This window comes from Ceratotherium simum, chromosome 13, assembly GCF_057802395.1.
Source record: "Ceratotherium simum simum isolate JZ-2026a chromosome 13, ASM5780239v1, whole genome shotgun sequence".
Classification (NCBI taxonomy): domain Eukaryota; kingdom Metazoa; phylum Chordata; class Mammalia; order Perissodactyla; family Rhinocerotidae; genus Ceratotherium; species Ceratotherium simum.
The window spans coordinates 25,772,532-25,916,710 of record NC_141912.1 but is presented as its reverse complement, the minus strand read 5'-3'; the positions used below and the strand labels follow the sequence as shown (position 1 = coordinate 25,916,710).

The following is a 144,179-nucleotide window of genomic DNA, read 5'->3' as shown; positions in this document are numbered from 1 at the left end:
CATTTGCATCTACAGGACTGGAGACATTCTCTCTATAAAAAACACAACTGAACTTAGAAGTTTTTTTCAATCTTATCTGCCATTAATTATACCAGAGATTTATGGAGATTATTTCATGTAGTCCCATTGAACTTTGGAAACAAAACTATGTATCATAATCTGCACTTTCCAGATATAATGGAGACTCAGAGAAGTTAAGTAATGTTCCTGAGGTCCTACAGCTGCTAAGCAACAAAGCCTAAATTGAGAAGCAGATTTTTAGATTCAAAAGGTGAGCTCTTTTTCTGTTCCAGCTCATGATCTCTCTGCCTGTTCTCCACAGTAGACCATTTATCCACAAACCAAATATCTAATTCCCAGCCTCCTCTGGGCCAGCCTTTTGGGCTTAGACTTCCACGTCAACTTTCACTCGTTCTGCTCCTGCAAACACCACATCTATTACTTGCCAAATACTGAAAAATGTTCTTGCACAACTCTTTTGAATCTATCACTTCCTTTCAATTCATTCAGTACTTATTCATTAGAGAGCTGCTCTGTGCCAGGCACTGTAGTAGGTTCAGGTGATTCAGAAGGAATCTGATGGCTCCAAACCTCAAGACATAGAAGGATAAAGAAAGCTTGTCTTGCCAAGCAGCCAGAGAAAAAGAGCAATCAGGTATGTCTCTTGAGATCACAGCTCTTCCAAATAAATAGAAAACAAATTATAATTTGAGAGTGGGTCAACATACCGAATACCAGTAAGAGGGAGCGCAGCCTTGTCTCATTCTTGCCCATACTTGGTCATAAACCAGAGAAAGGTCCAACTTCCCTAACAGTTTGGAGAATAGAGGTCTCAATATTATAACCGGGAGAAGGTGAGCATTGACCCCATCACTTCTCACATGCTAAGTGAGCACTCTACCACCTGAGCTAATTCCCCACTACCTACTGCACTGGTTCTCCTGCTGCCTCCTTAGCATTTTTTCTTTCTTTCTTTCCTTTCTCCTCCTTTAGTTTTTCGGTGTACCAGTCTCCACGTTTTCTGTTCACTATTCTGGGAGCCCCCAAACACAAGAAATGTCAAGGCCATTAATATAAATCTAGGACTCCACTAGGGGCGCATCTTCTCAAAGATGACTCAAGGCAACAGGGCGATGGCTGCCTACTGCTCTGCGAGGGAAAGGAGGGAAAGTCACCGCGGGAAAACTCTAGCTCCTACACCGCTTCCCATTTCAATTTTCCGGCACAGAAGCGAACACGTCTCAGCTGAGAGGGTTCATTCAGAACGTCTTCGCTACTGTAGTAGAGCAATTACCGCATGATTCTTTTCTTTTAAAGAGAAAACCAAAAAACAACTACACGAACGGGATTATCACTCGTTCTTTTTCCGTGGGGCCTCCTAGAAGGAGGTGGGGTGATTTATTCTGAATTATGGAAGGCATAAGAAAACACCATTGTTTCCGCTCGGTTTCGAACCGAGGACCTCTCGCGTGTTAGGCGAGCGTGATGACCACCACACTACGGAAACTCCCTTGCTGACCCATCTATAGAGATAAATGCCACATAGCTGCGAGGGCACGTCATTTAGCGATTACATCATCACACCATACCAGAGAACAGCAAACAATACAAACTGTTACAGGCCAGAGTCATAGGAAATAAGAAGCGAGATCATTTCAGAGTGAAGGAATAAAAAATGGACATTGAGAGATGCAGAAGAGGAGTGAACATAGGATGGCGTGAACATAGGATACAGGAATTCCTGTGTTAAGAAATATACCTGTTCAATTGGAGTGCTGTGTGTTTGTGTGTGTGTGTGTGTAAAATAGACACGGAGGGAAATAGTAATTGAAAAGCGTGGACACATGGAGATGTGTTGGGGACAATATTGTGGAGGCTTAAGAACCTTTGAAAAAATTCCAGGAAAATGGCTGACATGATCACATTAAAATTTTAGGAAAGAGTTCTAATTTTGAATACCGAAGAGTTTGGAAATCGGTAAACTAGAATTGGAGAGAAAGGAAAAGAAGTTATAAAGATACTAAAGGATTGAGGTGTATCCTGTTAGCTTCTGAGATTAGCAGTAGCATGAGTCTTTCTGCATCTCTAGTGCACAGTACACAGCCTGGCACAGGATGCATCTTCCATAATCATCATGTAATGGATAAAAGAGTAGATAAATGAGAAGAAAGAGAAAGATTCTGGAGAGGTTGTGCAGGAAAGATCTACAGTATTTGTCAAGAGACTTCATGTAGAGATTTGAGGGAGAAAAAGGAATCAAAGGCTCTTAGAAGACGTGAACCTAGGTGGCAGACACAGAAGAGATTTTTGAATTAATATATGATGAAGGGAAGAATACACTCTCTCATTTATAAGTAAGTTATAAGTATTTGTTATATGAGTGAATGAATGAAGAAACTGACATGGAGAAAAACAGATGATGAGACTGTGAACTTGGTTAAAGGAAAAACTCATATTTTTGATTGAGAAAAAATCAGTTTTCTGGGTCTGGTTTTGTTCCTTACAACCTAGTGACCTGTGAAAAATGTTTTAGTTCCTCTGAGCTTCAGTTTCATCTGTAAAGTGGGAAAAATGATATTTAGGTAAGATGCAAAGCTAAATCAAACACCTTGCATAAAATTAACATTTTCTTAGTACAATTTCTAGCATATGGTATTCAAAGAGTCTTTGTATGTGGAGTATAGTTTGCCTGTCAGGAACCTGCTCTCAAGATGCGAGGGGAAAATTTAGTGAAGGTCTTTTGCTACCTGCTGATTTGCTCATTTAGTTTGTAGTAACAGGCTTCTTAAAACACAAAAAGAAAAGTGGAGGAATGGAATATATTCATTGCAAGTAAGAAATGATTTTCCAGACAAAATGGCTTTGTCCAAGGATCCAAGTAGGCATTTGTGTCTGGATTCTTTTTTCATTCCTTTTTAATCTTTCTTAGGCTGTATTCCAAGGCCCCAGTTGTTGCTATGCTTCTCTCACAGGCTCAGAGAGATAGCAAATGGAAAGAGAGACTCTCCCAGGAACTACTATGGTGCTTTCTCCAGCCTGCAGATGCCTCCTTTCATCCAGACTTTATGGGGAAGAAGCAGCACAGTCTCATCTTCAGAGACCAAGCTCTGGACAAGCTAACCTTCAGAAATCCATTTCTCGGGGTCATCTCGGTAACATGCAAATAAAAAATGACACAGCACATATCTCCTTTCCACTTCCTAAGAAGAAATCAAGGAGGCAAAGGTGGAATCCTGTAACCCATAATCAGATATGTCACCATTTTGTCACTGGTCCCACAAAGAATAGAGTGTTTTCAAGGATACTTCATCCAGAAAGGGTTAATGCACTGTCTACACTGTCACCATTCTGAATGTGACTACTGTCTCCTCTTCCTCCCTCTAGCTTCCAAACTCACAGAATGTGAAAGATTTCTCTTCTACCTAGTGTAAGAATCCTCACAAGCCACATTAGTCAAATCCTCCAGCCCTCTGCATTTTGGTACTCTCTTGAAGAACCAGGAGATACGGGACTATTTTATGGCTTCGCTGTTAGAGAACAGAAAGAAACTGGAAATTAAGGATCCACGCAAAAGAAAATGGTTAAAAGAAAATGCCTGCAAAAGGAACCCACTTTGAATTCCGTTCTAATTTTCCCCCAAGGTTTAAATGATTATCAACTGTGACCAGGTTATAAAGGGAGTCCTGAACATCTGTGGTCCTTACACCTTTATTTGTTATTCCTTTACTACAAAATAGAAAATTCTGTTTGGGAAAAACAAAAATCATGTATTATAAAAAATTGCCATTCATCAGTAAACTTCAAAACACTGGAAAAGGCATAAAGAAAGAGAGAAGTAAATTGCCAAATGAAGATATTAATATTTTGCAAGTGTGGTAGGATGGTTTATTGAACTATGAGTTTGTATTTGATCTGCCTATTCCCTATCCTTACCTATTATCTGCATTTCAAGTTAGAAACCATATTTTATGGCTTAACTCCAGGCAGTGGGGATATAGTGAGGTCAAAACAGTTATTTGAGCCTAGACTATCTCATATTATAGAGGATACATAGAAAGCTTTAAAAAAAAACTTCATAAGACACTTTCTAAAGCATACAGTGTTTAAGAGGATGATGGAATAAATTGATGTGATAGATACTGAGCATATGGCTTTAGCTAGGGAAGTGGTCTCTGTAGCAAAGTGACATTTGATTTGAGGACTGAGTATCAAGAAGTAGACACCTTATTAAGTCTGAGTCAAGATTAGAAGAGATATTATTCAGGAGCTGGCAGCTGATGAAAGGGCCTCTGGAGACAGCTGGAAAACTAGCCCAAACAGAGCCCAGTTACGAGATACACACAGCAGAGCCAAAATGTAAGAAATTTCTCATCTCATCTCAAGACCACGCATCACTGTCCTAAGCAAATGTTGGGTTTGCTGAAGGACCACCCATTCACAGAGTCTCCAAGAACATCATCCATAGGACTCTTTGCGTCTGAAGGTGCTTTAGCTCAGGTTGAAGGAGAGGAAAGTTTTTCAGTGACGAACAAAATGCAAGGACTGTTCCACACTCAGCATGACAGAATCATGACCTTCTTTCTCTTCCCTTCATATTTTTGGGTCTCATCAGGTTCTGATCACAAATGGGAATGAAATACATAGCCAACAATACCTGCTGGGATTTTTTCTAAAGTTTAATCAGATTTTAGCAGCCTCTTGGAAAAGGAATAATTTTATCTTGGGTTCTATGTGTGGAAATTAATACAACCTGGTTGTTTCCTAATTTTGCAGGCACCTCTGAAAGTTTTGATCTGCACTGTCACTACAGGTACAGTGATGGTTGGATCCCAGCAGACAGATAAAGAATTTCCTCAAGGAAGAACCTCACAAAGATCGTACTTTTATTCTTCTTTCATGAGTTTTCTCTAAGAATTCCCCTGGTTTCACAATATTCTTTTTTTCTCACAGTCTGGGACTTTACGATCTCCTTCCACACTCATGCATCTCTGGGCTGTCACACCCTCAAATTCTCTTGTACATCTTGTCTCTCTAAGTGTCTCTCAGCAGCTTTCCTTATTTATTCTCATGCTAAATGATCCCAGAAATCTCACTTACAAAGTAGTGGAGAGGACTTTCTTTCACCAGGGTCTCTCTGTTCAGAAAACAGGAGTGGGTGGTCCACCCTCCCAATAGCCCAAAACTATGACTCTTGAGATGAAAATGCTCAGCACAACCCAATAGAGGTGATGCTTACTCTCTCCACAGCATTTTTCAGCTCTTCCTTTCTTGTCTATACCCCATAGACAGGGAGTATTGGTCCAAGACTGAGACTGAGCTGACTTGTGTGTAAAATAAAAAAAGAACCAGAAATGTATAAATTGCCATTTTTTAAAGAGGTCCAATATTTCCTGGAGTTGAGTTCAGGAGAGAAGCTCTGAGGATTGCAGGTGCCTCTCAAGAAGAAATGAACAAGCAAAACTGGAGAAAACAGATATCTTTTCCACCAGCTCTGAGTGCAAAAAAGGTGGTCTAACATTTGACCTAATTTCAATGCTCTAACCCTGTTTTTGACCTGTGGTAATTCTAGACATGTGCCCTAATCAGTTATGTGGTTCTAACCCTGTACCACAGGGTTATATCACTACCACTGAAGAGGTTCCAACTGAGGGAAGTTCACTTAAATGTGAACTCAGCAAAAGCACAGTGAAAAACTATTGTTTCTGTCAGGGAATGTGAGGAAAGGGAAACCTATAGTATGTCACTATGGGAAGGTTCTGGGTCTGAAACAGTTTCACTATCTTTAATTGCCAGAAGGGAAGTGAAGGTCCCAGCTGAATAGGCTTCCCACTTAGAATTTTGGGAGTCTTCCACACATCTTTTAATCTCACCATATAAATAAGGTTGCAATTGTTAACTGATTTTGGAAATACAGCTACCTCGGAGGATGAAGTGAGACAGCCTCACTGCTCCTCACATCTTTACAATTATCCCCTCCCAGTGTGGCCCAGGTCGCTGGGTAGGACTTGATCCCTCCTCCAGTCTTCCAGAGAAAGGTAGCACTGGCATAGGAAGACACTAGGATCCGGGGACAAGAATAAAGTAGGGTTAGGAGGAGGAAGAATTTTTAAGAGAACATTGGAAACTGGAAATCAGGGTTTTACTCAACATTTAATTTTAGAGAAATTAAGAATGGTCATGAAGGATCAACAACAAAAACACTGATGCTCTACGGGTCAGAATCCCTTCTCATTCTAACTACTTGTCCGAAATTTTGAGATTTTGAGTCAGAAATAATGGAAATAGCTTTTCTCCATCATGAAAGGCACGATAAGTTTCTCTTCTTCCTTTCTTTTTGAGGTCAATAGATAACAACTCTGGTGCATATGCCTTTAAAATCATGGATATGACACAAAGTTGTTTCTCTCCACAATGGATGTTCTGGTCAGATTCACTGCTTAACCATTTTGACCTCCTGAGCACTCACCTGTGGGCTGAGACTCTGCTATATGCTTAGATTAAGCTCTTCTACAGCAGGGTTTCCAGATTTTCCCAGAGAACACACAATTTTGCAAGCTTGTTCAGAGTTCTTTACTTATTCAGGCACTACCTGAAACCTTAGAGGGAAGGCTATTTCTTCCTAGAAGAGAACCATGGTGGAGTCTATCCTCAATCTGTAAATCCATTCTTTTTTTTTTAAAATTTTTGTTTATTGCAGTAACATTGGTTTATAACATTGTATAAATTTCAGGTGTACATCATTATACTTCTATTTCTGCATGGATTACATCATGTTCTCGTGTTCGCCACCCAAATACTAATTACAATCCATCACAACACACATGAGCCTAATTATCCCTTTCGCCCTCCTCCCTCCCCACTTCCCCTCTGGTAACCACCAATCCAATCTCTGTCTCTATGTGTTTGTTTGTTGTTGTTATTATCTACTACTCAATGAATGAGATCATATGGTATTTGACCTTCTCCCTCTGACTTATTTCACTTTGCATATTCCATTCTTTATGTTTCTAATAAGCATCTACGATACAAGCTCGGTGCGAGGGGCCAGCTTTCCACATGGAAAAGGCAACCAGAACAGTAGCTAATGCTTACTACTCAGTTCCTTTTAAAGTAACTCTGCTCCACATGGACAATCCCTTGGTTCTCATTTTCCATATGAAGAAACTTGTGGATCATTTATCAGGTTCCACTATTCATCTAACTAAGCCCACCTGCCTTATGTGCAAAAAGCTCTCATAACTCCCAGTTACCTTGATAAGTAAAAATTACTCTAGTGACAGTGTTAGAAAACTTTTGGGCACGAGGACCTCATCAAGTGAGAAGGAAGAGGAGACTACTAGGTAATCTTCAAGGTCACAACCTTCCTGACTCTTCTCCTGAAAGCTCAAAGTGTCACCTTCACACTCCAGACCCCCTTTATTGATGAATGATTACCCCACAGTAAACATTATCACTTAGCTATTACACATTTTTCTTACTTGCTTCTTGTCTGTCTCTTCCATTCCTTTTAACTGGGATATGGCTCCATGGGGAAAGGAATTTTTGTCTTTTAATCACTCTTGAATTACTGCACCCAGAAGAGTCCAATAGTAAAAGATGTGCTCAAGAAACATTTATTGGATGATTAAAAGAAATCAATGATTTTACATTTCCTCTCACCCCTTAATTGTGGTTGGCAGCCTTCAGAGAACAAAGTTGGAAGAGAAATTTCTCCTGATTCTTCCATGTGATGGAGAGGAAGAGCAAAATTATAGTACAGCTTATAGTTTCTGACTAATGTAAATTTCTTTTTTTTTTTGTGAGGAAGACCAGCCCTGAGCTAACATGCACGCCAATCCTCCTCTTTTTTCTTTTTGCTCTGGAAGACTTGCCCTGGGCTAACATCCGTGTCCATCTTCCTCCACTTTATATGGGACGCCACCACAGCACAGCCGGACAAGCTGTGCGTAGGTGCGCGCCAGGGATCCGAACCCAGGCCGCCAGCGGCAGAGAGTGCACACTTAACTACTACGCCACCGGGCCAACCCCTAATGTAAATTTCTTCACCACTCATTTTACTCAAAGCACTGGGAAGCCCAACAAAGTACAAACCTGATTTCACCATTCTCAGCGAATATTGGATGAGTTCAAATCTTTATCTAACACATTCGCTAATTTTACTTTGTGTTTCTTTTCTTAGTGCACTTGACCTATGCTTTCTTTTTACCAAGATAACATTATGCCAGGGCACTGTGAAAACACAGGGGAAAAAAAAAAAAAAAAACTCCTGCCCTCTCTGAGGCTTGAACTCAGGACCTTCAGATTATGAGACTGACGCGCTGCCAACTGCGCTAAGAGGGCAGCTCGGTATCCCTTCGTAATTAAAAGAAAAATGAAATATTATTTTCTAAGTACCCATGTTTTATCGATTCCCAAGTTTTAAAGAATACAATCAATACTACTTGGAAATAACTCCATAGAAACCAGCGCTGCAACCGAAGAATTTCACACGCAAGAGCAATGGAGTGAGTCCACGCCTTTCGGCATTCACTCAACGATAGGACCACCTGGGCTGCGGATCCGGGACAGCAGCGCCTGTCTTTTTTGCTCTTGTGTTCTAACGATGTGGTTTTTTCCTGCCATCAGAGATCTCAGTCAATCTTACAGCTTCCGTGGTCTCCTTTGTTAAAGAAGCATAGGAAGTGCCCCATTAACATGTATTAGTTCACTGACTGACTGACCAACTGAATGAATGAATGAGCAATTAGTTTTGATTTGCATTTCCCTGATAGTGATGCTGAACACCTCTTCATGTGCTTGTTGGCCATCTGTATATAGAAGCAGATTTTTAGATTCCAAAAGGTGAGTTCTTTCTATGCTCCAGCTCATGATCTCTCTGCCTGTTCTTCTCCACAGTAGCCCACTCATCCATATACCAAATATCTAATTCCCAACCTCCTCTGTGCCAGCCTTTTGGACTTAGACTTCCAAGTCAACTTAACTCATTCTCCTCCTTCAAACACCACATCCATGACTTGGCAAATACTGAACAGTGATCTTGCGCAACTCTTTTGAATCTGTCACTTCCCCTTCCATTCATTCAGTTCATTCATATTCATTGGAGAGCTGCTCTGTGCCAGGCACTACAGTAGCTCAAGGAATTCAGAAGGAATCTGATGGCCCCAGACCTCAAGAGATGGAAGCATAAATATGGACAAGGGACCATCCACTTCCAGTTTCACCACTTTCAGTCTCCCTGGCCTTTACATCTAAATATCTCTTGCTAAAATATCAGTTTCATTCATGTCACACTTAGGCACTCTGACCATTCTCGATTTCTTAGTTTTGATACGATCTTGCTTTTCTCTCAATATTTGGCCCTTCTTTCTACCTACATTGTGATTAAGATTTTCTTGGTTCTTCATATGTTGAAACATTTTGGATTATAACCTGGGCGTTTTTGTATTTTGCTGTAAGACTTTGTGTGTCGTTCATATCTTACAGAGAATATTGCCATTTTTGTTTTTTGCTGGCACTTGACTGCCTTGTGTTCAAGTTTCAAGTACTGAGCAGCCTTCTATGCTTTGTGGTTTTAAAGTCCATTGCATTTTCAAAGCCTTTACTATATACTACTTGGAGATCTCCGAAGTGTGTGCAGCCCAGTGGCCAGTGCTGACTTGGGCAGTGGGCTATCATTTACTTCAGTTTTCAGTCTATGGTATGTTGCTTAGTATCAGAGCTACTTTTTCACAATTTGTGGGTGCGTCCAGGAGTTCACAAACGACTTTACGTATTTGCTTTCCCCAGTGTCTGTTCCGATATTCTCTGGTTACCTGGGGCTCTGCATTTCAGTGCACTTGACAAGAAAGCTGGGGCATTATTTACCCCGCACTGTTCTGTACATCTCAGGACTGTGCCGTTTTAGGGACAAGCTGCAGGAGAAACAGGGAAAAAAAGAGCAATTGGGTATGTCCCTTGAGATCACAGCTCTGAAGAAACAGAAAACAAATTATAAATTGAGAGTGGATCCTCATACTGAACCCCAGTAAAAGCCAAAGCAGCCCTGTCTTATCGCTGCCCATTAGTCATAAACGACAGGAGCGTCCAGTTTCCTACCGCGTTCAGAGTTTAATATTTCCTCATTTATTTCAACAGGTTGGAAGATTTGAGACTGCCACCTAGAGGTCCGAGGTGGAAACAGTAAAAGCTGGAGAGTGGAAATCAATCCCACCACTTCCCACATATTAAGCAGGCACTTTACCACCTGAGCTACCAGCTCACGGCCCATTTACTGTCTTTTGTTTTCGCCCATGTTTCAGTGTACCGGTCTCCACCTTATTATCCAATCTTCTGGGCAGCCCGAAGTACTGGAAATATCAAGGGCATTAATGGGAGATCAGGACTCCACTAAGGGCTCATCTTCTCAAAGATGACGCGAGGCAAGAGCGCGGTGGTTACCTATTCCTCTGCGAGGGAAAGGAGGAGAAAGTCGCCATAAGAAAACTTTAGCGCCACCACTATTTCCCATTTCAGATTTTCCGGGACAGAAGAGAACACGTCTCAGTCGGGAGAACTCATCCACAACAACATCACTAACGTAACACAGCAATCTCGGGATGATTATCTGCTTTTAAAAACAAAACCAAAGAACAGCGACGTAGATAGGATTACCATTAGGTCTTTTTCATGCGGGGCTCTTAGAAGAATGCAGTGGGGTGATTTCTTCTGAATTCAGGAAGGCATAAGAAAGCACGTCTTGTTTCCGCTTGGTTTCGAACCGAGGACCTCTCGCGTGTTAGGCGAGCATGATGACCACTACACTACAGAAACCCATACGCTGGTCTGTTTCTAGAGATAAATGCCTCATAGCTGCGATGGCGCGTCATTTAGCGATTACGTAATCACAGCGTATCAGAGAACAGCAAACAATACAAACCATTACAGGCAAGAGTCATAGGAAATAAGAAGCGAGATCATTTCAGAGTGAAGGAATAAAAAATGGACATTGAGGGATGCAGAAGAGGAGTGAACATAGGATGGAGTGAATATAGGATATAGGAATTCCTGTGTTAAGAAATATACCTGTTCCATTGGAGTGGTGTGTGTGTGTGTGTGTGTGTGTGTGTGTGTGTAAAATAGACATGGAGGGAAATAGTAATTGAAAAGCCTGGACACAGAGATATGTTGGGGAGAATATTGTGGAGGCTTAAGAACCTGTGAAAAAATTCCAGGCAAGTGACTTACATAATCAAAGTAAAATTTCAGGAAAGAGTTTCAATGTGAATGCCAAAGAGTTTGGAAATGGGTAAACTAGAATTGGAGAGAAAGGAAAAGAAGTTATAAAGATACTAAAGGATTGAGGTGTATCCTGTTAGTTCCTGAGATTAGCAGTAGCATGAGTTTTTCTGCATCTCCAGTGCCCAGTACACAGCCTGGCACAGGAATCATCTTCCATAAGCATCATATATTGGATAAAAGGGTAGATAAAGGAGAAGAAAGAGAAAGATTCTGGAGAGGTTGTGTGGGAAAGATCTACAGCATTTGTCAGAGACTGGGTGTAGAGATTTGAGGGAGAAAAAGGAGTCAAAGGCACTTAAAAGTCTTAAACCCGGGTGGCAGACACAGAAGAGATTTTTGAATTAATATCTGATGAAGGGAAGAATAAAGTCACTCATTTATACCTATTTGTTATGTGGAAGAATGAGTGAATAAATGAATAAATTGACATGGAGAAAAACAGATGGTGAACTTGGTTAAAGGAAAACTTGTATTTTTATTTAGAAAAAATCAGCTTGCCGAGTCTGATTTTGCTCCTTACAGCCTTGAGACCTGTGAAAAGTGTTTCAGTTCCTCTGCGATTCAGTTTCATCTGTAAAATGGGAAAAATAATATTTAGGTTAGCCACAAAGCTACATCAAACAACTTGCATAAAATTAATAAACTCTCAGTACAATTTCTAGCATACGGTGCACGAAGAGTTCTTGTATTGGAGTATTGTTTGCCTTTCAGGAAACCACTCTCATGATGTGATGAGAAAATTTAGTGAAGGTCTTTGGCCGCCTGCTGGTTTGCTCATTTAGTTTGTAGTAACAGGCTTCTTGAAATACAAAAAGGAAAGTAGAGGAATGGAATACATTCATTGCAAATAAGATATTGTTTTCCAGGCAAAATGGCTTAGTCCAAGGAGCAAGTAGAGCATTCGTGTCTGGGTTCTTTTTTCATTCCTTTTTAGTCTTTCTTAGCCTGTAATCCAAGTCCCCAATTGTTATCCTTTTCTCACAGGCTCAGAGAGATAGCAAATGGAAAGAGAGAATCTGCCAGGAACAACTGTGGTGCATTCTCCAGCCTGCAGACATCTCCCTTCCTGGAGCCTTTACGGGGAAGCAGCAGCACAGACTGATCTTCAGAGACCAAGCTCTGGACAAGCTAACCTTCAGAAATCCATTTCTGTGGGTCCTTTTGGTAACATGTAAATAAGAAATGAAACACCACATCATATCCTTTCCACTCCCTAAAAGAAAATCAAGGAGGCAGAGTTGGAATCCTACAACCCATAATCGGATATGTCACCATTTTGTCACTGCTTACACAAAGAATAGAGTGTTTTCAAGGATAATTTATCCTGAGAGAGCTACTGCTCTGTCGATGGTGTCACCATTCACCATTCTGGATGTAACTACTGTTTTCTCTTCCTCCCACTAGCTTCCAAGTTCACAGAATGTTAAAGATTTCTGTTCTACCTAGCGTAAGAATCCTCGCAAGCCACGTTAGTCAAATCCTCAAGCCCTCTGCATCCTGGCACTCTCTTGAGGAAGCAGAAAATATTGACCATTTTAGGGCTTCACCGTTACAGAACAGAAAGAAACTGGAAATTAAGGATCCATGCAGAAGAAAATGGTTAAAAGAAAATACGTGCAACAGGAACCAGGCTTTGAATTCTGTTCTAGTTTTCACCCAACGTTCAAATGGTTATCAGCTGTGACTGGGTTATAAGGGAAGTCCCAAACATCTGTGATCCTTATACCTTTGTTATTTCCTAACTAGAAAATAGAAAATTCTGTTTGGGAAAAATAAAATATAGACGTTATAAATAAATTGCCATTCATTAGTAAAATTCAAAACATTGGATAAGACACAAAGAAAGAGAAAAATGAATTGGTAGATGCAGAGATTAATTATTTAAAAGTGTTATAGGAAATTTTACCGAATTATTAATTTGTATTTGATCTGCCTTTCCCTATCTTTACCTATTACCTACATTTCCAGTCAGAAACCATATTTTATGGCTTAACTCAAGGCACTGAGGATACAGTGAGGTCAAAACAGTGATTTGAGCCCGAAGAAGCTTAAATTCTAGAGGAGAGATGGAAAATTTGGAAAGAAAAACTTCATATGACACGTTGTAAAGCACATAGTGAAAACGAGGAAGATGGAGTAAGCTGATGTGTTAGATACTGTGTATATGCGTTTAGTTAGGGAGGTGCTCTCTGTAGCAAAGTGACATTTGATTTGGGGACTGAGTGCCAAGGAGTAGACACCTTACTAAATCTGAGTCAAGATTAGAAGAGATGTTATTCAGGAGCTGACAGCTGAAGGAAGGGCCTCTGTTGACAGCTGGAAAAGTAGCCCACACAGAGCCAGTTACCGATACCCACAGCAGAGCCAAAATGTAAGAAATTTCTCATCTCATTTCAAGACCATGCACCTCTGGCCTAAACAAATGTTGAGTTTTGCCGAAGACCACCCATTCATAGAGTCTCCAAGAGCATCATCCATAGGACTCTTTGCAACTGAAGGAGCTTTAGCTCAGGTTGAAGGAGAAGAAAGTCTTTCAGTGAGGAGAGAAATGCAAGGACTATCCCAGAGCTCATGGCAGAATCATGACCCTCTTTCTCTTCTCCTCATATTTTTGGGCCTCATCAGTTTCTGATCACAAATGGGGATGAAATATTAAATTTTTAAATTTTTTTTAAGATTTTATTTATTTATTTTTCCCCCCAAATCCCCAGTAGATAGTTGTATGTCATAGCTGCACATCCATCTAGTTGCTGTATGTGGGACGCGGCCTCAGCATGGCCAGAGAAGCGGTGCAGTCGGTGTGCGCCTGGGATCCCAACCCGGGCCGCCTGCAGCAGAGCGCGCGCACTTAACTGCTAAACCACGGGGCTGGCCCTGGGGATGAAATATTTTTCCAAAATTACCTGCTTGGATTTTTTTTTAAAATTTAATCAGATTACAGCCACATCTGCTAAGAAGTGGAATTCTATCTTGGGTTCTGCATGTGGAAATTAAACACTACCTACCTAGTTGGATTATAATTTTGCGGACATTTCTGAAGGTTTTGATCTGCAATATGATTACAGGTACTGTGATCGTTGGTCCCAGCAGATGAGTAAGGAATCTCCTTAAGGAAGAACTACACACAGATCCTACTTTTATTCTTCTTTCATGAATTTTCTCTAAGAATTCCTTTGGTTTCACAATATTCTTTTTTTCCTGACAATCTGGGTCTTTTTTATTTTGATAACACTGGTTTATAACATTATACAAATTTCAGGTGTGCATCAGTATATTTCAGTTTCTCTGTAGGTTACATCATGTTCACCACCCAAAGACTGATTACAATCTGTCACCATACAAGTGTGCCTAATAAGCCCTTTCACCCTCTTCCCTCCCACCTTCCCCTCTGGTAACCACCAATCCAATCTCTCTCTATGTGATTGCTTGTTGTTGTTTTTATCTCCTATTTACGTGTGAGATAATAGGGTATTTGGCTTTCTTCCTCTTGCTTATTTTGCATAGCATAATACCCTCAAATTCCATCCATCTTGTCACAAATGGCCAGATTTCATCATTTTTTATGGCTGAGTGGTATTCCATCGTGTATATATACCACATGATCTTTATTCGTTTGTCCCTTGGTGGGACCCTGGGTTGCTTCCAAGTCTTGGCTATTGTGAGTAATGCTGCAGTGAACATAGTTGTGCCTATATCTTTGTGCATTCATGTTTTCACATTCTTTGGGTAAATACCCAGCAGTGGAATAGCTGGATCGTATGGCAGTTCTATTCTATAGTTTTCCATAGTGGCTGCGCCAGTTTGCACTCCCACAGGCAGTGTATGAGAGTTCCCTTTTCTCCACACCCTCTCCAACACTTGTTGTTTCCTGTCTTGTTAATTATAAGCATTCTGATTGGAATGAGATGATATCTCATTGTAGTTTTGATTTGCATTGCCCTAATAGTTAGTGATGTTGAACATCTTTTCATGTGCTTGTTGGCCATCTGCATATCTTCTTTGGAAAAATGTCTGTTCATATCCTCTGCCCATTTTTTCATTGGGTTGTTTTGTTGTTGTTGAGATGCATGAGTTCTTCATACATTTTGGATATTAACCCCTTATCAGATATATGGGTTGCAAATATCTTCTCTTAATTGTTAGGTTGTCTTTTCCTTTTGTTTTTCATTTCCTTTGCTGTGCAGAAGCTTTCTAGTTTGATGTAGTCCCATTTGTTTATTTTTTCTATTGTTTCCCTTGCCCAGTCAGACATTGTACTTGAAAATATGCTGCTAAGACTGAAGTCGAAGAGCGTACTGCCTATGTTTTCTTCTAGAAGTTTCATTATTTCAGGTCTTACATTCAAGTCTTTAATTCACTTTGAGTTAATTTTTGTGTATGGTGTAAGATAATGGTCTACTTTCATTTTTTTGCATGTGGCTGTCCAGTTTTCCCATCACCATTTATTGAAGAGATATAAGAGATATTCCTTTCTCCATTGTATGTTCTTGGCTCCCTTGTCAAAAATCAGCTGTCCGTAGATGTGTAGGTTTATTTCTGGTCTCTCGATTCTCTTCTATTGATCTGTGTGTCTGTTTTTGTGCCAGTACCATGCTGTTTTGGTTACTATAGCTTCGTAGTACATTTTGAAGTCAGGGAGTGTGTCACCTCCAGCTTTTTTCTTTTTTATCAGGATTCCTTTGGCTATTCGGGGTCCTTTGTTGTTTCATAAAAGTTTTAGGATTCTTTGCTCTATTTCTGTGAAAAATGTCATTGGAACTTTGATAGGGATTACATCGAATCTGTAGATTGCTTTAGGAAGTATGGATATTTTACCTATGTTAGTTCTTCCAATCCAAAAGCACAGAATATCTTTCCATTTCTTTGTGTCTTCTTCAATTTCTTTCAACAATATTTCATAGTTTTCAGTGTACAGGTCTTTCACCTCTCTGTTTAAGTTTATTCCTAGGTATTTTATTCTTTTGTTGCAATTGTAAATGAGATTGTATTCTTAATTTCTCTTTCTGCTGCTTCGTTGTTAGTATATAGAAACACAACTGATTTTTGTATGTTGATTTTTGTATCCTGCAACTTTACCATATTTGTTCATTACTTCTAAAAGTTTTTTGGTGGATTCTTTAGGATTTTCTATATATAAAATCATGTCATCTGCACGTAGTGACAGTTTCACTTCTTCCTTTCCCATTTGATCCCTTTTATTTCTTGTTCTTGCCTGATTTTTCTGGCTAGAACTTCCAATACTATGTTAAATAAGAGTAGCGAAAGTGGGCATCCTTGTCTGGTTCCTGTTCTTAAAGGGATAGCTTTCTGTTTTTTGCAAATAAGAATGATATTAGCTGTGGGTTTGTCAGATATGGCCTTTATTATGTTGAGGTACTTTCCTTCTATACTGATTTTATTCAAGATTTTATCAAAAATGGATGCTCTATCTTTTCAAATGCTTTCTCTATGTCTATTGAGATGATCATGTGATTTTTATTCTTCATTTTGTTAATGTGGTGTATCACGTTGATTGATTTGCAGATGTTGATCCATTCCTGCATCCCTGAATAAATCCCACTTGATCATGGTGTATGATCTTTATAACACATTGTTGTATTCAATTTGCTATTATTTTGCTGAGGATTTTTGCGTTGATATTCATCAGAGCTATTGGCCTGTAATTTTCTTTTTTGTGCGTTGTTCTTGTCTGGTTTTGGTATCAGTGTAATATTGGCTTCATAGTATGAGTCGGGAAGCTTCCCTTCTTCTTCAAATTTTTGGAAAAGTTTGAAAATGATAGGTATTAATTCTTCTTTGAATGTTTGGTAGAATTCACCAGGGAAGCCATCTGGTTCCAGACTTTTATTTTTTGGGATATTTTTGATTATTGTTTTGATCTCCTTACTGGTGATCAGTCTATTCAAATTGTCTACTTATTCTTGATTCAGTTTTGGAAGGTTGTATAATTCTAATAATTTATCAACTTCTTCTAGATTATCCAATTCCTTTTTGTAAAGCTTTGCATAGTATTCTCTTATAATCTTTTATATTTCTGTGGTGTCCATTGCAATTTCTCCTCTTTCATTCCTGATTTTATTTATTTGAGCCTTCTATTTTTTTCTTGGTGGGTCTAGCTAAAGGATTGTCCATTTTATCTTTTCAAAGAACCAGCTCATAGTTTCATTGATTTTTTCTATTGTTTTTTAAATCTCTATTTTATTTGTTTCTGCTCTGATTTTTATTATCTCTTTCCTTTCACTGATTTTGGGTCCTGCTTGTTCTTCTTTTTCCAGTTCCTTTAGGTGCACTGCTAGATTGTTTATTTGAGATTTTGCTTGTTTGTTGAGGTAGGCTAGTATTGCTATAAACAATAGCAATTATCTTAGAACCGCCTTTGCTGTATCCCATAAATTTTGGCAAGTCGTATTTTCATTTTCATTTGTCTCCAGGTATTTTTTGATTTGTTCTTTGATTTTTTCATTGACCCTTCATTGTTAAGTAGCATTTTGTTTAATCTCCACATATTTGTGGCTTTTCTGATTTTCTTCCTGTAGTTGATTTCTAGTTTCATACTGTTGTGGTCAGAAAAGATGGTTGGTATTGTTTCAATCTTCTTAAATTTATTGAGACTTGTTTTGTGGCCTAATATGTGAACTACCCTGGAAAATGTTCCATGTGCATTTGAGAAGAATGTGTGTTCTGTGGTTTTCGGATGGGATGTTCTGTGTATATCTACTAAGTCCAATTGGTCTAAAATGTCATTTAAGGCCAATGTTTCCTCATTGATCTTCTTTTTGATGATCTATTCATTGGTGTAAATGGAGTGTTAAATTCCCCTACTATTATTGTGTTGCTGTCTATTTGTCCTTTTATGTCTGTTAATAATTGCTTTATATATTTAGGTGATCCTATGATGGGTGCATAGATATTTACAAGTGTTATATCCTCTTGTTGGGTTGTTCCTTTTATCATTATGTAATGCCCTTCTTTGTCTCCTGTTACAGTTTTTGCTTTAAAGTCTATTTTGTCTGATATAAGTATTGCTACCCCAGCTTTCTTTTCATTGCCATTTGTATGGATTATCTTTTTCCATGCCTTCACTTTCAGTTCGTGAGTGTCTTTATGTCTGAATTGTGTCTCTTGTATGCAGCATATGTATAAGTCTTGTTTTTTCATCCATCGGCCACCCTATGTCTTTTGATTAGAGCATTTAGTCCATTGACATTTAAAGTTGCTATTGATAAGAAAGTACTTATTGCCATTTTGTTACATTTTTTCTGAGTGTTTTAGTAGTTCTTCTCTGTTTCTTTCTTCTTCTCTTGCTCTCTTCCCTCAAGATTTGATGGCTTTCTTTAGTATTTTGTTTGAGTTCCTTTCTCTTAATATTTTGTGCATTTATTATAGGTTTCTGGTTTGTGATTACCATGAGATTCATATATAATAATTTACATATATAGCAACCTATATTAAGTTGATGGTCTCTTTAGTTTGACCTCTTGCTAAAAGCTCTACTCTTTTACTCGCCTCCTCATACATTTTATGTTTTTGATATCATGTCTAGCCTCTTTGTGTGTGTGTATGTATCTGTTAGCCTCTTTTCATGGAAACAGGCAATTTTAGTACTTTTGTCTTTTGACCTTCATATTAGCTTCAAAGGCGGTAATCTGCTGCCTTTATTGTATATTTGCCTTTATCAGTGATTTTATTGCTTTTTTGGGAGATAATTTTCTTATTCCTATTTGTGGTCTTCTCTTTTCCACTTAAATAAGTCTCTTTAGCATTTCTTGTAAATCTGGTTTCTTGGTGATAAACTCCTTTAGTTTTTGCTTGTCTAGGAAACTCTTTTTCTCTCCTTCCATTCTGAATGATAACCTTGCTGGGTAGAGTATTCATGGCTGTAGGTTTTGTCCTTTCAGCACTTTACATATATCATACTACTCCCTTCTAGCCTGTAAGGTTTCTGCTGAGAAGTCAGCTGATAGCCTTCTGGGGTTTCCTTTGTATGTAACTAGTCGCCTTTCTCTTGTGGCTTTTAGGATTCTCTCTTCATCTTTAGTTCTTGACATTTTAATTATAGTGTGTCTTGATGTGAGCCTCTTTGGGTTTTTCTTGTTTGGTGTTCTCTGTGCTTCCTGTACCTGGATGTCTGTTTGCTTCCTTAGGTTAGGAAAGTTTTCAGCTATTATTTCTTCAAATATATTTTCTGCCCCTTTGTCTCTCTCTTCTCCTTCTGGGACACCTATAACATGGATGTTAGTGTGCTTGCTGTTGTACAGAGGTCCCTTAGACTGTCCTCATTCTTTTTAAATTCTTTTTTCTTTTATCTGTTCTGCTTGGGTTGTTTCCTCTAGTTTTTTGTCCAGGTCACTGGTCCATTCTTCTGTATCATCTACTCTGCTATTGAGTCCTTCTACTGAATTTTTCATTCCTATTATTGTATTCTTCATTTCTGATTGGTTCTTTTCTACATTTTCCAATTCTTTGCTGAAGTTCTCACTGAGTTCATCCATTCTTCTCCCAAGGACTCCCAAGTGTCCTTATGACTCTTTGTTTGAACTCTTTTTCAGGTAGATTGTTTATTTCTGTTTCATTTAGTTCTTTTCCTGGGGTTTTGTCCTGTTCCCTTACTTGGAACATATTCTTTTGTCTCCTCATTTTGTCTCTTTCTCTGTGGTTATATCTATGTATTAGGTAGGTCAGCTACATCTCCCTATCTTGGACAGAAGGCCTTATGTAATAGATGTTTTATGAGGCCCAGCAGTGTGCTTCCTTCTCATCACCAGTTCCAAATGTTCTAGGAGTGTTCCCTGTGTGGGCTACATGTTTCCTTCTGTTATGGCAGGGTTGCTCTTGCTGCCACTGTCCAGGGAGGCTAGGCTGTCCACCTGGTTGGCTGGTTGTAATGCTCAGCTGCATGTGGCTGCTATGGTCCTTTCAGTCACTGTATTGGTTGTGGGGAGCCCCATCAGAGTTAGCTTCAACATGTAATAGCACATTCCTGTTGCATTTTCTCTTTTAAGTGAGTAGGCCCCCAGTGTGGCTGCTTGCTAGGATTAGGGGCTTACAATTGCTGCAGCCTTCCAGCCTCCAAGGCTCTCTCAGGGTTGCAGCTGAGTGGGGCGAGGCATTGGAGTACCCAATTGTTTCAGGCTTTGGAAGGAGGGACCAACCCCCTATGTAGCTGTTTGAGAAGCACAAGTCTGCTAAGGCTGACAGGCCCCACCACCCACAGGGCCATGCACCCCGTCAACACAGTCCTGCCCTGTGCATGTGTCCCGACCCACTGAAGTGGGCTCAATCACCCCACTGCAGAGGCCCCACACACTCTACCAATGCAGGCTTGCCCCTCGTGCATGCCCTGCCCCACAGAGGCAGACCCACTCACCCTGTTGCAGAGGTTCCAGGCACCCTGCCTATGTAGGCCCACAAATTGCCCCAGGGCTTGCTGTTGGGTGGAGCCAATCCCTAGGGTGGGCTACCTGCCCTGGCTAAGCTGGATTAAATCAGTGCTCTAGTGGATGGGGCACACCCCTGCAGTAACAGGCCAGGGGAAGAACTCCAATGGCGTCTGCCAGCGTCTGTGTCAGCAGGTCTGTACTAGGTCACAATAATGGCTGCCACCAATGTCTCAGTCCCTGGAGAGTACTCACCTCTCACTGAGATGCTCCCAGAGCTATCAGGAGAGTCTGTTTTCACCAAAGGACTGCGCACATTTCTTCCTGATGATTTTAGGTTGCTTTTTGAAACAGGTGAATATGTGTGTGGGTTGTTTAAGAGCTGGCTCCCCTCCCCCTTATATCTGATAGCTTTTCTGGGGGTATTCTCTGTTGTAGTTAATAGCTGGCAAACCCAGGTATTATGACACTCATCTGGGGTGTGCTGAGTCCAAAACCTGCTTATTGTGGTAACGCTCCCCTGCTCAGATCCCCCACTCCTCCAGGGAGGGCTTCGTACCTCAAGGGTGCTACTGGCTGGCCATGCAGTGTTGCAGCTAGAGAGTGGCTTTTTTCTCTCCTGAAAGGAGTTTCTGCCTCTTTTCCTTCAGTAAGTACCGTCCCTTGATGTGGGGGTTCTTTTTATCCAGTTTTCAGACTCTCTTAAGGGTAATTGTTCCAAGAGTAGTTGTAAATTGTTGTGTCCATGGGAGGAGGTGAGTTCAGAGTCCACTTACATCACCATTTTGACACGATCCTAATCTGGGTCTTTATGATCTCCTTTAAGACCTATGCTACTCAGAGACCTCACCCCACAAATTCTCTAGTACATCTTGTCTTTCTAAGTGTCCCTCTTCAGCCTTCCTTGTTTACTCCTAGGCTAAATGAACCCAGTAATCTCACTTACAAAGTAGAGGAGGGGCCTTTTTTTCACCAGTGTCCCTCTGTCCAGAAAACAGAAGTGAGAGGTCCACCCACCCAGCAGCCAAAAACTGTGAATCTTGAGATGAAAATGCACAGCACAACTTACTAGAGATGACACTTTCTCTCTCCACAGCATTTTTCAAGTTTTTCTTCATTGTCTATATCCCATTGACAGGGAGTATTGGTCAAAGACTGAGCCTAAGCTGAGTTGTTTGTGAAATAATAAAAGAACCATAAATATATAAATTGCCATTTTTTAAAGACACACAATATTTCCCAGAGTTGAGTTCAGGAGAGAAGCTATGAGGATTGGAGGTGCCTCTTGAGAAGAAATGAAGGAGCAAAACTGGAGAAAACAGGTGTCTTTTCCACTAGACATATGTCACCATGGGAAGGATCTAGCTCTGAGTGCAAAGAAGGTGTTCTAACAGTTGACCTATTTTCCATACTCTAACCCTCTTTTTGACCTGAGGTCATTCTAGACATATGCCCTAACCACTTGTATGGGTCTAACCCTGTACCACAGGGTTACTTCACTACCATTGAAGAGGATTCAACTGAGAGAAGAGCATCTCAAACATGACCTCAGCAAAAGCACAGTGAAAAACTACTGTTTCTGTCAGGGAATGTGGAGAAAGTGAGACCGATAATATGTCACCATGGGAAGGATCTAGCTCTGAAACAATTTCACTATCTTGAGTTGCCAGAAGGCAAGTGAAGTTTTCAGCTGGTAGGGACACAGTTGGAATTTCGGGACTCTCCCACAGGTCATATATCTCACCATAAAAACGAGGTTGCAATTGCTACCTGATTGGAAATACAGCCACCTGGGAGGAGGAGGCGTGGCAGCATCTCTTGACCTCACATCTTGACAATTATCCTCTCCCACTGTGGCCCCAGTCGCTCAGTAGGGTTTGATCCCTCCTCTAATTTCCAGAGAAAGGGAGATTTGGCATAGGAACACGCTAGCGTCCTGGGAGAAGGAAAAGGTACGGAGAGAAGGAGGAAGAATTTTGAAGGGACTGTTGGAAACTGGAAACCAGGGCTTCTAATCAGCATTGAATTTTAAAGAAATTAAAAAATGGTCAGGAAAAATCAACAACAGAAACAGTGATGATCTAGGGGTTAGAATCCCTTCTCATTTTAGTTATCAGACAGATTTTTGATATTTTGAGTCAGAAATAATGGGAAAAGACTTTTCTCCATCATGAAAGACACAATAAGTTCCATTATTTTTGAGGCCAATAGACAACAACTCTGGTGCATATGTCTTTCAAATCACGGACGTGAAACCAAGTTGTTTCTCTCTACCACAAACATTCTGGTCAGATTCACTGCTTAACTATTTTGACCTCCTGAGTATTCTTGTGTGTACTGAGACTCCACTATATGCTCAGATTATATTCTTCTAAGCCTATAGCTTGGCAGGGCTTCTTGCTTTCCCCAGAGAACACTCAATCTTGTAAGCCTGTTTAGAGTTCTTTTCTTTCCTAGGTGTTAAGTGAAAACTTAGAGTGAAGACCATTTTTTCCTAGAAGAGAATCCCGGTAGATTCAAACCTCAATCTGTAAATCCATTCTACAAGCTTCTAATAAGCATCTGCGATACAAGCTCAGTGTGAGGGGGCAGCATTCCACAGGGAAAAGGCAACCAGAACAGTAGCTAATGCTTACTACTCAGTTCCTTTTAAACTGACTCTGTTCCTCATGGAGAATCCCTTGGTTCTCATTTTCCATATGAAGAAACATGTGAAGGATTTATCAGGTACCACTATTCATCCAATTAAGCTTGCTTGCCTCATGTGCAAAAAGCTCTCATAACCCCCAGTTGCCTTTGTATGTAAAAATTACTCTAGTGACAGTGTTAGAAATATCTTTGGGCACAAGGACTTTTTCAAGCAAGAAGGAAGGAGAGACTAGAAGGTATCTTCAAGGTGACAACTTTTCTGACTCTTCCCCTGAAATCTGAACGTGCCACCTCCACACTCTAGACCCTCTTAGTACCTAATGATTGCCCCACAGTAAACATTATCACCTAGCTTACTACGCATTTTTATTTTTAGCTTCTTGTCTGTTTCTCCCACTCCTCCCAATGGGGATATAGCTCCAGGAGGGAGAGAATTTTTGCATTTTAATAAATCTTGAATTACTGCCCCTAGAACAGTCCATTAACAAGATATGTGCTCAAAAAATGTTTGTTAGATGATTAAAAGAATCGATGATTTTACATTTCCTCCCCTTCCTTAACTGTGTTTGGGCAACCTTCAGAGAACAAAGTTGTAAGAGAAATTTCTCCTGATTTTCCATCTGATGGAGAGGAACATCCAAAATATAGTAGAGCTTGTAGTTTCTGGATAATGTAAATTTATTCTCCACTCATTTTACTCAAAGATTGGGAAGCCCAACAAAGTACAAAACTGATCTCACCCTCCTCAGCAAGTATTGGATGAGTCTTCAAACTTTTCTCTGGCAGCATTTGCTAATTTTACTTTGTGTTCTTTTTTTTTTTTTTTTTTTTTTGGTGTATTTGACCTATCCCTTCTTTTTGCAAAGAGAACATTAGGGCCAGTAGACTTTGAAAACATGGAGAAACACTCCTGCCCTCTCTGAGGTTTGAACTCAGGACCTTTAGATTATGAGACTGACATGCTGCCAACTGCACTAAGAGGGCACATTGTATCAGTAACTCATATTAAAGAGAAATACAAACTATCATTTTCCCACCACTGATGCCTTATCAATTCCTGACTTAAAGAATACAACCAATACTACTTGAAAATAACTCCACTAAGCCACTGCTGCACCTGAAGAATTTCATACCAAGTCCATACCTTTCTGACGCAGCCAAAGATAGAAGAATCTTGGTTGTGCGACTGGGGATAATATTGCCTGTCTTCTTTGGTCTTCTGTTGTAATGATGTGGTTTTTCCTGCCCTCAGAGATCTCAGTTGATCTTATAGCTTCCATGGTCTCCTTTGCTGAAGAGAAACGTAGGAAGCACCCAGTTAATACCTGTTAGTTCACTGACTGACGGATTGACTAACTGAATGAATGAATGAATGAGCGAATGAGTGAATAAATAGTCCTCAAAATTTTTTACAGTCCATACTTCTCTATCTGACTCTATAATCTGCACTTTCCAGCATAGTGGAGGCTCAGATACATTAAGGAATGCTCCTAAGGTCCCAGAGCCGCTAAATGGCAAAGCCTGAATAGAGAAGCAGATATTTAGATTCCAAAACGTGAGCTCTTTCTCTGATGCAGCTCATGATCTCTCTGCCTGTTCTTCTCCACAGTAGCTCACACATCCATATACCAAATATCTAATTCCCAACCTCCTCTGTGCCAACCTTTTTGGACTTAGACTTCCACGTCAACCTTGACTCATCCCCCCCTTCAAACACCACATCCATGACTTGCCAAATATTGAACAGTGATCTTGTACAACTCTTTTGAATCCATCACTTCCCTTCCATTCATTCAGTGCATATTCATTGGAGAGCTACTCTGTGCCAGGCACTGCAGTAGGTTCAGGTGATTCAGAATGAATCTGATGGCCCCAGACCTCAAGAGATGGAAAGATAAACATGGACAAGGGACTATCCACTTCCAGTTTCACCACTTTCAGTCTCCCTTGCAGTTACAGCTAAATACTTGTTTCTAAAATATCAGTTTCATTCATGTCACTCTTCTACACTCTGACTATTCTTGAGTTATTCGTTTTGATATAATCTTGCTCTTTTCTCTATCTTTGGCTCTTCTTTCTACCCACATTTTGAGTTTGCCCTATAAGGTATAAGGTCCATTAGATCCATGAGTAGATGGTGTTGTTTAGTTCTTTCAATGTTGTCTCCCATTTGTTATCTACTAGATATATCAGTTAATGAGAGAGGAGTGTTAATATCTGTAACTGTAATTGTGGATTTTTCTTTTCAGGTTTGTCAGCTTTTTAAAATGAGTTTTGAAGCTCTATATCCAGAAGCACACACATTCAGGACAGTTGATTCTTTGGTGAGCTAACACGTTATAATTAAGTGCCATCTGGCTTTATATGTGGAAATTTTCTTTGCTTTGAAATCTACTTTGATATTAATATATCAACTTCAGATGTTTTCAATTAGTGCTTTTGTGGGGTATCTTTTCCCATATTTTAATTTTAAATCTTATATATAACTCTTAATCTTGTAGATATCTTTTAATCTCACATATAACTATATTTGAAGTCAGTTTCTTATAGTCAGCATATTTATTTTTAATATATTCTGACAGTTTTTGATGATTAATTGATGTGTTTAGATTATTTACGTTTAACGTTATTATTGATAAGTTTGCGTAGATTTACTATTTAATAATTTATTGATGGTTTGTTCCCTTTGTTTTTTTATTCTTTTTTTCTTTTCCTACGTTCCTTTGGCATATTTAAACATTGCTAGTGGTAGTCTAGTGATTACTATATACATACTTAAGATTTCATAGTATACTTAGAATCAGTAAATTATCATTCATATTAAATATAGAAACCTCACCACCATTTAGCCCCTTTACCATAACCCCTTATGTTATGTACATAGTACTTCTAGATACAATGAAAACTCCCTCAGACAATGCTATAATTTTCACTTTCAATCATCAAACACACTTTAAAGAGATCCTGAGAAGAATAGTAGTCTATCATATTACCGGGATGTTTCCTATCTCTGCTATTGTTTCCTCATTCATGGTATTCTAAGTTTCCTTCTGGTATCATTTTTCTTGTCTCAATTGCAGACTTACTAACTCTCTTCTAGCACTTCTGCTAGCAATGGATTTTGTCAGTTTACCTTCAAATGGGAATGTATTTATTTCACCTTTATGTCTGAAAGATATTTTTGCTGTACTTATCATTCTGTGTTAACAGGTCTTCTCTTTCAGCATTTGCTACACATTACATAATTTTTTTTATGGTCCCCATGGTTTCTGATGAGAAATCCAAAATCATTCAGATTGTAGTTTCCCTTTTGTGTTCCTCTGGCTATTTTCAAGACTTTTTTTTCTTTTGTTTCCAACAATTGAATTGTGATACATCCAAGTGTGGATTTATTTGGGTTTATCCTGCTTGAGGTTTGCTGAACTCCTTGAATCTGGTTTATGTCTTTTGCCAAATTTGGAAAGTTTTCAACCATTAATAATTCAAATGTTTTTGCTTTCTCTTTTCAAGGGCCTCTTTTTCCTATTCTTTGGATCTCCAGTGATGTAGATATAAGAACTTTGTTATTTTCCTATTTGTCCTTGGGACTCTGTCCATCTTTTGAAATACACTGTTGTCTCTGTCATTTAGATTGGGTAGTTAGTATTGTTCTATCTTCACATTTAGTGACATTTTCCCAGTCTCATCCTGCTATCACGACACTCCAGTGTTATTGTTTATAATTTCGATTAATATATTTTTCAATTCTGAAGTTTCAATTTGGATTTAAATCTTCCTATTATTTGCTAAGACTTTCTAACATTCCATTTCAAAGAGTTCTCACCTCTAATTCTCAGAACATTGAATAATCATTGTTTTAAAGCATCCGTCAAATGATCACAACATCTGTGTCATCTCAGTATTGGGATCTATTGATTCTCTTTTCCAAGTGAATTAAGGTTTTCTTCGTTCTTCAAATGCTGAATAATCTTGGATTATAACCTTGCCATTTTTGTATTATGTTATAAAATTTTGTGTCTCCTTCAAATCTTATGGAGAATATTGCTATTTTTGTTTTTGTAGACAATTGACTGTCTTGCGTTCAAGTTCCAAGTACCGATCAGCCTTCTGTGTATTGTGGTTTCATGATCCATTGCATTTTCAAAGACTTTAGCATAGCATTTGGTGATCTCTAGAGTGTGTGCAACCCAGTGGCCAGTGTGGACCTGGGCAGTGGGCTATCACTTACTTCAGTTTTCAAAGTCTATGGTATGTTTGTAGGATCAGAGCCACTTCTTCACAATTCACAAGTGCATCCAGGAGTTCACAAACAACTTTACATGTTTACTTCCACAGTGTCTTTTCTGATATTTTCTCATTATTTGGGACTCAGCGTTTCAGTCCACTGAAAGTGACAAGAAAGCTGGGGTGTTATTTTTACTGCTCTGTCCTGCACTTCCCAAAGACTTAGAGCCAAGCTGAGGGAGAATGACGGAGAAAAAGAGCAATTGGGTATGTCCCTTGGGATCAGATCTCCTCTGAGGAAACAGAAAACAAATTATATTTGGAGAGTAGTTGTTCATACTGAACACTAGTTAGAGGCAGAACAATCCTGTCATATTTGCCCATAGGTCATAAATGAGAGAAGCGTTCAAAGTATCTAATATTTTGTCGTTTATTTCAATATATTAGAAAATCTGAGGTTGTCACTTGGCGATCCAAGGTAGAAATAGCAAAAGCTGGAGAATGTGGGCATCGATCCCACTACCTCTCACATGCTAAGCGAGCGCTCTACCACCTGAGCTAATTCCCCACATTTCTTTTGTTTTTTCTTTTCACCATTAATTTGCAGTGTACCAGGTCAGCTTTTTTATTCTCTCTTCCAGGTGGCCCTACATACAGGAAATGTTAAGGCCATTAATGGGAAACCAGGGCTCCACTAAAGGCACATGTTCTCAAAGATGACACGGGGCAAGAGAGTGGTGGCTACCTATTCCTCTGCAAGGGAAAGGAGGAGAAAATCGCCATGGGAAAACTGTAGTGCCACCACCATTTATCATTTCAAATTTTCCGGGACAGAGGAGAACAAGTACCAGTTGGGAGAACTCACCCAAAATAGTCTGGCTAATGTAACGTTGCTATCTCAGGATGATTATCTGTTTCTTATAAGGAAACAGAACAAAACAGCAACACAAGTGGGATCATTGCTTGTTCCTTTTAGATGGGGCTTTGTAGAAGGAGGCCGTGAGGTGATTTCTCCCAGATCCTGGAAGGTAAAACAAACATCACCTGTTTCCGCTTGGTTTGGAACTGAGGATCTCTAGTGTGTTAGGTGAGCATGACGACCACTTCACTACAGAAACCCATACTTAGACCTACCTCTAGATATATATATTCCATTCTTGCTAAGGCATGTCATGTAGCAATTACATATCCATGCCCTACGAGAGAACAGCAAAAAATACAAAATACTACAGGCAATAGCCATAGGAAATAAGAGGCGAGATCATATCAGAGTGAAGAAATAAAATATGGATATTAAGGAGTGCAGAGGAAGAGTGAACATAAGGGGGAAGGAACAGGCGTGGGTGTAGAAATCCCTGTGTTAAGAAATATACTTGTTCAGTTGGAGTGATGTGTGTGTGTGTGTGTGTGTGTGTGTGTGTGTAAAACAGACATAGAGAAAAATAGTGATTGAAAGACAGGACACATGGGGATATGTTGGGAAGAATATTTTGGAGGCTTAAAAACCTTTGAAAATATTCCAGACAGATGGCTTACATAAGCAAAGTAAAATGTTGGAAAAGTGTTCTTATTTTGAATGCCAAAGAGGTTGGAAATGGGTAAACTAGAATTGGAGAGAAGGGAAAGAAGTTATAAAGATATTAAAGGATTGAGGTGTATCCTGTTAGCTTCTGAGATGAGCGCTAGCACGAGACTTTCTGTAACTCCAATGCCCAGTATACTGCCTGGCACAGAATACACTTTCCATAAATATCATAGAGTGGATGAAGGGATAGTTGAATCAGAAGAAGAGTTGCTGAACAGGTCATGTAGAAAGATCTACAGTATTTGTCAATACACTGGGTGTATTGAGGTAGAAGAAGAAGTCAAAGGCACTTAGAAGTCTTGAACTTGGGTGGCAGACACAGAAGAGATTTTGAATTAACGTCTGACAAAGGGTAGAATAAATTCACTCATTTATAAGTATTTGCACATGAATGAATGCATGAAAGAACTGGTATTGAGAAAAACAAATGGTAAGACAATGCCCTAGGTTAAGGGAAAAGCTCACATTTTTAATTTAGAAAACACCAACTTTCCATATCTGGTTTTGTTTCTGACAGTCATGAGACCTGAGAAAAATGTTTCAACCCCTCTGAGCTTCAGTTTCATCTCCAGAAATGGGAATAATTATATTTAGGCTAGTTGCAAAACTAAATCAACCAACTTGAATAAAATTAATAAAATATTTACAATTTCTAGCATAAAGTACTGAAAAAATCCTTGTACATGGAATAATGTTTGCCTTTCAGGAAACTGCTCTGAAGATCTGATGAGAGAATTTATTGAAGGTTGGTTGCCACCAGCTAATTTGCTCATTTAGTTTGTAGTAAAAGGCTTCTCAAAACGTAAAAAGAAAGGTGGATAAATAGTATATATTCATTGCAAAGAATACATGATTTTTTCAGGGAAAATGTCTTTGTCCAAAGATCCAGGTAGAATGTTTGTGTTTGGATGATTTTTTCATTCCTTTTCAATCTTTCTTAGCCTGTATTCCAAGTCTCCAATTGTTATCCTTCTCTCACAGGCTCAGAGAGATGACAAATGGAAAGAGAGAATCTCCCAGGAACCACTGTGATGCTTTCTCCAGCCTGCAGAAGCCTCCTTTCATCCAGCCTTTAAGGGGAAGCAGCAGCACAGTCTGATCTGCAGAGAGCAAGCTCTGGACAAGCTAACCTTCAGAAATCCATTTCTGTGGGTCATTTTGGTAACATGTAAATAATAAATGAAACAGGACATCATCTCCTTTCCACTCCCTAAGAGAAAATCAAGGAGGCAAAGTTGGAATCCTACAACCCATAATCAGATATGTTACCATTTTGTCACTAGTCCTAAAGTGTTTTCAAGGATATTTTTTTTTATTGCTGTAACATTGGTTTATAACATTATATAAATTTCAGGTGTACATCATTATATTTCGATTTCTACATAGATTACATCATGTTCACCACCCGAAGACTATTTACAATCCATCACCACACACGTGTGCCTAATCATCTCTTTCTCCATTCTCCCTCCCCCATTCCCCTCTGGTAACCACCAATCCAATCTCTGTCTCTGTGTGATTGTTTGTTGTTGTTGTTATCTTCTACTTATGAGTGAGATCATAGGGTATTTAACTTTCTTCCTCTGACTTATTTTGCTTAGAATAATACCCTCAAGGTCCACCCATGTTGTCACAAATGTCCAGATTTCATGTTTCTTATGGCTAAGTAGTATTCCACTGTGTATATATACCACATCTTTATTCATTCGTCCCTTGATGGGCACCTAGGTCTTTCCAAGTCTTGGCTATTGTGAATAATGCTGCAGTGAACATAGAGGTGTATGTATCTTTACGCATTTGTGTTTTCATGTTCTTTGGATAAATACCCAGCAGTGGAATAGCTTGGTTGTATGGTAGTTCTATTCTTAATTTTTTTGAGGAATCTCCATACTGTTTTCCATAGTGGCTGCAGCAGTTTGCACTCCAACCAGCTGTGTAGTTCCCTTCTCTCCCCATCCTCTCCAACACTTGTTGTTTCCTATCTTGTTAATTATAGCCATTCTGACAGGAGTGAGGTGATATCTCATTGTAGTCTTGATTTGCATTTCTCTGGTAGTCAATAATGTTGAACATATTTTCAGGTGCCTATTGGCCATCTGTATATCTTCTTTGGTGAAATGTTGGTTCAGATCTTTTGCCCAGGTTTTAATTGGGTTGTTAGGTTTTTTGTTGTTGAGATGTATGAGTTCTTTATATATTTTGGATATTAATCCCTTATCAGATATATGGTTTACGAATATCTTCTCCCAATTGTTAGGTTGCCTTTATACTGAAAGGGCTACTGCTCTGTCTACACTGTCACCATTCTGATTGTGACTACTTTCTCCTCTTTCTCCCTGTAGCTCCCAAACTCACAGAATGTTAAAGATTTCTGCTCTACTTAGTGTAAGAATCCTCACAAGCCACATTAGTTAAATCCTCAAACTTTCTGCATTCTGTACCCTCTATCAGAAGCAGAAGATAGAGGGACCATTTTAGGGCTTCACCATTGGATAACTGAAAGAAAATGGAAATTGATCCATGCAGAAGAAAATGGTTAAAAGAAAATGAATGCAAAGGAACCAGGCTTTGAATTCTGTTCTAGTTTTCACCCTACATTCAGATGTTTATTAGCTGTGACTGGGATACAAGGGGACAAAACATCTCTGGTCTTTTACATCTTCGTTTGTTATTTACTAATTAGAAAATAGAAAATTCTATTTGGGGAAAAATAAAAATTATACATTATAAACAAATTGCCATCCATCGGTAACATTCAAAACATTGGATAAGGCACAAAGAAAGAGAAAAATGAATTGGTAGATGCAGAGATTAATTATTTAAAAGTGTGATAGGAAGGTTTATTGAATGATTAACTTGCGTTTGATTGCCTGTACCTTATCCTTACCTATTACCTCCATTTGAAGGCAAAAAAAACATATTTTATGGCTTAACTCTAGGCACTGAGGATACAGGAAGGTCAAAACAGTGCTTTGAGCCTAAGGAATCTTATATTCTAGAGGAGAGATAGAAAATATGGAAAGAAAAACTTCATAAGAGACTTCCTAAAGCACATAGCGTTTATGAGGAGGATGGAATAAGTTGATGTGGTAGATACTAAGTACATGGCTTTAGCTAGGGAGGTGGTCTCTGTAGCAAAGTGACATTTGATTTGGGGACTGAGTGCCAAGGAGTAGACACCTTACTAAATCTGAGTCAAAATTAGAAGAGAGATTATTGAGGAGCTGGCAGCTGATGAAAGGGCCTCTGGAGACAGCTGGCAAACTAGCCCAAATAGAGTCTGGTTACCAGATACACACAGCAGAGACAAAATGTAAGAAATTTCTCATCTCCTTTCAAGACCATACATCACAGTCCTAACCAAATGCTGGGATTGTTGAAGGACAACCCATTCAGTGAGTCTCCAAGAGCGTCATCCATAGGACTCTTTGTGTCTGAAGGAGCTTTAGCTCAGATTGAAGAAGAGGAAAGTCTTTCAGTGAAGAGCAAATGCAAAGACTTTCCACAGCTCAGCATGGAAGAATTATGACCCTCTTTCTCTTCCATTCACAATTTTGGTCCTCATCAGGTTCTGATCACTAATTAGGGTGAAATACCTTTCCAACATTACCTGTTGAGATTTTTTTTCCATATTTTAATCAGATTTCAGCTGCCTCTGCAAAGAAGAAAAATTTTATCTTGGGTTCTATGTGTGGAAATTAAATACAACCTGGTTGTTTCATAATTTTGCAGACATTTCTGAAGGTTTTGTTCTTCACTGTCATTACAGTGCACTGTACTGTGATGGTTGGGTTCCACTAGAAGGGTAAGAAATCTACTTAGGAACTACACAAAGATCTTACTTCTATTGTTCTTTCATGAGTGTTCTCTAAGAATTCCCTGGATTTCACGGTTTCTTATTTTCTGACAGTTGGGGTCTATATGATCTCCTTCCAGACCCATGCTACTCAGAGACCTCAGACTCACAAATTCTCTTGGTGTCAGATTGTCTCTCTAGGCGTCTCTCACCCACCTTCCTTGTTTATGTCCAGGCTAAACGACCCCAGTACTCTCAGTTACAAAACAGTGTAGAGGCCTTCTTTTCACCAGTATCTCTCTGTCCAGAAATCAAGGATAGGAGGTCTACCCTCCCACTAGACAACAACAGTGAATCTTGAGATGAAAATGCCCAGCACAGCCCAGTCCAGATTTTTCAGGTTTTCTTTCCTTGTCTATAGCCTAAAGACAGGGAGTATTGGTCAAAGACCGAACCTGAGCTGACTTGTGTGTGAAATTAAAAAATCAGAAATGCATAAATTGCCATTTTGTAAAGAGATCCAACATTTCCTGGAACTGAGTTCAGAAAAGATCTGATGATTGCAGGTGCCTCTGAAGAAGAGATGAAGGAGAAAAACTGGAGAAAACAGGTGTCTTTTCCACTAGCTCTGAGTGCAAAGAAGACATTCTAACAGTTGACCTAATTCCCATGCTCTAAACCTCTATTTGACCAGGGGTCTTTCTAGATATGTGCCCTAAACAATTGTATGGACCTAACTCGGTACCACAGGGTTACTTCACTGCCACCTAAGAGAACTCGGCTGAGGGTACCATCTCCAACATGACCTCAATAAAGACACAGTGAAAAACTACTGTTTCTGTCAGGGAGTGTGGGGAAAGGGAGACCAAAAGAATGTCACCATGGGAAGGATCTAGCTCTGAAACAGTTTCACTATCTTGAATGCCAAAAGACAAGTGAAGGTCACAGCTGGGTGGAGTACCCAGTTGGAATTACAGGACTCTTCCACAGATTGTGTATCTTACCATAAAATAAAGTTATGACTGGTACCTGATTTTGGAAATATAGCCACCTGGGAGGATCACATCTGCACAGTTGTCCCCTCTCAATGTGGCCCAGGTTGCTGGGTAGGACTTGATCCCTCCTCCTATCTTCCAGAGAAAGGTAGCATTGGCATAGGAAGACACTAGGATTCTGGAAAAAGGATAACGTAGGAGGAAGAGGAGGAAGAAATTTTTAGGGAACATTGGAAACTGGACACCAGGGCTTTTACTTGGCATTTAATTTTAGAGATATTAAGGAATGGTCAGGTAAGATCAACAACAAAATCACTGATGCTCTAGGGGTCAGAATCCCTTCTCAGTCTAATCATCTGTCAGAAATTTTGAGATTTTGAGTCAGAAATAATGGAGAAAAGCTTTTCTCCATCACGAAAGACACAATAAGTTTCTTCTTCTGTTTTCCGTGGTCAATAGATAACAACTGTAGTGCGTTATGTCTTTTGAACTGTGGATATGAAACAAAGATTGTTTCTCCGTATCATGGAAATTATGATCAGATTTGTTGCTTAAGTATCTTGACCTCCTGAGCACTCAGCTGTGTGCTGAGACCCTGCTAGATGCTCAGATTATGCTATTCCATAATGGGGCTTCCAGCTTTTTCCAGAGAACACTCATTTCTCAAGCTCATTTAGGGCTCTTTCCTTACCCAGGGACTACGTGAACCTTAGAGGGAAGCATGTTGTTTCCAAGAACAGAATCCTGGTGCATTCCAACCTCGATCTGTAAATCCATTCTTCAAGCCTCTAATAGCATCTGTGAATACAAGCTAAGTGTAAGTAGCCAGCATTCCACAGGGAAAAGGCAACCAAAGCAGAATCTAACTCTTATTAATCAATCACTATTGCTCTGACTCTGCTCCAGATGCTGAGAATCCCCCTAGAGAATCCCTCACTTCTCATTTTCCATATGAAGACACATGTGAAGGATTTGTCAAGTACCACTATTCACCCAACTAAGCCCACCTGTCTGATGTGCAAAAAGCTCTCATAACCCCCAGTTGTCTTCATAGGTAAAAATTACTCTGGTGACAGTGTTAGAAAACCTTTGGGTACAAAGATCTCAGCAAACAAGAACGATGGAAAGACTAAAAGATATCTTCAAGGTGACAACTTTCTGGACTCTTCTCCTGAAAGCCAAATGTGCCACTTCCACACTCCAGACCCCATTTACTGCTTAATGATTACTCCACAGTAAACATTACCACCTAGCTTATTATATATTTTTCTTATTTGTTTCTTGTGTGTTTCTCCCACTCCTCCCAACTGGGATGTAGCTACATGAGGAAGGGAATATTTGCACATTAATCACTGTTGAATTACTGCATCCAGAACAGTCCATTAATAAGATATGTGCTCAAGAAATATTTGTTGGGTGATTAAAATAATCAATGATTTTATACTTCCTTAACCCCTTAACTGCAGTTGGGCAACTTTCAGAACATGAAGTTGGAAGAGAAACTTCCCTTGCTTCTTCCATTTGATGGAGAGGAAGAGCAAAAATATAGTATAGCTTTTAGTTTCTGGTGTAATGTAAATTTCTTCTCTGCTCATTTTACTCGGAACATCAGGAAGCCCAACAAACTATAAAACTGATTTCATCATCCTCAGCAAATATTGGATGTCTTCAAATCCTTATATGACAGTTTACTTTGTGTTGTTTTGTTAGTGCACCTGACATATTCCTTGTTTTTATCAACAAAATATTCAGCCTGGTCAATTGTGGAAACATGAGAAAAGAACTGCCCTTTCTGAGACTTGAACTTACAACCTTCAGATTATGAGACTATTCACCCCCAATTGCACCAAGAAGGCAGCTCATAAATCTTGTTACAGTGAAATATCAAATATGATTTTCCAAACACCACTACTTTATCAGTTCTCAACTTTTAAGAATACAATGAATATTACTTGAACATAACACCGTATAACCCACTCCTGCACCCAAAGAATTTCACACCCAAGTCCACTCCTTTCTGGTATCCACCCAAGGATAGGACAATCTGGGCTGTGGGCTGGGGCCAATAGTTCCTGTCTTTTCCACTCTTGTTTTTTAATGATGTGGTCTTTCCTGCCCTCAGAGATCTCAGTCGATCTTACAGCTTCCATGATGTCCTTTGTTGAAAAGAAACACAAAAAGTCCCCAGTTAACACATGTTAGTTCACTGAATGAATGAAAGTCCCCAGTTAACACATTTTAGTTCACTGAATGAATGAATGAATAAGTGAATGAGCACATAAATAGTGCTCAAATTTGTCTATGTCTATACTTCTCTGTCTGACTGTATATTCCTACTTGCATCTACAGTACTGGAGACATTTTCCCTACAAAACCCACAAACTCAAGCTTAATAAAAATCTTCCTGTTTTTTGTTTGTTTGTTTGTTTTTAGAGTTATGTACCATTAATTATACTAAGATGTTTGTGGAGATTATTTTATATAGTCCAATTGAATTTTGGCAACAATACTATGTAGCATAATCTGCATTTTCCAGTATAATAGAGTCCCAGGTAAGTTAAGTAATGTTCCTAAGGTCTCACAGCAGCTAAGTGTCAAAGCCTGAATTAAGAAGCAGACTTTTAGATTCCAAACTGGAAGCTCTTTCTCTGCTCCAGCTCATGATCTCTCTGCCTCTTCTTCTCCACAGTAGCCAATGCATCCATATACCAAATATCTGATTCTCAACCTCCTCTGTGTCAGCCTTTTGGGTTTAGACTTCCAAGTCAACTTTGATTCAATCTCCTCCTTCAAACACCACATCCATGGCTTGTCAAATTCTGAACAGTGATCTTGTGCAAGTCTTTTGAATCTATCACTTCCCTTCCATTCATTCAGTGCGTATCCATGGGAGAGCTGCTCTGTGCCAGGCACTGCAGTTAGGTTCAGGTGATTCAGAATGAATCTGATGGCCCCAGACCTCAAGAGTTGGAAGGATAAATATGGACTATCCACTTCCAGTTTCACCGCTTTCAGTTTCCCTGGAATTTACAGCTAAATACCTCTTTCTGAAATAACAGTTTCATTCATGTTACTCTTCTGCACTCTGACCATTCTTGAGTTCTTAGTATTCATATGATCTTGCTTTTCTTTCCATCTTTGGTCCTTCTTTCTACCTACATTGTGATTTCACTCTATCAGGTCAATTAGATCCATAGATGGGTGATGTTGTTAATTCTTCAATGTGTTTCTTGATTTGTTATCTACTAGGTCTATCAACTAAGGAGAGAGGAGTGTTGACATCTGCAGCTGTAATTGTGGATTTTTCTATTTTTCTTTTCAGGTTTGTCAGCTTTTTAAAATGAATTTTGAAGCTCTAAGTTCCAAGATCCAGGTACCAACCAGCCTTCTAAATGTTGTGGTTTCAAAATCCATTACATTTTCAAAGTGTTTACAACATTATTTGGAGATCTCTGGAGTGTGTGCAACCCAGTGGCGATTGAGGACTTGCGCAGTGGGCTATCACTTACTTCAATTTTCAAAGTCTATGGTTTGTTGCCTAGGAGCAGAGCCACTTCTTCACAATTCGCAAGTGCTTCCAGGACTTCACAAACAACTTTACATGTTCGCTTTTCACAGTGTCTTTTCCTATATTTTCTGGTTACCTGGGGTTCCCCATTTCAGTTCACCGACAAGCAAGCTGAGGCATTATTTACCCAGCTCTGCCCTGCACTTCTCAAGATTGTGCTGCATTTAGGGACAAACTGCAGGACAAAAAGGGAAAAAAGATCAATTGGGTATGTCCCTCGGGATCACAGCTTCTTTGAGAAAACAGAAAACAAATGGTAAATTGAGAGTAGATCTCCATACTGAATGCCAGTAAGAGGCAGAGCAGCCCTGTCTCATTCTTGCCCATAGGTCATAAATGAGGAAGCACCCAAATTTGTATTTTGTTCAAAGTGTCTAATATTTTGTTATTTATTTCAATAGGTGGGAAGATTTGAAGTTGTCACCTAGAGATCCGAGGTGGAAATAATAAAAGCTGGAGAATGTGGGCATCGATCCCACCACCTCTCACATGCTAAGCGAGCACTCTACCACCTGAGCTAATTCCCCACTTCCTCAGTGGTTTATTTTTATTTCTCCCATTTTTAAGAATATTGGTCTCTACTTAATTATTCAGTCTTCTGGGCAGTCCAAAATACAGGACATGTCAGGGCCATTAATGGGAAACCAGGACTCCACTAAGGGCGCATCTTCTGAAAGATGACCCAGGGCAAGAGAGTGGTGGCTACCTATTCCTCTGAGAGGGAAAAGAGGATAAAATCTCCATGGGAAAACTCTAGTGGCACCGCAATTTGACATTTCAAATTTTTTGGCACTGAAGAACACGTGTCTCCGTTAGGAGGACTCACCTAGAAAGGCCAGCTAATATAGCACAGCTATATCAGGATGATTATCAGTTTCTTAAAAAAAAGAGCTACAACAAAAGTGGGGTTAGCACTAGTTCTTTTAGTTGGGGCCTCCTAGAAGAAGGCGCTGGGTTGATTTCTCCTGAATTCTGGAGGGCGAAAAAATCACCAAGTGTTCCTACTAAGTTTTGAACTGAGAACCTTTCATGTATTAGGCGAGCATGATGACCACTACACTATGGAAGCTCAATGTTTGGCCTACCTCTAGAGATATGTGTTTCATTCTTGTGAAGGTGTGTCGTGTAGCAATTATATATCCACACCCTACGAGAGAACAGCAAAACATTACAAAATATTACAGGCAAAGAGCCATAAGAAATAAGAGATGGAATCATATTAGAGGAGCGTAGATGAGGAGTGAACATAGGGTGGAAGGAACAGGTGTGGATGTAGGAATTCCTATATCTAGAAATGTACCTGTTCAGCTGGAAAAGTCACCAATATGTGGATACTAAACAACACACTACTCAACAACTATTGAATCAATAAAGAAATCATAGGAGAAATAAAAAAAATACCTAGAGACAAATGAAAATGAAAACACAACACACCAAAACTTATGGAATGCAGCAAAAGTGGTACTAAGAGGGAAATTTACAGGGCTTTCAAGAAACCAGAAAAATATCAAATAAACAATCTAACATTATATCTAAAAGAACTAGAAAAATAAGAACCAATAAAACCCATAGTCAGTAGAAGGAAGGAAATATAAAAAATCAGAGCAGAAATAAATGAAATAGAAGTAAAACAAAAGAACAATAGAAAGGATCAATGAAACTAAGAGCTGGTTCTTTGAAAAGATAAACAAATTTGACAAACCCTTAGCTCACCAATCTTAGACTCACTAAGAAAAAAAGAGAGAAGGCTCAAATAGATAAAATCAGAAATGAAAGAAGAGAAATTACAACGGAGACTACAGAAATACAAAGGATTACAAGAGAATACTATGAAAAGCTATACACCAACAAATTGGATAACCTAGAAAAAAATGGATAAATTCTTAGAATTATACAACCTTCCAAAACTGAATCAAGAAGAAATAGAGAATCTGAGTAGACCAATCACAAGTAAAGAGATTGAAACAGTAACCAAAACCTCCCAAAAAACAAAAGTCCAGGACAAGATGGCTTCTCTGGTGTATTCTACCAAACATTCAAAGAAGATTTAATACCCATCCTTCTCTAACTCTTCCAAAAAATTGAAAAAGGCAGCATGCTTCCTAACTCATTTTATGAGGTCAACATTACCCTGAAACCAAAAGCAGATGAGGACAGCTCAAAAACGGAAAATTATAGGCTAATACTGCTGATGAACATAGATGTAAAAATCCTCAACAAAATATTAGTGAATCAGATACAACAATAAATTAAAAGGATCATACACTACGATCAAGTGGGATTTAGTCCAGGGATTCAGAGATGGTTCAACTTCCACAAAGCAATCAATGTGATACACAATATTAACAAAATGAAGAATAAAAATCACATGATCATCTCAATAGATGCAGAGAAAGCATTGGACAAGATTCAACATCCATTTATGTTTAAAATTCTCAATAAAATGGGTATAGAAGGAAGGTACCTCAGTATAATAAAGGCCATTTATGACAAACCCACAGCCAACATCATACTCAATGGTGAAAAACTGAAACCTGTTTCTCTAAGAACAGATACAAGACAAGGATATGCACTCACACCACTCTTGTTCAACATAGTATTGGAAGTCTTAGCCACAGCAATTAGGCAAGAAAAAGCTATAAAAGGGATCCAAGTTGGAAAGGAAGAAGTAAAACTGTCACCATTTGTGAATGACATTATTCTAGACATATAGAAAACCCTAAAGAATCCACCAAAAATCTATTAGAAATAATTAATGAATAGAGTGAAGTTGCAGGGTACAAAATCAACATGTAAAAATCAGTTGCTTTCCTATACACTAACAATGAACTAGCAGAAAGAGAAATAAAGAATACAATCTCATATACAACTGCAACAGAAAGAATAAAATCCTAGGAATAAATTTAACCAAGGAGGTGAAAAACCTATACAACACTGAAAATTATAAGACATATTGAAAGAAACCAAAGAAGACGTAAAGAAGTGGAAAGATATTTCGTGCTCATGGATTGGAAGAATTAACAGTTAAAATGTCCATTTACCTAAAGCAGTCTTCAGATTCAACGCAATCCCAATCAGAATCCCAATGACATTTTTCACAGAAAAGAACAGAGAATCCTAAAATTCATATGGAGCAACAAAAGACTTTGATTAGCCAAAGCAATCCTGGGAAAAAAGAACATGAAAAGATGTTCAACATCACTAATTATTAGTAAAATGCAAATCAAAAATATAATGAGATATCACCTAATACCCATCAGAGTGGTTATTACTAAAAAGTCAACAAATAACAAGTGTTGGAGAGGATGTAGAAAAAAAAGGAACCCTCATACACTGCTGGTGGGAATGTAAATTGGTGCAGCCACTATGGAAAACAGTATGGAGATATATCAGAAAATTAAAAATAGAACTACAATTGTCCAGCTATTCCACTTATGGGTATTTATCCAAAGAACATGAAAACACTAATTCAAAAAGATATATGCACCCCTACGTTTGTTGTAGCATTATTCACTGTAGCTGAATTGGAATCAACCTAAGTGCCCACCAATGAAGGAATGGATAAAGAAGATGTGACATATATATACATGCACACACATATCCACACAATGAAATACTACTCAGCCATAAAAAAGATGAAATTGCGCCATTTGTGACCACCTGGACAGACCTTGAGGGTATTATGCTAAGTGAAATAAGCCAGACAGAGAAAGACAAATACCGTATGATTTCACTCATATGTGGAAGATAAACAAACAAACACATAGATATGGAGAACAGATTGGTGGTTACTAGAGGGGAAGGCAAAAGGGATAAAGAGGTACATGTGTATAGTGACGGATGACAACTAGAATTTTGGTAACGAACACTCCGCAGTTTATACAGAAGTCGAAATATAATGATGTACACCTGAAATTTATATAATGTTATTAACCTATGTGACCTCAATAAAATCAATTTAAAAAATAAAGTGAAAATAAATCCTGGAATTGCTTCATCTATATGGTACTCCAGGATTTTTGGATGCTGCTTCTCTAGGTTAAATGGATATTTAACCATATTCTAAATTTTGACTTGGCACCTACTTTGTGTAGGAGGAATGCAAGGAGGTACAGTGTGCTTAATGGTGAACAAGAAGTCTTGATACATGTAGTGCTAGGTAGTATTATCACTTTGAAGTTCAAAAGTATGAATATATTTCTTTATTTTCTGGCACTGAATTTTACTCCGAGCATAGTCAAAGAATACCAAAAAGAAAATATGAGTATTTATACATTAACAAGTTTGTAACACAAGACAACCAATAAGAATAAAAAAATTGCAATATACTGAAGAAACATTAGTTATTTATAACTAATCCTTTCACAAACTCTGCCAGTATTATGTAGCTATAGAAATGTGTATATCCCTTTACCTAGCCCATACCTCACTTTCTCAAAATAATTATTTTTCTATTTTTATCCTCTGATACAATGAAGTTTGTTTACAACAGTAGAGGTTTCATATGTGGATCAAACGGTGAAGAAATGAGTTGAATCCATAGGCTCTTCTGCTGTTCTCCAGCTAACCCCATTGTTAAACCCACTCAATTGATAGCTTCATTATCACCTCCTCTGATGAGATGTGGATAAAACAATGAATAAGACATTTCCTTAAATATAAGGAACTAGTATGCATACACAGTTATGATCACAGAAAGGAAATATTGAGAACCTATAAGTTATTTTTTTTTTTTGTAAATAAATGCTTTTAAAACCTTTAAGGTCTTTACATCTTAATCTCTGGTTTACAGTCTAAGGCAGGCAGAGTCAAAAGAAGTTAAGTGAGTGGCCCAAGGACATGCAGGTATTCAGTGGGTCAAACTCAAGTCTTTGTGACCAGAAATTTTGGTGAGTTTTACCATTTATGGAGATTTTAAAATAACAAATAGTACTGTGTTGCTTAATTTAAAACATTGGATGAATGTTGCCTTACTTTTAGCAATTCACTTTGTTGGCTAAATTTTTTTTCTGAAATTATTAACATATTCGTCATGCCTATTTATTTTTTAATCCCAAATACTTCAGTGTTTATTTCCTAAAAATGAAATATTCCATTACAGGACAACAGTGCAATTATTAAAGTCAGGAAATTAAGATTAATATTATAATTCTTTTCACTTAATAGATTATATTTGGATCTCAACAATTGTCCCAATGTTATCATTTATAGCAAAAGATAATCCAAGATCATGTGATACATTAACATTCATTTGCCACATATTTTCAGTCTGCTTTGTCCTATAAAACTCCTGAGTCTTTCTTTTATATACTTTATAAATATATTTTTTTTGCTGAGAAGATTCACCCAGGGCTAACATCTGTTGCCAATCTTCCTATATTTTGTATGTGGGTTGTGGCCACAGCATGGCCACTGATGAGTGGTATAGGTCAGTGCCCAGCAACCGAACCCGGGCCACCGAAATGAAGCGTATTGAAGTTACCCACTAGGCCACGGGGCCAGCCCCTACTATATTGAAATTTTTGAGAAGCATAGGACAGTTAACTTTTAGAATGTACTTCAATTATTCAATTATTATTTTTTTTTTATTTTTCCTTGTGATTAGATTCAAGTTAAACTCTATTGGCAGGAATACCATAGAAGTGATGCTACATTCTCAATACATAACATCAGGGCTTCCATCCTGTTGCTTTGTCCCATTCCTGGAGTTGTTAACTGTTTCAACTGGTATTTGCTGGGTTTCTCCAATGTAAAGTTGCCACATTTTTGTCTTTAATAATGACATCTGTCATGAATAAATCTTTGAGAGTGACACATTGATACTATATAAATAGCCTGCTTCACTTAAATTTTTACTCACTATTTTTATCATCTGTTGATGATTCCAGACTGAATAAATTATTATTATGGTGGTTGCCTAATGGTGATTTTTTTGTGTGTGTGTTCTTTTTTTTTGTTTGTTTGTTTGTTTTTTTGTTTATTGCAGTAGCATTGGTTTACAATATTGTAAAAATTTCAGGTGTACATCACTACACCTCCACTTCTGCACAAATTATATCATGTTCACCACCAAAACACCAACTATAACCCATCACCACACACATGTACTGAACCATCCCCTTCACCCCCCTCTCTCCCCCCTTCCCCCCCCAGCAACCACCAATCCAATCTCTGTCCCTATGTGTTTGTTTATTGTTGTTATTATCTACTACTTAATGAAGGAAATCATACGGTATTTGACCTTCTCCCTCTGACTTATTTCACTTTGCATTATACCCTCAATGTCCATCCATGTTGTCACAAATGGCTGGATTTCATCGTTTCTTATGGCTGAGTAGTATTCCATTGTGTATATATACCACAGCTTCTTTATCCATTCGTCCCTTGATGGGCACTTAGGTTGCAAACTGGTGCAGCCACTATGGAAAACTGTATGGAGATTCCTCAAAAAATCAAGGTTAGAACTACCACATGATCCAGCTATTCCACTGTTGGGTATTTATCCAAAGAACTTGAAAACACCAATTTGTAAAGGTACATGCACCCCTGTGTTCATTGCAGTGTTATTCACAATAGCCAAGACTTGGAAGCAACCTAATGGTGATTTTTAATTTATTATTTCTTCTATATTTATTAGTTGGATTTTCTTTAAAAGTTAGGGCTTTTCCTTCTCCCTCATTAATTCATTCATTTCAATGGTGGACTAATAGATTCTTAATTTATTCAATAGGTTATAATCTTTCAAATCATTATTAAATGTGATTCTCAGATTTTCTTAGATTTGACCAGAGGAAGTCCCCTCAGGCTGGTTCCCTATTTGACATATCCTCATCATTCTTTGAATACTTCCTTACTTTTGACACAACATACTCTGTTCTCACCTTGCACTTTCCCCGAATTAGCCCTTGAATCAACCTTTTTTCTACAAAGCTTTGGTTCCTTTTAGCAGAGAATGGTATGTAGGACTAAAATCTGGGTACTAGGTGAATTTTGAGTAAACAATATTTTTTCCCTGATTTCACATCAGAGACAACTTCTTAACCAATTGGACCAAAAATTATTTTGGCAGTTTAATAGTAGGAGATCATTTATAGTTTCCTTCAGCATGTTCATCTAACTGCTTAGCTGCCTGTATTTATAAAGAAATCTCAGGCTTCAAATTTGGGAACTGATAGCTACTTATATTATTACATGGACTTCAGGAGGAGCCATTGGGCCTAGGAAGAAATAAACATTTGTACCCATAAAGAGAAAAGATGACAGGAAGAACAAAGAGGAGGTTTATGCAGAGCATCAAAAGTGATGCTCAATCAGGATGAATCAGAGATAGGGTTGTGGACAGAATCCTGAGAGGGGCAACATGAGTTTCATGCTGAGTTCTGTGCTCTCCTTAGCACTACAGGGGATGTACAGGGGCATGGTGTCCTTACCCTGAAATCTCTACACACCAGGGGGTGAGAGGAGAGAAGAAAGAGTTTTAACACAAACTGTCTGATCATAACTCTTAAATGAAAGTTATCAAATAAATTACTGGCATATGCCACAGTTTTTAATAGTGTTTTTGTTTGTCTTAAATTTATAGCAAGGAAATAAGCAGTAAAGAATGTGGTTCAAATAACAGCCTTTGTTGGATGTGCCTTGTACAAAGAAAAGGAAGATATAGATTGAAGACATGATTTTTCTCCCTTTTAAACATACATAACAATGATTTCTTGATTGTTGACCTACAACCTCTTCCTGAATGTTCACAAATACTCACAGAGATAGGTCTTTTTTCATTGCCATTTCACATAACATAAGAGAAAATATAGGCCAAATGACTCATCAAATGTCACTCATCCATTGTGACTTAGCCAAGAATCAGTGGAGTCCACATTAAACTCCAGAGCTGCCACCAATGGCAGTTACTCCCAATAGAAGTCTGAGGGACACACATTTAGAGATGCAGAGAGAAAGATGGAGGCAGAGGCTAGAAAAGATGGGAGTCATTCTGAGAAGGAGAGACAGAGTGAAAGAGAGACTGACCCAGAAGGACACATATGAAGCAATAGGCATAGGGAGCTATGATTGATAGTCAGGAGCTCATCCTCTGGTGTTAGATTTTTCTGGGTTCAATTCTTGATTCACCTATCTATTATGTATGTGTGTTGAGGAAAGATAATTAGAAACTAAATCTCCTGCCAACCCACAAGACTTCTCTGTAAAAGTAAAAGAGAAAGAAAACTATTTTATTATTGAAAAAGTATTAAACCATAATGCGATGTGCATCACAGCCAATCCACTAAAGAAATTGCAAGAACAAAAAAAAATCTCACCTTTTATATAGCTGAGCAAATACAACCCATTACATACATTTTCTCAAGATACATGATAACTAACCCTCAAATAAGAGGACATGACAGCACCACTTGTCACACATAGTTCATCCTAAATTCACTTGGTGATTTGGTTGACTTTCTATGTAAATTAATTGGTTTTATCCAACGAAAAAATAAATTTCTCATATTTTGATGGCAGGATATAGTTTTCAATTTGGCATAAGGTCTCCATGGAAGTTGGGCTCCTACTCTCCCAGAGAAACTGGGAGATAGGGGCATTGTCTTCTTTAAGGATTACATTTTAAAAGATGGCTCACATACAAATACCGTATGATTTCCTTCATTAAGTAGTAGATAATAACAACAATAAACAAACACATAGGGACAGAGATTGGATTGGTGGTTACCAGAGGGGAAGGGGGGAGGGAGGAGGGTGAAAGGGATAATTGGGTACATGTGTGTGGTGATGGGTTGTAATTAGTATTTTGGTGGTGAACATGATGTAATCTATGCAGAAATAGAAGTACAATGATGTACACCTGAAATTTTTACAATGTTATAAACCAATGTTACTGCAATAAACAAAAAATTAAAAAAAAAAAAAAAAAAAAGATGGCTCACAGATCCTTGAGAGAAACATTGCTGGGTTGTAAAACTAGCAAGAGCCTTTTAGCTCTTTAAAAGATACGCATACATTTCAAAGGGGCAGAGAAAAAATTTACAATTACAAGTTTAAAAAAAAAAAAATGTTCTAGCTGCTGGCCCAGTGTAGTAGTGGTTAAGTTCACATGCTCTGTTATGCACCACTCATCAAGCCATGCTGTGGTGGCATCCCACATACAAAATAGAGGAAGATTGGCACAGATGTTAGCTCAGGGACAATCTTCCTCAAGCAAAACAGGGAAGATTGGCAGTGGATATTGGCTCAGGGCCAATCTTCCTCACCCAAAAAGAAAAAAAAAAATGCTGTAAGAAAAGGGAGAAAAGGAAGTCTCTCTTTTTGCACCAGGGTAAATTATTTTTTTTCTATTTCCTTTAGAAGTGTCCTTGGGCAACTTATGCACTCTGTCTGTGCCTGGATTTCTTCATTCAAAATCAGGAATGAAAATATTACTTTATCTCAAAGGGCTATTTATTCTTTTATTTCTTTTTATTTTTGTTTTTTTGCTGAAAAGGATTTTCCCTGAGCTCACATCTGCTGCCAATTTTCCTCTTTTTTTCTATGGGAGCCACTGCCACAGCATGGCCACTGACAGATGAGTGGTGTAGGTATGTGCCTGGAGCCGGCCTGGGCCACTGAAGCAGAGCACGTGGAACTTAGCCAACAGGCCACTGGGGCTAGCCTCAAAGGGCTATTTTTTATTTATTACACAAGTATTTTTTAGCTGGTTTCAGGTACCTCTGTAGGTAACGTAAAAGAAAAAATGTATTCAATGACACTTGTTCAAGATGGTAAAGCAGACTTTATTCAGGAGCATTGTGAAAGGTATAGGGCCCACTGCATGAGATTTTACAGATTGGGGGAGAGAGAAGAATTTATAGCCAAGTAGCAGAGTGTGGGCGGGTGTCAGTGGATTAAAAGTTACCAAGAGGAAACCTCAGGAGTAAGGAATTCTGGCTTAAACAACCTAACAGGATTCTTACTGAAGACAGGCCAGGGTGATTGGACATCTCCTAGGGGATGGTGGAGGATGAGAAACATCATCAAATAAGAAGGTGATCAGATCTTGAGGGTGGGGGCTTCTCGTTAAACTGACTTCTTGCTAAACCTAGATTTTATAAGAAAGTACACAGATGATCCTGGGAGAAGTTTCAAGAGCATGATTAAAGTTTGGTCAAGCAAAGAACCTTTGTCACTAATGAGGATACAGTCTTCCAGAAAATGAGAGGAAGTCTTGCCTTCTCAGACCAGCTCAGTGCTGCTCTCACTTCTTGAAAAATAATTATATTCTTGTCTCTAATCTCAACACTATGTCCATTTTATTTATATTCCTTTGCATCAGGAACCACAAAAGTCATTCTTGAGAGCAGAAAGTTGCTATAGATGAGAGAAGTTAGTTTCAATGAAGCTTTGTAGGGCAGGAGTGATCTGTAACAACAAAAAAAGAGAGGTCCTTCTAGTTTTCGAGTTCCATTTGTTTTTTAATAGACAAAGAATAAAACAATCACTTCCAGAAAAGCTCTCTAACTCCTTGAAGGTAGCAGAATGTGCCACCCCAAAATATGGCTGTAGAAGTTCAGGACATGCCATCCCAAAATATTCTCGTTTGGTATATTGATTATTTTGAGCTGTATGTACTTGGAAAACAGCAAAAGCAAGGAGAAGATTTCTCTGAACTCCCCTAATCTGCCTAAAGACACATCCTCCAAAAGGAACTCAGTTGTCATAAATCGCCTCCTGGAGAGTTTCATTAACCAGAGAGGATTGGTTCATATCACAGGAGAGGAGACAGAAGTCTACACCACGCACTGGCAAACATTGTCACAAACTATCATACCTCTCATTTATTCTTCTAAAGGCCCATTCATCTCTCTTAAAAATCCTCTACTCCTCTCTAAGAGGCCTACATCCTCTCTCCACTTTCCCTATTAAAACGGTATTTAAGCCTGTATTCTAAGCCACCTCAGGGAGTTATTCATTTTTCTCTGGGTATCTTCCATGTATGCATGAGGTATACATGATAATAAACATCTGCTTGTTTTTCTTTTGTTAATCTGTTTTTTATTACAGGGGTTTGAGCTTAGAACAGAGAAGGTTATAGGGAAAATCATTTTTCCTCCCTTAACCACAATGTGCAGAGGAAGAGCAAAGTGACTCTTATCCTCTCCAGATCCATGGTTGGGATGTGCTCAGAAAACAGAATCTCCAGTTCCAGTCATTATTTATCATATCGTATGCATAAAGAAGGCTTTAAAAAAGAAAGGTAAGTGACTTATTATGCATCTCAGAAGTTGATCCTAATTCTGACTCACAGCTTTGGAATTTTGGGAAGATGAAGAGAGGGCCAGAAAAATGGGAGATGCTAGATACAAAAGCTTGACTAGTTGTTCGTTTTCTCACTGCACATCCTTCCTATTAATATAACTAAACCTTAATTAAGACTGAGATAATTTCTGAGCAAAATAATTGTTGTAATTGTGGAGGGAGAAAAAGAGTTGTACTTCAGGGATTGAGATTCTGCAAAGGATTTCCTTCTCCCTGATGAGGTGATAACTCTGAAAATTGAAGTCTTGGTTACAGTTTATGTTAGACAAGAGCTCTACAAATCAAGAAGGTACAAATACAGCTTAGGAGGCCTCATCTGCCTGAAGGAATAACAAAGAGCTTGACTGCATTTCAAGTAACAGAGTGAATACACTTGACCAATTCTTTTATTACTCCTTGTGCCATATAAAATTTCCCTGGGAAGCATAAATCTTGCTTCTTTCTTTGACTAAGAGAGGGAACTAATGAGAAGGGTCTGTGAGCCTGCGGACCTTGATTCTTCTGAGTTCAAAGATGTGTCCCTGGTACCAGAAAGCTGATGGGGACCAGTTTCAGCGTATGTGACTCCGGGAATGCTTGAGCATTTTGTCCCCGAGTTCAGGATCTGGTACCACAAGAGAAGACCTCTGCGGTGGGTTCTTATATAAGGTTGCCATTTTCTTTTATGCAGAAATCAGGAAGATATGAGAGTTTTTCAAGTTTCTAGGAATAGCTCTGTTTTCTTCAGCCTACATTTTCACCTGCATTATGACTCTGTCAGCATTATTAGTTTATGTAAAATTTGTACACCTATTTCGGTGCATGTCTGTTTTTTGCATATGAGCCAACTTTGTCTTTCCCATTATGCTGCAAATTCCCCAAGTGCATGTGTTTAATTTGAAGGTTTTCTTCCTGCATCCATCCTTAAAGTCTCCCTGTCTTAATACACTATATTATACCATATATGTAAGTCGACTTCATTCATTACATGCCAGCTTGATGGGGCACCTATTAACAACACTTATGATTAAAATTATAGTTGCTTTTTAGTGAATTCCTACTTTTTAATAGCAAGATTGTAAGGTAGTATAAACTGAGGTAACCCACTTTAATTTTACCACAGTCTTATGTAGCAGAAAGCACTAATCTCATTTTTTAGTTCAGAAAATGGTCTGAGACAGATACACATTCTTGCCTAAGCCAGCAGGTATTAGATGCAGGTTGGGCATTACACATCTATGTGAATGCAAGGCATGTCTTTTTAAATAGTTTAACATGTCCAAAAAATCATCTGGGAAAGTCATCATCCCTCCCTCCTTTGATATGGTTCCTGTTATTCAAGCAGAAAGAAAGAGAAGTAATTTATCAGGTGTCACAGAAACTGGTCTCAATTCTGATTCAGAGCTCTGAAGTTTTAGGAAGGTGAAGATAAGGCCAGAATAAAAGGAAACCCTATATAGCGATAAGCAAAAATAAATGGGAAAATATTTGATATGGACATCAGGGCATTGAGGTGTACTGAGTACAGTCATTCTTAACCGATTCCAAGGCTCTGACTAAATATTTAATCAATTCTTATTCCAGACTCATTGGTTAATACCGATTTTCTTGGTATTAGGCTGATAGTTTATTTCACTAAGTGCTAGGCATTTAGGTTTATGTGATGCTTTCTGTAACACTTTGGTGCAGGCATTTCTCTCCCCATTTGTTGAGGAGGAAATGGAGACTGAAGGCAATAACCAATTTTCCCCAAATCATAAGGCTACCTAGTACCAAATATGGACACAAGCCTAGGTTCATGCAGTTCATGCTGCCAGAGATATTCAAGATAAAGATAAATCTAAGACAAGCCCTTAACGATTGGTAGGATACGGAGGAGGATGAAGGCTTGTAGAAAAGGTGTTACAAGTATATAAAACATATGTAAATCCTGGGGGTTTAATTAAACATTCTGGTTTCTTTTATTTGGAAAAAAATGTCAGTAATTTGATATAAATTTCTAGGTGAGAAATTAGATTGAAGAGGTCAATGATAAAAGAGTAAATTCTTATCCAACCTGAAAGAGTGAAAATCAGCTTGGAGTGATAAAGATCAAACCAGTCCTATTGTTAACTATGTTGGGAGAATAGACACAGGTAAAGCTTGCTGCTAAATTACCTGAAAACATTGCTTCTCCAAAGGTTATCCAGCAGCTGTAAAATGCCATCAAGACCTCTGTGTGAGTGATTACTCTTTTCTTACCAATGATGCCCCACTTGCTTTGCTATACCCAGCGATTATTGGGGATCCCTAATTTATAAACTGCCCTTGTCTCATGACAGCACCAAATTCCTAGTTAAACAGCTTTTCTTAATCCCTCTTGGGAAACATCAACACATCCTGAACTGATCCAGGCTTCCCTTCGAGTCTCCTCAGATTCCTCAGTGGGACACAGATCTCTCACAAAAACCCTTTTACAGCATCATTCCAAGGTTCCCCTAGACCCCTGCCCAGGCTGTGTCCAGTCAGTAGATCTCATTTGGTTCTGCTCACAGGCTTGTTTCTGGAGGCCCTTGGCTGATTAGGCTTCAGAAGTTGGGATCATGCAGTTTAATTTGATCTTGAGAACTAGGAAAGTTGCTGAAAATTTATAAACAGTGAACTCACAGAAAAAGTCTGTGGGGTTTTAGAAGGCAACAGTGGAAATATTAAGGTATATATATCAGAGATATAGAAATTAGATTAAGGAGACAAACCAGGAAATTTTATACTAACCAAAATGAGATATATAATGGATGTTGAACATAAGAAGGGGTTCTATGAATCAAAAAATGGACTAAAATTAGGAGATATAAGAGAAGTTGAAGCAATAGGACTTTTAAAGTATCTGTGGTGTGATGAGGTAGAGGTGTTAAGGATGAGCCCCAGTTTTTGGAATTGGCTGGTAGGAATATCATAAAATGAAGTAAAAACACCAGAAGACATTCAGATTCGGGTAAGTTTTAGTTCAATTTAGCACTTGCTTAAACTGAGCATACGTGAGATATATAAGGATTTCAACAAGCAGGTTGGTTTTGCTGATGTGGAGCACAGAAAAAAAAAATCTGTGTTACAAATTTAGATTCTTGTATGTTGATCCCCAGGATGGCATTTCAGGCCACATACAATCACCCACGAGGAGTGCCCGCAGGAAAAGGCATAGAGTTCTTTGGACAAAAATCAGCTCCACTGCATATATCATGGCCCTTAAGTCAGTGTTTCTGATACACCAGAAAAGCCTATGATGTGAAATACTCTTTGCAGATACATATCATCATTACTGTTGCTTTCTTCAGGAGGTGTTTGCTGGGTCCAAAGTTTCTCTGCCAGGGAAATAAGAAATGGTTTAGATCATTATTAAAGGAACAATATTCCTCCTTATAACTGGACCTGGCATTGTGGGGAACATCTTTGTTTTTGTAAATTACATGTGCACTTTCTTTTGGGGCGCTGAGAAGTTTATACATCTAATCCTCATGCACTGTCTTTTACAAGCATCATACTTTTTTCCAAGGGAATGACAAAGACAGTAGCGACTTTTGGTTTGAGAAACTTCCTAGCTGATATAGGCTGTAAATTGTTGTTTATCTGGATGGGGTAACTTGGGGACTTTCAATCTGAGCCACCAGTTCTCCTCACTGTGGCCCAAGGCATCACCATCAGTCCCAGAGACCCTGTGTGGGTAAAGGTGAAGCCAAGGTCCAAATGGCATATCCTCCCTTTTTTCTCTTTTGGATCCTCAATTCCTTGATAAGCATGAACTTACTCTATTACATCTAAAACATCAACAGCATAAACAGATCACAAAATAGTAAAAGAGACAACTATTGCTATTTTCTACCAAAAATCCAGATAATAAAGTGGATACTTCTTATTATAGTGGTCATGCAAGATGCCCTGTTTCAGTGTGTACTGTTTCATGGTATTTCTTCTCTGCAAGCACCACAAGCATCTCCTTTACCTCAGAACTCCAAGGTTGTCTACCAAACTCCCCCTGAGATAAGAGCAGCTCAAAGTGTTCTCCTTCTGATGCTTTGTTTTCTTTCCTTTCATTGGACAGATTGTATTATTTCTTTATACTTAAATTATTCCTTTGAGAATAATTCTATAGCATTAAATATGCTAGAAATTCTAAGCCTTGATTATGCAACTCTCAGCTCATTTATGCTGACTCACAGAGACAGACATCTGGCTGAATGTTGGCACACTCGTTGAGACTTGAGAAAACATCTGTTTCATTGCTTCCTTAGAAAACAATTTTGAAATACAGTTTTGTTATGCTATGTGTAAAAAAAAAATGAAGTAAGAGTAGCTTAAACACATCACAGTATATTGTCATACAACAAACTGGTGACCGGCATCCCTGAGCTGACACATGAGATCGTAGTAAGCTACATGGACTCCACCATCTTCTCACTGTCCATCCTGCCACCCTCAAGAAGTGGCTTAAATTCTCCTGCTGATAAGAAGCGTCTTTTACTAGCAAGCTTCCAGTAGTAAGGAGGAGAAGAATAATTTGGCAAAGTCTATCAAAATTCTAATTTATTCACCCTTTGACTCAGGAGTTCCACTTGTAGGATGATCACATACATATATTGTTCATGTGTGAATTACAGTACAAAAATTATTACTCATTGCAGCATTTTTTTAAAAAGCTAATCTAAATATCCAGCAAAAGGGGCTGTTTTTTGGCTATTTGAAAATATCCTAGAGGATTCGTCCACACAAAGGGATTTTATTGAACTTATGAAAGAATGGGTGAGCTAAAAATATATTGATACTGAATAATATCCATGGTGAAACTTTAACTAATAAAAGAAAGCAATGCAAGAACAATAGTATTAAAAAATGGAATATAATAATCTTTTTAACTTGCTTTTGTCTACATCATGAATTTCTGCAAAAATACAAAAGAAACTAAAAGAGCGTTACCTGATTTAAGAGAAACTAGGTAAATCAAGGCCAGTAGGTAGAATTTCATTTTATATCTTTCTATATTTTCTGAATTGTATTTAAATTTAAAACATTTAAATATATCTTTTTTTAATAAAATGAATAAAAAATTAATTTTGAAAATAATTTGTTATTTGTTACAAGACATAATTCTTTAGTGTGTGGACACTCCCCACAATAATATCAGTTTCACTATCATCAAAGATCTAAAAAACAATTTGGTTCTATATTAGTTTAAATGAGGAATTTGGTTTCCTTTTTTTTTTTTTTTTTAATTAGAACTAAAATAGGCATTTGGGTAGAAGTCATAGTTCTGGCAATAAGATATGTCATCAAACTGTTTTGAAAAATACCTGATGCTATTTTACCAATTTCTTATATTCATAGTACAAAATCTTAGAATTGATATGCACAGTTTCCATCCCGTTTTTAAGAATGCCTCTATCGTATCGGTTTTATGGCCCTGGTAAACGATTAGTAGATATCTGGTCCTGTCCAAAACATCCATGAGCATATTTGGTCCATGCTACATGCCTTTTGACAAAACCAGATATCAAGGACCTTTTGGCATGGACCAAATGTCTGATGGACCAAATGTCTTGTAGACGTTTTGGATAGGACCAAATGTCCTGCAAGGTAATGACTGAAGCTGAGGAGTTGGTCCATGGTGGTTGTAGGACTTGATACTGTCCTGTATTTGAGTCTATGTTTCACATTTTCCATAATAAACACAGAAAGGCTCAAGTGGCATGTTCTGGCAGGCTGAGGATTGAAGGAGCTCCACAGCTCTCCCTAGCCTGCTGGGACCTGGCAGAAGAGCTGGGGCTGACCAAAGTCTCGTGAAAACAGAGTGGTCAGAGGATCTTGAGGACCAAAGGCAACAGAAAGACAGCGCCTCCACCCTCTGGACACATTGTAACAATCACATTACAACTGTAATTGTTTTAAAAACAAGAAAATAGAGCCTTAGGGCTCTGTGGTGCTATATAGCCCGACAATCATCGGCAATGTCCTCCGCTGCTGGGGTGCGCTTGATTCCCAGTGACCCTTAACAAGCAGAATCTTGAAACTGACGAATCAGAGCATTCCCGTCTTCACCTGCACTTTGCTCCCAGGTTCCCATGTACAGAGAAATGAGGGGTCCCCTCGGCCTTGGCCGAAGCCTCCTTTTGAAGCCTTAAAAACTCTTTAAGTCCAGGTGGAGTTGTATGGAAGTGAGACTGAATCCACGTCAGCCAAAATCGTCCGTGTGGGTTTGCCTCCAAACGGGCGTGGCGTGGCGTCTGAGGTTCTGCAATTATAAGGAGAAAACAGGTACTCGGGAGGAATAGTTCAAATGGTAGTCGCGAGAGTGCGCGAAGCAGTAGAATCAACGCCTACGTTCACCAAAGCTCCTCCTCTTCCTTGTGGTCGGTGGATGCCTTCTTCACGGAACTTAGCGTCTGTGGCAGCGCAATCAGCAGGGACCACGTGCGGCTTGTCAAGAGGGAAGTATTTTATAAGCTTCTGGGTTTTCCCAGATCAGGGTAGAACAGAGGAAGCTGAGAGGATTGACCAGTTCTCCAAGAAAAAGTTTGTGGGTCATAAAAGAAAACACAGAGCTGGCAGTGTGGAATGACCTCTTGTCCACGCTCAGAAAGGCTGTCGGTGTTAGACATTTTCCTCTCAGGGATTCATAATGAGCTTCAGCGAATCTTACCTCTACCCTTTCCCTCCTTGCTCTCCGGATCTTAAAGAAGCAACTTGTTCTTTCCTTACTTTCCAATGCTACACGTCTCACTGCTCCTCCAATACCTCAGTAAACCTTCCTAACACTTTGAGACTTGTTTTAGATTTAAACCCCCACACCAGCCTTTGAGACTGATGAGGGCAGGAGCACTTTGTTCATCTCATCACCAAGCGCCAATTTTCTGACTTCAAGAAGTAATTATTGAATAAATGTGAGAATGAATAAATGAGTTAAAATATATATCATACAGGATGGGTGAGTAAAATAAAATAAAGTTCTCTTCCAGTTACTCTTTTGGACAAGCATAAACAATGTTTGTAGAGAGAAATGACATGAAGAAGAATCATCTGGGGTATGAAGACGAGGGAGGAAGGTTGAAAAATAAGGGGAAATTTGGCAAGGAACACTGCAATCAGCTGGAACCACCATCTCTAGATATAAAAACACACTGCCTTATTGCACCATCATAAAAATGCAGCCTGTATATTATCTTCACTAAAAGTGATACCATACAGTGGAGTACCTTTATTTGAGAGGAGAATATTTTGTTTGGACTGGCTTTCCACAGACCACTTGTTTTTGTGAAGCCAAGTGTTTCATCAAGGAGTCATATGTTCAGATTTTCCTTCCCATTAATGCAGTTCTTTTTCTCTTCATCATAAACAACCAAAAACTCTAAATATATTTGCAAGCAGGCCTATGAAGTTTTTAGGTGGTAACTGCTCTAGAGAATGGGGAAGAGGTCTTGCTGATTTTCAGTTTCCTGATGACAGAATAGTTTCCAAAAGAGAAGAATTGGAAAAAGCTGACAGGGAGGAGGCCTGTAGGCTGGGTGAGACAATAGAGGGCGCTATTGCAGCTCTGAGATGAGTTTATGAATATTTTTATATTGTTATCTCTAATTTTCAATGTGTTTTAAAATTGTCATACTGTTTTCACTTTTTTTGTTTAAAAAAAGAGTTCAGAAAAATATTTTTACTAAATAATCTTAAAGATGATAGTTTTAAAAGACTATCAGAAGACAGAAGATCATGTAACTGGAAAAACTGTTGAAATATGAGAAGGAAAAAATCTCCAATCATTCTAACTGGATAGATCTCACACATCTATACATATATAACCTATACTCTAATCGTTATATAAATATAAAAATACTAAATCATTGTGAAAGTACATTGTCTATTGTACCAGAGAACCTGGCTTACTCAAGTATTAGTGATGACATTGTGAAAAGAAACAACAAATTTGGAAACAAAATTTGTCAATTGCTAAAATGGTCCATAGAGTTCAAAGCCTTTGACTACTTCTCCTAGTTATGAATTGATTGAAAACAAAAGCCCCTTCAAGGAGTCTGCTAAATGTCAAGAGAGCAATATGTTAGATCGAGTAAAATTGAGGAATAATCCACAAATCTTCTCTAAAAAATGAATGCCGTAAATGCAAGAATACTCACACAGAAGGGAGGGAATAGCAGAGGTCTTAGTGAGTGGAGAAGAAGGCAGCCTTCACTAGGATAAACTCGGTACACTGAGCAGATATTTGAAGGGAATATGCTCCAAACTGGAAATGCCGGCAGGAGACTTTTGAAAATACTCCGGAGTTTTTCATACCAAAAAGCAGACAATCGACGAGGGTGGGATTCGAACCCACGCGTGCAGAGCACAATGGATTAGCAGTCCATCGCCTTAACCACTCGGCCACCTCGTCATGCTGTACCCCAATTCTGGATCACTTCACTTCAGAGTTTATACTTGAGAACTCACCGGACGTCTTGAATAGAAAGACTTTTAGAAAATGGCTTGGAGACATCTAGGAGATGTGGAGAGGGCTAGCTTCCACACGAATGGACAAAGAACTGGAGTGGGAAAACTGCGAGGACGAAAAAAATTGGCTTAGCTTTCATAGGAGTCATACAAGTGGTTGAAACGTGATAGAAATGCATTTGCCTGAGTCTTCGCTTCCTTTTTCGGGCTGCCTGGTTCCAGGCTGGAGGCGCACCAGCGTCAAGTCTGGGCAGGCTGTGGGCGTGGTCCGGACAGCCAGGGGCGAACAGGAGTTCATAGTCCTCCTCCCGCTTGCGGGGAGCCTGGTCTTGCGCTGCTGTGGGATCCCCGCCGACTGAGAGTGCGTCCCGGAGCCCGCAGAGGGCAGAGGTTCCCGGCGTCAGTCCCACTGGAGTCGGCCTCAAGGGAAGTGGCGAATCCAGACTCCTACTTCATGACTAAGAAAACAGTCTGGAAAATAAGATGATGGATCTGAGTAGGGCAGTGTTCCGTTTCCATTCAGTGTTATTGCCGCTTCTTCCACAATGTAGGGTGAAATTACATATAGAAGAATCCTTAACTCGTGGGGCTCTCATCCCGGGACACCCGCATCAGAGGCACCGTGAATTCTGATTTCCCCTAAAATACCTGTGCGTTTCTTGGAATGGTTTTCTAGGGGAGAGATTGCCCAACTTTTATTCGATTTTCCAAGAGATCTGGTACTGAAAACGTTAAATTCACTGCTAGCGAGAAAATGACTCAAGAAAAGAAAGGATAACAAAATTTTTCGGCTCCGTTTTGTTGTTTCATAAGAATAAATACAAAGAACAGATGAAGAAACAAGAATAAGAATTAATTCTGACTAACCAGAGTGAATCATAAATGCCTGGGAAAAGAAAGTAATATTGAAGGTGATTCTTGAAGAACAAGTTTTTTCGAGGTGTGGAAGAATGAAGGTGTTCTAGGCTCAGGAAAGGGCCTGAGCAAAGGCAGTGAGGCACTCGGTGTTTAGAGGCATGGTGAGGAATCCCTGCGAGTTCATGCTTTGGGATTACTTCTCCCCAGGTTCAGTGTTTGGCTCAGGGATTATTCATTTTTATTTAATTTTTTTTTTATGTAGAAAGTATTTCAAAAAGACAAAAGTTGAAAAGATATTATATTTATAGCACCAAGTTTATTCTTGTGTTTGGTGTGAGGAATTTCTAATTTTATATTTTTCCAAATGGCTCCATAGTTGATCCAAAAGCCTTTATTAAAACCTTTTCTCAATGATTTGAAATACCACTTTTATCATGTTCTAGATTTCTATATGCAGTTGCATCTATTTGTGAAATTTCTGTTCTGGTCCACTGGTCTGTCTGCCTATTTGTGTGCCAGTAGCACACTGTTAATTATAGAGATTATATTGTATATTTAAATGAGAGGGCCAGTCTCCCCTCAGAGATCTTTCTTTTCAGTATTTTCCTAGCTATTCCTGTATGTTTATATTTACTTATTAACTCGATGATAAACTTTTCTAGCTCCATCCAATAAGCTCATTGGAAATTTTTATTGGGACTGCATTACCTTTATAAATTAGCTTAAGGAGAACTGAGTTCTTGATGATGTTGTGACATCCTAATCAAGAACAAGGGATGTCTTTTCATTTGTTTAAGACTACTCTATGTCTTTCAATAGTGTTTTAAGTTTATTCCTAAGATGTTTTTCTTTTTTGTTGTTATTATAAGTGAGGTTTCTTCATGATATATCTCCTAACCAGTTATTATTTGAGTATATAAATGCTATTTATTTTTACATTTTAATTTTATCTCCCACTGTCTTGCTGAATTGTATTATTGTCTGAGTTAGTTTTATCATTGATTCTCTAAGGCAGCACCGCCTAATGGAAATTTCCATGATGACAGAAATATCCTATATCTATACTATCCGATACAGTAGACACTAGCTACATGTAGCTACTAAACATTTGAAATGTATGACCAAGAAACCGATTTTTTTTAATTTAATTAATTTAAATTTAAATAGCCAAGTGTGGGTAGTAGCTTCTATATTGGACAGTGCAGCTCTAGGGTTTCCCAGAGCTTTGTGTCATCTGTAAATAGAAATAGTTTTATATCTTCTTTTCTAGTTCTTATGCCTGTAACTGCTATCTCTAGATTAGTACCTTCAGGAAAATGTTGTTATATGTAGTGGAGGTAACAGGCATTCTTGCATCATTTTAGACATTAGTGGAAATGCTTCCAAGGTTTCCTGATTAAAATGTTGGCTTTAGGATTGAATTACATACTTTTTTTTATCATGATAAGGAAGAATCTATTAGTTTATATTTTCTCAAGAGTTTTTATTAAGAATAGGTGTTGAATTTTGTCAAAGGCTTTTTCAAGATCAATGGAGGTAATCATGTAATCATGTGGGTTTTTTTCTTTTTAAAACTATTAATATGGTGTGATATGAATAGTCTTTCTAATATTGAATTATCATTCCATTCCTGGTGTAAACCCTACTTGTTCATGGTATATCATTTTCTTAATATTGGCTAACATTTTATTTAAGATTTTGCATTGATATTCATAACAGATTAGTCCGAAATTTTCTCTTTTTGTGTGCTAACTTTATCAAGTTTAAGTATTAATGTTATATTTGTTCATTAAAAGAACTTGGAAGTTTTCTTTCATTTCCTATCATCTGAAACAATTTACATAGTATTCGGACTGTCTGTTCTCTAACAGTTTTGTGGAATGCCCAGGTGAAACCACCTGGAATTGGTCATTTTTGTATGGTAGTTTCTTGATAACTTTCTCTATTCCACAGAAGTTTGAGATTGTTCTTTTCAAAAAGCATGTTTTTGAATATGTCCCCAGCTTCCTGTACTTCAAACAACGTTTGGAAGGAAATATGTTTTTCAGGATCTATTTGGTTTGCAGTGAGAGGGACTCCTAGGACATCTAGTCCATCATTCTACTCCGTTCTGCCTCCTCCTTACATTCTCTAATGTGAAACTAGAATATGTATGTTGAAATTATGTCTGTTTGTCCTTTGTTCTTTGTTGCCTGTCCAGTTACTAAGTTATCCATAGGACAGAGTTTGGCCACTGTGGAGAAAACTGACTTTTTGCAGAATATATGTATCCCAGTGAGGATTCTCCCTCTTTGAAAGTACTCAGACACCTACCAACTAATTACGAAAGGAAATTAGTGATGAAAATAATAATAAGTTTTCACATATGGGGAAGCCATTCTGGTTTAAATCTAATTCTGTCTAAAACTTGTTTATCCCAGAGCAGCCTGACTTATGGCCCAATGAACATGCATAGTACATCTGCTTCAAACATTTTCCCAAAGCAAGGAACGCACTCTTTAAAGATAGGGATGTAATATCTCCCTTTCTCTGACACTGATACCAGCACTTCTTTGAAGATAAGCGTTTCTTCCCAGAGAACAATGGTCAAGTTGGTCTTCTATGTATGTGCTAACCTGCAGAAAAACATATCTCTGTGACTTTGGGGAAAAAAAATTGCATTCTTGTCATGCTTGATGTCTGTTCTTTGTTCTGAAATGGTATATAACTGTGCTGTAAACCACACTTCTCCAGAGTGCTTTCTTCCCTCTGGAAGAGAGGGCTTCTGTGCTAGTTCTCACATTAGGCACAATAAATATCACTCTTTCTTATTTATAGATTGGTTATGGATTATTTGCATCGACATTAGGAAAGCAAAAAGGTTTGAGTTATAAAATATTCCAGTTAAAAATGTATTCAACTGATTATCTAATGTTTATGATTTGATCTTTAGGTTATAAAGATATTCAAGCCAAACAATCTGCAGTCTCTAAAGCATTTGGCTATCAGTAATAACTAAATACTTACGTATCTGTTTTCCTTTCTAGACAAAAGCAAGATTATTTTTCTCTTATTCATTTATGTAGCTAAATAGTAGAGTAGGTTGTGTTCTCAGTAAAAATCTTTTCATGAGATTTCCTCCTGAACTGCCCCCAAATTTTGCACTTTCCCCTGCCTATCCACTTTCCCTTCAGTGTCAACTTTATTCCCAGAAAGCCCTAGTCATTAGGCAAGTAGGGCAATGCAAGTGCCCCCACAATTCAAAATTTTATATAGACAGACAGAGATGGGGATAAAGATAGTGATACACAAATATACACACTATTTCTGTAGCACTGTGTTTATGGAGTTAGTTTTACTGACTGCATCAGCTTGTCAGGATCCAATTAGGAGACAGAAACTATACCAGTTATTTCAACAGGGTGAATTTAATATGAAGAATTGTTAAATAATTATAAGGTTATTTGCAAGGTAACTGTAAGCATAAAAGAGAGAAGAAGGTATAACAGAGGTGGCAATTACAGAAAGCAGTTACTATCTCTAGGGCTGAGGGAACAAAGAAAGAGGCTAGAATTATTGAAACAGAAACTTAGAGGAGGAGCACCCATGTTGCTGAAACTCAGACCTCCAATGAAAAGGAGCCAACCAGCTAGTCCTGGTATCTCTAATCTTGAAGAAGGGACCCGGGACTCTGGACCTAGACCTCTGAAGAAGAGCAGGCTATATTGTTTCTGAATGGGAAGAAGTTTTTCCACCTTCTGCAAGTGTTGGAAAAAATGCCCAGTGGATTCAACTGCTGCTACAGGAAGGAAGTACTGTTGTGAGGGTTAAGATGCAAGTTCTCAGAGCCAGGAGAGTTGCGCATCCCTCCTTACTTCCCTCTCTTTTTCCTTTGGGTTCCCAGATCAAAGAAAAAACATCCTTCAGTTTTGTGTGCTGTGGTCTATGTGGTGAGCTCTTAATCCTGTACTGAATCCCTGCAATTGAGGGTCCTTATTTCCTTCTGAAGTTCCACGTAGTGGGGAGGGACATGCCCCTAGCATGTTTGGAGCTTGGGTGTGGGAGTGGTTTGCAGGCTCTAGTTTCAGTTTTGAAGGAGGTCAACCAGGTCGGTCACAGCTATATGATCAGTCACTGCAACATCTGATCCTCCTCCTCCTCTGCATGGTGACTTTTCCTCTACTCTGAAGGAGGATGGGGATTATGGCTGCAGATAGGGCTCCTTTCTGTCCTCACACTAGCCTCACAGGTCTTCGTTCCTAGGACAGGAAGTCTTTACTCAGACTGTTACATCTGTCTGAAACATTATTAACTGTCCTGGCTGGTGCTTAAACTCTCCCCACCCTATAAACCTCAGCTGTCTGACTTGTCCTCCACCAGGTTCCAGGTGACATAATTCCTGGAGGAGGAGCCCCTAATCCCCTTCCAGATACCTGCAAGTCCACGGGTAAAGGTGTTAGACCCTTAGCAACTGCAAACCAGCCATCACTTCCTGTGTGATGGGACCTCTTGAGCCCTTGATGAGAAATGGGCAAATGCAAGTCAGTTCCAGGATGCAGTAAGTAGTCAGACACCTACTAACTAATTATACTGCCTGCACCCTAAGAACTCTGAATGGTAATCTGAATTTGATCCAGCTTTGGGAAACCACCTTAGAGCCACTATTGAATACCTGCAACCTTCCTCCTCTGTCCTACTGTCATCCCACTGTTTTCACGACTATGATACTCAGATCTAGGAAAAGGAAGACTTTGGATCTATCAAATTGTAGCTCAAGCATCTCATTTTTTGCAAAGTTGGTTAGAATGTGCTTTCCTTTGAGCCTTCTAATTGTCTTCATGATATTTAATCATCCAGCAAATACTTAGGCATCCACTAAAGGATCAAATTCCTTCTGTATCTGGATTCTGGACACATTCAGTGGAGAAAACAAAGTCTTCCTTTTAAATAAGATTCCTACCCTGATAGAAGACATTCATAGAATCCATTATATATTGCAGATAATTGAGCTAAGTGTTGTATGTGCAGCCTCTAATGCTATCTCAGGGAAAGACAGATGCTCATTTGCCTAAAGGAATTAAATACCTAGACACTAATGAATAGGACCAAGGAGGATATGGAACCCTATAGACATAGTGCACCAGAGGGAGGGATATAGAGGAAGAGGAGCCAACGCAACAAACTCAACACGTGGAGTCCTCCTAGTCTGTCCAAGTTTTCCTTCCCTTTTTGGCTAAGAAATTCCTGAAATCTGTGACTACAACTCCTTCTTAAGTCTTCTCACGTGAAAATGGGGATTGTAGTAATACTACTATAATCCATAGGGCTGCTGTGGGGATTAAATTAGTTAATGAGTTAATATATGTAAACTCTTTAGAGCAAGACCTAGACCTTAGTAACTCTTCAATGAATAGCAGCTGCTGCTGTTTTTATTTTTCTGAGGATTACTAGACATTGTGTCTAGCGTGTAGCCAGTGCTCAGTAGGTTCTTGATGAATGGATTTACAGAGAGGTGGAAACACACACTTTCTGGTGTGTAAATGTCAAGTACATGGGTAAAAGTCTCCATCCTGCTGCAGACACTGAGTGAGGAATTGACCAGTGAACACCTTACACTCACAACCTACCATGCACCTCTTAAATATCCTGATTGAATTTCCACTAAATAGTCTAGTCAAGATTAAGCACAGAATTCACCAACCTATATAGGATTCCATCATTTATAAATGGCATTTTTTAAAGTTACATGTTTGTTAGATCATCAAGGAAATTAATGAGAGAGTGAGTAGGAGTTTCTTTGTATCCACTTATTTTATGAATTAAGAGCTCTCTTAAAGCCAGGAATGCCTGCTATGGAAGGGCAGTGCCTGCATGCGCATCTGGTCTCAGGACAAAATAAGAATTAATGTTTGGAGGTTAGGATGGTGAAACAACCAAAATGGAAAAGAATCAAAGACAAAAACAAAGAGCTCGGAAGTTGCTTAATTTCAAATCAACGGTTTGAATCTAAAGTGGAACAACAGTTTTTATCTCATTGCCTCAGAATGGAAATGAGAAGAGCTTCTCATGTTTACCATCACCCGAGGCCTACAACTGGGAAGCAGATTCTACCCTGGGAGCACAATCCACCTTTCCTTAAAATTATTCACTAGTCCAAATGAGGCAAATCTCTCATTTGCTCAACGTTTCAAAAATTTCCCTATCGTTCTCCCAGACCCTTGTCTCAGGGGAATTGTAGGGTTGTCCCACTCTGAGCTATAGCTTTGGCCCCAAGACACATTTAGAAAATTGAGAAGAAGTCGGTCTAGAGAACTGGTGGTTTCTCCAGGACCACACCATACCCAAGGTCCTAGGTGCCATGGATCATGTGAGAATGGCAGAAGAGGCATAGGCCCCAAGGAGGTCTCCCCACCACTTCTGCCAGGTGAACAGTAGGCAACAGTCCTTCTGAAGTCTGACAACCTTGAATTCTTTGTAAGTGAATATTTTCTTTCCTTTTCAAAATGCTTCTTTATCTGAGTTCTCTTCTGACAGATTGTTCATTTCATGACTCTTTAGTTGGATACTTTATTCTGTTTCTTGTAGTGTCTCTTGTTTGATATTTTAGGTTTTAAATATAATGACTTTTTCTTTCCTCACAGCTTGCTCAAATATTGTACAGTGTAATCTGTAGTGTTTTCATTGTCATTTTACAACAAATTCTACAATTTTTTCTGTGATTACTTTTGGATTAAAAATTACTGTGAAAGTTTATGTTCTATGCCTCATGGACATTGTCAAGGTTTCCCCCTACACTTGGGCACAGCAGAGTAAGATGTGGATGAATGAGATGGGAGTAGATGGGAGGTTGGACCACTCACCATAGAATTGTACCCTCCTCAGGCAAATTCTGAGGCCCATATTCAGTGCTGGTTCCAGCTCTCTGATGAGACTGACCAAACTGCCCAGTTCCAGATATTCCCTGATTTCCTTCTTTCAGGACAATTAAAAGCACTCAGAGCAAATGAAAAGCCTTCTGTCAGTCTCCATCACCAAGGAGGCAGGACACTTGAGACAGATCTGTGTCCACACATAAAGTTTTGTTGTTAGTGCCCTCAAGTCCACTATGATTCCTAGTGACTCTGTGTAGCAAAGTGGGACCCTGACTGGTCTTTTTGTGCCATCCTCTCACATTCTGGTGCTATATCAGACAGTGCTCTGCTACTATTTATAGGATCTTCGTGGTCAGTTTTTTTGGAAGTGGGTGTCCAGGTCCTTCTTCCTAGTCTGTCTTAGTCTGGAAGCTCCACTGAAACCTGCCCACCATGGATGATCCTGCTGGTATTTGAAATACCAGTGGCATAGCTTTCAACATCACGGCAACACACAGCCGCCAGAGTACGGCAACTGACAGATGGGTGGTATGATTCCCTGGCCAGGAAATGAACCTGGGCCATGGTGGTGAGAGTGCTGAATCTTAACCACTAGACCACAAGGGCTGGCTGTTGAAATTTATACTTATAGAATCCTAAACTAAGTGTCAGATGTACCTGACATCTTTTTTCAAGAGCTCATTTATGAGATTTATTCATGTTGTTGCATCCAGTCACTTTCTACTTTTTATTTGCTGTATAAAATTCCATTGTTTGTCCTTCTACTCTTGATGGACATTTGGGTAATTTATTCTTTGAAGCAATTGTGTATACTGCTGTTCTAAAAATTCTTGTTTATGACTTTCTGTGACATGTGCTTGAATGTAAATTATGAAATTGATGGGACATGGAGTATTTAAGGGTTTGTGTGTGTTTAATTTCTGCATTTTTTGGTGCTTTTTAAATATGTAGCCTGATACTTTTAAATAGTTTTAAAGAATGGTCAGCTCTTTCCTCTTGTAAATATTGCTTACAATCTCTCTTCTTTGTTTCTCTGTCTCTCTGTCTCTCTCTTTTCCTTAATCCTTCTTGGAATGTAATTATAGGACAATGTACATTGGAACGATTCCTTTTTGAAAATAAATGTATGAATGCCAGTTCCCCCAGAATAGTCAATCTATATGATTTACTGTTATTGTAACCCTTTCCTTCTTTTTCCTGCAGTGGCCATGGCAGAAAAATTCAGAAAATAATTTACATGTCCCATCTGCCAGAACTATTTTGAAACTCTCTGTTTGACATTCTGCAAACACAATTTCTGCCTCGGACATTTGGAGAGGGAGAATAAAGATGGCCTTATCACTGCTCCTCAGTGTTTTGACACTTCATGGATCCAGACGATTCAGACCAAAATGGCCCTGGTAAAGCTGTGGCTGAGATCAGAGTGATGATACCTGTGCTGAGCATGTGACACTGGATGCTGAGGTTCTGTGGCAGGTGCACCATCCCCAGCTCTCTGAAAAGCAGAGAGGAGGGAGGGATCGTTGGAGATTAGTCTTGTTCTAACTCAAAGGGCTAAGCAAGTTTTGAGAGAAGCTATAGGAAAAGTATGGGTTGAGGCTACTGCAATGTATATATTGCTTCCCCAGATAATGCATGGAGTGGAGTTCCATTATCCTCAGATAATGCATGGAGCTCAACTGCACTATATTTCTGTTTATATAAGAGCAAATCAGTCAACTAAAAATGAGAGTTAAGCTGTAGTTTAATCTTGACACAACTACAATTAGTAACATTATACCCATTATGAGTCACCTCTATTCAAGACTCCGACCATTGACCACTTGTAACTAGAGAAAGTAGTTTGAATAAGGGAGATATTGGTGCTTCTGCTACAATCGTTGGGCATGCTACCTGTTTTAGTACCTAGCATTCACAAGGGCTCACTCTGGTTAAGATCTGAGTCAGGTTGACTGAGAGAATTGAAAAATCTTTCTCCAAAAAAATAATTCAAACAGAAACCATTTTCCTAAATGTCTGGCATAGTCTCTTGTAAAAGATTCAACATTTAGTAAATATTTAATTGAGTTCAGGTTCTAAAATTCTTGATTGTTTGTGATCATAAAATTAGACTGCATTGTACATGATATAGGGTCTTAAAAAGAGACTTTGAAGCTACTTTGCCTCATTTGTAAATGGGATAGCTCCTACTTTAAGAGAGTGTTTTAGAATTTAAGTATGTTATTACCTGCAAAGTGCTTAGTTTAGTGGCTGGAACTAATGATAGATCCTTTAATGTTGTTTTACTCAATTGTTACTGTCATTGTCATTGTCATACTGTTTTATTCTTTGCTTGATTTTCTGTGCCACGTTATGTTTTCACAGTGAATATAACTCTGGATCTAGCTACGGCTGATGACTTCCTCATATTCTCTAATGATCTGCAGAGCATCTGATGTGAATACGTCCAGATGAGACCACCAGAGAGTGCTTAGACGTTCATCTCCACTGCTTGTGCCCTCCTGCTTCACCTCTGGCTGCCTCTATTGGGGGGTGGAAGTGAGAGGAACAGCTAAAGGACTGTGGGTGTTTGCAGTGTACCCTATATCTTCAAGGTCCTTTCTTGTTGTCTTCAGACCTGGAGTTCTGAATTGTGAGCCTCAGGGGAGGACATGAACTTACTGCCAGTACAGAAATGGGGGTTATTCTTCACTTGAATCCAAACTTGCAAAAGTGAATATTTTCCTGGACTGTGACCTGAAAGCCATTTCTTATTTCAATGCCTCTGATAGTTTCCATCTATTCACCTTTACAAATATGTCTACCTCAGAGCCTCTGTGTCCACTCTTCTGCTCTGAGGTCTCAAGAGAAAGTGAAAACATGCAGCTCATGAAGACCTGTAACAAGTAAACTATAGATTTGCAATTTGACCACAGCCATCTTAAGGAGACATATGATCTTTGTCCAAAAAGAGCATATGGGATGAAACTACTGGATTATACATTCGTGAGCTTCTCTGATATTACCAGGAGTTTATACTATTCAGAAAACTATACAAATTTATTTTATTGAAAAGAAAGCCTCAGGATAAAAATTGCAAATGTAAATAATTAATTTTAAAACCTGACAGTACTAAATAATGGGCTTTGCTTGGGATGAAGTTGAACCAGACCCAAAAGGCCCACAGTTTAAGGGCGGGTTTGTTTCTTCCTCTTGCATATTTCCTAGGGGACACCTCCTTGAATTGCTGCTTCAAGATGGAACCAAGAGCTTGTTTCTGAGGAGCACGTGGTTTGCATATCCACAGGCTCAACCCCTGAGGACTTGAGAAGGAAGGTTTCTTGTGTATAGGCCACATGGGCAGGAGAATCATAGGGCTGGAGACATTCAGAGGGACACAGGGTCTGAGGATTAAGTCAAGAGATGGAGGGGAAAGTCAGGGAAGAACGGTTTGTAGGCCCCCATCTGAGACTGAACTTTCATAGATTGAATGTTGATTCAAGAGGCACAATAAAGCAATTCTTCACCCATTCTGAGATTAAAATTATGTGATTTGTGGTAGTGGATAGTATATACATGTATATCCAGAAAGGTTAAGAAGGGTCATTTACTAGGCTCAAGCTGTAAAATCAAGCTGTTCTTTAAGGGTAGGAGGTGAAGGGATGAATTAAGAGTTTCCAGGAAAAAAAAGAGTTATACAAAATAAAACAAATAGAAATCAATATACATTAAAATTAAAAATTCATATGAAAACAAAACTGTTTAATGAGGAAAATTGTGATAAAAAATCAGAATGTAACTGAAAAAACTGTGAGAGTCTTTATACAATAATCATTTAGTTCATATGTATATAGGGCCGACACTGAAGACAACAAAAAGGAAAACAGAAACAAAAGAGTAGTAAGAATTTTTCACTGATGTTTATAGAACCGTGAAAAATCAATATGAATTGTTAGAATTTGTCCACAGATAATAACTATAACTTTGTATGTCTTAATATATTTAATAGTAATAAAGTTCTACTAATAGAAATCATAATAGAGAACATTTAGGTAGCTTTTCTCAATTCTGGACATTTTTTAATTTGTATAAGTAAATATATGTATTAAATAAGTATGATAATTTAAATGAGTTAGGTCGTATTTAATTTCAAATTTTCTTAATGAATCTGGCCATGCTGTTTTGTTTTGGGTAGTTTCCTCAGAAGCTTGTATTTAAGGACAACATCTCTAGCCCCCAGCCCTATTGATTCCCCATAGAGCATATACAGCAAATATTTCATGGAATAATCAGCAAACTCTCCACTGTTGCCAAGTTTACATTAGTGCATACATTGTGATAAACAGCAACTTCCCTATTTGATTGTAATATCCACAAAGGTCATAGCATACATTAGGATACCATAAAAGTAATAGCAGGGAAAAGTCTTTGTTTGTGAGTCTAGCTAGAGAGGAGATATTCAACATATTAATATTTTTGGAACTCCAAACAGTCAGAGTGACCCTGTTATTTTTGTCTTTTTTAAAATGCATTTTTTTCCTGGGCACAGTATGGGAAGTGCTCAGTTATATTGGAAGTAGGATACTGTGTCAAGTTCCTGTCAGTAAGGTGTGAATTTAACTGCAGATTTGCTTGGTAATTTTTTTGATCCAATATCATTTGTTCATTATTTAATGTTATTTGTCCAGTTTATTTAAATAGGAGAAACAAGAAATGTTTATTTTACTATATAAAGATCTCCTTTTAATGGATAACACCTGAAATACCTCTCTGAGAGGGTATCCTCTTTCTCTGAGGTCCCTATGTTTATTAATGTCCCTGGTGTGTGAGAAAGCGAAATTGTTGACTACATGTAAGGCTGGGGTCTCTTAAGCAAAAGAGCAGACACCAGGTAAGTTTCCCCAGGACGATTTGCAGGCATCATTTCTACACGTGAATTTGTGTTCTTGTCCTTTAATACTGGATTTATGATACCTAACTAAACAAGATATTTTAAAAAATGTATTTTTCCAGTTATATTCATGGATTGAAGACTTAATATTGTTAAGATGTCAATACTACCCATAGAATCTACATATTTAATGCAAACCCTATCAAAATTCCAATGATGTTTTTCACAGACACAGAAAAATCCAACCTAAAATTCATATGGAACCTCAAAAGACCCCAAATAGCCAAAACAATTTTGAAAAGAAAAAAAAAAGTTGGAGGTTTCACATTTTCTAATTTCAAAACTAACCCCAAAGCTATGATAATCAAACTGTATGGTATTAACATAAAGACAGACGTATAGACAAATGGAATAGAACAGAAAGCCCAGAAATCAACCCTCACACATATGGTCAAATGATTTCAATGAGGGTTCCAAGATCATTCGATGGGGAAAGGATAGTCTTTGCAGCAAATGGTTTTGAGAAAAGTGGATATCCACATGCAAAAGAAAAAAGTTACACCCTTACCTCACACTATATACAAAAATTAACTCAAAATGGACCAAAGATCTAAATTTAAAGGCTAGAACTATAAAACTCTCAGAAGAAAACATAGACAAAAACTTCATGATGATGGATTTTGCAATGATTTCTTGGATATGACTCCAAAAGCCCAGACAATAACAACAAAAAATAGGTAAGTTGGACTTAATCAAAATTAAAAAAATTTTGTGCATCAAAGGACACTATCAACAGAGTGAAAAGGCAACCTACAGATTGGGGAAAAAACATTAGTACATCGTGTATCTGATAAGGGATTGATATCCAGAATATACAAAGAACTACAACTCAATAACAAAAACAACATGAATAAAAAATAGGCAAAGAACTCTAACAGAAATTTCTCCAAAGAAGATATACAAATGGCCAATAAGCACAAGAAAAGATTCTCAACATCACTAAGCATTAGGGAAAAGTAAATCAAAACCACAATGAGATATTTCTTCACACCCATTAGGATGGCTATTATGTATTTAAAAAAAAAAAAAAAGAACAGAAAATAAGTTTTACAATCAGAGCTAGATCTGGGCCATGAATGCAGGTTATGAGATCCTAGAGCCAGTAGCATTGTTTGGCAGTAATCTTTTAAAAGATATAAACATACATAGAGGTGCAGATATCCTAAGTGAACAACTCAGTGAGTTGTATGAACTGATTCACACGCATATAATCAGAATCTAGATCAAGAAACAGAAAATGCCCGCACCCTAGAAGTCCCCTTCTGCCATCTTCTAGACACCATACCCCAACAGTAGCCAGTATTCTGATTCTAGCACTCGATGATCTTTTATTATCAATGTAGAGTATAGTTTTAAAATGTTCTGAAAGTGATCAGTTCTGATTCTCAGATGCTTCTTCCAAATCTTTCCTGAGCTTTGGTGGTGAATGGAGGGGATGGTAGGAGGCTGTAATAAAGTCTAGGAAACCTGGACATCTCGGCAAGGTGTGCTCTGGTAACTGCTCATCCTTAAAGTGCCTCCTATTCATTACCACACATTTACTATAATTGGGATGGGGATGTTTCTGGGATCAGCAAATTATGGAACATCAGGGAGAAGGGAGAGATGTGCCCCAGGGATCAACATTGTACAGAAGGCACCCTTTACCCCTGGCGAAGCCAAAACTTATGATGCTGACATTTTGACAGCAGTGAGAGTTAGCCATGAGCAGTGGGACTCGGGGAAGTATAACACGGCCTGGTTGGTGCTGCTCTGCCAGAACACTACCCAGAGCGGTGCTGCACAGAGCTACTGAAGTGAGTATGCCTGACAACTGTGGATTGGGGCTACCTTTGGCTTTGGGAGGCAGGCTATTTGGGAACAGGGCTGTCCAGGTGCAGACTATGAGAGAGTCTGTGAGTCTGAGCTCCTCTGTCACTTGTGGAAGAGGAAGGTGCCAACACCCAGGGAGAAGACAGCGGATTGTTTCCCAACTGCCATCCAGAAACATCTGTTTCTCTCTGGTCCATGAGAGAGCTGTTGTGCAGCAGCGTGTTTGATGCTCTGTGCCCGAAGCTCTCCCTTTTTATCCAGGCAAGGGAGGTACAGGAGACATCAGACATCAAGGACATTTCACCCTGGGTGTGTGGAAGCACTTATTCTCTGTAGTCTCCCCTTGTGCATTTTTCCCTCCTAGCAGTGGAAATTTTTATTTAAGCTGTGTATATTATTTCTGATGTCATTCTGTCTTTTCAGCATGGGACACTGTTACTTTCTTTATTATGATTTTGTTTATTCTGATATTTTCCTTTCCCAGCCCTAAAATATAATAACACACTACATTATTATAGAGAATTGGGGAAAAAAAACAGGTGAGAGGACACATGACAACACTAATAGTTGCTTTTAGAAAATAATTCTTTAACACTTGCTAGGTACTGACATAAGCACTACATACATCAGGTCATTTAATCCTCGCAATAGACCTGTATAGTAGAAAGTATCACCCCTATTTCACAGATGAGAACACTGGGCCTTAGAGATGCTAAATAATGTGCCCAAAGTCATCCAGACAGGAATGGGGAAGGCCAGTATTTCAACTCTGGAGTGTCTGATTGCAAAGCTTGTTCTTGTGAACAGTGCACTATAATATTTCTCAAATTTAATGATACTGCTCAAGCATCAGGAATATGCATATCCCGCCTCACCATTTTCTACAGAAAACCCTGACTTGACTAGATTCTCACAGACTGTATTTTGTTGATCCTTAAATTCTGGGAGTAAGAAGCTGGTGAAAGCTTATTTAAAAATACACATAACCTCTCTTTCCAACATCCCCCAGATCAGATTAAGTGGGTAGCTTTTCAATCCAGATGTGAAGCAAAGATAAGTTCCTTATTCCAAAACCTATTATTGATGTCTCAGAGAACAGAGAGGTATATTTGACCAAAAAAAATCCAATCAGAAGCAGGTAAATACAGAGATGTGAGAAGCAGAAATTTATCACAATTTATAAGTCTCTTAAAAGATGGTCCATGTCATTCACTGAATCAGTGGAGATTTTGAAGTTCAACTTATCCACACATCCGAGAAAACACTAAAGGCCCTAGTGAAGGTGTCATCCAATGTGAATTGACTTCTCCAAGTCATTCAATTTTTGACATTCGTAAGGAAATTTAAATCAACTCAAATATCTCTCCAAAATGGCTTGTCAACTCATCTCTGTGATTAATATGCAGTTTTACAACCATAACCATATGCCTCATTTAATAATTTATTCATAAACTATTTTTTGAGCATTTAATAGCAGTTACTATGCTAGGCAACTTAGATACTAGACAGAATGTGAGCATCTCTCAAGTGTTCCACTTTGAGTGGAGGAAGGAAACAAGTAAACAGGCCCTGGCAACACAGCCCAATGAGGTCAGGGAAAGGCACCAGAAAACAAAGTTCTAAGCTGATTTGTGACAGATGGGCAGCAGTTAGCTATGTAAAGGGGGTGGTTGATGGCTAGAGCAGCCCAGCATCGGGAGTTTATGCACGTTTGTTTGCGGGCAGTTGAAAGTAATTCAGAAATAAGTTTCGTTAGGAGGAGAGGAGGCCAAACTGTGGAGGACAAATATGTTTAGACTTAAAGTTGACATATGAAGCCATATATGGTTTGTAAGAAATGAAACAAAAGGAACAGATTTATGTTTCAAAAGCTCGTTCTGACTGTAATATAGAAGAATAAATAGATAAAGTGATGCCATTTATAAAGTGGTTATGTAAATCACAATGTGAGATATTAGGGAGGTTTGACCTGCAGGGTGGGCATTTCTGATCGAGAAAATCACTAGATTTGACAAAGGTGAAGAGATGTAATCAGTAAGATGTGTGTCTTTGGTTGAAGCCCATAGAATGTGAGCCTGATTTGGGGACTCTCTCTCTGATGATTTGTTGGGGGAGTGTCTCAGGAGAAGCGGCAAATGAGAATAGGATAGGCAGGAGAAAAAAAAAGTCAGCTTCAATCTGATCCCACCCATGTGGAAGATCAAGAACATAAATTTTACCAGAGTTAGTCCCACCTTGAAGAAGGGGGCTGGACTTTTCTACTCTCCTTGGGAAGAGAGGAGTAAGCCACATAGCTTCTCCCGTGAAATTACTCTCATTTAGCCAAGTACAATTCTTTGGAGAAACTACAACTCTTTATTAGCCCAATATTCCCAGTATCTGAGAAATGAGTGCGTATAGGCTGGTAAAGAGAACCTGGGTGGAGCATCAACATGATCCACTAGAGTGAGATAATTTACTGGGTATGAGGAGTGAAGGAGAAGGAGGCATCTAAGATGATACTCAGCAGTATAGCTTAGACATTGACTGAGCGATGTCGCCCTTTGCTTAGCTATTGTCTGGGAAAAATATTGCCATGTAAATTTTAGACATAAAGGATACATAGAAGAACCTCTTGGAAAGGTAGGTGGATGCACAAGTGTGGAATTTATGATAGAGGTCTGGGCTGGATGTTTAAATTGTAATTATCACAATCTCCATATCAATCAAAACAAGAGAAAAAGAAGAAAAAGCAAAGAACGAGGTCAGAGACATGGAATTGACAGACCATGTACATTTACATATTTGAGAATTGAAACTTTTCTTTTCACTAGACTAGACACAGAAAAAAGCCACCGACCTGAAATATGTCATTTTTACTTACTTGTGTTTCTCAAAAGTTTTTCCTAGTTCTATCCATGAAGTTAGATGATTTGGAGTAACTTCATCCCGGGAATAATCTTCCTTTCTCTTATTGGACCTGGAATTGTGGGGAACTTGCTTATATTTGTGGGGCATGTGTATACTTCTGTTATGGGTTCTGAGAAAAAACCCATAGACCTTATTCTCATCCATTTGGCTTTTGCAAATACAATCATTATTTGTACCCAAGGGAGCAAAGCTATAACTGTAGCTTTTCATCTCAGAAATTTCCTAGGCAATGTTGGTTGTAAAATTGTGGTTTATCTGGGGAGAGTGGCGCGTGGTCTTTCAATCTGCACCACCTGTCTCCTCAGCGTGGTCCAGGCCATCACCATCAGTTACAGGACCAACTCATGGAGAAAGCTCAAACCGCAAACTGTATGGCAAGTTCTTCCCTATCTCCTCCTCTTCTGGGTCTTTAATTTCCTGATAAGCTCTAATTTGCTCTATTATATCACAACAGTCGATAGTTTGAACAGATCTAGAATTAGAATATATATTGGATATTGTTATATGCTACCATCTAGGCAAATAGTTAGGTGGCTTTTCCTTACTCTCATGGCTTTGTGGAATATCATCTTTCAGAGTGTCATGGGCTGGAGCAGTCGATACTTGGCTTTTCGTCTATATAAGCATCATAAGTGTGTCCTCTACCTTCAGAACTCCAGGTTTCAAAGAAATCCCAGCCCAGAGATCAGAGCTACTCAAAGTGTTCTCATTCTCATGACCTGTTTCCTTTTCTTTTATTGGACAGATTTCATTTTCTCCTTCTATATAGGTTACTTCTTGGCAGATAAGTACAAAATATTAAATGTTAAAATATTTCTAACATCTGGTTATGCCAGTCTCAGCCCCTTTGTGTTGATCATCAGGGACGCCAACATGGCTAAATGCTGGAGAGCTCACTGAAAAGTGGGGGAAATTACTTTCTACATTGATTCCTCCAGCAATTCAGGGTATATTAATTTTAGGGATTATTTTTGCTTTCATGCATCAGAGCATCAAATTAATACAGGCTTATAAAAATAGATTTACTTTTTCTTTTAAGAAGAGACCTGGTACTAGGTAATTTCAGGTTGATTCAGGAGTTCCTGGAAGTGGGAAAGACAGATTCTTTCCAGCCTCCCTTTCCACCATCCCTACCATGTGGCTTTTGTGTTCTTGCTTGCACAATTATTACTCTACATCCGTTATTTAGTCAGCACTCTGAGGATGAAGAAAAAGACGAAAGTAACAAAGAAAAAGAAGATACACACACTCTTGAGGAAAACAAATCTTTTTCAGAAATCATCACCAAATACTTAAGTATATTGGCAAAATAATATTACCTGGCCACCTCTAAATGCAAGATTGACTCAGGAATGTTGTTGTTTTCAACTGCGACACATTCCCATCCTCAAGGTAATCTCATCAGGCAACTGGCTCTCTGTATGGAGAATGATGCGACTAATGACACTGGATCCCATGTGATCAATCATTTCAGAAAAAAGTCTTTAAGAGACGAAAAAAGGGTGAAGACCTTTCCTCACCTGTATTCCTGAAATACATAAGCCTGTCTTCAGAAGATTTTCTTTATCTGAGAAATATATATTAAAAAAAATTTTGTGGCAAAGTGATTGATCCGTAATGATACTGAATTAGTTATTTAGTCATTAGTAACTGACTCAAAAGGTTAGACATGAAGGATCAGGAAATGAAGTTTAGAGCTACAGTAAGTACTTAACCTTCAAGTAAAGGCCAGGCTGAAAGTATATGTAGACAGGAAAGTAGGAGATGAATAGAAGAATGGTATATGTGTTGAGAAATGAACAAGTGAAGGATTAACATGGACTTGAAATCTCAGGGTTGAGTAGAACTTTGTGATGGTCACTGTGTGACTACTTTTTTTTGACAGAATTGTAATACAACGAGTAGAGCTGGGGTATCTGGGCACTATATTCTCTGGATACTGAAAAAATCTCAATACCGAGTTTAGGCCCACATCTCAGTGCCCACATAGCCTCCAAACTTTCTTTGGTCAGAGCACTACAACAATAATCGATTGCCCTGTGTTTTACTAGTTTAACTTTTAACCTCATGAGACGGTAATTTCCTTGAGGAAAGGCTACAACCTTCCATACTGTAAGAACTGAAATCTTGGGTTAAATTAAACAAAAATCTTTTATAAGGTTAGAACTGATATTCCCTGCTGTTTTGTGGAATAAATACTCTATGTAACTCCCAGGTTGAAACCAACCTAATTCTGGATAAAAATTTAAATATTTTTAAACATATTTTTAACCTGGTATGACAGTTATGAACCTTAAGATTCGCAAAAGATGTAAGAAATCAGAAAGTATAGAAGAAAATGAGAGTAAAAGACAATTGTTAGTCTGAGGGTTTCTACGAAACACTGCAGTTCTGGAGTTTCTGCTTTGGGGACTACAGTCAAACGAAGATCAATTTAGAGAAAGCTAAAGAAAGATAATATAATAGGAGATTCCTACATACATCTGAAAATCCAAAGGAGTATAACTGCAGAATAAATATGAATGAAAAGAATAACCTATTGTACAGAAGGGACTATGAAAGAAATTTTCTTATCTTGACTCATTTGCTAGTTTGAGTGGGGAAAAAAATGCCACTTAAGGTTTTGTGTGCGTAAGCTGCCCTTAACACGATTTTCTCTTTTTTTGTTTTAAATTTTGTTTTATTTTTATTTATTGCACGGTACCCAATACCTTAAGCAAAAGAAATCTTTTTTGAAGAATTAAACTTCAACCCAGGTATTAAAGAATTTCCACAGATATAGTGCAATGGAAAATGAGAAGCTCAGGTTCAAAAATATACAAGAAAATAAAGAACTAAGAACAAAAAGGAGAAGAAAAAAATGATCCACAAATACTCCTATATTGGAAGTATTACATGCAGAATATAAAATACTCATATTAAACATGTTTAAATAAAGATAAAGTTTGAAAATATGAGCAGGGAACAAGTACTAGTTAACTTTTGGTAGATTATCTGATGATTAGAAAAAAAAATCTCAGTGGCTTATAACAAAAACTTATTCTTCACTAATATTTCATGCCAACTATAGTTTGGCTTTGGCTCTTGTCTATTGATGTCTTTACTCTGGAATCCATGTTGTAAGAACAGCCCCCGTCTAGAAACTGCCTTTCTCATGGCAGAAGGAAAAGAGTAAATAAAGAACCATGAGATGGATTTTAAACTTCTACTTACAAGTGATATGTTTCATTTCTGCTTGCATTGCATTGAGCAAAGCAATCACATGACTCATCCTGTTGTCAATTCTGATATCGAAGAGTAAAATAATTATATTCTTTTCACAAGGAGCAACAGTATACTTAATAGGGAAATTGACAAAAATATATAATCCTTTCACAGGAAGGGGCAGTGGATCATCGGGAAAACAATACATTAGCTCTTACGTATTTGAAAATTATCTAAGAGGAATTCTGAAAATTAAAAAATTGAAAATATATACTTAGATTTATTGAATTGCAGATTAGATACAGCAGAAGGAAGAATTAGAAAACTTGGAAGTTAGATTTGAGGAAACTATCTAAAATACTATATACAAATACAAATAGGTGGAAATTATAAAAGAGGGATAAGAAAAATGAAGGCAAGGAGAGAAGTTCTACTATATATCTAACCAAAGTCCCAAAAGAAATCGTTGAGAGAATGGGAAAGAGTCAAGATACAAACATAGAATAAATTAAAAATATTTACAACTACACAAGTAAAATAGATTTTTAAAAATTTGCAACTATACACACAATAACAAAATTCTAGAACACTAAAGTCAATGGTATCTCATAAATCTAACCAAGAGAAATGAGAAATAGCCTACAATGAAACATATAATACAGATAAAATTACAATGAAAATTAGAAAATCGTTATATTTGAAAACTAATTAAAACAATATATAACAGGACTTTCAGTTCTGAATAGTTTTAGAAAGTTTAGAAACATTAGAATAGTTTTAGGAAGACTAATGCTCTTGCTAGAAGTCATTAATAAAACATAAAATCACATGAATAATCCAAGCAACAGTGAACAAATGGAACAAATAGAAAAAAAATAGCAAGATGGTATCTTAAACCCAAATATATCAGTAATTACCTTAAACATAAATGAACTCAACACTCCAAGCAGGATATATGATTAAGTGAAAAAAGAAAGTTAGTAGGAATGTGTTACATTTTGTTTAAGAGAAAAAACATGACTATTTCTATTTATTTGCTTATATTTTCAAAACAAAACAATGGAATTTTAAGTGCAAAAATCATAATTCTTAAAATGTCACCAATATGTTAAGAGAAAGAAAAGTGAGGAAAGGATAAGGATTGAAATAACACCTCTAAGAACAAACTTGATATTAGAATTTTGAACAGAACCATGTAAATATTTTACTTATTTTTTAAAATCCTAAAAATTAGTTTAAACATTGAAACAAATGACCTAACTGTACATTAAATTGCTGGCATGCACATACATAGAACTATTTCAAATGACTTGAAATCACAGTACTCGGAAAATACGGTTCTAACGGCATGCATTCCAAAGACAAAAGAACCATAAATATAGTTATAAGCTTTAACTCACATTCAGTGTTTTCATTCTTAGTGATTATATATATATATATATATATATATATAAAAATTCTTTTATATATATTAATTCTTATATATATATATATATATATATATATATATATATATATATATATATATAAATTCTAAATGGCTCCCAAGAGTCTAAGCCCTGATTTACATGGCCTGTATGATCCTTTCTCCTTGAGTGTGAGTGCGCCTGACTCATTAGAGAATCCTTTTAAAAGAAAGTCTAGAGGCGCTGGCCGGTGGTAGCATAGTGGTTAAGTTCACGTGCTCCTCTTCAGAGGCCCAGGCTTAGCAGGTTCGAATCCCAGGAGTGGACCAACACACTGCTCATCGAGCCATGCTGTGGTGGTGTCCCACATACAAAATAGAGGCAGATGGGCAGGGTGTTAGCTCAGAGCCAATGTTCCTCAGCAAAAGCAAAAATAAAAAGGTCAAGACTATTCACTGTACTCCTTTCTATATTTGATTCTTGAATTGTGGCAATGCCTATTCAAACTCTTGGGGACTGAGGTGGGGTGGGATGAGATGTTTCAAGCACATTAGCCTAAAGGGTCACAAAATGGAGATAGTATTTAACTTGCTGCTGAGATGGAATGAGGAAGTGTAACCTGTGAGTTCCTCTGGGCCAGGAGCTCCGGGGCCACTCTTAGAAGCCCACAGCGCTCTTTGCTGGCTCTCTCCATTAGTCCTTCTTGTCTTTCTCCTAGCTCCATTGCCCCTTCTTTTTCTTCAAGCGTTTTGGTTTGTTTCACGTAAATCTTCAAACATACACAAAAGTAGAGAGAAGAGTATAAAGTACCTCCAAGTACACATCACACATGCTTCAGCAGTTATCAACATTTTGCCAAACTGGTTTTCCATATTATTGTGAGGTTAATCCCAGGCATCATATTATTTTGCATACCCTTTCATCTGTTTAATATGAATCTTTAATAGATAAAGCAGGTAGTATTCATTCATCTCTGAAACGCCAGAAGAAGTTTTCAGTATAATTCACTGAATAAATAGTTTTCATCAGCCAATTCTTCTGCCACTATTTTCAGGAATAGTTAAGGAGACAACAGTTTTTATTTGCTTGTATGTTTATGGCACTACTGTCTGTTATCTATGCTTCAATTCATTTTCTATAACCATTAAAACTCTACAAAATAGGAAAGGTTCTAGATTTCACTATTTAAAATGAGATAATCTATGCATAAAATAAGAAGCAAAATTATTCTCAGTAGGTTTCTGCAAAAATACAAAGTTTGAGTAACAAATAAGCCTGCAGTTTCAAGCCTAGTACCTTCCTAATAGTCTGCACTGCTGCCCTCCCCCCTTCCCAGTTGCAAAATCAAGACACAATCTACAGTTGTCCCTCCTTGCTCTCATCCATCTCCTCTTCCCTCTCTAGGCATCCAGTTCAAGGCATCTAGTATTTCCCAAATACCTCAGCCTGAGTTGTCTCATCCTCCGGCCTCGCTCCATGGATGTCAGGGTTCTCCTGCTTAAGTTCCAGCATCCTAGCTCCAGCCTACTGTCTACCCAGACCTCAAGGCTTGTAAACTTTGAGCCTGAGCATACTATGAGCCTGATTAAAACCCTATAACAACTCAACTATCTATGACCTACAATGTGGAGTCCTTACCCTGGCAGACAGACCTCTGCCCTCTCACACCTCCCTCCTCTGCAGCTCATCTTGTCACACTCAGGCTGTATCCTGAATTTGGTACAAATGTATTTGAGAAACCAAAATACCTCTTTTGGGAAAAATGTGTGAGAATAGCTCATGGATTGTTTCAGAAGTCACATATGGAGGAGCCTGGTCCATGAGGCTGTACCTGAGCTTTGCTCTTCTTTACACCTGTGGAAGCCTCTGAACTGCTCTGAGGCATCATCCGGGCATGTGAACAAATAAAGTGGGAAAGATGGGAAGTGCTAGGCAGGGCGTTTTAATTCTAGTAATCAAAGGACACCTCCCTCAAGAGCTGACATTCACAATTTTCTTCCATAGGCCTCTGGCAGAATTTAGGGCAGCTGAAGTTTCAGACTGCAAATAAACTGGGAATATAACTTCTCCTAGCCCATGAGATGCAATTCAGAAAAAGTACAATAAAAATTGTATTGTTATTTGATATCACTCACCTTACAAGGAAATGTCGCTCAATGCCCAAAAGGAGACTGGGAAACAGTAAGAATTTATGGCTTCTTAGTTTGCTTGATTAAACAGTTGACTATAATAATCTCGGGGGTTTGAGCTTGAAGTTCCTTATGAGAGACAAGCCTTACTTCCCCACTCCACGTCTGAGAAATATTTCTAAGATGGTCTAAGACATAAACGCAAGGGGTAGGACATTTTGTGTAGAGTGACACCTACAAATTGTGTAAAGAACAGAGCAAACGGAGTATACATTTTAATCGTTACTTGGGTTTTAGAGGGCGACTGGGATGTGAATAAACGTCGCTAAACGTTCTTAATTGAAATATTTAACCCCGAATGTATCATGTGTTAGTAAAATTAGCAAACAAAATGAGCAACATGATGATAAAGGACCACAAGGTGGCGCTTGTGGAAGAAATTAACTCAGACGGAGGGAGGAGGGGCCAGGAAAACGGAGCTCTTGGAGTCCCAGGCACAGGGGCCGCTCAGCAGAATTCTGTTTTCAGGTGTTTCTCCCCTTTTGTCCAGGACGATGATGTCTTCTTAAGTTTCCTTACATGTAAAATGGAGACAGCGGTGTTGCTGCCAGCCACAGTAACACTGTGGGGTCATGGGTTGGTGCAATGAGTAACTGCTCGGAGAACATTGGCTGGCTGCTCCCAGCTCCCAGCTGCCTCTGGCGCTGTGCCGGGAGCACAGAGGGTACTCGGGAAGGGCTTGATGCGTAGATTTCTAGAGGATGTCGGGCACTGACTGACGTGCTTTGGGGGCCTGGAAATGCCAGATCCTCTGGCCAAGGGTCCACATCCTGCCAGACTGCTCAGGGAAGCAAGTGTTTTCTGAGAGCCTGGGGAACCCCATCATGCAGGGGACCCGTCTGAGCTTACCTTGAGGCTCAGCCAGGGATGAGCCTTCAGTCAGTGAGGCCAGAGAGAAGAGGAGGGGAGGGGAGAATTGATCTTGCTTGAAAATACTCTTTGTATTCATGTGCATAGTCCAACTTAGAAGAGCCGTTCTTCCTTCAGTATCCTCAAGGCCTCTTACAAGTTCCTGCCCTCTCTCAGCCCCTTCCCTCTTCCTGGGATCTTAGGCCTTCCTACTCTGACCTACGGCTCTGGTCCTAAGACGGTTTGGGCTGCTGACACTTTGGGGCTGCTGGTGAGAGCGAGGCCAGCAGAATCGGTAGCTTCCTCAGGAGACAAGAGGCGATAGGGAACCTGCCAGCGGTTCTGGCCCGGTGGATCGGGCGGGGATGGAGGGTGGACGAGGGGCCGGGAGAGCCCGCCCCGCTGCCCTCCTCAAGCAGTCAACACGTCAGCAGCTAATGTTGGCCCAGCTCTTACTACAAAAGAGAAGCGCAGAGCAATGGAGAGAGCTATATGATGAGCCGGCCTCCTCTTCCTCTGCGGTGAGATCCAGGAAGTCAAATTAGGGCGAAGCTAGAGTTTTCCTGCCGCGCCCTTCCAGGTCTAGCTGTTCTCCACCCTCCGCTCAGTGGTCCGGGGTTCCTGCCCCAGGCTGTTGATGAGTTGTCTCACCCTCTATTCCGTGCAGTTCGGCCTTGGTGAACATGGAGTTCCCAGTGGGTGCAGATGGGCCTGAAAAAAATGGCTATAGAAATAATATTGAGAACCCACTTTTGCCCATGGGGGAATTAGCTCAAATGGTAGAGCGCTCGCTTTGCATGCGAGAGGCAGTGGGATCGATGCCCACATTCTCCAGATTTTTGGATGGCGACTTCTGCCACCAATGTGACTGTCAAAGAGCCTCTCTCCAGTGAAAGGCAGATTCAAAGCCAGGAATAACTGCACGTCTTAAAGGCAGGCCGTTAAGACGCTCCCGTTTCTCTATTAGGATGCTTACCGGTGCTGAACTTCCCACGACAAGGGCACATTGGTGGGGCATGAACCCAGAGCAAGTGATTATACTTAATGAGAAAGAAAGAAGGCAGCGGTGCATATATTTAATTTATTCTCTGTAATAATAAAAGCATTTAAGAATTAGAATTGAAACTTGAGTAGAACACTGAAAAAATCATACAAAATTTGAGATATCTCATTTTCGTTTTCTTAATGTTCTGATAACATTTTTCATTTTTTCTTTAATAAATGCACTTGAAAATGTATATTGGTAGATATATTTTGTTTTCCATATGCTATGGTCTGAATATTTGTGTCCCCCTAAAATTTATATGTTGAAAACCTAATAGCCAAGACGATGGTGTTAGGCAGGGCCTTTGAAAGGTGATCAGGTAAGGAGGGCAGAGCCCTCATAAAGTGGGGTTAGTGCCTTTGTAAAAGAGGCCCCAGAGAGCTTGCTTGCCCCTTCCACCATGTGAGAAGTGAACAGTCTATAACTTTGAAAAGGGCCCTCACCAGACACCTAATGGGCTGGCACCATGATCCTGGTAGTTCTCAGCCTCCAGAACTTTGAGAAATAAATGTTTGCTCTTATAAGCCACCCAATCTATAGTGTTTCTGTTATAGCAGCACAAATCAACCAAGACACTATATTTATTCTTTTGATGTAAGTTTCTAATTTTATAAAGCTTAATTTTACTTTACTAAATTCACAATACATGTTTACTATATATTTTAATACTATTCTGTAAAAAGGAAAGAACAATTTGTTAGGCATTTGCTAAAGTAATTAAACAAGGAAGCCATTAGACTGAAGTGGCTCTAAGTGCCTTGGTAGCCTAGGTAAGCAAACTGGAATTTAAGCCAGAGTCAGTGCACTGGAATCTGAGAAAACAAAATTTAAAAACAACTAATCAAAGAGAGCTAACTAGGCTTTCCCACATAAAGCAAACTTACGCTATAGCCAATCAAGTAGTTTCTTTGCTTTGCTTCTGACATCTTCCCTATAAAAGCCTTTCCCCTCCCTTCTGCCTGCAGAGACTCCTAACCACTTTCAGTTTGGCACTATCTGATTTGAATGGATACTTGCTCAAATAAACTCTCGTAAATTTTAATGTGCCTCAATTTATCTTTCAATAGTTCCAATGGTTAAGTTTCCTAATCTAAGGAATTAATATCATATTAAATAAAACAAAATGTCTGGTATGATTCAAAATACTGCCTATAATCTAAATAATTCTTTATAATTATGCTGTAGAGATTTTCTTAGTCCTATTCCCTGTTCTTGTTGTAATTCACGTGCATAGTTCTATCTTTACAATTAAATAGACCCCCCAAAAAAACTCACTCATCAATTTGATGCCAGGCATAAGGTATATAGGTTGGGCATAGGGTTGCTGAGCTATCCTGCCTGCTTGTTAATTATTAGAAGCATAATAGACTGAATTAGTGCAAAGCCTGTCCACTTTATTAGATGCAGTGTAACTGAGACAGCAACATCATATAATTTGGCTTCCCCTGATCAAACTTAATCAGTCTTGAATCACTACCTGTTTTTTTCTCTTTCCTCTCTCAATATCTTCCAATGGGATCCAATGTGGAATTGGTTGGCTTTACCTTGTGGGAGGTTGGGGGGAGGAAAATAAGTGGAAGTTTTGCGCACTTAAGTCTCTGAATATGTCTTTTAGGAAACTAGCTCTCATTTACCTGCTCAGAGATCTTGAGCTCTCTCAGGTTAGTCCCCTCCCCTAGCAGTGGTAGCATGTGAGTGAATGCGGTAGAAAGTGTATCTTGGAGCTTCAGGCCAGTGAGTTTTCTAGATCTCCCTCCCTGTCCCTGCATTTTGGGATTATAAATGTCCTGGGATATTGTTGGGCTGTGGGAGGAGAAAGTTTACTCTAGGGGCCAAGAGAACAGGGATCACAAACAACACTGAGCAACACCTTTTGCATCCTCTTAGATTTCTCTGTTTTTATTTTGCTTTGCTTTCTTTACCCTCCCCACAACAATGGACATAAAAAGGTAATATTTCTCATGTGCTGTCCTTTCAACCAATTTACCATCTCCCTTTGATTAATTTACCCGTCTCTATATTATATATATATATATATATATATATACACACACACACATATGGCTCTGTCATTTCCATTTATCTATCAAGACTTGAGACTTGCAATTTATTTTCTCCCTTGAGTTCAGCCTGTGGTGTTGAACTGTTCAGCTGCAGATCTTGGAACTACCAATTTTGTGCAAGGGGACAAGCTGGGAAATCCATTCATTCTATTTAATCAAACACTGACCAAAGTCTGTGACATCATTGTATAGGCCACACTTAGGCATGAGGACCAAGATTTGTTCTCCCAAGACACCAAATTTCAGATCATTATTGTGGATCCAACTGAAGGACACTGATGCTGAAAGGGCCCTATGGTGTCTAGAACAAGTCTCTCATTTCATGGATAGGGAAGCTGAGGACTCACAGGAGTCAAATGACTTGTCCAAAGTTAATCAAGTTATAAAGACCTGGGGTTGAAATTCGTGATTACTGTTTGTCAGCACAAAATTAGTGTTAAGTGTAGTTTTTCTAGAAGCTGCGGGCGTTCAGAGGCCTCGCTCTCTGGCCGCCCATTCTGTGTTTAAGCGGGCAAGATCTGCCCATGTGGAACCAGGCTTGGTTTTCCTGGACATGAAACTGGCTCCACCCCCAACTTCCAAGCCATTTATAGCAGCCTGGGAACTTGAGTTTTGCTGTTGGTGCCCTAAGAAAATACTCAGTGTCTCCGCTCTGGCGTTTGCGAATCCGGAAAACCATCCCTTAGCTGCCTCTAGGGATGCTAGAGAGTGCAGAGAGAAGCGGGGCCCCTCTGACAAGCTGGGACCCGCCAGGAGGTGAATTCTGCCGGCGCCCCAGGCAGGCGACCTGGAATAAGAGGTCACTTTGCAGCTGCTGCATTTCTCCATTCTGGCAGGAACTTGTCTTCCCTTTGCCGACTTCAAATTATATATCTGCCACTGTTATACTTTTCTGTCTTCTCAGACTCAGCCAAGGGTGGGGGTCATTACTGGACTCCACTAGCCAGCTCAGAAGTTGGAGAGAAGTAAAGAAAGAATATTCTCCTGGCTTGACACAGTTGTTTCTTTCATCAGGCAAAAATCGGAGGAAACAAAAGGATGCTCAGGACATATGGTAACTCTGGGGCTTGCTAGGATTTCAGGGGCGACAATGGGAATTTTCCACCATGCAGGGGAAACTTAAAGACAAATTTGGAATTATACTTTGCTTTCCTCCCCAAAGAATCTTGACATGAACATTTTGAATCCCTTGCAAATTTTTAAAGAAACTGCGATTTGAATTTGTGTGGGAAGATTAGATAAAATATTTGTCACTCTGATTGGAAACACTCTCATCCCAATTAATTTGAAGTCGGAAGGAGGTTAATGTACTGGAGAATGTACACTGAAAGAATGTGTGCAACCTGCAGCTGCCCTTCACCAGGCCCTCCCCCTCCATGCCAGCCGAGGGCCCTCTTGCTCTTATGGCGCTTTTGCCAGCCTGGGACGCATCTTTCTTGGCCACCTCTCTCATCCTCCTGACCGACCATGGGGCCCAATTTGCCCCTCACAGCACCTTCATGTCTTCAGAAGCCTGATAAGCGCTGGATCCGTCATTTTCTCCTCTGATCTCTTAGCTCATCCTTTAGATCTGTCTCAGGCAGGACACAGGCTTGGCTCCTGTGAGAAAGGATTTGGTCTCCAGGATCTCTGACCGCTTCTGAGGTGGGTCCTGATCTGAGTTGTGCACTGATCTGCCTTATCAGAGGGTGGCGAATGGAAAGTGAGCGCTGCTCAGGACGGGAATAAGTGTGCAGGGAACAGCGAGGCCCTGACAGGTTTTTGTCTCCATTGTGAAATCTCAGAAGGACATGGAGGTGGTGATTGTAAATAGATGAAATGTTCTCTCTTTTCACTTTGTCTGCAGCAGGGAAACAAGACATGAGATGAATGATTAAAAGGTATTCAGGACTGAAATGACGGATAGTTTCACAGCTGACAGCAGAGAGAGCCATAGAAATTTAGGAAAGAGAAAGCTTCTGTAACTTTTTTGTCCTACGTGCTTTCTGAGCAACGTCTGAGTAAATTACATCAGGCTAATGAACATAAGAACAATCCACTGATACTGACTTCTAGTTAGTGCTCTGAGTTGTAGTCATAGCAACCTCTGCTTGAATGAGAGCCACCACAAATAGGTTGGCGAACAGGTTTTGAGCCTCTTTTTCTTCCTTCTCTTTTACTTTGGAACCAAAGATCCTGTGAAACCCTTGTGTTCTGGTGGCCTCTTTTGGAAACTGAACCTGAGACTGAAACTTAGAATTTCTGCCTTGATCCCATCTGAAAATTAAAAGAGAAACCTTCTTCTGCCTCTCTTTCATTCTCTCCAGGGGCTGCTCTCAGACCAGGGAAGACATGAGTCTCCCTAGTTCATTTTCTTACAACTTTCTTTCCCAGTTCTCTTTCCACCTTCACTTAAATCTATGTACACAATTTCGCTTAAAGAATGGGAAGGATCTAGCTGCCTTACAGAATGGTATTTCAGGCATGGACAAGAATCTGGAAAAATGAACAAAGACAGTATAAGGGAGAAGTAACTAAGAGTAGTGTGCAGAGAGTGTACAGTGGACAAAATTTCAAGAGGTGAAGTTGGAAGACTGGCCAGCTTTCCTCATAAAAGGAGTTCGCTAAGGATTTTGGACATTCTCTTCCAGGTAAAGGTTTGTAATCAAATGGCAGATGTAACATGACTGAACTTGCATTAGAGAAAGACAGCAATGTCTTCATCCAGGGTAGATGCCAAAGGACAAGAAATGGGTTACAACACTATCATAATGGTCCAGGCAGAAATGATGAATATCTTTACCAGAGTAGAGGTAGAAATGTTATTAGACTCATTAATTCATTCATTTATTCAACACAAACTCACTGAGGGCCTACTATGTGCTTGGCACTGTGTTAGATTCTGTGAGTACTGCAGTGAACAAAACAAGCATGAATTTGGCATTCTAGTGACAGAGGAGAAACAATCACCAAAGAAGAAAATAGTAAATAAGATAATTCAGGAAATCATAAAGACTTGACAGAAAACAAACAGAAAAACAGATGATGTGATTAAATGGGTAGTATGGGCAGAATATCCAGAATGGTTGAGTGAAGAGCTTAGGAAATCATCTCCCCAAAAAGCAATGATAAAACTGGACAGAATTATCAAAAACAACCATTTCAGCACTTTGGAAATTGATCAAAATCATATAACAAATTGAGAAACGTTTGTTCAAGGAAACCTACTGAACCTCATTAAGAAAAGTAGGAGTCTAGGGAATTTTAGCCTCGGGATGATCCCACCCTCTCCAAGATTCATAGTTCAGTAATGTTACCAGGGAGGGGAGAGGACTGACTTGATTATGAACATAACACAGAAAAATCCATGACCAGGGGTATTGTTGAGAACAATATCAATTCAGGTAGCAAAAAATCGGAGAAGGCCAACATTGAAGCTATTTTGAAGTTGCAATACTGCTTGAGGATGAGCAAAGAGGAGAAAAACAGATTTTAACAAGGCGATTCCAGGAAAAAGCCAGCCATAGTGTCACCAATTTCACCTTACTCCGGTGGGACTCTGACCCACATTCAGAGGAGCTCTGAGGAGTGGCCCAAGGATGGGCCTCATACCCACAATCCATCCCTTCCTCAGAGGGTTCTTTCCTGTTCAGTGTTGTGGATTTGAAACAAAACCAAAGCTGAGTGTTCCATAGTACAAGCTTTATTCAATGGCCAAAGAATGGAGAAGCGGGAACTAAGTTCACATATCAACTTCTCAGCTCTTGGGGTAATTAAGCAGTTGTTATAAAGGGTCTAGATAATGAAGGGGAAGAACATTCACAATTGTTCAGGGAACTGAACAGGCTTTTCTGGGGAACAAAGGTGCCACCTCTTTTCTTTCCTTATTTGGTTATATCCTGCCATTGCCATGGCAGTTGTAAACTGTCATGGCATCAGTGGGTGTGTATGTATCATGATAATGTATTACATTGGTTATGTATCATGGTACTGTATTACAATGAGTGTATAATGAGCTACAGGGTCTATGTTTCATCAAGTCAGACTGCCATGTTGCCTTCAACCGGTCTTAACTGGATGTGATCTATGTCTCAGCCATCTTCTCTTTCCTCTCTTTGTGGTTTCCTGCAAGCTAAAGACAGCATATTAGGCTTGTTGTGAGCAGGGTTGTGGTTAATGTCTTATGGGGCTAGTGGCTGGAGTAACAACAGAGGTTTTTGATAATCTCCCACATAACTTGGGTGGTCTGGAAAGCCACATGTTCACTCATGAAAGATTATAGAGGGCCATAGCTGTCTATTAAATGCTAGCTGAATGTCAGTCCCTGTGTAAACAGAAATTAAAATATGGGACGGATTCATAAACTGTCTGAACAATGAATGTATTTCCCAACTGACATATAGACCTATTGGTAAAGGGTGGAAGCCTTACTGGTTCAAAGTGTTTAAACAAAGTATCTGACCAATCACTGACTGACCACTAAAATAAGCTGAACAGAGGCAACTCCTAGACAGCCAGGCTTAAAAATAAAAACACAAATAAAGTAAAAAACTAAACAAAGACACCACTGACTGACACTGTGGGGGAGACAGGCCCTACAGAATCTGTCTGGGCAAGTCACAAACAAACAACAACAACAACACTGGGGGTAGTAGCATCTAGAGTAGGTTCAATATATTATCTAAAATGTTTAATTTGCAACAAGAATTACTAGACATGTGGGGAAAAATCAGGAAAGTGTAATCCATAAACAGCAAAAAAAAATGCAGCAAATAGAAACTGTCTCTGAGGGGGCCAAGATGATGGTCTTAGCATACAAAGACATAAAAGTAGCATAAATATGACCAAAGAACTAAAACAAATTATGGTTAAAGAATTAAAGGAAAGTAAGATAACAGTGACTCATTGGAGAGAATATCAATGAAGATATAAAAATGATTTAAAAGAACCAAATGGAAATTCCAGAGTTGAAAATACAATAACCAAAACAAATAATTTACTAGAGGGATTCAACAGCAGATATGAGCTGGCAGAAGAAAGAATCAGTGAACTTGAAAATATGTCAATAGAGATTATTCAATTTGAGGAACAGAGGGAAAAAGAATACATAAAAATAAAAAGCCTCAGAGACCTATGGGACACCATCAAACATATTAACATATAAAACCAATGGGAGTCTCAGAAGAGAAGAGAGAGTTAGAAAAAATGTTTAACCAAAATAATGACCAAAAGCTGCCAAAATCTGATGAAAAATATGACTATAAACTTCCAATAATCTCAACCAAATCCAAGAAGGAAAAGCACACATATGTCTACACCTAGACACATCATAGTCAAAATATCAAAAGCCAGAGACAAACAGAAAATCTTGGCAACCAAAAGAGAAAATTGATTCATCACAATCAAAAGAAACTTAAAAGATTAACGCTGCCTTTTTTTCAGAAAAAATGAAGACTAAAAATCATCAGGATGACACCCTTAAAGTCCTGAAAAGAAAATTGTCATACAAGAAATACTAAAGATATGTTTATTTAAAATTAATGTAATTATTGATATGGTTGGATTTCCATCTCTTACTTTGCCATTAGGTTTCTATATGTCTATGTCTATTTTGTTCATCTGTTTCTCCTTTACTGCTTTCTTTGGTGTTAAATAGGTATTCTCTAGTGTACCATTTTAATTTAATTTTTAAACTACTTTTTGTGTTGAAGGTTTCTCTAGGGATTATAATATGCATCTTAAAACAACCTACTTCAGATTAACACTAATTTCATTCATTCAGAGTGAAAGGAAACAATATCAGAGGGTAACTCGAAAGCATACGAAGAAATAAAGAGAATCAGGAAAAGTAATTACATAGGTAAATATAAAAGAGAATATACATATATGTTTTCTCATTTTTTCCTTAAATGATATAAGAGATAATTGCATAAACTGGTAATTACATATCTGTATTTTTTGGCTTAGAACAAATGGCAACATAACACACACACACACACACACACATATATATATATATATACACGTGTGTGTGTGTGTATATATATATATACGTGTATATATATGTGTGTGTGTATATATATATCTGTGTATATATATATGTATATATATGTGTGTGTATATATATGTGTGTGCGTGTATATATATGTGTGTATATATATGTGTATATATATATGTGTATATATATATGTGTGTGTATATATATGTGTATATATATATATAGCAACAATCGCATAATTTTGAGAAGAGGGCATGGAACGTTTTTGGGCAAAGTTTTTATTTATTACCATAATTTAATTGAAATTCATCTAAAATAGATATTTAAAGTTTAGGTGCATAGTGAAATCTCTAGAGCAATCACTAAGAAAAAACTCAAAAATTTTAATAAAGAAATTAAAATGCTAGAAAATAACTATTCAACACTAAGAAGGCAGTAAGTGAGGAATAGAGAAACAAAAATGGAACAGACCATATCAAAAACAAATAAAATGGAAAATGTAAATCCAACCCTATGAAAAATCACATTACTCTGCAATCAAAAGGTAGAGGTTGTCATGTTGGGTTATAAAATAATACCCATCTGTATGCTGTCTACAAAAGATATGCTTTACATTCAAAGATACAAATATGATAAAAATAAAATGATGGAAAACATATACCATGCAAGACATAACCATTAGAGACTTGAAGTAGCTACAAAATATCAGACAAAAAAACTACTAGAGATAAAGAAGGACATTTTATAAGGATAAAAAGTTCGATTCATTATGAAGTTCTAACAACTATAAACATATGCACCTAACAACAGAGCCCAAAAATACAGGAAGCAAAAACTGACGGAGTTAAAGGAAGAAATAGGCAACTCAACAGTAATAAGTGAAGACTTCAGTACCCTACTTTCAATAAACAATAGGGCCGGACCCATGGCTTAGCAGTTAAGCGCATGCGCTCTGCTGCTGGCGGCCCAGGTTCGGATCCCTGGTGCGCACCAACGCACCGCTTCTCCAGCCATGCTGAGGCCGTGTCCCACATACAGCAACTAGAAGGATGTGCAGCTATGACATACAACTATCTACTGGGGCTTTGGGGAGAAAATAAATAAATAAAAATTATAAAAAATAAATAAATAAATAATAGAAAAACGAGATAGAAAATCAGCAAGGATAAAGAAGTCTTGAACAACATTATCAACCAACTTGACCTAACTGATGTCTATACAACACCACCCAATAACAGCAGAATACACATTCTTTCAAGCATACGTGGATCATTCTTTAGGATAGACTACATACTAGTTTATAAATGTCTCAATAAAATCAAAAGATTGAAATTATACAAAGTATGTTCTCTGACCACAATGAAATTAAATTAGTAATAAATAACAGAAATTTGGGGAATTGACAACTATTTAGAAATTAAACAACACATTTGTAAATAATCCCTGGGTATAATAAGAAATCAGAAGAGAAATTAAAATGTATTTTGAACTGGATGAAAAAAACTCAATATATTAAAATTTATGGCATTTCATTAAAGCAGTACTTAGAGAGAAACATGTCTTTAAACACCTATATTAGAGAAGAAAGACCTCAGATGAATAACCTAAGCTTTCATCTCAAAAACTAGAAAAAGATGAGCAAACTAAACCCGAAGCCAGTATAAGAAAGGAAATAATAAAGATTAGAGCAGAATCAATGAAATGGAAAACAGAAACACAATAAGGAAAGTCAATGAAATGAAAAGATGGTTCTTTTGAAAATCCACCAAAACTGAAAAATTTAGATATAAATAGATATAAATACAAAATAAAATTTAGAATGAATAAGCAAAAAAGGAAAAAGATACAAATTAGTAAAAGCAGGAAGGAAACAGAGGACATCACTACTGATCTCACAGAAATTAAAAACATCATAAGGGAATAATATATAGTATAGTAAAGTGCTAACTCTTCCCTAGAGCTCCAGACTGCCAGCCAGATACAAATATAGATATAGACATAGATATAGATACAGATATTCTATTGGCTCTGTTTCTCTGGAGAACCCTAACTAATACAATATGGAATGTGCAAGTGGAGCTATCAAGAAGTCAGTCAGAGCTAAGAACCTAGTCACAGGTGATGGCCCTCCTGAATAATGATATAGGATATATTTAGGCCATGAAGATTATACAACATAGATTGGTGGTTCTTAACTTTTTCGGTGGTAACATACACGAAAAAATTATTCAAAATTTAAGTTGATTACAGATCTTTGAAATTCATCAGTGCAGACCCAAGCTAGCCTAAGATTAAGAAGTAGATCTAGGACTGAATCTTGGATGGAAATCTCATATTTAGAGAGGAAAGGGGAAAACTGAAAGGGACAGGAGAGTTGGAGAAGCCAAAGGAATAGAAAAACTCACCAACAAAAAATTAGTCAAAGGTCAAGTACTGTTGAGTTCAAGTTAGAAAAAAATGTGAACGTGTCAGTGGGATTTCTGTGAGGAGGTCACTTGAGTAGCCTTAATAAGAGCAGTTTTAGTAAAATGGTGGGTGGATGTCAAATTATAGTGGGTTGAGAACCGGAAGGAACGAAGGGGCTTTAATTCAAATTTCTCCTTCTGGAAGTAAACTTTAAAGGAAAAGGGAAAAAAAGGATATTATGTTGAGAGTGGCAGTGTGGATCTTAGATCAAGCAGTCTTGGTGTGTGTGTCCATTTAAAGATGACATATTTTAAGGTTAAGTCATCAATGGGGAGTTGGGATTTGGAGGTGCAGATGAAGAGTTTAATCTTTAAAAGAGAGAGAGACATCTTCCCTGGAAAGAACAGGCAAATAGTGAAAACTGGGAACTGATGCAGATGAATTATGAATGTATATAGAGAGGAGGGAGGTGATGTGAATCAGAGAAGGTTCTAGTTTCTCTGTGAAATAGAAGGTAAGATCACCTGGTGAGAATGAAGGCATTATTGTGGAGTTGGGTACTAAATAGACTGGGGAAATTTTGCAAAAACTGCTCTGGGTGGATGGGAGTTATCAGGCCTAAGATTGCCCACAGGCTTTGAGGTTATGGAGCACAAAATTGCAAAAGGTGTGAAATTAGCCTTGCTTCCCTTTGATCCTCTAGGTCAGGTGCAGAGCGTGTGCTCTAGGGGTGAAAACTGGAAAAACATGGACAGAGTGACATGATGCTTTACATATTCTCTATTCTTTTCGTAATGACCTTGTATTCATGCCTCAAGAACTGAATTGTGAACTCCTCTTAAGATGTCTGTAATACTTCAACAAAGACAAAGTGAAAGAGTTAGCAATTACCGCATAACAAACTACCTTCAAAGCTCAAAGGCACACAACAATTAGCATTTATTTCATACAGGCTGGTTGGAGAAGTGAGCTGATCTAGGCCAGGGTCAGCTGGGTGGTTCTGCTTCAACTGTAGGAAGCAGAAGCAGCCAAAGGGCTTTTTTCTGTATATCGTTCATCCTCCTCCTCAGACCAGTGAGTTGTTGGAGCTTGTTCTTCTTATGACAATGGCAGAGGTATAAGAAGGCAAGTGGAAATAGGCAAGGCCTCTTATGGTCCAGGCTAGGGATAAGTACACTGTCACTTCTACCCTATTCCATTGGCCAAAGCAAGTTGAGTGGCCAAAACCAAAATCAAGGGACCATGTCTTTTGGTTATCTATTGCTGCATAGTAAACCACCTCAAAGGTAGTGGCTGAAATACCACACCCACATGTAGTGGCTTAAAACAATAATGCTTATTTATTTGCTTATGATTTTACAGTTTGGGTAGGGATTGACAGAGATGGTTTTTCTCTGCTTCCTGTGGTGTCTGCTAGGGTTGGAATATCTGTGATGGCTTTTTCATTCACATGTTTGCTGTTTTAGTTGGAATAGTTAGAATAGCTGGGGGTTGGCCAGGATTGTCTCAGTGTAGTCTTTCCATGCAGTTAGCCTGAGCCTCCTCACAGCATCACAGTGTCTAGGTGTTTGGACTTCTTACATAGGCTCTGGCTTCTCCCTGAATGCGAACTGGAAGCTGACATACTTTCTTAATGCCTGGGCCCACAAGTCCTGGAATGTAACTTTTACTTCATTGCATTGCTCAAAGAAGTTACAAGTCCAGTCCAAACTCAAGGGGAAGAGAAATAGATTCCTATTACAGATGAGGAAGTTCCAATGTCACATCGCATAGGAGAATGAGAGATATTTCAGAAGTACAATCTACTGTAGACGAAGCCAGACTCTACCCTCAATAAGGGTGTGGATACAGGGAGGGACCAACAAGTCAATCAACTGCAGTTTAACATAAATGTGTATATTAAAATGATTCTAGGGTCAGGCCATTGCCATGGTATCACAGTCTGGAGGGTGGTCAGCTGGCGTCATAAATATAAACCAAAAGTGCAGAAGTGGCCACTAAAACTACTTAAGTTTTCTTTATCTTTGATAAACACCAAAGGCTCTGCTAATTAGCATAATGGAATATTAGAAACTGGTTTTCCTTAGTGAAATTTTCCCTAGTTAATTTGAATATTAGAAATGTGGTCTCACTGGGTAAATTAGTTGTGCTTAAGAATTGTGAGTTAAACATTTAAGAGAGCTCTCGAGTTGTGTATCACTAAATTGGTTTAAACCAGTTCACAACCGTTCTTTATGGAAAAGGTCACTTACCATTTTAAAACACCATCTACATTTTAAAACAAAATTATTGAGCAGATACTCAATAATATTCTCATATTGAATGAGGGCAGAGATAAAAGAATTGAATTAAGATGCTAACTATGTTAAGAAAAATTATCCAAATCTTGAAAATAAGGTAAAAGATTATAGAATGTGCTTTCAAAATCATACTAAAGCATTGCTTAACAAGCTCACTTAAGGGGCAACTGATTCTCTGGTTAATGCAACTTTTTATTTTTGTCACTATTTACTATTGATTAGGGCATAGACTCTGTAAAGTTAAAGGTTATTCTGTAGAAGATTGATAAGTTGCAAATAATTTTTGCCCAGTAGAAATACAACTAGTTTCTGTCTTTTAGAAAACAATAACCCCAAAGATTATAGTTTTTATTGCCCTGTAAGACATTAGCTAGTTTTTTATTCAAATTTGCAATCTTATTTGAGCATTCTTTTTTCCCACTGACTATACATTTACCAGTCTCTTCTATTGTCATTTGAACGGGTTTACCATACTGTTGGTTTCCTCATTAATAACTTAAATAAATCTTTGACAGTTAATCACTATATATATATAGATATATATATACATATATTTGAAGATTATACTTTGACAGCTCTTAGCAAGATCTATGAAGTGAGAAAGTGTCCACTTTTATTATTACCTGGAGCTTTCCTGGATGGGACCTCCCTACCCTTCCCAGGGAGACCACTCTGTGAATGGACAATGTCCAGATAAATGTGGGACAGATTTAGGAGTCCAGATCTCAAGAGAATTCTCTGGGCCCAGCTGCATTCCACGCACCTTCTGTGACCTGTCTCAGGTGGGACATATGTGCTCTCAGGTTTGGGATAATCTTTACAGCTAGGAAAAGTACTCCAAATTACTGATAGTTCAGTTCACCCTCTTAGGACAGAGTGGGGAGGCATGCGATAAGATCTATGACCAGGCAGACTCCTTGTGTCATTGTGGAGGGGGGCAAGCATATTTTTAAGTCAAAATCATACCTGCTTCTTGTCTACCTCACACACAACAATATGCTTTTCCTGTAATGTTGTTCTACGGATTTCTGGTTTCTGGGCCTCATTATCACTCATCGTTTCCAGGCCCGGACAGTTGGATCACTGGGGACGTCAGGTTCTGCTTCTCAGTTGGTAAAAGCTGCTAGATCTTCCATGGTTGTTGGTTTTTCAGGGTAAGATTAAGCGGAGGAAAACACAAGAGGTGATGCTATTTTCAGAAATCAGTATTTTATTTTTCCCCCAAGCAGGAGCTTTAATCAGGCAGGAGCCCCATACAAGTTCCACTTTTGAGTTGCCTCTAATGGAGGTCAATGCTTATCATCTCAGGAAACTTAGCACTTGCTGCGTTTGTGTCTGGGGCTCCCCAAGGAACGATGATCATAAGAGCACAGTGCGAAGGGGAGCGTCAGGAGATGTTCTTTATTTGAGATCGGCTTGCAGGACAAGGTGGAGATAAAGAGTTGGAGAAGATAATCCACTGCAGCACAACAGATTCAGCCTGTAGTTGCTTGACGTTGCTTGGTTCCAAAAACGGTAAGGAGACTGGGAAGAATAAATGCTGTAGAAGAAATTCAAGCACATCAAAGATGGTGGAGTAAAGGCACCAGGCAGAGAGGGTCTCTTTCAAGAGATGCTATCTCCGATTGGAAAACAATGCTCCAGGTGAGGATCGAACTCACAACCTCGGCATTACTCGCACACATACTGCCATATAAGTACCGCGCGCTAACCGATTGCGCCACTGGAGCACACATTTCCCGTTTCCGGTCACTTATGACACGGTCTACACGGGAACATCCAACGTCTTTGTTCTGGTCGCGACGGCCCAGGTGCCTTCCGCTCTCTCGAAGTCCCGGGGCTGCATCTTGTGCACAAAGGCGAACCGGGTTCAGCTGTGGACCTCACCGGGCCACCAGTACTGAAGGCGCGAACTGTGTTCTGCTAGCAGAAACGGAGGCGGATGTTTCCAAGGCGACCGGGGAAAGTGCAGAGGCCTGGAAGATTCCGACTGCCTCCGGCGTTCCCAGGAGGACCTTCGGTGGGCCGAGTGGGCGGGCCAGCCTCCTGCTGCTGCGTGGGTCCCGGAGCCTTTCCATTTGCCTCTCTCCGGGATGCTTCTCGCAGCATCTGCGGGAGGCTTGCTGAGTGCGCTCTGGGAAGGGGTGAGGGTGGCAGGACCACGAAGCCCTTTCGAGTGGGATTTACCAAAGCTATTCCCTTTCCTTATCTCCTCTTCTCCCCTAACAAACACGTTAGACACCAAAGGATGCAAACAGTTATTGAGAGGAAGTAGTGCTGGGCTGTATTTTCTGCAGCTAAGTGGTCTCAGAAGCAGTCGATGGAATGGGGGACAGCAGCGTTTTTTCTTTCCTAGAGCATCTCTGCCTGGGACCTAAGAGTCGAAACTATACAAGGGAAAACAACTGAAACAGGCCCAAGATTGAGTCTCTGAAATTCTGGGTGTATCTATGCTGGGTTAAACTAGGCTTTTACAAATATCTAGCTATGTTAAAAACCTCATGCTTGGGAGAGTTTTGGGATGCGAGAGGGTGGAGAGGAGCTATCTCTAGAAGTGGATGCGTGTGTGTGTTTACACGGAGTGTCGGGGTCTCTCTTTTGGGTGGGCGGGGTGGACGAGAGATTATGTACAGTTAGCTGGTTTTTCTATCTCAAACAGTTTCTTTTCTTAATTCCCTCCTTTTTTATTACAATTTGCCATATATATGTGTATATATGTCAAAAAAAAAACAACCTGTAATGTAAGACAGAAAGATGTTGTCATATATGAAAAGTACCGTGTGTATGAAGTTCAAAGGAGGAAACAGAGCCCCTGAAGTCTTCTTGAAACCTCTGGTATTTGCCCCTGGAGGAAGACTATCTTCCAACTCAGATAAAAGATCACCACCCAACTAAAGAGCACCAAGTAAATGACCCACTATCTTTAACAAGACTGATAAAGGGGATTGTCGCACACGAGGAAAACTGTACTGAAACTGCTAACTCGAATAATTATTTTCTATAGATACACAGACCCTGAGAAAATCCTAATCACAAATCTTCTGATGTGTGAAATGTGTAGGGCACTCAGCCTTCGTACATCTTTCCTCAACCGTCACCCAGGTTCCTGACACAATTAAGCCCTAGTGCGTCCACTGTATGTAATGAATTAACTTCTCTCCTAGAATGGAACTAGTCACGTACCATCTATTGAGGAAATAGTGACTCAAGTCATAACCTGTTTTTTGTGGGTCAGCTGTAGATCCCTGGTTGAGAAAGGTTTGGAATCTGTCTTGCGGACTCCACTCCAAGAGTCCCGAACTACGCCCAAGCTTCTGGCGCGATCAAGCTGAGAGGCTAAAACAGTTGTTCTCAACGTGTAGTCACCACACATCAGCAGTATCTGGGCGGGGACGGGCAATGTGATTTAACAAGCCCTCCAAGTGATTCTGATGCATGCTAAAGTTAGAAAACCACTGAGCTAGACTGCACTCACTAGAAGTGACGGGCACTCCGTCCAGACCAGCCGGCCGGGGAAGGCCAAGCCGCGGGGGAAATTGCCTGGCGGCGGAAGGGGAACCACTGATATTACAAACCCTCCCGATTTCCTAGAGCGTCCGCCCTGGAGCTGGTGGGGGAGTCTCGGGGTTCTAATGGCTCAGAGGACCAGATGTTGGCGAAGCACTTGCGCTTTTCCCGGCCAGGTTCATTTTTTCTCCTCTGGAAGTTGGAAAGTATTGTGCCCTGATTGTGATTTGTGATCCTGAATCCGCGATAAAGTCCGCCGTAGAGGCGAAGGGACTCGTAGTAAAATATGCAGATCTCCCCAGCGGCGGAAAGCACCGTACTGCCCTCGGACCCGGGAAAGGGGCCAAAGTCGGGTGTCTGTTCCTGAGGCTTGGATGAGGGGTCAGCCACTGCTTCTACTCGTTACTGGGGGCAGCAAATCCTATTCTGGGCAGGGGCCTCCTTCTGCCGGTTGGCCACTGGCCAGACTCACAGGAGTCCAATGCCGAACCTGCCCCTCTTCCTTTTCCTTTTTTTTTTTTTTTTTTTATTTAAATCTCAGTCTTGTAGTCTTCCAGTCACCCCTAAAAATCGTATTTGCGTAAGAATCCAACAAGTAAGCCCCTTAGAGATCGTTTAGCTCAGTTTGTCTTATCCCTGTCTGCACATTAGAATAACCAGTTTGTGGTCATGCTGAATTTGACCCTTGCAAAAGGTCATATTGGCCAGATCTTTCCATGGCAAAGGTAACACCCTTTGTAATTAATAAGTAAATCTGAAGTGATACTTTGAGATCTTTTAATAGTATTTTTGTTTGATAAAAATAGAATAAAGTATAAAATGCATTGGCACTATATATACATACACACACAAATACACACACATACACATACATCTATTAGGTCACAATGTAAAACATTTCTTTCTGTAGGTTGCATTCAAAGTGTTCCATCTGGTGTTGGATTGTATATTTACAGCCCTTGAGGCTAGAGTGAGATGTATCAAGTCTGGTTCTGAAAGGAGAGTTTCTGGGCCTGTTTCCACTAGACTATCTTGGAGTTTTATCTTGTTGGGGCACTCTGCTCAGCTCTACGTTAACTAAGAGAATTGACTAAAACCCAGTTTTCTCTCTGTGATCCTAAGCCTACTTCTTATGTCAGTTTTCTCACTAAATTATCTGTCCCTGATGGTCTCTAGGTTGTCACCTATGTGGTTCAAGGGGAAATGCCCAGAGGTGAACACCAGTGAGCGTGGCAAAGGAAGCAGTAAGCATCCCGCTTTGGTCAGTAGAAACTCAAACATCACTGGACTCTTTGGAATCTTGTCCTCTATAAGATATTGATGAGGGAAGTGTCTTTTGGAAAAGGACCTGTGAAGATGGTAAATTATACCATCCAGTGTGGATATGTCCCTTCAGTAGTTGTATCACATTTTTCTGAAACTTATTTCTACATATATATATTTTTTGCTTTGGTCCCATCTCTTTACTCCCTTCTGTGATGAAATTTCTTCTTCAACTTAACAAAAAATCTTTATTTTTTCTTATTACAAAAGTAATATGTGTTAATTCACATTTTAGATAAGCAAAAAGAATAAAATAAAAATCAAATGACTGAATGGCTCTCTGATAACCCAGGTCCCTTTAATACTTGCCTAAAAATCACCTTTAATCACCTAAAAGGCATTAAACAGCATCTGAGAAGTGTAATTTGGATGCTTAAATATACTAATTCTCTGCTATTTCAATATTTTACAGAAGCAGTGGGTAAGAATATTTGAGATCAGGATTGTCCGAGAAAAGATTATAGTATGATCTTAGAAAATATTATTAATCTCCCCATTGCAGGCTCTCTCAGAGTATGTGAGCATCTAGAATTCCTGTGAGCTTCCAGGGCAGGTTATTTCCGACTGATTTCTGCTTGGATGAAACAGAGTGATTTTCTTATATTCCTCCTGACTACTCCCCTTCACCAGCTTTCCTGACTATGAAGATGCAATCATGTGTACCTTTTCAAAAACCCAGACCAAAATTAATCCTAAGATCTCAATACAGATATCTGCTATGTGGAAGTTTCCCTGCAAAAGCAGAGGGCAGCTAGATTACATTCTGGGCCAGATATTTATTTTCTAGACTCTTTCCACCTTGGCATGTATCTCTGAGTATCCTGTGGGATGTCTGTCTGAACTTTCCAAATACCCTCATTTTGGATATTATTTTTAACATTCATCTTGCTTCTCTCAAGTACAGGGAAGGTAGCTCTTTTGAGATAAATTTCCATCATCACCTTTGAATTTATTCAATAATGTTTTATTGAGCATTATGAATGATTGAGTGAGTTTGGGAATATCCAGTTCACATTTGTCTATGAATCATATCAGTAGTCAAGATAGTATTTAAGAAGCAGGTACTTAATCAATTTGTATTGTGTGTTGTTTAGGTAAAGGGTATTTATACAGTCATGGTTTTGTTTGTTTCGTTTGTTTTTAGAATGAGGCTTTGAGTAAGTGGAGTCATGTTTGTTGGCAGTGCTCATTAAGCATAGTTGTAGTGTAACAAGCATTTCTTGATAGAGGATGGGTTACTTGGATCTATGAGCTACTGTGTTCAAAGCGTAATTAATTGAGTTATTCTAAAGTGATTATACAAAAGAACAACCAATCCAGAATTCTGTACCAACCTGTTGAAATTATCCTTCAAAAGTGAAGGAAAAGTAAAGAGTTTCTCAGACAAATGAAAATTGATGAAATTTACAGACAGTAGACCTGCTTTGCAATGAATATTAAAAGAAGTTATTCAGAGATAAGGAAAATATGAGTCAGAACCTTGGATCAACATAAAAGAAAGGAAGGGTGTTAGAGAAGGAATAAATTAAGGTAAAATAAAACCTTTTATTTCTCTTATTCTTAATTAATCTAACAGGTAACAGTTTGTTCAAAATAATAATAGCAACAATGTATTCAGTGATTATAGGTTAAGGATAAGTGAAGTGAATGACAACAATGTTGTAAAGGACAGGAGGGAGGAATTAAGTATACTTTGTTATAAAGTACTTGTACTACTTGTCTAGTGGTGTAGTATCATTTAAAAATGGACTTGGATTACTTGTAAATGTTTATTATAAAAACAAAGGCAACCACTAAAAAAAAGAAGTATAATCGATATATCCTAAGAGAGGGTAAAAATTGAATCATACAAAATAATTAAAACCAGGGAAGGCAGAAAAAGAGTGGAAGACAAAACAAACAAACAAACAAACAAAAACCAAAGAACAAGGGCAATAAATAGAAATCAGTAAGAAATATGGTAGATATTAATCCAACATGTAGACCAAAAATAAATGGATGGAAGAAAATATACCATACTAACACTAATCAAAAGAAGCAGGAGTAGCTATATTAATTTTAGATAGAGCAAACCTTAAAGCAAGGAAAACTATCAGGGATAAAGAAGAGCATTACATACTGATAAAGTGGTCAATTCTCCAAGAAGACATAATGATCCTTAATGTGTATGCACCTAACAATAGAGCATCAAAATACATGAAACAAAAACTGGTAGAATTGCAAAGAGAATTAGGTGAATCCATTGTCATAGTTGGAGACTTCAACACCCCTCTATCAGAAATGGAGAGATCCAGCAGGTGGAAAATCAATGAGGACATAGGTGAACTCAGCAACACCATCAATCAACTGGATATACATCTACAGATTACTTCATCCAACATCAACAGAATGTACATTCTTCTCAAGCTCACATGGAATATTCACCAAGATAGACCATATTGTGAGTCATAACACAAACCTTAGAAAATTTAAAAGAATAGAAATCATACAATGTCTGCTCTAAACCACAGTGGAATTAAACTAGAAATCAATAACAGAAAGCTAGAAAACTCCAAAACACTTGAAGATTAAACAGCACATTTCTAAATAACACATGGGTGAAAGAAGAAATCTCAAGAGAAATTTTAAAACATTTTGAACTAAATGAAAATAAAAACAAAACTTACCAAAATTTGTGGGATGCAGTGAAAGCAGTGCTCAGAGGGAAATTTATAGCAATGAATACATATATTAGAAAAGAAGAAAAATCTAGAGTCAATCATCTAAGCTTCCATTTAAGGAAACTAGAAAAACAAGAATAAATTAAACCTAACGTAAGCAAAAGAGAAAAAATAACAAAAACTAGAGCATAAACCAATGAAATTGAAAAGAGGAAATCAATAGAGAAAAATCAACAAAACCAAAAGCTGGTTCTTTGAAAAGATCAATAAAATTGGTAAAACTCTAGCTAGTTGAAGAAAAAAAGAGAGAAGACGCAAATTACTAATATCAGAAATGAAAATGGAGACATCGTTCTTGATCCCATGGATATTAAAAGAATAATGGAATAAAGGAATATTATGGATAATAAAAGAATATTATGAGCAACTCTACGCTCACAAATATGATAACTTAGATGAAATGGGCTAATTCCTTGAAAGATGAAATACACCAAAACTTACACAAGGAGAAATATATATTCTGAATAGGCCTATATCTATTAAAGAAATTGAATCAACAATTAATAACTTGCCAAAACAGGAACCCTGTGCCCAGATGGGTTCGCTGGTGGAACATATAAGGAAGAAATTATACCAATTCTCTACAATCTCTTCCAGCAAATAGAAGCAGAAGGAATATTTTCTAACTCATTCTATGTGGCCAGCATTACCCTAATACCAAAACCAGACACAGGTATTACAAGAAATGAAAACTACAGACCAACTATATCTCATGTACACAGATGCAAAAGTCCTGAATAAAAATATTAGCAAATTGAGTCCAACAATGTATAAAAAGAATTGTGCACCATGACCCAAGTGGGATTTATTCTAGGTATGCAAGGCTGGTCCAGCATTCAAAAATCACTTAATATAATCCCTCATACCAATAGGCTAAAGAAGAAAAATCACATAATCATATCAATAGATACAGAAAAAGCACAGGAAAAATCTAAGAAGATTACAGCATCTTGTTTTTGCTTAATCTTGAAAAAAAAAAAATTGTAATTCTTCCAGCTGTGTAGAAGAGACAGAACAGTGATGTTAAACACGATTTATGTCAGTGAATGAGTCATCGTTTCCTTTTTTCAAAATTTAATCCTTCCCTCCTCCTGCATACACATCTCAGGTACCCCTTCCCTCAGTGCTGTTTAAGCCCTCAGTGCTTGCCAAGATAGAGTGTCTTGGTTAAGGATATTCAAGCATTGTTCTTGCAGGCTATTTGTGCTGAAAACGTTTTTATTGCTTGTGTTCCCTTGTAATGACTTTATACTCATTATCGTATTACATTTGACTTTGATGGTAACTAGCCTATAGGAAAAGAAAAACTCTTGATCTGCTGACAGTCTTATTTCTCATTATAAATTAACAAAATGTCATTCTTATAATTGACTTCTGGTGCAGCATTCCTGTGGGCATAGAATGCATAGGTCAGCCAAATTTAGTGTTGAAAACCTCTTGACAATTTTATTTTTCATTGCAAATTAATAGATTTGTAATTGATTTGTATCTATGAGCTTTATTAATGTACCCCTAGAGACAGACTTACTCAGTGATTTGATAAAATCATATGTCAGAGCTTATGAGAGAGAACCAGAAATGGCATCACTAAGGGAATTGTCTAGGGAGCATTGCTCTTCCCCAGGGGGCATCATCTCTGTCTCATTGAACAATACCAATAATTCCTATCTCCAAGGATTACTGCAGGGCTTAATTTAAATAAAAGGATATATATAAAACACCTGGCATGATTCTGATTAAATAACATTTCTTTATTATTATCCATGTCATTCTTTCCTTCCTTGTAAGCTAGCTAGCTACCTGAGAATCCCTATTATCAGAGGTTGTGTAGTCAGCACGAAATGAGAGTAAGAGGACTCTCATGACTCATGGTGCCAAGTTTTAATAAATTAATACATCTACTCCTACAAAAGAGATCTCCCTTGTAAGTAATACGTTATTTTATTTCCGTAACCTAAGAAATTCAACCTGTTGACAGTCATGTCTCTTACTTACTTAGCATCTTGTCTACGGAGGAGACAACCATATTTTCAGGTTAAACTTATTATCTTTGCTTTGATGCATTTTACCTTGATTATGTATTCTCAGAGAACAATATTTTTCCAAATATTTGAGAAACACCTTCCTTGTTTTTCCTCTGTATTGCCCGGGAGTACAATGCATCATTTGTTATAAAATGAGGTACACCTCTAACTGAATATTTTTCGAGTTCATTGCATGTAATATTTGGATTACTTCAGAAAACAGTATTTGAATCTAGAATACATTTGTATCATTGGCAAGTTGTGGCACAGTTGACTTTTAAATATCATGAATCCAGGCAATAAATGTAGTTTCAAATATGTACAATGATAAGTCATCCTAGCCTGTGTTCTTCTAGATTTGAAACTTGGGCAAGAATACAAACTACTTAGTGTATAAGTTTTTAGACTGCTCTAAGTGATTCTTTAATACATTTAGTCTCATTCCAGTTACTTCTTTAAGTTACTTAGTTTTCTTAATGAGATATTAGGGATCTCTGTGGAGTGATGCTTAATATCAAATTTTGGTATAATGTTTAAAAATGGAGCAAAGGATTCAAATTTCCAATAATAAGTATGATGATGATTTAAAGTAGTATTTATATGGGGCTTCTTTTTTTAAGTACTTTTGCATTTATTTTCTCTATGAAGTTCTATAGCAGTCCTATAGGAAATATTATTTTTATCGAAATAATGCATTGACATTCCTTGATCGCTTACTGTGATTAATAAAATGATGAGTGTAAATAAACAAAACAGTCAATCCCTTATAGAATTTATATCTGAGAGACCCTGAAAAGTCATATAGTTTAAAAAGTATCAGTGAGCACAATTGAATGTAACAGAGAACAGGGAGCATTTTCAATCATGTAAGCAGAGGTTTGCAAAAGAAAGAGAAACTAACTTCTAACCCTTTAGGTGACTGAAATGTCAAATGTATATTTTTTAAACTTCTTATTATGGAAATTTTCAAATATATGGAAACTTATATAATGAGATAATGAACTCCCATGTAATCTGTCTTACACTCAGTAACATTTTGCCAATCTTGTTTCCTTTATCTTTCCACTACTTTTTTGTGTGGGGTTGGGGGGTAGAGGAAAGTGTGGGAGTATTTTAAAGTAAAACCTAAACATATCATTTCACCCTAAATTCTTCAGTTTTCACATCTTAGAGATAAGAACTCTTTTTATTTTATTTCACTTTATTTTATTTATAGAAGTACAATATCATTATCACATTCAGTAAATTTAGCAGTAATCCCTTACTATAAGAAGAGACTTGGCCAAAAGTAAGTGGTGAAAATAGGATTTGAATCCAGGTTCTCTGGCTCCAGCTTCTCCTGCTTGATTCCTTTTCCAAGCCATTAAAAAAATTGATTGTGTTTTTAATTCGAGGATTGAGGGGTTGTATATAAGGGAGGGAGGAAGTGACCACTGTTGACAGTGAACAGCTTGCTTGCTAAATATATTTACAGTTTCCCTTTATTCCTTTTTTGACACCAGCAAAAATCTATTTGCCCATCTGCTTTGTTTTCCTGGGTCAGTTCAAAGCTCAGGAGAAAATATGGTGCTTTTCTTTCTTTTTTTTTTTTTTTTTTTTTTTGTTTACTGCAGTAACATTGGTTTATAACATTGTAAAAATTTCAGGTATACATCATTATACTTCTATTTCTGCATAGATTACATCATGTTCACCACCAAAATACTAATTACAACCCATCACCACACACATGTACCGAATTAACCTTTTCACCCTCCTCCCTCCCCCCTTCCCCTCTGGTAACCACCAATCCAATACACAATGGAATACTACTCAGCCATAAGAAACGATGAAATCCAGCCATTTGTGACAACATGGATGGACATTGAGGGTATAATGCAAAGTGAAATAAGTCAGAGGGAGAAGGTCAAATATCATACGATTTCCTTCATTAAGTAGTAGATAATAACAACAATAAACAAACACATAGGGACAGAGATTGGATTGGTGGTGCTTTTCTTAATGGGGCTCTCACCAACCTTGAGACTTAAAGATATTGCCTTGCAATATCTATTCTTCTCAAGTCTCAGGGCTGGGTTTCCATGTGCACGTGATTGTCAAAAGCAATCTTTACTTTGTTGAATTACCTCTGATTTCCTGCCATGAATGTCCCTTCTTTCCCCAGCCAATGGCATTATCATGCTATCCTCTTTTAATAGTACAACTGGTGGGCACATACATCTACAGTGCTAAGCTGGAAATGTATTATTGCTGCATACTCTAACATCTTAGTTAGTCCTAGAAATATGTTGGTATAGTACATACCTAATGGAAATAGTCAATTGAGAGAAACTGACAGATATGCCAACACTCTGTCATAGGGATGAGCCTTTTGTTCCTGGATCAGTCATTCATTCATTCCACAAATATTTATTTAGCACCTGCCTTGCGTTGTCAGACAATATTTTAGGTGTTCAGAATACATAAGTGAATACAATAGATAAAGATAATCCCTGCCTTCCCAGAGCTTACATTCAATTAACTTCTAAATAGAGGTTCTTAGCAACCCTTTGCTTTCTCATCACATTATTTTCGTTTGTTTGTTAATTCCTCCATCAACAAACATGCAGAGTGTCCACCACTGGCCAAGCAGTGTGCTAGACTATAAAGTTGGGGTCAGAAGGCATTACATGTCTTAACATCATTCTGATGAAGGATCTGAAGGGTGCAGTATGATCCACTGTACCTTTAACACAAAACTGGTTTCCACTTACATCTTCCCAGTTATTTCCCTGATTACCCCGTATTCTCTCTCAAGTGTCCTTCAATCTTGTACAGGCATACAGTACTCCTGCCTATTGAGTATTAGAAGGTAGAGCTAAGGGCACAAGCCATAACTTTTGAGGCACACATGTACCAAGGAAAACAAAAGGATTGCTGGGTGAAAGGCTATAGGAGATGTCGTGTTTTTAAAAAATAGGGGCAGGGTATAGGAGATGTCATGTTTTTAAAAAAATAGGGGCAACAGTGTAGGATCTCAAATTTTTATTGGGAGATAGAGTTCACGTACTTATGATGTCACTAAATGTTCTGGCCAATGGGGACACAGGAGGAGACTACAGGGTTCTACTCTTGAAAAGAAGGCTAGAATGGACCTCAGTGTAAAAAGGCGCTATAGAAAACAGAGTGTAATCAGGAGATGAAAGCTGAAACAGAAGAGTTAAAAGAAATAAGAGAAAAGGTAAATTGGGATCATTAACAGTAAGAGAAGGAAAAAAAGGGGGCTGTGATTCAAGGGGAGTGAGGATGAGGGGGGAATCTTGAGGCTGCAGAGCATCAGAAAATAACTTACTTCTCTGACGTCACCAAGGAATGTATTTGGTATATACTATGTTGTTGTTTTTTTTTTCCCCCTTTCTGTTAACAGATATGCACTGAAATCCTCCTACATGTAAAGCACTATGTTAAATGTGGTGGGATGTTAAGTCAGGGCTATTGTTCTCTAGGACCTTCTAATCTGGGAGGTGAGACAAGGTACCCAGACACCTAGCAAAGCATAGTAACAATACAAGTTGTGGACGATTGTGTACAGGTGGTACAGATAAGATGTGGAGATCAAGGAGAAAGATCTCAGTCCTTGCTGGTGAGGGACACAGGGTCAGTCTGTGGCCTGGAGAGGATTTGGTTACAGGATGAGGAGGAGGGAGAGCCCTGCAAGCTGAGTATGAGAAAAGGCAAGGAGGTTGACTTTGTATGGGTATTTAAGAAGGGGGGGAGAAATCCCAAAGGAACTGAGGAAATCTAACTCATTTACCTTTTTGTTGTTGTTGTTCCTGCAGTCAGCACCCTTTTGTACGAAATGTGGGATAATTAGACTATATCGCATTCTTATCCTCACCTGCACTTTCACGGGTTCTGCCCTTCTATGGTGGGCCTTCAGCCTCTCCATCTGGGTAAAGATAGAAATCCCAGGCAGTTCCCAAGTCCTGTTCAGTGCTCTCTTCGCAATCTGCAGTGGTGAGGTCACATGTTGGATGCCTCTATCAAAATCAAGTAAGTCCTGGTCTTGAAAGTGAGGGTCCTTCTCCAACCCTGTCCCTTCCAGGAATTGTCAGCCCTTTTTTCTGCCCCAGCACGCCTGAAGGAGGCAATTACACTCCTTCCAGTAATAGTGGCTCATATCAGAATCTATAAGGATCAGGCCTCTATAGGGATACCAACCCAGCTAGAGTCAGTATTCCAGATCTTTTTGTAAGTTACTTCTTCATCCATCCCTAAGCTTCCCACCAGTTGCCATTGGTTCCTACCTTAAAATCTCCGCACTGTTTCTTTAGTATTCTAGGGATTCAGCCCCAGGATGGAAGGGGGCCCTAGAGGGAGCTTCTGGCCTTTCTCCTCTCTCCCTCCCTAATTCAGACTACTTCATGTTTGGTCGAATTTTCATGATCAGCGCCCTTCTTCTCTCCTTCTTCCTGAGCTTTATACTCCTGGCCTTCCCTCATGCCCTTCCTGATACCTGGAAACAGTACTTTGTCTTCACAATCACCTTCTTCATAATAGGTAAGGGATGGGAGGAAGAGGATTCCCTCAATTGTTCTGGTTCTGGGTTGGAGTGGTGGTCAATTGGACATAGCCTCTTAGAAACTATTCAGGGACTGCTAAGGAAAATGATAATCCAATGAAAATAAAAGGAAAAGAGTAGGGGGAGCTAAAGGGACAACTTAAGGTCTTGGGAATTAGCCCTAAGGTCATAGACTAAGCTAACCAGATGGCTTGTTGCCCTTTTGTTCCTGAGTAACAGGTATCTGCGTGTTCCTTGCATTACTACTGCACTCTCTGCATATTTTGAAAGTAATTCACTTACACAAGGAAGTGAAAATCACCTTTCTCTACCCAACATTTATCCTTTTATTCAGCGCCACACTATTTTTCATATCTGGTGAGTGTTCTTGGAGCTTTGTGAGTTCTTAGGGTAGATCCTGAATTCAGAACAATCACATCTATGGTTTTCAACTGTTTCCTTTGAATACTGTTAGTTTCTGCCATGGATTTTGTGTAGTGATGTCTCATTTGCTCATTGCATCTGCTCCTACTCTACAAGGTTAGAATTTTGCCTTCATAGAAGATATAGAATTCATTTCTCCTATACATTCTGTAAGAACCGTGTCTTGGAGAGGAGAGAGAATCTGTAAGACAGATTGTAGTAGGGCGAGGAGTAGGTGGAGTAAAGAAATGGTATTGACAGAGTAATCTGTCCTTTAGGTTCCTAGACCACACTCTCATTTGTTAAGCCTGTTTAAAAACTGTAAATTTCTTACCAAATATCAAGTGTTGTAGGTATTTTCATCTTCAACATCATCATTCTTTCCTCAGGAATTCTCTGCTTCTTCAGCTCCCATCATTGTTGGCTTCGGTGTGTTTTACTGCAACCAATCCGAGTGAAACCTCAGCAAATATCAGTGGCCAGTGGGAACAGTAACAATCACAGAGAGGAAACCAGGTAGAGGTGGCTGGCCTAACCTCACCAGCAGTGAGAAGACTGCCTTTAGCAGAGACATCATGTCTAGCCTGTAATTCAAGACTTCACAGCTAGACGCATGCTCTTGTTCAATTACTGTGTAAGACTGGAAAGAGTTGGCCTGTTACTAATCATTGTTCAGATACAGATTAGGATTCTAGGAACTTAGGTTTTCACAAGAGAGAAGACATAGTTGGGGTGCGGGGAGGGATGAGTGTGTTTTAGCTCCTGGGCAATTGGAATGAAAAACTTCTCACCTTGAGGATTCCCTAGGCCCACTCCACCCTCTCACTGGTATTCCTGGTCTCCTGGCAGTAGTTTTCAAACAGTAACAAAGCTCTCCACCTACCAAGCCTGAGTTTTGATAAAAATTCCCTGCCCCCTGGGAATTTCAAGTGTGGTATCTTTTCACTATTGTATTTTTCGGGACTCTTTATTGATGGTAACAAAACCTTATCCAAACCACCTTAAACATCAACAGAAGAGTGAGTTTATTGGAAAGATGCAGGGGTAGCTCATAGACTCAAAGGAAGTTCCGGTAGAATGAAGAAAAAAAACTCTGGGGTGTAGAACCTGGAGATCATTTCCTTCAGGTTACTATTTTTTTTTTACTATTCAATGAAGGTTAATGGAATTTCCTGGTCCATAAATGTAATCACTATCCCAAATTCCCCTTACTCATCACTTCCAATGAATAATCAAAACCAGTCCTTTTCACCTCAGCCAGATTTCTGTTCCCCCCTCTGAGCCCTCTTCATACCCAGTGGGCCAGACCAGGTGTTTGTCATCCCTGCCCAGACTGTGGGGTCTCAAAATGTGGCTTCTCCCCCATTGCGGTCTACCTCTACAGCGCTGCCCAACTCAACTTGATCTTTCTAAACACAGAACTGAGAATGTTCTCCTTAAAAACATATTTTGCCTTTTTTTGCCTTCAGGATAAATTCCTTATTTTGATAAATAAAGTTATTTGCAAGTAGGCACCAACCTATCTTTCAAAATGTTTTAATTTTTTTTATTGTGATGCATGTCATACATGAAAAAAGTATTAAAATGTATATATACAATTGGAAGGATAAGAGATGAATCACCAGGTCTAGAAAAAAATAATATTGCCAATATTAGAAGCCCCTAGTGTGCCCCGTCAACCTGCCTTTCAAGCCACTTTTCCTGCCCCTCCAGCTCCTCTTCTCCCTGCCAGCTGAAACCATAGTTCTACCACATGAAACTGCTTTCCTTAAAATATGCTAGGCATCATTTTTAACTTTAGTTTTGCACATCTTGAACCCCCTGGCCCTTTATTTTCTTCTTCACAAGGCCAAATTTGTTTTTCCTTCAAGATTAAGCTCAAATGTTATGTCATGGAGAACTTCCCCTGACTTCCCCTCCAGAGTTAATTGCTCTACTTCTGTGCTGCTAGTGCATTTTTTTCTTTGTTTACGGGGCAGCACTTCTGTTTCATTGGAATTATGAGTTTAGATTTGTCTCTCTGACTAGATGTTAGTTCCTTGAGGAATGAGGATTAAACTTTATCTTTGAATCGTTAGGGTTTCACATTTTGCTTGGTAAATGGATATTCAATAAATTCCTTTTGAGTTATTGAGGTTAAGCTTTAGAAGATTGGGAAGGAGTTGGACATTGTTATCAATGATGGCTACAGTTTGACTGCCTAAATATCTGCCAGGACTCTACCTGCACTATGCCATTTAATCTCACAATAAACCTGCAAAGTATCATCCCCATTTTGCAGATAAAGCAACAGAATGACTGAAAAGTTATGTGATTTGTCCAAATTCACATAGCTAGTAAAAGGCAGAGTCAAGTTTTTAACCTGGGTCCGTCTCTAAGGCTGCCCTTTCTTTCCATATCAAGTTTCTTCAACATGAACAATGATAAGAATAGAGAGTAAAAGTTAAGACAAAATGTTAAACTATGGTTATGCTGTGGATGAACAGATCATGATGATGAAAGAAATTAAAAATATCAACTGTTATTAAAGAAACTGCAAATATAAGCCTGGGTACCAATGAGAGTTATGTATTTCATCGACAAATTTAGGTAGCATAAGTTACTGATTTCCAGAGTTAGAAATATGACTCCTGCCCTGTCCTGGAGAGGTGGACAGAGGCAGCTATGTCAGGTTGAGCTTCAGATCTCTGCACTGTGATGCACATTTCAGCCTCTGACACCTCAGATTCAGAAACTGTAGTGTCACTTTACTAAGCAATCATAAATATCTCTGATGTATGGCATTATTAATGGCCAAATCCATACAATTCTGAATTCTAACTCAATATGTAATCATGTACAATTAACGCCACGTACAATTAATATACTTGTAGCTAATACAAGTACTGAATACAAGCTGTAGGCCAAATTACTTCTATGATGGTTAGATGTGGAAATCTAGCTATGGTCAAATGTGGGTTAATGTAAAGAACAGAGCTCTCAGCTCTCAAAAATGCTAGAAAATTTACTTATTTCATTTTATTTCAAATATACGGATGGAGTAGGCGATAGCAGCTAATACTGTTTGCCTATCCCACTACCAATAACCAACACCACTTTCCCCATTCATCCTTTTCAACAGAAAAATGATTTTATTCACATAACCTTCTCTATACTACCTTGGATTTAGAAGAGGTGGACCCCATTCTCAGCTCCAGAGGCAGAATTATGATTGATATAATTAACCATTGTGGTTCCACTCTTGGCAGTAATTGGATTAGGTAAGAGTATGTGATACAAATCTAGCCAATGTGAGGGGAAATCTACTGGGGAGCATATAGGAGAAGTCATCCTCAACAAGAGATACAAGAAAGAGGTCTGTTTGTTTTTCTTCTGGGCTTTAGCTTGAGATTGTGAGAGTTTTAGGTACTGCAGGGGAAACAGCTGGAGTGTGAGATCCATATGCTAAGAATGAACAGATTACCAAGATTCAAAATATCTGGGTCCTGATGACATCATGGAGCTGCTGAATTAACCAGGCATATAGCCTCCCTACCCTCTGGACTTGTTATGTGTGATAATAAATCAACTTAGTTTAAGCCAACTGAGTGTTGTTTCATTTGCTGTGGAGCTATTGCTGCAAGTTTCCTGTAACTAGGGAGGGATCTTTGGGCTAGATATCCTACCAGTTTTGTAAGCACTGTGTTCTAAATCCTCCTGATTGCTAGCATTATGAAAAACTCAAATAATGAAAATATCGATCTAGTATGCACTTGGTTCACTAAGCTTTTGTTTTCATATCAGCAGACTAGACAATCTCTTCATTTAGGAGGCCTAGTTCTCAGCCACTATTCCTGTCTAGCCCAACTATCTGACTGTCACTGGCTTCAGATTTAATGGACACATGCCCAGCCCCAACCCCTGAGCACGTAAACAGTTACTGTGAGCCTCAAAGCCATATTCAGGAAACTAGAATACCGCTGCTGTGTATAGCACTCCACTGCTCTCCCATTTAAACATCTGGGTTGGGATAGCACGGAATCACAGACTTGTGATGCCTACCTATACCATAAGTTAAACCTTTTCCTGATACTTGCAGGCATTTTTCTCACTCAACTTTTCATTCAAGCATGCAGACTTTTAATGTAAAATTAGTAATTGTACACACCAAAGGTGCTCCTCATGAGAGATATACAATTGAGTGGGAAAGGCCACTGAGCAAACAGCTGTTTACAACAGTGTGCTAAATGTCACAATTGAGGGGTGTGCTCTGCACCCTAGGAGTACAGGAAAGAACACAACCCAAACTCAGAAAGAATTAATAGCCCAATTGGGTTTGCAAATGTTTCTGTTATTCTATTTGTTCATCCTGGTCCCTGATTCCTGGTTTCCTTCTGTTCTTGAACAGCAAAGACCTAAAAATTCCCTCCATCATTTGCTGCTTGCAGGTCCCTCACTACAAGGTCAAGGACCTGAGGCTGGCAGGATATTGAACTAATGAGGCTTCAAGGTAGACCAGGAATCTTTACATTCTCTCAGCTGGGAAACTGGAGAGTGGACAAATGGGAAAGAGGCTGAGTGCACTTCAGCCACATCAAGAAATTCTATGGTATAAAAATGCAAGAATCTCATAAAAGCTAATTAACAATGGTTCAAAGAATGCTAATATGAGTAGGGCCAGTAGCGCAATGGATAACGCGTCTGACTACGGATCAGAAGATTCCAGGTTCGACTCCTGGCTGGCTCGAGGTCACTCCTAGTTTTCTGGGGATATGGCATGGTGTGCTGTGTTATTTATAATCCACATGTATCAAAAAAATCCTTCTGAAACTTTTATTTTGAGGAGATCTTCATAAAACTTGTGTTATAACTTGTTCCATCACGACACACCTAAGAAGGATTGAGGGAAGGTGAGGGAGGCTGAAAAAGATTTACAAAGGAATGAAACAAGAATCTGGCACAAATCTACTAGTAATATCTTCGATACCAGCCCATTTTGCACGAAAATCTCCCATTTGAGACTGCTTGGCTCTTTGTTAATGCTCTCTTGAGAATTAACATAATCATCAGCGAATCCTGCTTAATTTCCCCTAATGTTCAGCTGGAAAATTCACACCGAAACAAGCTACAGCTATTTCATAACCAACAGAGGAGAGAAGCTTAAGTAGGCAGGGCAGAACGCACGGGGATCACCGGTCAGGTTTAAAAAAGAGCCAAGAGTGAGGAGAAGCAGCTCGTAAGCGATGAGACCTTCACACAGTAATGGGGACGATCTGGATCTTCTTTCTATCAGGTAACTGCTGGATGGGGTGGGGATCAGGTGGGAGGAGGCAGCAGCACAAAATTCAACTGGCTGAGTTTTACCCCGCAGCTATCTGCAGAACATCAACCCAACGCCGCGCAGACCTCGCCGCTTCACGGGTCCGCGGCTCAAAGGGACAAGTCCCTGGGGTCACTGCCCTGAGCCCTCGTCCTCACGGAAGGAGACACTCCTCGTGAGGGTCACGGACGCACAACCGGGCGGGTCGGCTGGCAGAAGGACAGAGGACAGAATCCTGGAGCAGTAAATGGAAGAGTTCTTCTATCCTAGTCTGCCGAGACCGACCCTGAAAGAGCGCGGGAGGCGGCTGAGAGAATTCTGAAGACAGAAAAGAGAAAAGAAGGAGCAGGGAAGAGCGGCTCCTTTCATCACTGCTGTGTTGCAGCCTTGTGGGATAATGTAGCTCAAACTTTTTCTTTACAAGTTTGGAAGATGAGATACATTCCTGGAGTCAAAAGACAGACGCGACCAACACCGCCACCCAGGTCGCCTCACACATGACAACCACTATTAATAGCACTTGTGTGTCCCGTGTAAGAGAAAATTATTTACGAATTTGCATTGGCACTCCTTTCCTACTTGCAAACTCATTGGTGCCAGACCTTTGGTTGTAGTTATGCTTCATTATGGGGGATTTCTAACAAGGTAATTGCTACCTGTATGACCCAGATTACTAACATGGTACTCTGTTAGCAGCATGCTGTAACCAACAGAACTACAAAAAAAACTAACACATCAATCAAATCTCTCAAGAGTTTCTCTAAATGGTAAACAATAATTCATATTCCAGAGTTACTTCTTTTCCCCTTCCAATTCCTTAGGAAGACCAGAAGACTTTCTCATCTCCTCTTTAGTTTTAGCCTGAAACTTTGGTCACTATGAAACTCTGCAGTGGGAAAGTTCAAATGTCCTCTGTGTAGTGTGATGACCTCAGTTAAAATGCAATCTACCCTGCTACCTCTGTAGCTTGACCTGTTTCTAGACCTACTTCCTGCTGTATTTGTCTCTGTGGTACCTAGATGACCTTCCCAGGCTGACTGAAAACAAAATTTCCTCATCTTCCTCTCCCAAACTGTCAAGTTGATCAAAGACAAGCAAACATGCACATTCAGCCCCTTTGCTCCTGGATTCTTCCCCATTCCCAATCTCCACTCCACGCATTTTTCAGAAAGGGAAGTATTTTGATTCTCCTAAAATTTGCATCCTAGTTCTGATTACAGTCCCAAACCTGCTATTGATAAAAGGGACTGTGGAAGTATGTTTTCTTAACGTCTCTCTTGGTTGCATTTTCTTCTTGAAACAGAAAAGTCAGTTGATATTTTGTATACAGAAAAATAAACTCACTTTGAACACCCACATTAGGATCTTCAGATTGGCAGAGGAAAGCTCCACCAATCACCCTGCCAGACGAGGTTGTTGTATTCAACTTCAAAACTAAGACTTAATTCCTCTTCTCATGTGCCATGCTGCTTTATGGAATGCCATTTCTCCATGTGCAGAAGCACTGGTTCATTCAGTGCTCAGAAAGGAGAAGCAGAGAAGGTTTTATTTATATATCTTCTGAGTAGAACAAAACCTAGCTTCCCATTAAAGCCTTAGATTCAGTTTCCAGGGGCGTGGGGCAGAAAATGAAAGCAATAGATTCCAGACTGCCATACTCACATTCCCATTGACGGTGCTGCAGCCACGATGCAGAATATTAACCACTATATGATGATGGTAGACCACTGGGAAAAGCTGATTACTTCTATTTCTTACAAATTAGGCATGGCAACTGCCTTTTCAATAAACTAATAAGAGCTCAGACAGGCATACTGCATGATTGCAAAGCAGAAATGATTCTTCAAAAACTTCGTAGGTGGACTAATCTTGCTTCCTTTCAACTGTGCCCAATTATCTTGTCCATCCCAGAAAACCAGAGGGCCTCACAGCTTGCCATGTTTCCTCAGTTTAAGAATTGTTTCTCCTTGAATTTACCCTATGAAAGAACACAACAGAGAGGAAAGCTTTTCCCCTCCTTATCACTACTGTCTGAACAGGAAGTAGCCAAAAGTAAATAACATCATCCAAACTATAGGTACTGGGGAGATCTAGACTGTTGAACTTTCAAGAAGCTTATACTCTAGAGATGAAAAATAAAACAATAATTTAATATACTTTTCAATACAGAAATTTATATAAAGGATGGAGAGACAGGTAAGGCATTGATTCAGCTAGCGATGTCAGGGCAGGGCTCTCTGAGACAGTGACATTTGAGTTTTGGCCTCGGTGATGAAGATTCAGCTGTATTAGGTCTGGAGTAAGAGTGGGAGAGTTCAGAGGCTGACAGCTGGGGCCAGGGCCTCTGTGGGCAACAGGAAGAGGAATGAATGGAGGAACCCAGTTACCAGCTCCATAGCAGAGCCAAATATGAAAATTTTCTTTTCCTCCATCCTCAAGACTGTACATCATAGTCCCAAAGCAGTCTTGGGTTTCTGAAGGTCCACTCCATTTCCAAAGGACTCTCGTTGCCAGAACCTCATGTCAGATTCTTGGTGTCTCTGAGGTTTAGGCACAAGGTGAAGCAAAGCAAAAGCTGTCAGCATGGGGTGAAACGCAAGGACCGTCCTGCTGCTCAGCCCAGTGGGCATCATGGCCTTCCTGCCCTTCCTCTCTTGCTCAAATTCTCACCAGATTCCGAGAACTTGTGGGGAAGGAATTACTTTACAGCATTTTCTGCTGGGCTCTCACTGCTTGATTGCGTCAATCTCTAGCTGACTGTGTACCTAGAGGAAAAATCTGTCTTGGGGTTCGGGTGTGGCCCTGAAAAAGATCCTTGTTGAATCTGTTTATAATTTAGCAGGCAATCTGAAGGAATTTGCCCTGGATGTCATTTCATTGAAAGGTAGAGGCAGTACTATACTACAATTGTGAGGCCTAAGGCATGTGGTGACAACCACATTTGACTGCCTGCTGCCACACATACTGTTTCTGATCTCCCTGCAGGGATTTTGTCTAAGAATTCTGTTTGGTGTTAGAACATTAGATTTCCTCACTTTCTGATTTTCTATAATCATCTCCCAAGTGCTGCCCTACGTAGAGGCCTCAGACTCACAAATTCTTACCTGTATGTGACATATCCAGGTATCAGGCTTTGGCCTTTATTATTTCCCAGGCTAAACCTCCACATAAATTTCAGTCTCAATGAGCAGAAAGCCCTTCCTGTCCCACTGAAATCAGCTTCTCACGGTCCAGAGACTAGGGAATGGATGTTCCCTGTGATCCGCTGGAACCACCACGCATCTCCCAGACAAAAATGCCCAGCCCAGACTGGCTGGGACCATCTTCCTCACTGAGGTTCGGCTCCTGTCAGGGTTTTTACCCCTCAGCTCTTCCTCGGTTTCCTTCACCTTTTACAGCCCTTAGCTTGGCGTGTTAAGTGGTCATTTCCATCCTTGTCCCATATGTGCCCATAAAGAAAAAACAGAAAGATTCAACGTCTGTTGTTATCTAGATTTGAACTTGCTGTCCTGGGTGAAAGCACTGGGGTTGTCGTCTGGAGAGTGGAGATCGCTACCACAAATAAGGGAAAGGATAGCACAAAAGTGGAGAGAAGGCTGGCTTAGCTGCCGCTCCCTCTCTTGAGCAGGGTGTTCGCTCTGCCATTACATCTAAATGGCCCCCAACAGTTTCACATGCCCTTTCATTTTTAATTCAAGTAGATTAAACAAATATCCCCCCTCCCAAAAGGAATTCCTATAACCATGCCTGCATTTTTCACCCTGTGTTCTTGCCTCCTCTTCATCCCTCAAGGTTCATTTTTTATTCCTTCACTCTGACATAATCTTGCATCTTAACCCCCTTTCTGTAAAAGACAGTTGTGTTTTTTACTGTTCCCTCATATAGCATAGGTTGTGACTGCTACATGACACATATTAACAGTGATTGAACATGTATCTCAGAAATAAGAAAAGGCATGTAGGCCAAAGAGTTTCTGTAGTGTAGTGGTCATCACGCTTGCCTAACACGCAAGAGGTCCTTGGTTCGAAACCAAGCAGAGACAGCTGGTGCTTTTTGCCTTTCACAACCCCACCGCCTGCTCTAAGCTGCTGGACCTGCAAGGAGCAAGAGATAATCCCGCCTTTCCTAAAAGCAAGATCATCAATCTGTATAGCTGTGCCACATTATTAGCCAGGACGTTCTGAGTGAATCCTTCCCAGCTGGGAAGCGCTCTCTTCTCTTCCAGCAAATGTGCAACATGATGTTTTGGCGGAACCAGAGCTTTCTCGTGGTGACTTTCTCCCCCATTACTTTTTCTCCCCCATTACCTTTTCTCCCCGTTTCCCTGGCAGAGGAATAGGTGACCACCGTGCTGTTGCCCTGGGCCCTCTTTGAGAAGATGTGCTTAGTTGAATGCTGGTTCTGCATTAATGGCCTTGTCTTTATGTTCTGGGCCACTAGAAATAGTGAATAATGAAATGGAAGCTGGCACATCTGCTCCTGAAAGAAAATCTAGAGGAAAAAAAACCAACATGTGGCAGGTGGGAAGTTAGTTCAAGTGGTAGAGTCCTTGCTTAGCATGTGAGGTGTAACAGGATCGATGCCCATGTTCTCCAGCTCTCACTGTTATGATCTTGGTTCTCCGGGTGACAATCTCAAACCTTCTGACCCCTTTTGAAGAAAATATGGAATATTTTGAAAACTAGTAATTTGAATGCTTCACTGGTTAATGAATTATGGATGTGGCAAGACAGAGTTGGCAATGACCTCACAAGCAGGCAGGAGATAAGTCTACCATCTTATAAGTTGTTTTCTCTTTACTCAGAGGAACTGTGATACCAAGATGGGGTGCCAAGGGTGGGGGTAGGGGGCGGGTGTGCATACCCAAATTCTCTTTTTCCCCCGTTTCCTCCTGCAGCTTGGCCCTAAATGCAACACAATACTGGAAAGTGCATGCTGAAGTGGGGTAATTAAAGCCCCAGTTTTCTGGCCAGGGAACTGTAAAGTGGAGTACCAAGTAACCTGAAAGTACCACTGAGGTTTTGGAAAGCAAATCCGTAAAGTGGTTTGTGAACGTTTTGGGCACAACCTTGCTTTGTGTATACGTGGCTCTGCCCTAAACAATATACTATAGACTTTGAGAACTGAACTAAGTGATAAGACACTACCCAAGTCCACATTGCCTACTGGGTTACAAACGCCCCAGAAAGGTCTGAATACCATTGCAAAGGCTTTGAAAATGGAACTAACATTGAAACCATAATACAAAGAAGGCTGTTGAGTACTTGCAAGTTGAACAAACCCAGTGTATTGCCTGCAAAAACAAAAGTAGTGAGATTATCCAAAAGGATTTAAAGAAGAAATAAATTGTCATAACAATACTCAAAATAGCCAGAATATAATTCAAAATTATCCAGCATATAAAGAACCAGGAAATTCTAATTCTTGTGGGAAAAGACAATCAATAGACACCAATGACAAGACGACACAGATGTTGGATCATCTGACAAATATTTTAAAGCAGTTGTAATAATGCTCCAAAGAAGTAAGAACAAACACTCTTGAAATGAATGGAAAGCTAGGAAGTCTCAGCAAATAAGTACAAGATAAAAAGAAGACCAAGTTCTAATTTTAAAACTGATTATTGCATAAACAACAACAACAATGCGTCCTCACTGGATGGGCTCAATACCAGAACAGAAAAGAGAGAAGAAAGACCCAGTGAACTTGAAAAGACAATAGTAATAACCCAATCAGAACAACAGAAAGAAAAGTGTTTTAAAAAGTGAACAGAGCCTCAGGAAACAATATGAAAGTAATAAAAGATCTAACATTCACAACTTTGGAGTACCAGAAGAAGGAGGAAAGTGGGTTAAAAAATTATTTGAAGAGTTAACGGCTAAAAACTTCCCAAATTTGGCAAAAGACAGAATATACAAATTCAAGAATTTCAGCACACTTCAAGTGGAATAAACTCAAAGAAATCCACATGTGACTTACCAAAATCAAACTAGTAAAGAAAAAGAAAAAATATTGAAAACAGCGAGAGGAAAATGAGGGGACCAATGATTTGAATGTTTGTGTATTTCTCATCAGAAACCATTGAGGCCAGAAGAAATGGAGTAATATTTTTAAATGCTGAAAGAAAAGAACTGTCAACCCAGAATTCTATGTACAGCAAAAATAGGCTTTAGGCATGAAGTTCAAATAAATACATTTCCATTTAAAGGTAAAGTGAGAATTACTAGTGGAAATTATTTACACAGAATGGAAATAATACCTGAAGGAAACTTGGAACATCAGGAATGAAAAAACAACAGAAATGATAAACGTCGGGATAAATATAATAGACTATTATTTGTCTCTCAAGTCCTTTAAACTATGTTTGATGATTGAAATAAGAACTTATAACATTGTCTGATGGATTTTCATAGTATGTAGGTATTTTATATACATAAAATAAAGGGGTTAGGGTAAAAGGACCTAAATGGTGATAAGGTTTCTATATTCCACTTGAATTATAAAATATTTATTGTAAATATACTGTGAAAATTTAAGTATTTATATGGAAATCCCCAGAGCAAGTACTAAAAAAACCTATACATATAGACATAATAAAAAACACAATACATAAATTAATACAGAATACTAAAAAAGTCTAAATCAGCCAAAAGAAGCCAAGAAGGGGGGAATATAAGAATGAAAATAGAAGAAACAAAAGAGTAGACATATTCAAAAATATCAATAATTACCTTAGAGGTAAATAGTCTAAACACACCAATTAAAAGTCACAAATTGTCAGAATAATTAAATATAAACAATGACCAACTGTATGCTGACCATAAGAAACTCACTTCAAATATAATGACAGAAGTAGGTTAAAAATAAGAGAATAGGGGCCTGCCCGGTGGCACAAGCGGTTAAGTGTGAGCATTCCACTTCAGCAGCCTGGGGTTCATGGGTTCAGATCCCAGGCGCACACCGATGCACTGCTTGTCATGCCATGCTGTGGCGGCGTCCCATATAAAGTAGAGGAAGATGGGCACAGAAGTTAGCTCAGGGCCAATCTTCCTCAGCAAAAAAGAGGAGGATCAGCATAGGATGTTAGCTCAGGGCTGATCTCCCTTAAAAAAAGAAAAAAAAAGAGAATAGGAAAAGACACACCATGCAATCGCTTATCAAAAGAAATCTTAAGTGAATATATCGGTATCAGCCAAAGTAGACTTCAAAGCAAGGAAATTTACCAGAGGTAGTGAAAGATGTTACACAAATTATAAAGGGTCAATTGACCAAGAAGACATAACGATCCTAAAGGTGTATGCCCCTAGCCACAGAGCTTTAAAACTCACGAAGCAAAAGCTGATAGAACTGAAAAGAGAAATAGACAAATCCCCAATTATAGCTGGAGAGTTCCACAGATCTCTCTCAGTAATTGATAGACCTAGTAGACAAAAATCAGTGAGGATATTGAAGAACTGAGCAGCAGGATATTGAAGAACTGAGCAGCAGGTAATGTTGGTTCATCAGTGATCAGAACCAGACAATGCCCAAAACAGTAAAGGGAAGAAAAGGAGGGTCATGATTCCGCTGTGCTCAGCAATGGGACAGTCGTTGAATTTTACCCTTCACTGGCTGCCTTTCTTCTCCTTCAACTTGAGCTAAAACCCTTCAGTCACCAAGAATCCTATGGGTGATGCTCTTGGAGACTGTGGGAATGGGATACTCCTTCAGCAACCCAACGTATACTTAGGTCAGTGGTGCATGAACTTGAAATAGGATGAAAAATTTCTCACATTTAGGTTCTGTTGTGACTCTCTGTTAACTGAGCTGATTTTCCAGCTGTCCACAGATGCTCTTTCCTCAGCTGCCAGCTGCTTGACTCAGATTTCTTCTACTGTTTTTTTGGGGGGGATAAAATACACTTCACATAAAATTTACCACCTTAACTAGGTTTAAGTGCACAGTTCAGTGGTATTAAATACATTCACATTGTTGTGCAACCATCACTATCATTCATCTTCATAATTCTTTTCATCTTATAAAACTGAAACTCTATACCCATTAAACACCATTAAACCCAAAAAAACGCCATTTTCCCCTCCCCTCTGACCCCTGGCAACCACCATTATACTTTTTGTCTTTATGATTTTGACTACTCTAAGTACCTCTTAGAGTATTTAGATAAGTGGAATCACCCAGTATTTGTCTTTTCGTGACTGGTTTATTTTATTAAGCATAATGTCCCCAAGTTTCATCGATGATGTAGCACATTGCAGAATTTCCTTCTTTTTAAAGGCTGAATAATATCCCATTGTATGTATATACCACATTTTCCTTATCCGTTCATCCATTGATGGACACTTCGGGTGCTTTCACATTTTAACTATTGTGAATAATGCTACTGTGAACATGGGTGTATAAATATTTCTTCAAGACCCTGCTTTCAATTCTTTTGGGTACATACCCAGAGGTGGACCTGCTGGATCATATAATAATTCTATTTTTAACTTTTTGAGGAAGTGCCTTACTGTTTTCCACAGCTGCTGTGCCATTTTGCATTTCTACCAATAGTGCAGGAGGGTTCCAATTTCTATACATCCTTATTATTTTTTTTGATAGTAGCACTTATTATTTTCTTTTTTTTGATAGTAGCAATCCTAGTGGGTGGGAGGTGATATCTTTCTGTAGAGTTAATTTGCCTTTCCCTAATGATTAGTGATGTTGAGCATCTTTTTGTGGGCTTATTGGCCATTTGTATATCTTCTCTGGAGAAATGTCTACTCAAGTCCTTTCCTATATTTGAATCAGATTTTTTTTATTGTTGAATTTTAGGAGTTCTCTATATATTCTGGATATTATTCCCTTATCAGATATACGATTTGCAAATATTTTCTTCCATTCTGTGGGTTGCCTTTTTACTGTGTTGGTAGTATCTTTTGATGCACAGAAACTTTAAAATTTTCATAAATCTCAATTTGTCTATTTTTTCTTTTGTTACCTGTGCCTTTGGTGTCATATCCAAGAAATCATTGCCAAAATCAATGTCGTGAAGCTTTGTCCTATGTTTTCTTCTAAGAGTTTTACTGTTTAAGTCTTACATTTAAGTCCTTGATCTATTTTGAGTTAATTTTTGTATATGATGTTAGGTAAGGGTCTAACTTCATTCTTTTGCACGTGGCTTTCCAGTTTTCCCAGCACACACACTCATGCACCAAACAATCCAGTCAAACAGGTATGTACCCCTACAGAGGAATTATTTCATTCATGCCTGTTCCTTCCACCCTATGTGCATCCCTCCTCATCTGCATCCTTCAAGGTCCATTTATTATTCCTTTATTCTAATATGATCTTACCTCTTAATCCTCGTGGTTCTTGTCTGTAATACTTTTGTGATTTTTGCTGTTCCTTCATATGGTGTGAATAGGTGAGTTTTATATGTTACACCTTAATAGGAATTGAATACACATCTCAGATATAAGAAAAAAGGCACTCAAGTTTGAGAGTTTCTGTAGTGTAGTCCTTATCTCACTTGCCTAAAGCACAAGAGATCCTAGTTTCAAAACTGAGTGGAAACAGCTGGTGATTTTCGCCTTCCAGAACGCAGGAGCGGCCGCCTCACAGCCTCCTCCTAGGCGGACCCAGCTGCAAGGAGCAAGTGATAATCTCACCTTTTTTTTTTTTCAAGAAAAGGGCCATATATCATCCTGAGATAGGTGTGCCATATTAGCTGTTCTGGGCGGGACTTCCCAGCTGAGACGTTTCTGTCCCGGAAAATCTGAAACGTGTAATTCAGACGGCGCCCGAGTTTACCCATGGAAACTTTCTTGTCGTTACGTTTTCTTCTGCTTTCCCCTGCGGAGGAATAGGTGGCCACTGTGCTCATCACTCGATCTGTCTTTGAGAAGTTGCGCTTTTAATCCAGTCCTGATTCCGCGTTAATGGCCTTGACTTTCCTTGTGCTCTGGACCGCCAGAAGTAGTGAATAATGAAGACCGGCACATCAACCGCAGAAAGAAAAATTGGAGGGGAAAAAAAGCACCTAACAGCTGGGGGATTAGCTCAAGTGGTAGAGCGCTCGCTTTGCATGTGAGAGGTAGTGGGATCGACGCCCACATTCTCCAGACTCTGCTATTTTGACTTCGGTGCTCTAGGGAGCAACCTCAAATCTTCTGAACCCTTGAAGAAAACGAGAAAATATCGAACATTTTGAGCGCAGTAGTGATTTGGCTGTTTCTTTGGATTTTGGCGTATGGGCATGGACAAGACAGGCTGGTGACGGCTCTACCAAAATTCAGTATATAGATCTGTCAATTTATCATTCATTCTATTTCTTCAGGGGAGTTGTGATCCCAAAAAGGTGAGGCATACCAAATTGCAGTTTTTCTCCGTGTGTCCTCCCGCAGCTTTATTTGGCCCTAAAATTGACACTGTCTTGGAAAGTGCAAAACGTATAAACCAGATTCAAGAAGTTCAGCAAACCTTAAGCAGGGTAAACCCAAAGAAATTCACATCCAGACATCACAATCAAACTGCTAAAAATTAAAGAAAAGAAAAAATTTTGAAAGCTGCCAGAGGAAAATGAGAGAGAAACTACAATATATATGTTTGTGGATTTCTTATCAGAAACCATAAAAGCTAGAAATAAATGGAATAATATTTTTTAAATGCTGAAAGAAAATAATTGTCAATCTGAAATTTTATGTATAACAAAAATATCGTTCAGACATAAAGGTGAAACAAAAATATTCTCATTTGAAGGTAGACTGAAAAATTTCATTGGCAGAACAGCTAAAAAAGGATCAGCAAAGACTTTAGACTGAAGAAAAATGATAACAGAAGGAAATTTGGAACTTCAGGAATCATGACAGAATAGGAAATATCTGGGTAAATATAACAGACTATTATTCCCTGGAGTTCATTATGCTTGATGATGGAAAGCAAAAATTGTAACATTGACTGAATTTTCATTGTATCCAGATATACTATATACATAACACAAAGGGGCTAGAGTAAAAGGAACTAAATGGTGATGTTTTCTATATTCAGCTTGAATGGTATAATATTGATTCTAAAATAAATTGAAAAATGTTAAGTATGTATATGGTAATACATATAACGATTGTTGTTACTTACCCAGACAAATTGCTAAATAACCATACACATAGATATAGTAAAAAAAAGAAAAAGAAAAACCACAACAGATAAATTAATATAGAGTATTAAATATGTTTTTAAAAGCCTTCAAAAGGAAGTAGGAAGACAGAAATAGAAGAATGAAAAGCAGAAGTAACAAACCATAAACAAACTATAAAATGATAGATCTATGTACAAACATATCCAAAATAACATTAAATGTAAATGGTCTAAATACATGAATTACATACTACAGATTGTCAGAATGTATTGAAAAACCATGGCTCAAATATGTGCTGAATATAAGAAACTCACCTCAAACACTGTATATATAATGATTTAGGTAGAGTAAAAGATTGGGAAAGTTAAATGACTCACCCACTAAGAATAAAAACTGAATTGGACATGTCAATATCAGACAAAGCAGATTTCAAACCAAAGAATATTTCCACATATAAAGAGAGATGGTATATAATTATAAAATGTCTGTTAACCAAAGAGATGTAACTGTCCTAAATGGGTATGCCTCTGCCACAGAGCTCTAAAACTCATAAACAAAAGCTGATAAACCTGAAGAGAAAAATCCACAATTACAGTTGTAGATATCAACACTTCTCTCTCATTAATTGATCGATCTAGAATATAACAAATAGGAAACACATTGAGGAACTAAACAACATCATTCACCTATGGATCTAATTGACCTTATAGGGCAAAATCATGATGTAGGTAGCAAGAAAGGCGAAAGCTTGAGAGAAAAGCAAGATCAGATGAAAACTAAGAAATCAAGAATGGTCAGAGAGCAGAAAAGTGACATGAATGAAACTGATATTTTAGAAAGAGGTATTTAGCTATAAATGCCAGGGAGACTGAAAGTGGTGGAAATGGAAGTGGATGATCCCTTGTTCATATTTATCCTTCCATCTCTTGAAGTCTGGGGCCATCAGATTCCTTCTGACTCACTTGAGCTACTGTAGTACCTGGCACCAAGCAGCTCTCCAATGAATATGTACTGAACGAATGGAAGAGAAGTGATAGATTCAAAAGAGTTGCACAAGAACACTGTTCTGTATTTGGCAAGTCATGGCTGTGGTGTTTGAAGGAGAAGAATGAGTCAAAGTTGACTTGGAGCCTAAGTCTAAAAGACCAGTGGAGAGGAGGTTGGGAATTAGATATTTGGTATATGAATGAGTGGGCTATTATAGAGAAAAACAGGCAGAGAGATCACAAGCTGGAACAGAGAAGGAGCTCACGTTTTGGAATCTAAATACCTGCCTCTTGGTTCAGATTTTTCCATTTAGCAGCTCTGCGACCTTATGAACTACTTAACTTACCTGAGCCTCCATTATACTGCGATGTGCAGATTATGATGCATAGTTTTGTTGTCAAAATTCAATTGGACTATATGAGATAATCTCCACAAATCTCTTAGTATAATTAATGCATGTAAGTCTAAAAAAAAAAACCCAGGGAGACTTTTGTTAAGTTCAGTTTGTGGTTTTTGTAGAGACAATGTCCCCAGTCCTGCACTTGCAAGTAGAGACATAGAGTAAGACAAAATTAGGGACTGTAGACAAATTTGAGGACTATTTATTTGCTCCTTCATTCATTCACTCAGTTTGTCAGTTAGTCAGTGAACTAATACGTATTAACTGCGCACTTCCTATGTTTCTTTTCAACAAAGGAGACCATGGAAGCTGTAGGATCTACTGAGATCTCAGACGGCAGGAAAAACTACATAATTGGAACACAAGAGCAAAGACAGGCACTATTGTCCCCAGTCCTGCAGCCCAGTTGGTTATATCTTTGAGTGAATATCGGAAAGGCATGGACTCCATCGCTCTTGGATGTGAAATTCTTCAGTTGCAGCAGTGGTCTCCATAGAGAGATTTTCAAGTAGTACTCATTGTATTCTTTAAAAGTTAAGAACTGATCAAGCCACAGTGTTTGGAAAATAATACTTCATATTTCCCTGTAAATGTGAACTAGCTCTAGAGGCTGCCTTCTTGGTGCAATTGGCAGCGCATCAGTCTCATTAATCTGAAGGTCCTGAGTTCAAACTTCATAAAAGGCAGGATTTTCTCGTGTTTCCACAGTCGGCCTGCCTTAATGATATATTGATAAAAACAAAGTTTACCTCAGGTGCGCTAATAAAACAACACAAAGTAAACTGCCAGATAAGGATTTGAAGACTCATCCAATATTTGCTGAGGAGCATGAAATCAGTTTTGCACTTTGTTGGGCTTCATGATGCTTTGACTAAAATGAGCAGAGAAGATAGTTACATTACACCAGAAACTACTCTTTCTCTACATCAAATGGAAGAAGCAGGAGAAATTTCTCTTCTAACTTCATGCTCCAAAGATCGCCCAAACACAATTAACGGGTGAAAGGAGTGTAAAATCATTGATTGTTTTGATCACCCAACAAATATTTCTTGAGCACATATCTTATTAGCGGACTGTTCTGAGTGCAGTAAATCCAAGAGTGATTAAAACGGAAAAATTCCTTTCTTCATAGAGCTACATCCCACTTGAAAGGAGTGGGAGAAATAGACAAGAAGCAAAGAAGAAAAATGCATAATAAACTAGGTAATAAGGTTTCCTGTGGAGTAATTGTTAGGCAGTAAAGGGGGTCTGGAGTGTGGAGGTGGAATGTTCAGCTTTCAGAGGAAGAGTCAGGAAAGTCGTCACCTTGAAGATACCTTCTAGTCTCTCCTTCCTTCTTGCATGCTGAGATCCTTGTGCACTAAGGTTTTCCAACACTGTCACTAGAGTAATTTTTACCTATGAAGGCAACTGGGGGTTATGAGAGCTGTTTGCACATCAGGCAGGTGGGCTTAATTGGATGAATTGTGGTACCTGAGAAATCCTTTACATGTTTCTTCACATGGAAAGTAAGAAGTTAGGGATTCTCTAGGTGCATTCACAGCATGTGGAGCAGGGTCAGAGCAATAGTGACTGATTAGTAAGGATTAGATTTTGCTTTGGTTTCCTTTCCCTGTGGAATGCTGCACTGCACTGCAATGCTTACACTGTGCTTGTATCATAGATGCTCATTAGAAGCATAAAGAATGGATTTATAAATTGAGGTTAGACCCCAACAAGGTTCTCTTCTTGGAAAAAGCAGACTTTCTCTAAGGTTTCACATAGTCCTTGGGTAAGGAAAGAGCCCTTAACAAGCTTGAAAATTTAAGTGTTCTCTGGGACAAGTAGGAAGCCCCACTATTGAAGAGCATAATTTGAGGATATATCAGTGTCTCAGTGCACAGGTGAGTGCTCAGGTGGTCAGGGTAGTTAAGCATTGAATCTGACTGGAAAGTCCATTGTAGAGAGAAACAACTTGGTTTCATACCCACAGTTTGAAAGTTATATGCACCAGTGTTGTTCTCTACTGACCTCAGGAAAGAAAGGATAAAAGAAACTTATCCTGTCTTGCATGATGGAGGAAAGCCTTTTCCCATTATTTCTGACTCAAAATCTCAAAATTTCTGACAGATAGTTAGAATGAGAAGGGCTTCTGACCCCTAGAGCATCAGTGTTTTTATTGTTGATCTTTCCTGACCATTCCTTAATTTCTTTAAAATTAAATGCTGAGTAAAAGCCCTGGTTTCCAGTTTTCAATGGTCTCTTAGAAATTCTTCCTCCTCCTAATCCTACCTTATTTTTGTCCCAGAATCCTAGCGTCTTCCTATACCAAACTACATTCCTCTGAAAGATAGGAGGAGCGATCAAGTCCTGTGACCTGGGTCACATTGGGAGGGGATAATGGTGCAGATATGAGTCCCAGAGAGGCTGCCTCACCACCTCTTCCTAGGTGGCCATATTTCCAAAATCAGGTAAGAATTGCAACCTCGTTTTTATGGTGAGATACACGACCCATAATTCCAACCGTGTCCCCACTCAGCTGTGAAATTCACTTGCCTTCTGGCAATTCAAAATAGTGAAACTGTTTCACAGCTAGATTCTTCCCATGGCCACATACTATAGGTCTCCCTTTCCCCACATTCCCTGACAAAAATAGAAGTTTTTCACTGTGCTTTTGCTGAGTTCACGTTTGATATGCTCTGCCCTCAGTTGGGTCCTCTTCAGTGGCAGTGAAGTAACCCTGTGAGACAGGGTTAGACCCATACAATTGGTTAGGGCACATGTCTAGAATGACAACAGGTCAAAAGAGCTTTAGAGCGTGGGAATTAGGTCAAATGCCTTCTATGCACTTGCAGCTAGTGGTAAAGACACCTGTTTTCTCCAATTTTGCTCTTTCATTTCTTCTTGAGAGGCACCTTCAATCCTCAGAACTTCTCTCCTAAACTCAACTCCAGGAAATACTGTGCCTCTTTAAAAAATGGTACTTTATTCATTTCTGGGTTTTCTTTTCTTATTTCACACACAATCAGCTCAGGCCCAGTCTTTGACCAATACTCCTGTCATTGGGCAATAGATGAGGAAGGAAACTTAAAAAATGTCATGGAGAAAGTAAATGTCATTTGTACTGAGCTGTGGTGGGCATTTTCACCTCAAGAGTCACAACTTTTGGCTAGTGGGAGGGTGGACCTCCCATCCCTGTTCTCTGGACAGAGTCACTCTGGTAAAAAGAAGGCCTCTCTACTACTTTGCAATTGAGATTTCTGGGGTCATTTAGCCTGGGAATAAACAAGGAAGGCAGGTGAGGGACACCTAGAGAGATAAAATGTTCAAAACAATTTGTGTGTCTGAGGTCTCTGGGTAGCATGGGTCTGGGAGTGGATCATAAAGACCCAGACAGTCAGAAAAAAGAAGACTGTGAAACCAAAGGAATTCTTAGAGAAAACTCATCAAAGGAGACTAGGAGCAGGATCTTGTGCAGCCTTTTCTTAAAGAGATTGCTTACCCATCTGCTGGGACCCAAACTTCGCAGTATCTGTAGCAATAGTGCCGTTCAAAACCTTCAGAAATGTCTATAAAATTATGAAACAACCAGATGGTGTTTAATTTCCACACCTAGAACCCAACATAAAATTTTTCCTCTGTGCAGAGGCAGCTGAAATTTGGTTAAAATATGGAAAAAGTCCCAGCAGGTAATGTTGGCTATGTATGTCATCCCCTTTTGTGATCAGAACCTGGTGAGGCCCAAAAACATGAAGGGAAGAGAAAGAGGGTCATGATTCTGTCATGCCGAGCTATGGACCAGTCTTTGCATTTCTCTCCTCACTGAAAGACTTTTGTCTCCTTCAATCTGAGCTAAAGCTCCTTCAGATGCAAAGAGTCCTACGGATGATGCTCTTGGAGACTCTGTGAATGGGTGGTCCTTTAGCAAATCCAAAATTTAGTTAGACTAGTGGTGCATGGTCTAGAAATGAGATGAAAAATTTCTTACCTTTTGGCTGTGCTGTGAGTATCTGGTAACCGGGCTCCATGTTGGCTAGTTTTCCAGCTATCTCCATAAGCCCTTTCTTCACCTGCCAGCTCCTGAATAATATCTCTTCTAATCTTCACTCAGATTTAGTAAGGTGTCTACTCCTTGGCACTCAGTCCCCAAGTCAAATGTCACTTTGCTACAGTGACCACCTCCCTAGCTAAAGCCATGTACCCAGTATCTATTACATCAACTTATTCTATCTTCCTTATAATCACTATGTGCTTTAGAAAGTATCTTATGAAGTTTCTCTTTTTAAATTTTCTCTCTTTCCTCTAGAATGTAAAGTTCCTCTGGCTCAGATCACCGTTTTGATCTCACTATGTCCTCAGTACCAAGGGTTAATCCATAAAATATAGTTTCTAACTTAAAATGGAGATATGGTAAGGATAGGGAATTGGCAGATCAAATACAAATTAATCATTCAATAAACCAACCTATAACAAAAATATTAATCTCTGCATCAGCCAATTTATTTTTCTCTATCTTTGTGTATTATTCAAGGTTTTCAATTTTACTGATGAGTGGAAAATTTATTTATAATGAATATTTTTCATTTTCCTAAACAGAATTTTCTATTTTCTAATTAGTGAATAACAAATAAAGATGTAAGGGACCACAGACACTTAAGATTTCCCTTATAACCCAGTCACAGCTAATAAATATTTGGACATTGGGTGAAAACTAGAACAGAATTCACAGCCTGGTTCCTTTTGCATGCATTTTCTTTTAACCATTTCTTTCTGCATAGATTCTTAATTTCCATTTTCTTTATATTCTCTAACAGTGAAGCCTTAAAATGGTCCCTCTGTCTTCTGCCTCTTCTGTATGGTACCAGGATACAGAGTGCTGGAGAATCTGACTAACAGAGGATTCTTACACTAGGTAAACCACAAATCTTTAACATTCTGTGAGCTTGGAAGCTGGAGGGAGGAAGAAGAGACAGTATATACATCCAGAGTGGTGACAGTGCAGACTTTCAGGATAAAACATACTTGAAAACACTTTGTTCTTTGTGGGATCGGTGACTAAATTGGTAACATATCTGATTTGGGGTTGTAGAATTCCAACTCTGCCTCCTTGATTTTCTCTTAGGGAGTGGAAGGGAGATGATGTGCTGTTTCATTTCTTATTTACATGTTACCAAATTGACCCATGGAGATCTATTTCTGAAAGTTAGCTTGTCCAGAGTTTGCTCTCTGAAGGTCAAACTGTGCTGTGTCACTGCTTCCCTTAAAGGCTGGATGAAAGGAGGCAGTTGCAAATATAACTATAAATATCCATACAGATACAAATACTCTACTTGAATCATTGGAAAAAGCCATTTTGCCTGGAAAACAGTATCTTATTTGAAAGGAATATATTCCCTTCCTTCACCTTTCATTTTATGTTTCATGAATCTTGTTACTGCAAACTAATTGAGCAAAAAAAAATCAGCGGGTGGCAACTGACCTTCACTAAAGTCTCTCATCAGATCTTGAAAGCAGTTTCCTGAAAGGCAAGCAATACTCCACATACAAGGATTCTTTGAGCACCATGTGCTAGAAATTGTACTAAAAGTTTATTGATTTTATGCAAGTTGTTTGATTTAGCTTTGCAGCTAACCTAAATATCATTTTTCCCATTTTAATGAAACTGAAGCTCAGAAGAGTTGAAAGAATTTTCTCAGGTCACAAGGCTGTAAGGAGCAAAACCAGATATGGAAAGTTGATTTTTTTCTAAATTAAAAATGTGAGCTTTTCCTTTAACTGTGCATAGTCTCACCATCTGTTTATCTCCATATCAGTTCATTCATTCATCATTCATATTACAAATACTTATAAATGAGTGGATTTATTCTTTCATTCATCAGACATTAACTCAAAATCTCTTCTGTGTCTGCCAACTGGGGTTCAAGACTTCTAAAGCCTTTGACTCCTTTTTCTCCCTCAAATCTCTACAACAGTGTCTTGACAAATACTGTACATCTTCCCTGCACAATCTCTCCAGCATCTTTCTCTTTCTTCTCATTCATCTATCCCTTCATCCTTTTTGTGATGTTTATGGAAGATGTATCCTGTGCCAGGCTGTGTATTGGGCACTGGAGATGCAGAAAGACTCATGCTACTGCTAATCTCAGGAGCTAACAGGATACACCTCAATCCTTTAATATCTTTATAACTTCTTTTCCTTTCTCTCCAATTCTAGTTTACCATTTCCAACCTCTTTGGCATTCAAAATTAAAACACTTCCCTAAAATTTTACTTTGATTATGTAAGACATTTGCCCGGAATTTTTTCAAAGGTTCTTAAGCAAGCCTCCACAATGATCTCCCCAACATATCTCCTTGTGTCCAGGCTTTCCAATCACTATTTCCCTCCATGTCTATTTTACACCCACATACACACCACTACAATTGAAAAGGTATATTTCTTAACACAGGAATTTCTACATCCATGCCTCTTCCTTCCACAATATGTTTACTCGACATCTGCCCCCCTCAATGTCTATTTTTTATTTCTTCACTCTGATATGATCTCGCCTCTTATTTCCTTTGGCTCTTGTCTATAATATTTTGTATTTTTTGCTGTTCTCTCATATGGCGTGGATGTGTAATAACAACATGATGCGCCTTAGCAAGAAACGAATACATATCTCAAGATGGGGTTAAAACGCAAATGGATGGACATTTAGGGTATTATGCAAAGTGAAATAAGTCAGAGAGAGAAGGTCCAATACCGTATGATTTCCCTCATTAAGTAGTAGATAATAACAACAACAAACAAACATATAGAGACAGAGATTGGATTGGTGGTTACCAGAAGGGAAGGGGGGAGGGAGGAGGGTGAAAGGGATAATTCCGCACATGTGTGTGGTGATGGGTTGTAATTAGTATTTGGGTGGTGAACATGATGTAATCTATGCAGAAATAGAAGTACAATGATGTACACCTGAAATTTTTACAATGTTATAAACCAATGTTACTGCAATAAACAAAAAAATAACAAAAAAATAAAAAAATAAAAAAAAGAAGTCTAAATAAATAAATAAATAAATAAATAAATAAAACCGCGAGTTTTGTAGTGTAGTGGTCATCACGCTGGGTTTGAAACATAGCGAAATAGCGAGTGATTTTTATGCCTTCTAGAATTCAGGAGAAATCAGTCCACCGCCTCCTTCTAGGAGGCCCCACCTAAAAGGAACGAGTGATAAAGCCACTTCTGTTGTTTTTATTTTGCTTTCTTTTTAAGAAACAGGAAATCATCCTGAGACAACTGTGCTACATTAGCCCCGCTGTTCTAGGTGAGTCCTCCCAACTGGGACGTGTTCTTTTATGTCCCGGAAAATTTACGGACATGGTGCTGGCGCTACAGTTTTCCCGTGGCGACTTTTTCCTCCTTTCCCTCGCAGAGGAATAGGTAGCCACCACGCTCTTGTCCCGGATCATCTTTGAGAAGATGCACCATTAGTGGAGTCCTGGATTCGCATTAATGGCTTTGACATACCTGAGCTTTGGGTCGCCCCAAAGAATGAATAAAGAAGTAGAGACTAGCACACTGAAAAATGGAAGGAGAGGGAGGAATGGCGGAGCAGCTATGGGGAATTAGCTCAAGTGGTAGAGCGCTCGCTTAGCATGTGAGAGGTAGTGGGATCGATGCCCACATTCTTCAGGTTTTACTGGCTTCCACCTCGGATCTCCAGGGGACAACCTCAAATCTTCCAACCTACTGAAAGAAACGACAAAATAGTAGATACTCTGAACAAAATAGTAGATACTTTGAACGCAGTAGGGATATGGATGCTTCTCTCATTTATGACCTATGGGCCAATATGGCAGGTTTGTTCTTCCTCTTACTGGCCTTCAGTATGGAGATCTACTCTCAATTTATAATTTGTTTTCTGTTTCTCCAGAGGAGCTGTGATCTCCAGGAACATACCCAATTATTTTTATTTATCCTTTTTCTCCTGCAGCTAGGCTCTAAATGTGGCACAGTCCTGAGAAATGCAGAGCAGAGTAGGGTAAATAATGCCCCAGCTTCCTTGTCAGCGGACTGAAACTCCCAGCCCCAGGTAACCAGAGAATATCAGAAAAGATACTGTGGAAAGTAAACACATAAAGCTGTTTGTGAACTCCTGGAGGCATCAGCGAATTGTGAAGAAGTGGCTCTGATCCTAAACGACATACCATAGACTTTGAGAACTGAAGTAAGTGACAGCCCACTGCCCAAGTCCACACTGGCTGCTGGGTTGCACACACTCTAGGGATCTCCAAATAGTATTGTAAAGGCTTTGAAAATGCAATGGACTTTGAAACCACAACACGTAGAAGTACTTGAAACTTGAACACAAGGCAGACAAGTGCCTGTATAAACAAAAATGGCAGTATTCTCCGTAAGATTTGAACGAGACACAAAGTCTTATAACATAATAAAAAAAATGGCTAGGTTATAATCCAAAATTATTCAGCATTTGAAGGAGCAAGAAAATCTTAATTCACTTGGAAAGAGAATTAACAGATACCAACACTGATATAACACAGATGTGATCATCTGACAATACTTTAAAACAATGATTATTTAATGTTCTGAGAATTAGGGGCAAGAACTCTTCGGAACAAATAGAATGTTAGAAAGTCTTAGCAAATAATGGAAAGATATATATCCAAATTGAAACTTCAGAACTGAAAAATGTATTAAGCAAAATTATAAACAACACTAGATTATCTCAATAGCAGAAGGAGATGACTGAGAAAAAGTCAGCAAATGTGAAGATAGAACGATACTAAATACCCAATCTAAATGACAGAGAGAAAAGTGTATTTTAAAAGATGGAAAGAGCCTCAGGGACAAATAGGAAAATAAACATCTTATATTCACATCACTAGAGACCCAAAGAAAAAGAGAAAGAGGCCCTTGAAAAAGAAAAAAAAAAAAAACAAACATTTAAAATATTAATGTCTGAAAACTTTCCAAATTTGGCAAAAGACATAAACCAGATTCAAGAAGTTCAGCAAATCTCAAGCAGGATAAACCCAAATAAATGCACGCTCAAACATATCACTTAAATAGTTCGTAAAAAAAGAAAAAATAAATTCTTGAAAACAGCCAGAGGAAAACAAAAGGGAAACTACAATCTGAATGATTGTGGCTTTTTCATCAGAAACCACGGGAGGCCATAAAGGAATGGCATAACCTTTAGTAAATGCTGAAAGAGAAGAGCTGTTAACACAGAATGCTAAGTATAGCAAAAGGTGAAAGAAATACATTCTAATTTGAAGGTAAACTGAGAGAATCCATTGCTAGTAGAAGTGCTGCTATTGAGACAAGAAAAATAATACCGGAAGGAAACTTAGAATACCATGAATGAAGGAACAATAGCAGGGATAGGAAATATGTGGGTAAATATCATAGACTACTATTCTTCTCATGATGTCTTTAAAGTATGTTTGATGATTGAAAGTGAAAGTTATAACATTGATGGAGTTTTCATTGTATCTAGAAATACTATCTACATAACATAAAGGGGTTATGGTAAAGAGACTAAATGGTAGTGAGCTTTGTATATTCAATGTGAATGATAATTTATTGATTCTAAGTGTACTGTGAAATGTTGTGTGCATCTAGTAATCACGAGACTACATACTAACAATGTTTAAATAAGCCAAAAGAAGGTAGAAAAAGAAAAAAAGAAGTATGAACAACAAAGGGAACAAACCATTAATAATTAAATAGTACATCTACATGCAAACTTATCAACAATAAAATTAAATGTAAATAATCTAAAAATATCAATCATCAGAAATTGTCAGAATGTATTAAAAATAAATATTCTGACTATAAGAAACTCATCTTAAATATAGTTATATGTGAGATTAAAAGTTACATGCAACATTAAAAGTTACATATAATTGAAAACAAAGAATGGAAAAAGATACACCACACAAGTATTAATCAAAAAAAGCTGAAGTGGATATATTAACATCAGACAAAATAGATTTCACAGCAAAGAAAATTTCTATGTATAAAGAGAGATGGTACATAATTACAAGGTTTCAGTTCACAAAAGAAATAACTGTCCTAAATGTGTATGTCTCTGGACACAAAGCTTCAAAACTCATTTTAAAAAGCTGATAAATCTGAAAAGAAAAATAGAAAAATCCACAATTACAAGTGCAGATGTCAACACTCCTCTCTCATTAACTGGTAGATCTAGTAGGTAAAAAATGGAAAACAACACTGAAGAACTAAACAACACCATCCATCTATGGATCTAATTGACCTTATAGAGCAAACTCACAATGTAGGTAGAAAGAAGGGCCAAAGATTGAGAGAATAGTAAGATCATATCAAAACTAAGAAATCAAGAATGGTCAGAGTAGAAGCAGAAGAGTGACATGAATGAAACTGATATTTTGGAAAGAGGTATTTGGCTGTAAAGGCCAGGGAGACTGAAAGTGGTGAAACTGGAAGTGGATGGTCCCTTGTCCATAGTTATCCTTCCATCTGTTGAGATCTGAGGCCATCAGATTCCTTCTGAATCACCTGAGCCTACTACGGTGCCTGGCCCAGAGCAGCTCTCCAATCAATGTACATGGAATGAATGGAAGGGAAGTGATAGATTCAAAAAAGTTGCACAAGAACTTCGAAAGTCATGGATGTGGTGTTTGAAGGAGGAGAACGAGTCAAACTCAACTTGGAAGTCTAAGCCCAAAAGACTGGCACAGAGGAGGTCGGGAATTAGGTATTTAGTATATGAATGAGCAGGCTACTGTGGAGGAGAACAGGCAGAGAGATCATGAGCTGGAGCAGAGAAGGGGCTCACCATTTGGAATCTAGAAATCTGCTTACCAATGCAGGCTTTGCCACCTAGCAGCTCTGGGACCTTAGGAAAATTTCTTAACTTACCTGAGCCTCCATTATACTGGAAAGTACAGATTATGATACATGGTTTTGTTGCCAAAATTCGATTGGACTATATGAGATAATCTCCACAAATCTCTTGTATAATTAACGACACATTAGGCTAAAAAAATCCAGGAGGACTTTTACCAAGTTCAGTTTGTGGTTTTTATAGGGAAAGTGTCTCCAGTCCTGTAGATGCAAGTAGAGACATAGAGTTAAACCAAATTATGGACTGTAGACGAATCTGAGGACTATTTAATCCCTTATTCGTTCTTTCATTCGTTCAGTCGGTCAGTCAGTCTGTGAACTAATACATGATAACTGGGCACTTCGTATGTTTCTTTTCAACAAAGAAGAAGATGGAAGCTGTAGGACCAACTGAGATCTCTGAGGGCAGGATAAAACCACATCATTAGAACACAAGAGCAAAAAGACGGGCACTATATCCCCCCAGTCCCGCAGCCCAGATGGTCCTACTGTTCAGTATATACCGAAAAGATGTGGACTCCGCGCCTTTTGGGGGCGTGGAATACTTCCGGTGCAGCACTGCTTCCTGTGGAGTTCTTTTCAAGTAGCATTGATAGCATTCTTTAAAAGTTGGGAATTGATAAAACTTGGTTACTCAGAAAATAATATTTCATATTTTCCTTTAATTAAGAACAGTGAAGCTGCCCTCTTAGCGCAGTTGGCAGCGCGTCAGTCTCATAATCTGAAGGTCCTGAGTTCAAGCCTCAGAGAGGGCAGAGCAATTTTTTATTCTGTGTTTTCACAGTGGCCTCGCATAATGTCATCTTGTTAAAGAGAAAGCAGAGGTCAAGTGCACTAAGAAAAGAAACACAATGTAAAATTAGTAGATGTGCCAGATAGAGATTTGAACTCATCCAATATTTTCTGAGCATGGTAAACTCAGGTTTGTACTTTTTTGGGCTTCAGTGCTTTGAATAAAATAAGTGGAGAAGAAATGTACATTATTCAGAAACCACAAGCTATACCATATTTTTGCTTTTCCTCTCCATCGAAGGAAGAATCAGAAGAAATTTCTCTTCCAACTTTGTTCTCTGAAGGTTGCCCAAACAGAGTTAAGGGGGAAGAGGCAGTGTAAAATCATTGATTCTTTTAATCCTCCAACAAATGTTTCTTGAGCACACATCTTATTATTGGACTGTTCTGGGTACAGTAATTCAACAATGATTAAAACACAAAAATTCTCTCCCTCCTGGAGCTATGTCCTAATTGGAAGGAGTGGGAAAAATAGACAAGAATCAAATAAGAAAAATGCATAATAGCTAGGTGATAATGTTTACTGTCAGGTAATCATTTGGCAGTAAAGGGGGTCTGGAGTGTGGAGGTGGAATGTTCAGCTTTCAGGGGAAAAGTGAGGAATGTGGTCACCTTGAAGTTACCTTCTAGTATCTCATTCTTTCTGGCTTGATGAGGTCCTTGTTCCCAAAGGTTGTCTAACACTGTCACTAGAGTGATTTTTACCTATCAAGGCAACTGCGGGTTGTGAAGACTTTTTGCACATGAGGCAGGTGGGCTTAGTTGGATGAATAGTGGTACCTGATAAATCCTTGACGTGTTTGTTCATATGGAAAATGAGAACTAAGGGATCGTCCATGTGGAGCAGAGTTACTTTAAAAGGAACTGAGTAGTAAGCATTAAATACTGTTCTGGTTGCCTTTTCTGTGTAGAATTCTGGCCCCCTCACAGAGAGCTGTATCATAGATGCTTGTTAGAAGTATAACGAATGGATTTACAGAGGAGATTAGAATCCACCAGGGTTCTCTTCTAGGGAAAAATAGCCTTCCCTCTAAAGTTTTACATAGTTCCTGGGTCAGAAAAGAACCCTAAACAAGCTTGAAAAATTGAGTGTTCTCCAGGAAAAGTAGGAAGTCCTGGTGTAGAAGAGCATAATCTGAGCACATAGCAGAGTCTCAGCACACGGGTGAGTGCTCAGGAGGTCAAATGTTTGAATAGTGAATCTGACCAGAATGTCCATTGTAGAGAGAAACAACTTGGTGTCATATCCACCATTTGAAAGTCATATGCACCAGAGTTGTTGTCTATTGACCTCAAAAATGAAAGGAAGGAAAGAAACTTATCATGTCTTTCATGATGGAGGAAAACCTTTTCTCATTATTTCTGACTCACAATCTCCAAATTTCTGATAGATTGTTAAAATGAGAAGGGATTCTGACCCCTAGAGCATCAATGTTTTTATTGTTTATCTTTCCTGACCATTCCTTAATTTCTTTAAAATTAAGTGCTGAGTAAACATTCTGATTTCCAGTTTCCAATGGTCTCTTAAAAATTCTTCCTCCTCATAATCCTACCTTATTCTTGTCCCAGGATCCTAGTGTCTTCCTATGCCAATGCTACCTTTTCCTGGAAGATAGGAGGAGGGATCAAGTCCTACCCAGTGACCTGGTCCACATTGGGAGGGGATAGTGATACAGATGTGAGGCCCAGAGAGGCTGCTCCACCTCGTCCTCCTAGGTGGCATTATTTCCAAAATCAGGTAACAATTGCAACCTTGTATTTATGGTAAGATACAAGATATGTGGAATCGTCTCAGAATTCCAAGTGGGAACCCCACCCAGCTGGGACATTTACTTACCTTCTGGCAATTCAAGATAGTGAAACTGTTTCAGAGCTTGATGCTCCCATGGTGACATATTATAGGTCTCCCTTTCCCCACATCGTGACTGAAACAGTAGTTTTTCACTGTCCTGTTGCTATGTTCGTGTTTAAGATGCTCTGTTCTCGGTCGGATCCTCTTCAGGGGCAGTGAAGTAACCCTGTGGGACAGAGTTAGACCCATAAAATCGGTTAGGGCACTTGTCTAGAGTGAGCACAGGTCAACAAGAGGGTTAGAGCATGGGAATTAGGTCAAATGTTAGAACAGCTTCCTCGTACTCCAAACTAGTGGAAAAGATACCCGTTTTCTCCAGTTTCGCTCTTCATTTCTTCTTGAGAGGCACCTGCAATCCTCAGATCTTCTCTCCTGAGCTCAACTCCAGGAAATATTGGACCTCTTTAAAAAGTGGCAATTTATACATTTCTGGTTCTTTTCCTATTTTAACCCCAAGTCAGCTCAGGTTCAGTCTTTGACCAATACTCCCTGTTTATGGGCTAAGGACAAGGAAGAAAGACCTGACAAATGCTGTGGAGAGAGTAAGCATCATCTCTATGGGGCTGTGCTGGGGCATTTTCTTCCCAAGATTCACAGTTTTGGTCTACTTGGAGGATGGACCACCCATCCCTGTTTTCTGACCAGAGAGACCCTGAAGAAAAAATTGCCTCTCCACTACCATGTAATTGAGATTTCTGGGGTCATTTAGTCTAGGAATAGACAAGGAAGTCAGGTGAGGGACTCCTAGAGAGACAAGAGATACAATACAACTTGTGAGTCTGCCATCTCAGAGATACATGAATCTTGAAGGAGATCACAAAGTCCCAACTGACAAACAAAAGAATATTGTGAAACCAGGACAATTCTTAGGGAAAACTCCTGAAAGAAGAATAAAAGTAAGGTCTTTGTGAGGTTCTTCCTTAAGGAGATTCTTTACCCATCTGCTGGGACCAACCATCACAGTACCTGGAAGGACAATGCTGTTCAAAACCTTCAGAGGTGCCTGCAAAATTATGAAACAACCAGGTGGTATTTAATTTACACACATAGAACCCCAGATATAACTTTTCCTCTTTGCAGAGACAGCTGAAATCTGATTAAATTTTGAAAAAAAAAAATCCCAACAGGTAACATTGGAAAGGTATTTCATCCCCATTAGTGATCCGAACCTGGTGAGGCTGAAAAACATGAAGGGAAGAGAAAGAGGGTCATGATTCTGCCATGCTGAGTGTGGAACAGTCCTTGCATTTTTCTCTTCTCTGAAAGACTTTCCTCTCCTTCATTCTGAGCTAAAGCACCTTCAGATGCAAAAGAGTCCTATGGATGATGCTCTTTGAGACTCTGTGAATGGGTCGTCCTTCGGCAAACCCAACATTTGGTTAGGACAGTTGTGCATGGTTTTCAAATGAGATGAAAAATTTCTTACATTTTGTCTCTGCTTTGTGTATCTGGTAACCGGGTTCCATGTTGGCTAGTTCTCTAGCTGTCTCCAGAGGCCCTTTCTGCCAGCTCCTGAATAACATCTCTTCTAATCTTGACTCAGACTTAGTAACGTGTCTGCTTCTTGGCATTCATACCCCAAATCAAATGTCCCTTTGCTACAGAGACCACCTCCCTAGCTAAAGCCATGTACTCAGTATCTATCACATCAACTTATGCCATCTTCCTCATTTTCACAATGTGCTTTAGAAAGTGTCTTGTGAAGTTTTTCTTTTTAAATTTTGTCTCTCTCCTCTAGAAAATGAGATTCTTTAGGCTCAAATCATTGTTTTGACCTCATTGCCTCAAGTTAAGCCATACAATATGGTTTCTAACTTACCATGCAGCTAATAAGTAACGAGAGGGAATATCAGATCAAATACAAATTAATAGTTCAATAAACCATCTTATCACACTTGCAAAATCTTCATCTCTGCATCTGTCAATTCATTTTTCTCTTTCTTTGTGCCTTGTCCAATGTTTTGAATTTTACGAATGAATGGCAATTTGTTTGCCATTAAAAATATAATAAAAATAAAAATAATTTTATCTTTCCCAAACAGAATTTTCTATTTTCTATTTAGGAAATAGCAAAAGTGTAAAGAGCACAAAGGTTTAGGACTTCCCTTATAACCCAGACACAGCTGTTACTCATTTGAATGTTGGGTGAAAACTAGAACAGAATTCACAGCCTGGTTCCTTTTACATGCATTTTCTTTTAACCATTTTCTTCCATGTGGATCCTTAATTTCCAGTTTCTTTCTATTCTCTAATAGGGAAACCTGAAAATGGTCCCTTATATTCTACTTCTTCAAGAGAGTACCAGGA

The 144,179-nt window shown here is 38.8% G+C and overlaps 12 non-coding genes and 2 pseudogenes across 12 annotated transcripts; 6 read left to right on the top strand and 8 right to left on the bottom strand.

Moving 5' to 3' along the window:
- Positions 1–1,434: 1,434 nt before the first annotated feature.
- TRNAV-AAC (transfer RNA valine (anticodon AAC)) lies at positions 1,435–1,507 on the bottom strand. The gene has a single exon. It is a non-coding gene; the product is annotated as a tRNA-Val (tRNA).
- A 6,760-nt stretch (positions 1,508–8,267) lies between these two features.
- On the bottom strand, positions 8,268–8,340 carry TRNAM-CAU (transfer RNA methionine (anticodon CAU)). Its single transcript has one exon. It is a non-coding gene; the product is annotated as a tRNA-Met (tRNA).
- Positions 8,341–10,736: 2,396 nt separating this feature from the next.
- Positions 10,737–10,809, bottom strand: TRNAV-AAC (transfer RNA valine (anticodon AAC)). The gene has a single exon. It is a non-coding gene; the product is annotated as a tRNA-Val (tRNA).
- Positions 10,810–24,214: 13,405 nt separating this feature from the next.
- On the bottom strand, positions 24,215–24,287 carry TRNAM-CAU (transfer RNA methionine (anticodon CAU)). Its single transcript has one exon. It is a non-coding gene; the product is annotated as a tRNA-Met (tRNA).
- Positions 24,288–28,022: 3,735 nt separating this feature from the next.
- TRNAA-AGC (transfer RNA alanine (anticodon AGC)) lies at positions 28,023–28,095 on the bottom strand. The gene has a single exon. It is a non-coding gene; the product is annotated as a tRNA-Ala (tRNA).
- Positions 28,096–37,925: 9,830 nt separating this feature from the next.
- TRNAA-AGC (transfer RNA alanine (anticodon AGC)) lies at positions 37,926–37,998 on the bottom strand. Its single transcript has one exon. It is a non-coding gene; the product is annotated as a tRNA-Ala (tRNA).
- Positions 37,999–52,113: 14,115 nt separating this feature from the next.
- On the top strand, positions 52,114–52,987 carry LOC101402250 (vomeronasal type-1 receptor 3-like; annotated as a pseudogene).
- Positions 52,988–57,079: 4,092 nt separating this feature from the next.
- TRNAS-GCU (transfer RNA serine (anticodon GCU)) lies at positions 57,080–57,161 on the bottom strand. Its single transcript has one exon. It is a non-coding gene; the product is annotated as a tRNA-Ser (tRNA).
- Positions 57,162–82,987: 25,826 nt separating this feature from the next.
- TRNAA-UGC (transfer RNA alanine (anticodon UGC)) lies at positions 82,988–83,060 on the top strand. The gene has a single exon. It is a non-coding gene; the product is annotated as a tRNA-Ala (tRNA).
- Positions 83,061–97,653: 14,593 nt separating this feature from the next.
- On the bottom strand, positions 97,654–97,747 carry TRNAI-UAU (transfer RNA isoleucine (anticodon UAU)). The gene is made up of 2 exons: positions 97,710–97,747; positions 97,654–97,689 (listed from the first exon to the last, which is right to left on the bottom strand). It is a non-coding gene; the product is annotated as a tRNA-Ile (tRNA).
- Positions 97,748–108,687: 10,940 nt separating this feature from the next.
- LOC147915453 (transmembrane protein 225B-like) lies at positions 108,688–111,144 on the top strand (annotated as a pseudogene).
- Positions 111,145–115,207: 4,063 nt separating this feature from the next.
- Positions 115,208–115,280, top strand: TRNAR-ACG (transfer RNA arginine (anticodon ACG)). Its single transcript has one exon. It is a non-coding gene; the product is annotated as a tRNA-Arg (tRNA).
- A 4,542-nt stretch (positions 115,281–119,822) lies between these two features.
- On the top strand, positions 119,823–119,895 carry TRNAV-AAC (transfer RNA valine (anticodon AAC)). Its single transcript has one exon. It is a non-coding gene; the product is annotated as a tRNA-Val (tRNA).
- A 20,015-nt stretch (positions 119,896–139,910) lies between these two features.
- TRNAM-CAU (transfer RNA methionine (anticodon CAU)) lies at positions 139,911–139,983 on the top strand. Its single transcript has one exon. It is a non-coding gene; the product is annotated as a tRNA-Met (tRNA).
- Positions 139,984–144,179: the final 4,196 nt, after the last annotated feature.